Raw genomic sequence first — 144,179 nt, 5'->3', positions numbered from 1 at the left:
TGCATTAGGCGCCATTGCATGAAGCCGGGCAGCCAGAGCCGGTCGATGACTCGGGATGCCCCCAATCCGCCTGGGCCGACTCTGTCCCCGTCTCCCCGCCGCTTCCGCTGCGTCTGCTCTTGTCGCTGCTGCTGCTGCAGTAGCTCGTTGTTGCTGCTCGACTCGCCATTCGTGCTGTAGCACCCTGGTTATTTCCGAAGCTGCTGTTGCGACGCGATTCCACGACTCGCGACTATGAAGCATATACGCTTGCAGGTTGTCCGCTGAGACGGGGATCAGCCCGAACCCACACAGCAATCGGTTGCGAACCTCGTCGAACCTTGGGCATTCGAATAGCACGTGCTCTGCCGATTCGACGACCCCTGTACACCTGATGCAGTCCGGGGATAGAGCAAACCCCTTCACGAACAAAAATTCGTGAAAGAATCCGTGACCCGTGAGTACCTGAGACAGGTGAAAGTTAACCAGCCCATGACTCCGGGTTGCCCATGGCTCTATTTCGGGTAGAAGACGATGCGTCCACTTTACGAACCGGCTAGCTGACGTCTGCATGGCGATGTCATCCCACTCAAGTTGCCACCTCGAGTATGTGACAGTTCGTTGCTCCTTTCGTATATCTTTTGCCGCTCTTCCCCAACATTTGTTACTTATGATACTCTTACGGTACTCTTACATATTGTTGTATTTGTTATCAGAATTCTTGGAATAATGTCCTAGCCTGTTCTTGACCAATGTTCGGCTATGTTATCGTTACTCTAGCCTCAGCTCTTTCATTCCATGTTGTGGCGTTGAACAAGAGTGTTCGCTTTTGATAAACTGTTAGCGCTATAAACACGCCTTTATTGTGTAGGTAAGTGATTGCGGCATATTTAATACTTCCAATAGTGATACTACCAAAAAAGTAAGACATTATTAAAATATTTGTTTCAATAACAGATTGTCGATTGCTCAACACATTTCACTTGGGCTATCGATCGTTCGTTGTATTAATCTTTGGAGACTTACGCATTTTCCTATGGGGCTTAGGCTTGCTGCAGAAATAGATCTCAACTGGCCAAAATCGAGTACCCTTTTTCAAAAATTTTCAACCTGGGTGTTGTGTGATTTGGATGAAATTAGTAGTAGTGTATCCAGTGATCATGGAAAAAAAATATCGTCCTCCAATTGTTGCGTTTACAAAAAAAAAAAATACTGCATCTTTCGTGATCAACCCGAACGCGCATTTTTCGTTGAGTGAGATCGACAGTATATAAAACATTGTTACCAATCCGGTAAGATGTGAAGTGAAAGTGCTCTTTATAAAACAAATGTAACGTCCCCACGCACTGCGTTCATAAGCGTATGTTGTTCTCTATTCTTCATGCCCCTTTTGGTGTCCGTCATTCTAAGTTGGGTTACCCGTATAACTTGTTATCTTGTTACTAGCAAAGCGAGCGCGAAAGCGAGATGCACTATTCGAACACTTTCCGGGTTTTCCCACGCCTTCTGTGAACGGAAAGGGCAATTTTTCTTGCGCTCTGATTGGTTTAATTAGGACAAGGGCGAAATCAGGAATCGAAAACATATCCTACATTGACTTCAAGGCGGCCTATTACAGCATTCACCGGCAACAGCTGTGGATGCTGATGAAGGAGTTTCAGTTTCCAAACAAGCTGATCAGGCTGTGTAGGGCGACTATGGGTAATGTGATGTGTTCCGTAAACCGCTGTTTAAACGTAGCAGAATATCCAGCGGGAACGATCTTATTCGTCCGATCTGTCAAAGTGAAGCTTTGTTTACGTTTTAGTTTGTTTGTGTGATTTAAATTGGCGGCAGCTAAAAGTGGAATTGTGAATCATTATCAAATATAAAGTTTATGAATGGTGTTGTCGGGGGTCCGCGACAGCCGAGCGGTAGCGCCGGTTAGAAATTCGACCCATGAGCGCCGAGGCTCACCACCTCGACGGCGTGGGTTTGAATCCCAACTGAGACCGGACCGTCCCCTGGACGAGAGGACTGACTATCCACGTACAACAGGGAAACAAGTCTCGAAAGCCCTTAACAGGCAGGCATGACCAAGAGGGCGTTACGCCAAGAAGAAGAAGAAGAAGAAGAAGAATGGTGTTGTCGAGTTCCTCCTTCAAAATTTTGCGTAGAAGACTACTCGCATTTTGGTTTCTCTCCAACAACATCGGCCGCATCCTTATACGTTGCCTATACCGACGTTGTTGTAGCAAGCGAATGAAACTTTTCATGAAACGTTTCAATTAAGCACCTGCGTCCGTTCTCGCCAGGTCGTAGTTTCGCATTTTCTAAACATAGCGGGAACGAAATCCGTTTTTTTCATATGGAGTTTCCCGTCGTCCAGCGGGATTCCCGCTGGCTGGCGGGAATATTCGTGCGATTCCCGCTGTGTCTAGTCGTCGCTTTAGAAGGTGTGATAAGACGAGCAGGTGTGGACACGCGAGGTACCATCTTCTGGCGCTCCATTCAATTCCTGGGCTACGCGGACGATATTGACATTGTTGTGATCAACAAGAGAACGACTGCGGAAACGTATGCTGGATTCAGAAGCTCTGAATTCAGGAGCTCTGTCTCGGGTTGGACACCAGATCAACACGTCAAAGACACAGTACCTGCAAGGAATAGGGTCTAAGGCTAACACCTCAGATACCTTTCGCTGTATCACCATGGATGACGATACACTGGAGGAGATGGGTTCCTTCGTATATCCCCTAGTGGCAAAATCAGCATGCTTTCTCATTCTGTCCAATTGACAATTGATACCGACAGAACGAGAAAGCATGATCATTTTGTCACCGGGGTCTTGGATGCCAAGTCACATGTGACTCTGATACGTCCTTGGAAATTCGGAGGCGCATCCTCGCAGTAAATCGCACCTTCTGAAGTCTACGTAAGTGTCTACGATCTGGTCGAGTCTCCAAGCGAACAAAATTGACGCCCTACCGGACTCTAATAAGGCCTGCTGTGCTCTACGGACATGAGACATGGACCTTACTGGAAGGCGGTCTACGCGCACTTGGTGTTTTTGAACGCAAGGTGCTACTTTCGATTTTCCTCGTAATATGGGACGTGGATGGCGCTTGGAGAAGACGGTGGAATGATCAGCTATACGAACTTATGACCCCCCGATTGGTGTCCTTTCGGAAAATCCGAAGACTGAGATGGCTGGGGCATATAGCGAGGAGGCCTGTTAGCTATCCAGCCAGGGAGGTCATCGAAAGAGACCCAACAGGTGCGCGGAGGAGAGGAGCGGTGACTTAACCAGGTTGAGGCAGACTTGCCGAGAATCGGTGTGTAACGAACTAGTTATCCGATCAAGTCCGGAGGTAGCCTGATCGTGTGCGTCAGTCGTCCACAACGCGAGCACCTTTGACTCTATACTTGCATCCTTCGGTTTTGGTATCAACGCGTTCGAGCTCTGGCCGTGACTGTGCCGACACTGGAGAAAACAACGTGTGATGCTAAGACCTGGACTTGAAGATACCCGAGAATCCGGTCCGCGACGTGACTATACCGCCATCGAAGAGAGATTCCAACGAACAATCTTCAAGTCTTTCGGACAGGGTTAGGAAGCTTGTTTCGGTACAACCGGTCCGCGCCGTGACTATGCCGACTATAGATCGTAATCGCAACCGGAGTTGGGATAGAACTTGCGGATCTCCCGAGAGTTTGGTCCGTACCGACCAAACGGACTTTTAAGAATTACGATGATACCGGACCGCGCGTGGCTATGCCGCTAACGGAGAAATATCAAGCGTAAGGAAGGGAATTGAGATACAGCTAAGTTTTCGGACATGCTGAAAGAGTAGAATAAAAACACAGTACTTCCTTTCCTCACAAGTATCGAGGTTAAATCGTTCCTATCAATTAAAGAGCGTGGGCGAGATAGAAGATCGCTGGTTGCGCCTCTTAGAAAATCGGTTCATGAGCGTGTCGAGACTTACCATCACGACGACGTGGGTTCGAATCCGAACCGAGATTGGACCCTCCCCTGTACGAGAGCTGGCAGGTGACCTACACGGTCGTTACGCAAAGAAGAAGAAGGAGATGGGCGCCCAGGCATTGAACGGAAAACAGAGACTCGAGTCGACTCCTTGGATCCAACAACTCACCACAACGCATGATTCACGAGCGGAAGGAGAGTACGCCTATTCCCTACGCAGAGTCTATTCGAAGAGAAATAAAAATATGAGACACTCATAAAAAGCGAGCAAGTATGTTCCTTGGTGTGAAGGCGAGCAAACCTGCAATGTTACGTACGGAAGCCGAAGAGAATCAATTTTACGACTTCTTATAAGAACTTTTTCAAAGGGAAAAGCTTGAAAACCTACAACGCTTTCGCCGGTTTCTCGGCCGCCAAGCTTTTGTTGGAACCTGATCGAAAAGCTTGCCAAAAGAGCAAGTGTTAGCGAGGCTGGGTGACAGGCCAGTACTAAAGCAGCCCTAAAGCAGTACTGGGGGCAGCCCTTGTACTAAAACACCTGTTTATGTCACCCTCTTCGGTGAGTGGGTCGAGAGTCCGAAGTGTGTGCCTGAAAGATTAAGATAATGCCCACTACTCTACATCTACGCTCATCACATTCCAGTATCGTTGGGTGGTATTCATTTCGAGATTTAGTGTCAAATCGCGATTGGCAGAAAGAAGTCAGCTAAAAAATCCGACTGGAATTTTTCCACTGGAAAGTGACGGTTGTTACCATTCGTTCTGTTTTCATCTGTGAGTCTTGGTAGTATATTTGCAATGTGGATTGTGGAAAACAACCGGTTTAAATACGCAAATCATTGAATAGACCAATTGGTAGCAAAAATAATATCGCAGAACCTGCGTTAATATACAGGCCGATGATATTGTTGTACCAAATGCTCGAATCGTAGTCAAATTTTTTAGAATGTACAAAAATCCAATGACATCGAAACCCCTTGTCTTATAATCAAATTAAACATACTTTGGAAAATTCGTTAGTAGTTTGCCACGTGTGAGAAACAACGTCGTTTTATTCTTAAAATGTACACAGAAATTTTCGTAACTTCTCAGCAATTGTCTGTCTTGGAAGGTCACGTATCGCCAGTAGGTTTTCGGCTTTTTGGATCCATTCCATGTGTTGTTATCTAGTCCCAAGAAAGATAACAGTTATCGGGAAGAAAAGAAAATCGAAAGGAAACGTACGGATTGCCGTGCTACCACAGTTTTGCAGTTTTCAGTTCGATTACTAATTTTTCGGAGTGTTCTACAGTTAGGATTATTCACCAGTTCGGGGTCAACAATTTGAATTCTAAGGCCTTTTCATATGAGATTTGGGATGACTGAAGAGAAACGTCTAACACGGTTCGTATCTTGATGCTAAGAGAGCTTGTTCAATTTATATCGTTGACAAGGCAGCGGATTGTACTAAAATCCCTACGGTGCATAACTATGGGCTTACGTGAGCGGGTCGAGTGTCCGAAGCGCACCTTAAGGTTTAAGATAATGGTCACTGCGTTACAGATCGTTCGTTGTATTGTACTTTTTACAAAGTGCTGTTGGTCATCGTCAATTGAATGCCATCAGCTTTAACACTTTGCAGACATCTAAGCATTCCCGTCACCCATATTTACCCGAATTAACTACATCCGATATGAAATGATGGTTCTTGCCCCAACCTATGATCAATCGTCTAGTCTCACAGATTGAATTTCATTTCATTCCAGAACAGCCTACGCTGTTGTTGATAGAAAAAACCGTCGTACATAGGAAAAAGAAATTTACATTTTTTGTAATTTTTTTTCATTAGAGAGTGATCATTCAAGACCGAAAACGTTTTGCGGAGTAGCAGAAAAATGACGGACCAAATAAATGTAAGAATATTGTAGTTAAAAAAAGTATAAACTGTTGCATGATCCGTTATGATATGTTTTCAGATAAATGATCTTCAAGCGTTCGAGGCCAGTCTTAAACAGGGTTACGATGTAAATGGACCTTATAAAAACGGGTTGTCGCTATTTGAAGTTATATGCAAAACACCCGGTAAAAAGGATTTCATACGAACTTGTTTGAGTTATTCGGCAAAGTATAACATGGTATGTAAAACTCTTTTAACTTAAATATTTTTTTCTGGGATTATAAATATTGATTATGAAGATTAAATTATGAAAAAAAGTAAAATCCCAAATGAGGTCCCCCCGTCGTGGACTGAAGAAATGAGTTTGAAACGGACTTCGCTAGGTCTACGTCAACGTGTTATCACATTGACTACCAAGCGTTTTAGAACAATTGTTGGTAAAATCCCAAATGAAGCCCCCCCAGCCAAAATCGCTGTCGTGGCTACACCATTTGTGAGCGGATGTACCTTAAAGGTATGCAATTGGTGAAACAAATGCCGTTGTGAATCGTTTGAATTGAATTCTTGTTAAATTAAAGATGATGATTATACTGGAAAGGATGTACAACATAAACTCCCTCATGCATTACTTGCATGAGTGTATGAAAATTCGGTTACGCAATCAATTATTTCACAAATTTATAACAAACTCCCTTTTTCGGTAGTCCTAGCGCGGTCCGCTCGCTGCGCTCGCTGCGGGCGCGCCGCCGTTTCGTACTCATTTTTTCACTCCAAATCACTGGTTTATGATGTCCATCTTACTCAGTTTAACCGATTAGTTCAAATCATTACAGCTCCTAACGGAAAATCAACGGTTCAAATATTCAAACTGAATTGATGTGCCACCTATTGCATAACTTTCAGGCGCAAACGTGGAAAAAATGATGACGATGCGGCGCCGGGGGGGGCTTCATTTGGGATTTTACCCAATTGTTTAGTACTATTATTTTTCATGAAATTTGTGTTTATACCAAATACTTTATATACGGGCTAAGTTTTTGTTATATGCAATTTTTTTTTTTAATTGTACGAAAAAGTGTTCCAAAAACGCTTGGCAGTCAACGTGTTAACACAACAGATTCTTTTGTAACATTTATTAACACGTTCCGTACCGCGTCATCCAAATATGGGTGACAGCTGTTCTTGTTCTTAAAAGTTTTTAACCCATAAATAAATGAAAATGCAACATTAAAATTTATATTTATATTAAAAATAAGTTGTTTGGTAAGCTAAGTTTTTGCTTGGCCTTCAAAAATCGTTGGTTCAATAAATATTATAAACAAATTGTAATTAAAAAGATTGTACTAAAATTTGTGCTAAAACGCTTGGTACGCAACGTGTTAACACGTGGACTGCCAAGCGTTTTTAGCACACTTTTTTAGAACAATCTTTTTTAATAAAATTTGCTTAAAACAATTATAAAACCAACGGTTTTTAAAGGCTAAGCAAACATTTTGCTACTCAAAGAATTGACAAAAAATATTACTATAGTTTTTATGTTGCATTTTCATTTGTTTATGGATAAAACACTTTTTAGAACTTTTTAGAACTGTCACTCACTTTTGGGTGACATGGCAGTCAACGTGTTAACACGTTGACTGCCAAGCGTTTTTAGCAAACTTTTTTAGTACAATCTTTTTTAATAAAATTTGTTTATAACATTTTTTTGACCAACGATTTTTGAAGGTTTAGCAAAATCTTCGCTTCTCAAAGAATTGATATGAAATATTATTATAATTTTTATGTTACATTTTCATTTATTTATAGGTCAAAAACTTTTTAGAACTGATTTTTGCTGTCACCCACTTCTGGGTGACATGACAAGATTGTATTAAAAAAATGTGCCAAAAACGCTTGGCAGTCAACGTGTAAACACGTTGACTGCCATGTCACCCAAAAGTGGGTGACAGTTCTAAAAAGTTCTAAAACGTTTTTTATCCATAAACAAATGAAAATGCAACATAAAAACTATAGTAATATTTTTTGTCAGTTCTTTGAGTAGCAAAATTTTTGCTTTGCCTTCAAAAATCGTTGGTTTAATAATTGTTTTAAGCAAATTTTATTATAAAAGATTGTTCTAAAAAAGTGTGCTAAAAACGCTTGGCAGTCAACGCGTTAAAAATCAAAATTATATGAGTTTACAATCTCATTAGAATCTACTAGCAACAATATCTATTGGTATATAAAAAAGCAAGGCTCTGCGGCAAGAATCAAAATCGTTTTGATTTTTAGTACAGAAAACGGAAGGCTATGCTGTCATCGGTGTCAGCCCTTATCTCTCCCATAGGGAAAAACGCAAATGCATGTGTATTCGTAAAGTTCTGACCAGGCCCCCTGCAGGGGTTCAACGTGTTAAGGAAAAATAATAAATTTCCTTGATTGTGTCGTTATATGTACATCAAAGAAGACAAGCCATTTATACATTTTATGATGAACAACAAGCTACTGTTATTGAGGAGAAAACTTAACAATTCTCTCCGGTGTTTCTATCACTTACATACCATAGACCCTATTATCTAAGGTTAACGATGACACCCAAAACATTACTAAGAAAAATATCATTCGCTAAAAATGTTTCTTCTTTTCAGCAAAATCCTACGACTAAAAAGTACCCAATCCATCTAGCTGCGGAATCTCTTGATCCGGAAAATCTAGAAGAGCTGCTAAAAAAGGCGGATTTACGAATCGATGCGAAATATGAAGATAAAACGGCACTATTTTTATTGTTCGCGAAGCTTACACTCGAAAACAGAAAGCAAATTATAAGTTGTATAAAAATGTTGTTGGACAAGGGGGCTAACATTAATGCTACTAATGAGGAAAACGTACCACCTATTAAGTACTTGGTGGATCTTTGTGATAAGAACGGAATAACGGAAGAAGCAAAGCAACGTGTTAGAAACGATTTAGAATTTTTCAAGAAAAAATATGTTATCGAATGGAATTTTCGCGATGGCCTACTGAAGCGTAAGATCAAAAAGCACTTTCCTACTATGGACATTCCCACAAACGACGAGATTGTGACCATTGAGGTCCTGAGAAATCTTTTAAGTGCCAGTAAGGTTAATGAAAGTAGCTTTATTGCTCAATACGACGAATACTTACATTCTAATACATGCGATTTAATTCTTTTCCAACGAGGATCACAATCCAACGAGGATCACAAGAAATTGGTGGAAAAGGCTGTTGAAGAAGGCTGTTTGCAAATTACAAAGCACCTGATGGATAAGATGAGTAAAAACGAAGCTTGGGATAAAAACTCCAAGGAATTGAAAGACTTTTATGCAGAACTGTTGGAAAAGTGTTGTAACCGAGGGCACGCCGAATTGCTAAAATGGTTACTTTCGAATATTGATGTAATGTTTGGAAAAGTTGAAACTATTGAAGAGCCACTTCTCTCAGTGGTGGTGAAGCAAATGAGCAATTGTAGGAAAAACAACATCCATGAATATAAGACTATGAACGGGATAGGGATAAAGGATTGTCTTCTACAATGTCTTGATGTGCTTTTGGAAGATTCAAAAGTAGATGTTAACCAACCGGATAAGCCGAGATCGCGTACCGCTTTGTATTATGCTGCAAAGTTAGGGGAAGATGATGCTATACTGAAACTTCTTAGTAAGGGTGCATATCTCGGGAGGGCGAATACAAAAGATCAGGCGCTTCAATGGATCGACTCAAAAGTATTGAAGATCCACTTAGATCAATGTGTTTCTTGCAACAATAAGGACGAGGAATCCGACGAGTACATGTTAACAATCAACTTTAAAAACTTTATTCCTCCTCCTTCGGCTCGTAACACGAATGACACGCTTACGATGATACAGATGGCTGAATTGCCTAACATAAATCGACTTCTGGGGCATCCAGTTCTTGCCAGCATGATTATGCTTAAGTGGCAGAAAGTCGAGTCACTGTTGATTGCAAACCTTGTTGCAGGATGTATTTTGTTTTGTTTGCTTATGTGGCTTTTGCAGCAGCGACCCGATGAAAAATGGTGGATATTGTATTGGTTAACAGGTGCATTCATCTTGCTAAGAGAAATAGTGCAGTGTTTAGCATATGGTTGGAAAACTTATTGCTCTTCAATTGAAAACTACATAGAACTGCTCTTGATAGTGGCCTATGTTTTAGCGCCCTGGTATACATTTGCTACTATTGCGGCGATTTTACTATCAGCGGTACAGTTCATGCAGATGCTGAGTTCCCTCCGCTATTGGTCTTTTTCTATGCATTTCGTTATGCTGCGGAAAGTGTTTGTAAATTTTTTGAAGTGCTTGGTACTGTTTGCTAGCATGATCGTGTCGTTTGCCTTTTGTTTTCATGTGGTGTTCAGGGACCGTCGTCTATCAAACAATGGGTCCCAATTCGATAAGTTAGGTTTTACTTTTACGAAAATCATGGTAATGTTTACTGGTAAGTTGTCATACGTGCTCGGTAATTTCAGGAAGTATAACTAATGTTTTCTCATCTCGTTTTGTTTCTCAGGTGAATTCGATGCTGGTTCGATTAATTTTGACCAAGCAGACTACAGCATGGTAGTATTTATGTTGTTTCTCTTCTGTTGCCATTTAGTTTTACTTAATGTTATAAATGGCATAGCAGTCAGCGATTCATGGGTAAGTAGCAAAAGTAAAATTAAAGTAAAATGTACCTTGAAAAAAATGGTTTCGAATCAATCGACGACTGTAATTCCTCAATGTTGAATAGCTCATGGGTATAAAATAGTGTAAAATATCCTCAAAACACTTAGCTTTTTCGTGATGAACTCAGCTTTTCCATGTATTTTCTGACTTACATATACTTAAATATACTTTTAGGATGTTAAACTGGATTCGACACTAGTTTCGGTGAAGACAAATCTTTCGGTAATTGAAAAATATGAGAAAATTACTAAACTATGGTAAGTTTATTTGTTTCCTTCATTAGTAGCATAAGTTATTCAATCCAATCAATATCAATGTTTTTCATTATTGTATCCAGGTCTTGTCTAAAACGAACGTCCCAGCAGACAGCAATACAGGGTATATCGGTCCAGCCAAATAAAAGGAAGATGAAAATCGAGACTTGGGGGGTAAACGCATTTTATACAGCCGAAAATTCATCAAGCATCGAGGAAGGAGAAAATTCCTTAATACGCAGAGGTAACTTCAGCATGGAATTTTCCATAAAATGTTCAGACTCTGTAATAAATAGAATAGTTGAAAAAGCTATGAAAATTATAAGAAACAGAGCTAAAGGAAGCAATGCTAGAAGAAATATAGCATCCATTGAAGAAATAGTTAAAGAAGTTTTGCAAAAGCTAGATGAGCGCGAGGGAAACGTTCATTAATTCCAAAGTCGTTTTTAGCTAAATGATCACCATCAGTGCTCAAATTTTCACAAATTCGTTGATAATAAAGTAATTTTGAGGATTTGCTAGGTTAAAATGCTTTGCGAAATGGTTTAGAAATATTGAGATGAAATGGCTATATGACTAGGAAAGACTAGGGAAGCAGCATCGATCAATAGGTGATCGTATTTGATTCAGATTCCTTCATGCCTTAATTTAACATAAATTAACTTTAGATAATGTTTCTGCTTCGAATTTCGTTATGCGTACGTAGTATTCATTAGGCCCATCAGGTTGAATAATCATCAACAAGGTAAAATCTTTTCAATTGTAAAAAATAATGTCACAAACCTGTAGAACAAAAATGCCATATGTATAAGGAAAAATTATTCTAAAATACCCAACTTAGCAATTATTCTAAAATATCCGCAACATTAGCAATGGATGAGCCCTAGAGCCCCCCTTAACAAAGCCTAGTAGTTTTACCTTGCTCATGATGCTCACGCTGTAAAACTCCTTAAATACTGGAAAATATAGACTGATGAATGAAAATTTAAGGATTTTTATCCGATGCGCCATCGAATGTGAACCGAGATCAGACAAATGTTTTATCATCAACATTTAATGTTTGTGAATGCAGCATTGAATTATCTCAATATCACAGAAGCTGATGATTAGAAATGCTTTTGCATAATTAAAAGTAATACAAAATAATAATCAAGACCACGTTTGTTTTAAATACGTGTGGCTAAAACGAAATTAATTTTACGATAATCAATCTGTAGCACTAGTCTCACACTCTCTTATCCAATTATGTTAACTGTACCTGGAATTTATGGCCTATGGGCGTATGGTCTATAACCCAGAGCAAACTGGCAGGGACTGAAAGAATTCTGTTCCTCAAGATCCTGATTGCGCGCACCGATTCACTTCTCGGCACAGAAAAATATACTCGAACAGGACAGTCCGCCCAAATAACCTTTCCCATCGTATAACTTCTCGATGAGATATCTATTCTTCGAATTCCATGAGTTATCCAATCACTGTTTAATTTACTGGATAGAAGCGGCACCGTGCATTTTTGAGCGGTGAGCGCGCGAGACCAACAGTTAGCTTCTAGGAAGTTTTTCTTTCGCATCCACGCGAGTCTGTGAGATCCTGGCCCTTGCGCCTAATAAATAAGCTGAACGAAATATTTTTATGCGTTTTCTCCTTTTATTTCTCAATGTTTTGCAAATAAGTTTTTTTTAAAGAAGAGATTAAATTATGCATCTTAAAGAAGAAATAGAAAAAGAGAAGAATTGATTATGTGTGATTTGATTATTATTTGATACTAATATATCAGAATTTATATTGAATACTTTGTTCATCAACTAAACACAGTTGTTATAAAATATGTTCTTTATCAGCCCAGTATATTTGATGATTAATGAATGCAATTCGTTGATAAACCTTTATGATACGCTACATTTACGTTAAAATAAAACACTACACAGCAAAGATAGATTTACTTTTCATGATTAATTCTGCTGTGTCATGATTTGTTTTAAAGAATATCGATTGTCGTTAAAAATCATTTCCTTACTATCACGATCGTAAATTATATTAATGATAAAACAACAACTTACCAGCTGATCTCCTCGCCTGTTTGGTATTATAATGGCTCAAGTTGTTAACGCGTTGTTGAAGAACGCAGAATTTTTCATCGTCATGTTTCAATCGCGCATCGAGAGAAGCTGATCTGAATAGAATGAATCTAAAACTATAGCAAAAATGTATGATTAGCAAAATGGGTTGGGATTCGAAACCCACGTCGTCAAGGCATTAGCTGCTCACAGAAGACATATGGATCTGTATTTTCCTACCAAAATTGTAACTCACTAGTAGTGTACAGCTGAGAATGTCTACTGATAAGGGTGTGCATCTTTTTTACATTTAAAGTTGGTAAAGATAACGTAGCAGGTGTGAACACATTTCTGTTACTTACCCATTTTGATAGTCAGCTGTCATTAGTGCTCAATTTTTTATGGAAATCAATTCTTTGGAATACGTAGTCTTTGTTTGGTCGTCGAAGCTCAGTGGTTGATTTTTTAAACAGAGTCAAAACAGATTGTACTAAAAAAGTATGCTAAAAACGCTTGGCTGTCAACATACTAAACCAACGGGTTTCAAACATGAAGCAGAGTCTAACCATCCCAAAGAATTATGTTTTGGAACTATAAAAGCTTTTATTTACATTTTTATATATTTATGAGGCAAAACCATTTTAAAACATTTGACAACTGGCTATCAAAAATGATAGCCATGACAGTTAACGTCAACGTAAAACATAGATGGAAAACTTCGTTTTCCAGTAGAATAATACCGGAAATCATTAGTTTATTATAACTTTAGGTTGGTTTCGGTACCCTAATGTTATAGAAAACTTATGGCCTACGCATTATCATCGTGGTTATCTTCAAATGTTAAATAATTAAGCAACGATAACGTGGTACGTTAAGGACTTACGAGACTTGTTTCCCTGTTGTACGTGGATAGTCAGTCCTCTCGTACAGGGGAGGGTCCGATCTCAGTTAACACGTTGACTGCCATGCCGTTGACAGCAAAACTCAGTTCTAAAAAGTTTTTTAACCCATAAATAAATGAAAATGCAACAAAACAATTATAGTAATATTTGATATCAATTCTTTGGGAAGCTAAGTTTTTGTTTAGCCTTCAAAAATTATTGGTTTAATAAATGTCATAACAAATTATATTTAAAAAGATTGTACTAAAAAAGTGTGCTAAAAACGCTTGGCAATCAACGTGTTAAAATTCGAACCCATGCCGTCGAGGCGGTGAGCCCCGGCGCTCATGGGCCGATTTTCAATCCGATGCTACCGCTCGGCTGTCACGGACCCTACATCATCATTAAATTCATTATGACATCATTAACACGTTGCGTACCAAGCGTTTTAGCACAATTTTTAGTACAATTTTTTAAATTACATTTTGTTTATAATACTTGTTAAACCGATTGTTTTCGAAGGCCAAGCAAAAACTTAGCTTCCCAAAAAATTTATATAAAATATTACAATAATTTTTATGTTGCATTTTCATTTATTTATGGGTCAAAAACTTTTTAGAACTAGAACTGCTATCACCCATATTTGGGTGACGCGGTACGGAACGTGTTAAATTGCATTTAAATTGAGCTTCAGTTAGAAAATCTTCAATTACTAAACGAAAAACAAAGTGGTGCTATTTTTATTTCCACGCCTCCTGTTTATAAAACATTCGGCTGAAATGATAATAATTCACATTCCAAACTGGATAAAGCTAAATTTTCATAGAAATTTACAAAATGTTGGCAAAAAACAAAACAGTGTTTTCAGCGGTGTATTCTATACGTTATTCCAAATCCTGGTATGTGCAGATGATATTGGTATTATTGGGAGGATCCGCGACAGCTGAGCAGTTACAACGGGTATAAGATTAGCCCACGAACGCATAGGCGGTCCTGCAACGGCGGCCGTTACAATTCCAAACGAAACTGAACGAACCCCGGTACGAGAGGACTGGTTACCCAGGTATGCTCAGGGCACAAGTCTTTTAAGCCCTGAATGGGGTAGAAAAGTTCGAAGACGGTCGTAACGCTGTTATACACGCGCATATATGTTTGTAATGCTGGGTGTGTAATGCCAAAGATAAAATATTAGTCCTAAAAATGTTGTGGAGAAGCAACTTTTCCTACTTTTTCCAAGCTAACATCATTTTTCCTAAGCGCTGCAATTGGACACGAGCTATATCCCCTAACCTTTGGGCCGGAAAGTGATGTGCAGCCAGCTCCAACAAAAAGCAACCGAAGCTCAAAGCAGCTCCGGCGAGAAACAGATACCAGACGATGGAAAGATCGGCCACGGTAAAGGATTGATTGATGAAAAGCTCATGCTGGTAGCCAATTGATGTGAAACTCTTGTTTTTGTAGTACTGATCAAACAGACCCGCCTCGAAGAAGGCATTGATAAAGAAGGGAAGCACCTCGCGGAAGATCGACTTGTTTTTAAAGTAGTACAGAAGATTAAAATGGTAAAAAGTTGCGTCGGCAATACGTAGGTTGTGTTGAAAAGCGGCTTCAGCAGGTATTTTACCGAACATTTCGTATTTCTCATTCTGCCTGGCGTATTCTAGCAGAAGCTTAGTGGTATGTTTACTGTCGCGACCATTGAACAGATAGCAAAGATTTTTGTCTAGCTCTACCCCGTTTTCGAGGTCGATATTATAGTCGACCTCTAATCCTAAATAGTTCGCCATGTACGTATCATACGGGAAGCGACACCTGTCTAAGATATCCTTTATCGAGTTGATCTCCGGGAGTTTGCGGACGACAGATAGGTATGAGATGATGAGTGACTGATACGACGATACGAGTACGATAGACACTAGACAGAAGGTGGTGATAAGATGGTTTTCGAACCAGCCTCCGTACGTTCGCGACGGTCCACCCAGGATACACATGATTAGCTCGATACCGACCTCAACGGGATGAAGCAGGCGTAAGGAGAGTCCAAATTGGGACAGAACCAGCATCATCGCAACGATCATAACCAGTATACCGATCCAGGTGTAGTAGTCAAACGGATCGACCAACACAGAGATGACCGATTTGGGTTTGCTTCGTGGCACAAGCACGGCCATGAAGGTACTCCCGAGGGCCCTGATGCTGTCTGTAGTCTGTATAGGGTATCCTAAGTGCACTACTGCGTAGTCTATTTCAGCAAAAACTCTATCACCCCAGCTGCTATAAACCACTTCGAACGATGCATTGCGGACACGTGCAATCGTTTCTCCTAAGTATGTTTCAAAGCTGATCGCTTCTGGGGGTACGTCCCACAGCCACATACGTATTTTCTTTCCGTGCAGGTCACGCAAAACGTCTAAGGTGCGTACATTGAGCGGATCTATCAAAATGGTTTGATTGGAGTAGAAGTTCTTGAAGTATATTGCGAGATCCGACGCTGCTTTACCGTAGACGATGTGGTACGCTTTATCCAGTATCAATGAGTCAGCTTTAAATAAACTCTCCATTAACGAGTTGTTTTCCAATTTCGGGTGAAAGATAAAATATCGACTTCCATAATAATCCGGTTCAGTTTTCTGCAAAATGCAAATAACGTTCGAACTGAAGCAGAGTTGTCACTAGTGCTGTACATTGCCATACCATTAGTGTTTCGTAACCCCTCACCATCATTATAGTACACCGGCGGCTCTCGTATGTGTAGTAGAGCAAATCCGAAGCTTGGTTGAATAACATCTTTGGTGGTTCGTTCAGCTTCAGCAACGCCGTGAGAATGTCCTCCGACTGCTGATCGGCATTGTACTTGAGAACAAATAATTTTTTGAACCGATGCGGTGGGCACCACTGATTTTGAAGTTCGACAAAGGTTTTCAATAGAGGACGCACATCGTAGTTTGGTGGCGTTAGTAGTGGAAAGGATACGTTCGGCTGTGGTTTACTGTCACTGACCGAAACGCAGAGGATCACGCACGATACAACAAGCAGCCATTGAGTTTTCATGATCTGGATGTATTGTCCGAGAAAGTACGAATTTTGAACTGGTACATACAGAACATCAGGCATGCTATAAATATGATTCCGAACATAAGAATCTCCTTTAATAAACGGATGCATAATTGATGTAATTGATAGTGCATTTCTTTTAAGTTGATTGCATTCATGTACTATCATAGCGTGTACATCGAGGAATTATAGAGATAGCTCAAGAATGGTAAAGAAAGGAAAAAGGATGCATATTTCATATTTTCACTTACAGTGTCCGGTGTACACTTCTGGAAGCCATAAGCGGGAAAATGAATATGCATTTCGCTGTGCAATACCGTTAGTAATGTTTGTTTTAATGTTTTCAACAAACTTTATGTTGCTTAATACTATAGTATCGACAAATCACATGATTTTTCAGCTAAGAGTTTTCATATTGGAATAGTAGCACATCTTTTCATTATTTTTATTAAGTTTTTTATCAGTACTTATGGTTTTTTAATATACATTTATTTTTTTAACGCACTCTCATGGTCTTGTGCTTGACATACTATACAAGTTGAAATATTTGACTTATTACGGGACAAGTCTAATTTTCGTCGGTGGTTTGATGACTTTTTTTATGTGGCACGACATCCCCTAGTGGGACAAGGCCTCTCTCCGAGCCTTACCTCTAATGAAATATTGTCGCACCAGTTTGGCCTCTTATTTTGGGCTCAGCACCCACAATCATCTCAATCATGCGCCTCATCCGGTTCGATATGACGAAAAAACTATCGTTTCTCGATCAATTTTCAACATCGTCCTATAATCAAATGTATAGTTAGCAAAATGGGTAGGTATTCGAAACCCACGTCGTCAAGGCACTAGGTGGTCACAGAAGACATATAGGATCTGTAATTCCCACCAAAATCGTCACTCACTAATAGTGTACAGCTAAAGGTGTTATTATGCGAATATTTTCTTCAAAACTGTCCTGTACCACGATTCAAGTGGCGATATTTCATCTTCATTTGTGCTATGGTTTCTCGGTAACACTAAAGCTTTGCTGTTGGCAAACTTCGGTTCGAATCCCGTTTCCACTTTGAGTGCATTTGAAAAATAACACGCTTGACGTGCACTTTAAAATAGTCGGATTTATTGCCGCATCTCGACACTTAACTTTGAAACTGTGAATTATAAAAGCAAAGACTATGTGAGCATAACTAAATCTACAATTCATACAGATGATATGCAATTGATATCTCAAAATTTTAAAATTTACCTTAGCACCAATGAGGTCGATAGATCCTTGATCTTTTTTTAAAAAAGGCGTGGCAAAGCGTTGCAACGAAGCAAAATTTCATTCTTTGCCACTGTACGAAGGTTTTTTCAAATGTTCAACCACTAACTCGTCCACAATTTTACAACACCATCGTCGACATACATTTTATTGAATCAAAATTACAAGCATGTATTACTACACACGACGCTTATGCATGTGGCATGATGGAGGCGCCTAGTAGGTCGTAAACTATAAGCTTCATATATGAAGTACGGAAAAGGATAAATGGGGTACTTTAACAATGCCAATATTGCCATTTGTTGCAAAAGATGATGCTTCTTACAGTGAGTATGCACCGTATTACAATATGTTACAATCCATTGAAATATTCTCATTGTACGTATTACGCATATTTAAGTCTGATTCCCACGGCGGTTAGTGTAGGCTGCAAGAAGCCGTTTGCACATGCAAGTAAACACTATGTTATGAATTTTATGCACCGTTGCATTGATTTTCAATCAGCAAAATCAGACACGTGTATTACTTGCTTCTTGCTATTTACGTTCCAATTCGCATGGTGTAGCTACGTTGCAACTTGTCACTTGCGCATGTCACTTGCTGTCGTAGTAGCCTTTAGTGGTGTATCAAACACTGTCTGTTGGCGAGGAAAATCAGAAGAACTTTCAGGTTTTGCGTTGTAAAGTAAACAAAAAGTTTACTCTTTAATTAACGCTGCTTGTTACAGAGTGTACTCGAAGAGTTTGTAACATCGTAAAAAAGACGTTCTCCCGCTTTGCACTTATATTTATGTATTTCGTACCTCTAATCTCGTTCCCTTCTCCGTCAGAGGTACCGTCAGAGAGAGTCCAGACTCACGGATCCGGGTAATGAGGCACAAACAAGCCTTCATAACTGTTGGAGACATGTAAGCAACTAAAGTAAAGCGAATTCATTTCATTTCGTCCAATTATTGCTTTTGACGTTTATTTAAAAGAAATCCAATTCTATTCGTTCATGTTGTATCGGTCTGAGAATGTCTACTGATAAGGATGTGCATCTTTTTTGCAATAGAAGTTGGCAAAGATATCGTAGCAGGTGTTAACAATTTTCTGTTGCTAACCCAGTTTTTATAGTCAGCTGTCATTAGCCCATAAATTAATTATGGGAACACATTCTTTGGGAAGTTTAGTCTTTGCCAGTGATGTAATAGTTTTATAAAATTATTTTTTTCAAAACAAATTGTACTAAAAAAGTGTGGTTTTAGCACACTTGGCAGTCAACGTATTTGACCAACGGATTTCAAAAATGAAGCAGTCTAACCATCTAAAAAAAATAGTTTTAGGAATCCTAATAGCTTTTATGAGACAAAAACAAATGATAGCCATAGCAGTCAACTAATTGAATAAAAAAATGAGTCTTAGATGAGGTTGATGGGATAGGATTTGATGTGACTTCGTTTTCAGTACAATGATACTAGAATTCATAAGTTTATTCAAATGTCAAATAATTAAGCAACGATAACGTGGCACGTTGGGTCCGCGACAACCGAAGACGGGGACCATAATAGACAGAATTCCCTGGAAAATTAATTTTGTATCTACAAATCACCGTATTTTGAAGGAATTGGATACATCATTGTATTTTAATTGAGCTTTAGTTAAAAATCTTCTCTTGCTGACAAAGTGGTGTTTTTTTTATTTTCGCGCCCCTTGTTTAAAAAATTATTCGACTTAAATGTTAATAACTCGCATAAACACGACCTAATAATAACTAACTGAATAGATGGAAAACTGACAGCAATAAGATTCCAACTTTAAAAAAGGCTAAATTTTTATGGAAATTTAAAAAATAGCTGTATAAATCAAAGGAGTGTTTCTCACGGTATTTTCTATTCGTTAGTCCAGATCCTGGCATATGCAGATGATATTTTCATTATTTGGGACCAACCTTTGGGTTATGTCGTGAAAATTGACGCTTCACCTACTCTGAACTTTGGAATTGAAAATTATTCGTTTAAATACCGTTTGGTATTTGCCGACAAGTGCTTTAGCTTTAATTTACTTACGACGTTCCATATTTGTACAACCAGGAAATATGTATGTGTCCTATGGTGTTTGTTTGTAGTGTATGGAAATGTGATGCCAAAGATCAAATGCTAGTCCTGAAAATATTGTTTAGAAGCAACTTTTCCTACTTTTTCCAAGCTAACATCATTTTTCCTAAACGACACAATTGGGCCCGAACTATATGCCATAGCTTTTGAGCCGGAAAGTGATGTGCACTCAGCTCAAGCAAAAAGCAGCTGAAGCTCAAAGCAGCTCCGGCGAGAAACAGATACCAGACGATGGAAAGATCGGCCACTGTGAAGGATTGATTGATGAAAAGCTCATGCTGGTAGCCAATTGATGTGAAACTCTTGTTTTTGTAGTACTGATCGAACAGACCCGCCTCGAAGAAGGCATTGATAAAGAAGGGAAGCACCTCGCGGAAGATCGACTTGTTTACAAAATAGTATAGTAGATTAAAATGGTAAAAAGTTGCGTCGGCAATGCGTAGGTTGTGTTGAAAAGCGGCTTCAGCAGGTATTTTACCGAACATTTCGTATTTCTCATTCTGTCTGGCGTATTCTAGCAGAAGCTTAGTGGTATGTTTACTGTCGCGGCCATTGAACAGATAGCAAAGATTTTTGTCTAGCTTTAACCCGTTTTCGAGGTCGAATTTATAGTCGACCTCTAATCCCAAATCGTGCGCCATGTACGTACCGTACGGGAAGCGGCACCTGTCTAAGATTTCCTGTATCGAGTTGATCTCTGGGAGTTTGCGGACGACAGATAGGTATGAGATGATGAGTGACTGATACGACGATACGAGTACGATAGACACTAGACAGAAGGTGGTGATAAGATGGTTTTCGAACCAGCCTCCGTACGTTCGCGACGGTCCACCCAGGATACACATGATTAGCTCGATACCGACCTCAACGGGATGAAGCAGGCGTAAGGAGAGTCCAAATTGGGACAGAACCAGCACCATCGCAACGATCATAACCAGTATACCGATCCAGGTGTAGTAGTCAAACGGATCGACCAACACAGAGATGACCGATTTGGGTTTGCTTCGTGGCACAAGCACGGCCATGAAGGTACTCCCGAGGGCTCTGATGCTGTCTGTAGTCTGTGTAGGGGATCCGGAGTGTACTACTGCGTAGTCTATTGCAGCATAAATTCTATCAACCCAGCTGCTATACACCACTTCGAACGATGCATTGCGAAGACTAGCAATCGTTTCTCCTAAGTATGTTTCAAAGCTGATCGCTTCTGGGGGTACGTCCCACAGCCACATACGTATTTTCTTTCCGTGCAGGTCACGCAAAACGTCAAAGATGCGTACATCGAGCGGATCAATCGAAATGGTTTGATTGGAGTAGAAGTTCCTAAAGTATATTGCGAGATCCGATGCTGCTTTGCCGTAGACGATGTGGTACGCCTTATCCAGTATCAATGAGTCAACTCTGAACAAACCCTCCATGAATGAGTTGTTTGCCAATTTCGGGTGAAAGATAAAATATCGACTTCCATAATAATCCGGTGTATGTTTCTGCAAAATGCAAATAACGTTCGAATTGAAGCGAAGTTGTCACTAGTGCTGTACATTGCCATACCATTAATGTTTCGTAACCCTTCACCATCATTATGGCACACCGGCGACTCTCGTATGTGTAGTAGGGAAAATCTGAAGCTTTGTTGAACAACATCTTTGGTGTTTCGTTCAGCTTCAGTAACTCTGTGAGAATGTCCTCCGACTGCTGATCGACGTTGTACTTGAGAACAAATAATTTTTTGAACCGATGCGGTGGGCACCACTGATTTTGAAGCTCGACAAAGGTTTTCAATAGAGGACGCACATCGTAGTTTGGTGGCGTTAGTAGTGGAAAGGATACGTTCGGCTGTGGTTTACTGTCACTGGCTGAAACGCAGAGGACCACGCACGATACAACAAGCAGCCATGGGGTTTTCATGATCCGGATGTATTGTCCGAGAAAGTACGAATTTTGAACTGGTACATACAGAACATCAGGCATGCTATAAATATGATTCTGAACATAAGAATCTCCTTTAATAAACGGATGCATAATTGATGTCATTGATAGTGCATTTCTTTTAAGTTGATTGCATTCATGTACTATCATAGCGTGTACATCGAGGAATTATAGAGATAGCTCAAGAATGGTAAAGAAAGGAAAAAGGATGCATATTTCATATATTCACTTACAGTGTCCGGTGTACACTTCTGGAAGCCTTAAGCGGGAAAATGAATATGCATTTCGCTGTTCAATGCCGCTAGTAATGTTTGTTTTAATGTTTTCAACAACTTTTATGTTGCTTAATAGTATAGTATCGAAAAATAACATGTCGATCACTCACAAATACAATGTCGATCAGGTTTATTGTTTAATAAACGTTTATAGAAAGCTATCGCATGAAATGGCCTAGTATTACCTATTAAAAACTTACCCACTGCATTTGCAGATTATCCAATGAAACTAAGTACATTATGCATTCCAGATCGATATAGTCCAATATTATGCATTATACTATTACTCTTCTTTATTATTTGAAGTTTATCCAAATGAGGAACAAAGTAGGGTTAAATGTAGTGTAGCACTACTTGCGCCTCGAAATATGCAAAACACATGACATGGTTTTTGTGACGGGTAAACCAGTCAGTGAGTTTCATGGAAATTATGCAAACTATGCGATGCGAGCAACGATGAACTATATAAATTGTATGCTTGTGTCTATTATAATACACAATAAAAATAAACATAAGCCTTCACGTGGCTTTTCCGTCACCTTCTCTATCAACCAAGTGGTTGAGATAAATGGGTATATAAATATAAAGCTAATTTTAGGAAGAAACCCACAGGTACTTTTAAAAAATGTGTGATGTAGAAATCCGGCAATTTATAAAATATTTATGGTCAACTTGAAACTTTCAAATGGTTTTTTCAGCATTAAAGACAAAGAAGACAAAGATAAGATTGAAGAGACTTACGCTAAAAATAGGTTTACGTACATTAAAGAATCGGGATGATAGTAGAACAGGTACTTGTTAAAACGTTTCATTTCCACAAAGTTCCAGAAATAGTGTAGAGTGTTGAAAAACGCCAAAATAAAACGTTTGGATTCAGTTGTGCATCTACCAAATTCTACTGTACCAAATTGTACTGTAGTTAAATGTGTCGTTTATTTAGTGGAACGTTGGGGGCAGGCGGTTGTGGCACATGTTCGCTCTATATTCCAAAACATAATATAAATATAAAAATATCATTTACAAATAAGGTTTGTTTTAAGGACAACATCATTTGTATATTAGTGTTTGTTCATTTAAGAATGTAAATGAAGCTACAAATCCATTTTAACGGTTGAATCTATGTTATCATTTCTTACCAAGCGAGGAACATAAGCTCTGGTTTGAAGAATATTACAAATACGCTCGACCGAGGCAGATGTTAAACGGAGGGCTTTGCAACCATAATAAAATATGTATAAACAGTTGAAAGCCGCTGGTAAAGCTGGGAAATAAATACATGCTCGAGAAATCTAGCTCATCTTAAAAATGGATACAGCATATCCGATTTTCAAAAATCGTGCAATGGAGCATGTCGTGGGTACATGCAAGGGTTGTTAAATCATTGGAATCTGTATCGGAGTGAATCCTAATGCCGCCGTCATATGAGTCAAGAATGTACGAAACTATTTAGATTGAGTAATGCTGTCGTGTGCCTACACTTGATCGGACGATTTCCACGAGATCCGCTGGTCTCACGATCTTCAGATCAGTCGGAATTCCGACTTACGTCTTAAGACATTAAAAGAGAATTCGGTGAAAAAATGGGAGAGCTTAAAAAATGGGAGGAAAAGCAAACTCGCGAGCAAGCACTCAAAGACGGTGAGCAACTTGTGGGTCGCGATCGTGGCAGCACGATCATCACGATCGGACCAGTTGCTCCGTGGCATTCGCGTCGCACGTGTTCGTCGGACGTGCGAGAGCTCGGATGGGACGAGCCGATTTGCGGTTTCGCGGACGTTGTGCTGGTATTGCTGGTTCAAACGGAACAGATCTATTCTGTTGATAGATTTCCAATTTTTCGATAAACACTTTCGCAAGTTGTGAAAATGTTATAAACTTTGTTTTACGTAAATTTTGCAAGGAAGGCATTAGATAAAAGTTCAATCAAGTTTGTGTGTCGATGTGCAAAGTGTTTACCATGCTCAACAGTGAAACGATCGATCCTCGATCATCTGATACCCATCTAGTGAATCGTCTTTCTAGTGGTAAATGAAACGTGCCCGAATGAAAAATTGCACTTCCGCCAGTAATGTTTTTGTATAAAGTAAACAAAATATAATTTAGCTAGTGAATAGTGCACACCATTAAACGTTGTGATTGTTACGCAAATAAGTTCAGTGAGTGATCGCTTTTCTATACTCAAGTTGTTCAAAAGTAGAATTGTTTCAAAAAGTGCTCTTGTGTGCAAAGATTTACAGTTTATCCATCCTGTGACAAGTGCGGTGCATAGTGGTTAGTTGAGAGCATCTTGTGTGCATTACTGGCAACCGTGTGTTGCGGTGTGAACGGGAACAGCCGTAGTTGTGAAAATTATAACTTTGTTTGTACAGCTTTATCGGAGCATATAGCAACTGAGCAAACCCCTCGAATTGAAAGGTATGCACACGATCGATGTGTTGGGGAGGTGGTTTTCCATTTGATGCCAGTGTGTTATAATATCGGCTTTTCAATTAATTTTTGATTTCGGCCATTTTAGAAATTGGTAGTTTGTATAAATAGTGTCACATTCTTGAAGCTACGCAAATTTTCTTATCTAACCAAAAACCCTAGTGTGCCACGCGGTCTTGTACAAAACATAAGCAAACTAAACAGCATTTGTGAAAACATAAACCTGAGATGATAACGATAAAAACTACAAAACTCGCCGCACGGAACGAGCAAACAAAAACGAAACAACATACACTGCTTATCACCGATGCTGCCTCGAGTGCATTGTTTTCGCCGATGTTGTACCAACCTTCGGTGACCTTTGCCTCGAATCGTTGCAAATCCGGTGGAAGACATCGACACAGCAGTTTCCCTCCAGGGTTCGATTTCGCGTCACTGCCGTTTGCGCACGGTCCACACCTCGTCCGGATGTGGCTGGAGGTGGTTTGTGGTTTTGGGTTGTGTGCATGAATGCGTATGCGTTCGCTCGCCTCCACCCGGCACGGCGAATGCGTTAATCATATTCGAGACAGGGTCCGTAAAAGGACATACGCACGAGTGCGATACACGCGAGCGCTTCGAACGAGATACCTGCTGATCAATGTCACCGGTTTTGGAACCAAAGTTCTCTGCGCCTCAACCTCCCCTCCCTTCCCACCACACCGGTAGGGTCGTTTCCGTTGGCAACCCCTCCCCCCTGGTACTCGCAGCCGAGGGCGATCGAAGCGCTTGTATGCGCGTGTATGTGCGCTGGCGATTGGCAAAAGGAGCAAGGAAAAGACGAAGAAAAAGACCAAAAATGCCTCACGACACTTCTCACCGGGCTTCCACCATTGCAGACTTTAATTACTTACCCGACTTCGCCGACTCGCCGCACCTGGCCGTGCCATTTTCGCCGTCTCCCTCCTTCGAACGCCGACGGCGAGCCAGACGGCAGTCGCGGGGTCGATCGACGATCGATTGGGCCGGATTTATGTGGGAACTGGTCGGAGTGTTGGGTGTTCGGTTGCAAACCGGAACCGGGGTATGGAGGGTTTGGAGGCGGTCTCGCGGACCGCCGAAGAATCCTTGAACACACCATCACAACGATCCACATTCGTGCCGCCGACGGCGAAAGGTTTGCACACCGCGTCGATGATGGCGTCTTGCCGAGTGTAAGGGTGCGAGCCTACAGAAGCAGTGAGAAGTAGCATTGGACCACTGGTAGGCGGACACTCTAGCGATCGTCCATGTTGCAACAGTCGGTTAGTTCGAACAGAACCCCGGATGAATAGCGCAAATAAGGAAATCAATCAATCGATTCTACTTAGAATAATTTCACTTGTGTAGACCTATTTTTAGGAAACTGATTTCTTGTGTTCGGCAGCACAAAATTGTGCCACTGCCTTCGAAATCGCTGCAAAGAGTGCTAATGACTTTTGCATAATTGGCTTCAAGGATAGTTGGTTGCTTTTGGTGTGATCTATTCATTTGATCTTTAGCTTCTTGCTGAATGGTTGTTAATTGTAACAGGCAATGATGAAGAACTGTTTCCGGCAATTTGATTCGTTGGAATAGTGGACCTCAGATTTAATATCATCGAAAAGTATGACTTAAAAGTGAATGAATTTTGGGTGTTCCTTTCTGTAAACAATTACCTCGATGTTAAAATACAAACTCGGATGTTAAAATACGGAAGTTATCCTCTAATTTATCTTGTTGTTTAGTTAAGTTGGGTAATGAGCTTCACTAACGTATTTGAATTTATCTTTTCTATGTTCAGGTAGGTTCATGAAGGACCCCTAAGGATAAGTAAAACGACAACGAAAAATAGCTTGTTAACAGCGTACAACGGAATTTCACCCAAAAATTGCCTCGAGATCAAAAAGGTTTTTTTTTATTTAGAAAAAAAAACATATCAACCGTTCCAAGTTAAGCATTGTTTGACTATTTTTCCTCACCCAAGCACGATTGTTAAGTAAGAGCTCGTTTCAATCAATTTACTTGCTTTCTAGTTTGTGCCCGGGCCTGAGCTTTCTTGTCGGGGCCACTCAGAAAAAATAAAGATCACGATCCATACACGAACCATCTTTTCGTGCCTTATCGCGCTTCGCTTGCAGAAAAAATACATACAATCCATTTGACCTGTTTAACCCAGCAGTGCGCCAGCAATGACAGGATGCGATTGAGTTGTACGAGTATCAATTTATTTATGGAAGAGCCATAAGGGCAGCGGGAAAATATGATGCCATCTGGGGCACATTCGCTCGTCTCGCGAGACATCACACGAACGGGCGTCATCGTCGGGGATAAATTATTGAATGTGGTGTGTTAATCTGCTTCTGCTGCCCTCTGCTGCCACCAACCAGCCTCGTGAAACACGACCGATCAATTGTACGGCTGCTTCCGTGGCCGGGCGTGTCATGGATCCACCCTCTCCCTCCCCCTCCCGTTCTCCGGTGGCCGCCTCCGGAGACCGGCCGATTCGCGAGACTGATTTTGACACGTTCGCGGACGTGAAGAAGCCGGGGCGTTCTCCGTTTGGCGCGGACATTGTGCGAGGCTCATTACTGCCATCCGAGTGCCAAGTTCACACGTGACACCACGCTGACGTCCGCCAACGTTCCAGCCGCGGACCCCATTAGCGGTCTCGGCATCGCCTGCGCTCCCGTTCGCGTCACATCACACATCTTCTCGCATTGGGGGTTGGGGTTTGTACGTGGCCGCGGTACACGCTTGCCTCCCTGCCGAGCAGGTGTCGCATAATAAATCGCCAATTGATATGTTAATGGGGTGCGCGATCGGCGTACGTGGTTGCCGGGGCCATGCATTGTGGTGGTGAGCCGCGGGTTCCACAATGCCACACGCCGAGCCGTGTGACGTACTGCGGTCGATGTTGTGGCAGTAAGGTGTTTGCATATGGAAGAGCTAATTGAATGTCACCGGCATGGTCCAAGGAGCTGTCACTGCACCTGACACGGCAGCGCAGGCGTTTGGCAGGACGCGCACGGTTTTGTGGCGTCTTGGGGTGGCCAACCACAATTTGAGGCATAGCTTGTTTTGCAGCCTCAAAACGGCCAAACGCCGATGGTTTACAATTCTGATTCTGTCCAATTATTCGTCCCCTTATGACTACCTACCAAGAGATGATTGTCACAGTTGCGTGAACTGAATACTTTTAGTTTGTCAAGAATAATGCATTGTTTAAGGAAATTGTATCAAACGTTGTGAGAATAGGAGATCGTTATCTATGTCACCCAAAAATGCAATTCAAAGTTAGTTTTTCAAATCGAAAAGATAAACGAAACAGTGGCTCTTATGCATTTTGTTGTACCATGGAAAAAGCAATAGTTTCTTGGTTCAATTCTCTCGTTTTTTAACCTCACAAGATTCCTTTCTAGTTGCGATACACTTGATCGTGCGTTTCAGTGCGTTTTCTGTTTATATTAAAATATTTTTATATCTACGAGAAATCAGTAAGGGTCTGTAATGCATTTTTTTTTTTAAAACCAAAAGATGTTTGTGCTATTAGATAAAGAAAATCTTACATTCGTTTATTTATAATGAATAAATTTAATTTAGTTTAATACTTTGATTTCTTACAAAATCTTATTTTCAATGAACAATGATTTCCAGTTTGAGTAACACTATTTGCTGGGTAATTTCAAGCAAAACTTGTTATGTATTGCTACAGGATGTCCCACAAGTCGCAGGTTCTCATGCGTTGGACACACGTTGGATAGAGGGTGCATTTCCACGAGCCCCAGTTTTCGTTGAGGAGTGATGTGCCATTGAATGCGACCTGCACAGTTTTGGCTTCTTGCGACTTTTTTCATGAGGTTATCTAACATTTATCTGCAAAAAAACAAACTTTGGACTCAGAAACAACTGTAAATAAACAGACACTAAAAAAAACAGTAACATTCATTTAGATATGTTAGGAAGAGTAGAGCAACAGTTCAGTTTGAAGAATGCTTTTTATTACTTTTTAAAATGACATAAAATAAAATTTAGTTTAGTGAACTAGACGTGAAAAATAAGAACAAACATTATATGTTTGTAGTTTTACTTATAATGACTTTTCGAATCTTCTTAGTTTCCTTGCTTCAGATGGTACATTAAACATAACCGTGGTTCAATCTTTAAGCATAAATTTAATTCACATAAACAGCCTGCAATTTTTTCGTGAAAATTCTCTTTATGCGCATCATGGATATAATAACATTTTTTAACGAAAAATAGCATGTTGTCATTCGGTGTATCATGACCTTCAACAATGATCAAGTCTGTGAAGGACTATCACATGTAGCATAAATAAAGCAAAAAGTGTGAAGAATAGAGCCGTACGAAGAATATGCCATTAAGCAAATCTTGAGTGGCTCCTAAGGAGTAGATTATCTATTGTGGCACAAACACAGCCACGCACCCATCGTTCTGTGGCGAAGTAAGTGAACCAATTCAACTAAGCCAGCAAGCCACAGTACCACTTTGATCTTAGCCTTCGAGGAGAGCGGCGAATCCGCGACACGGCAACACGCTTCAATCGAGGCCGGTGATGACGATCGCGTCTGCCGGTCTGGCTTTTGCCGCTATCGCCGACAAGCTGAACGAATAAATTACAATTAGGCGTAAAGATCGCGCACAATAGATAAATTACACAGGGGCTCTCGTCCGCCTTCTTCGCCACAGGTCGCTTCGCTGTGGTGCTGAAGATGATAATGTACACATGGGAGTTCATGATGCTCATGCCGGTTGATGATGATCATGCTGTTGATGCTGGCATAGCTCCCACTTGAAAGCGTTGGGCAACCGTCGTCGCATAGGTTCATTGATCGAGACAGCAACTTGTCCCGGGCTTGCACTGAAGGTAGCTCTGTTGAAGAGTGCATTAACTTCCTGCTTCTGTTGCTCCGACCGGCAGCCACATGCTATCGTGAACCTGATGATACCAAAAATGGCACCGTAAAGTGCTTCCGCCGTTCCACTGGAAGGCTTTTGCTCGGGGTCTTGTTTTGGCAAATGAAAATCCACCGCTAAGAAGGAGACAACCCATTTCAATTACCCGCATGGAAAGAGAGAAAAACAACCCACTGAACATGAATATCGGTATCATGCATCTTGCTGCTGAGAGCTGCCCATGCGTGACTGCCAATGGTGATGTCGCGGTCCCGAATCGATTACCATACCGGCAAGAACAGCACGCGAACAACATGTCCGCGATGTTCGATCGGATCGGTGCACAAATGTTCCGTGTTCATGAGTACATGCTGCCTACATGGTGTGCACCGAGCGACATTGACCTATTTAAGCGGTACGGGAAACGTATTGTTTTCGAATTTGCTCACCGCAGAATCGCGACATCGTCGGTGTCTTCTGATCGGAGGCTATATTATCTTGCTTGTGAGCTTTCGTTCGATCGTATGATTGCACTGAAGGAAATTTAATGTAGTCATCATTCGATTCGTGCACAATCTCATACCCAGCCTCTAGATAAGATATTGTTGATTTCATCCAGTTTATTGTATCTTTTTTTGGTGTGATTCTTTAATACCTAAATGTTTATGTTCGATGCCTTCTAATGTAGTAAGTCTCATCTTTTTCTCTTCTTAGTATAAATTTTACATTACGCCTGCTTCCTACAATTTTTAACGCTTACATTTTGTTTTATCTTACTTTTACTATCTTACCCAATCTTACATTGCAGTTTTCATATTTGTATTACTTTCGGTTGACGAATGTTTCTGTTTGAAGAAGCGTGGCTTCCATGAATATATAAAAACCCTTGCTTACATTTTCCATGTTGGCATAAGCTTTCACACTGTTTCTCCTTGTGTAAATGTTAGGTACTACAAAAGAAAACTTCAGAAAGAAATGATGAGATGCCATACGCATTACAATCGTCAAAATTCGTCAAAAAACCATAATGATAAAGATAATAATAAAAAAATCCTTCAATTTCTACGATTGCTCATGTGAGCGATGATAAATTTAGATTTTTTGGAAAACTCATATTAAACTTTTACAAAGAATATTTCGTGCAGAAAGGTAGAGCAGTGTTTCATAACACATAAGATCTATTTTAAACGTTATGAAATATTCAAACAGACTTCGATGTCCGTTGAATTAATTGAAATATGTAAATATCCATTTATTTTTACAACATTGAGAAACTTTATCAATTTTCACCTCATCTTTTGTCTTCATTATGTGTTTCTTTGAGTAACGGATGGTTTATTTTTCCTTTGTAAAGTTACACATTCGATGAGTTGAAACACATGTAAAAATCAACATGTTTTAACTTAATAGAACGGAACGAAAGTATTGTAAAACACTGTTTAACCAATGAATCTAATTTTTTTATTTGGTAAAAATACGATTTGGTCGATCTGTTCTCCTGCAAAATATTGCACGAAGATCGAACAACTGTAGCGCGCTCCATGTTGGGTGTGCGACCTGTTTTCTTGCTCGTTGCTCAACACAATACCTCAATAGGTAGTAAATCAAGTGGAACAAAACGATGCTCGTATAACAACAACGTGTGCGTCTTCCGCCAAAGGCTTTGTGCATGGCGTAACGTTGCACAGACGCTCGCTCGGCGGGTAACCGATAGCAATTCCCACCAAAAATGGTTCCGCCGCGAAAAGTGCGAAAACACAGCGCGAACTCCAATGCGGGTGGGGGGAGGTGCACTGATGGGACCGACGGAAGTGCACGCAAGCCAAGAAGAGGGAGCGGGAACGGCAAACACAATAAGGTACAACCATTTGGCAGCCGGAGGGTTTGCTGTGGTTGGCCAATAAAATTGAATTTAAATGCCAATGCGCGTTCCATTCTGCGTGCGGCAGGTGAATGTTTATGTACGCTCGTGGTGTGCGATCGATCGTTACGTGTTCGCGAAATCGATGGCCGGCGGTTCGTGGTGTATTTACGGCCAGCTTTTTGGCGGACGGCGGCGCATTACGCCGTTGGGTGGTGGCCCGCTGAAATTGCTCGTTTGTTCGCTCGATCGATCGTAAATATTGTGACGGGCGAGCGCGAAGAGTGCGGGCAGGAGGGGCGTGGCACACGGAGGAGGCGTGCCGGGGTTGGCGGTCAGCACGCGGCCAACAACATCTGGCCCGATGCTCAGGGATAAGTGCCCCGTCAATCATATAAACAATGGAGATTTATGAGCAGAAGAGAGATGTTGGAATCGACTTATTTCTGGCAAGAGGCTTTTTAATGCGTTCTTTTGGGCAGAGGACATTCGCTCCATTATTGAGGCGGAGAAAAGATTCGATCGAATTGGAGGTACGTAATGGTTGCAGGTCGTAAATCCGTTCGGTGGTATTTTCCCAGTTTTTTAAACGTTTTAGATTCGATGGATGACCTTATACCTATTCTGTCAAAGCACTTTTTTTATTAAAACGCTTAATTGTATTTGGGAGAAATATTTAACACCTCTGCGCTGCTGCCACCCATCCGGCTCGTGGAGGCTTACCATTTTTGTTATTGTTGAAACCACGTACAAAAGCCATCGGTGCAAAACATTGACCTAGATCGGTGTACACATGATCGTGGATTTTGCCACCGGTTCGCTTGGAGCTGCGATGGAGCATGGTGGTGCTGCTGTGCGCGTGGTTTCGTTTTGTTAGTTTTCCTTTTTTTTCGTGTGTTAAATCTCAATGCGCCCCGCAATGCCACGCGGCCTAAGCGCATACGAACGCTCCCCTCTGGCTATACGCACTTAGCCACCCGTTTCTCCTCGAGCATAGTGTGTTGGTAGCGAAAATCATGCCGGCCCCATGGATGTTGCTCAGCTTCGCCAGACTTACCGCCGCGAGTTTGATTTTTGCCCGTTTCGCGGATTGCGCGAAGGCCGGTACTCATTCTCTGAGTGCCGCCGCTCTGCAGCAAGATTGGGGAGGGAGATCTCGAGAAATTGACGTACTCTCGACCGCGGACGACGCTGTTGACGAGAAAATACATCGCGGCCTGGAAATATTTAATCAGACAAGAGTGATCGGGGGAAAATCGTGGCTTCTTCTTCTCGCTATATCACATTGACTAAAGCAGGAAAATTGAAAGAGGAGAGGAAAAACTGAAATCTGTCTTGATCGCCGGCTGGGAACCTGGAACACACAGCTGTGACTTACACGTTGTACACGGCTTCGTCAGCTGTGTAGCACATCTTGGTGGGAGAGAGTGCTCGTCTCGGATTAAACTGTGCTCCGTAGACCCGTTAGTCGTAGATGTTGTGCCGTTAGATCCAAGACGCAGTAGTATGGGGTGTACAAAAACGGCAACGGAAATGAATTGGGAGAAGTGTAAAAAACATAGTTCGGAAGCAAGTTAAACGAGTTTTCTTTTTCAACGCTAGGAAGCAACGGTGCACGGGGTTTAGCACACAGTTTTTAATCTGCAAACAAATAAGAAGTATAGTGAATTCACTCAATTTCTCCATAAAATGGTCATAAAGCGAGCAAAGAAAAATTGCTTTAAATCAAAGTTTAAACATGTTTTCTTAAAATTGATGCAACAATTTTAGTTCTAAATAACCTAAGTTTAATGTTTCATTTGAAACACACTGTATCATTCAATATTTTTACTTTCTGCAGAAATCTGAATGATGACTTTTTTTAATTTTTTCTAATCCCAAGCTTCACGTTATGTATTTAAGCACTCTTATAACTGTGATTTTATGTTGCGTGAATAGCATCACATATGTTAAATTCACTTTCATTCATTCATTCATTGTTGCAGGGTACAGTTTTAGTTATGTAATAAAAATATTTTTTTCATAAAGACGTTGTCGTTGAATGCAGACCAATACACAGACGAACATTTGCCTTTTTAAAGTGTGGGATAACAATATACCGTATTTTTCCGTGTATAACGAGCCACAAAAAACAAATTATTCAATATTTATGACAAAAATCGATTTTTTTCTTCTAATTTTCATCAGTTGTAACAATGTGATGCGTGTTTTAACCTCCACTCAATGATCGAATTGAAAAGTTACTACTCGTGTATAACGACCCCCTTAATTGAACTTTGATTAGTTTTGAACTAAAAAGGGTTCGTTATACATGGAAAAATACGGTTTCATGTCAATTTCGATTAGTGACGAGTAACAACTCGTTGCATTACAAGGTACGTGACGAATTTTTGTAGTAAAATTGAACAATTGATTTCTTTTCTTTGCGTGTCAATATTTGAATGAATTATGAACCAGGATAAACATTAGGCACTCGGTACTCGAACAAATGAAGAAAACATGCTGAAGAAGCATCAATACGACCTGCCTGTTCCAATTAAATTTAATAATTCTGATAAATTTGACAATTTATCCCAATTTGCTGAAAAAATACGTCACCCACCTATCATAATTATGATACAGTTGAAAAGAAACATTTAGATAATGTTAAAATACTTACAATGATACAACAATCCTATAATTTATGCTTACAATTGCTATGAACAAGTTTGAAAAACTGTGGTGAGGGATGTCCTGTCCGTGAGCACCGTGTGTAGCAACTCATAAAGATAATTTCTAATATCTTGGTAAGAGTTGGCATACTTGGCATATTGCATATTTTCAGGCTATTTTACTACGAAATGTTATGGGTTTCTTGGTTGGAGCTATCATGTGAATTTCTTGAAAAGATATCGAAGAATTTGTATGTAGAAAAGTAAAGAAAATGATTTAAAACATAAAATAACTTGAGCAATATAATGCTACACCTGGGTTGTGATTGTTTGCCTTCCAGTTGCATAGTGGCACGCCCCCTTCTGATGCGATTTCCGTATGTCTTTTTTTCCGCAGATTCCGGTTCCCGTTGTTGACTAATCGAAAGGCAATGAGCTCGTGCAAGGTAGCTCGTACCCTTCAGCGGAGGCGTCAGTGAGAAAAAAGGAAGTGACTAAAGTTCACCGGAACGGTGACAAGGATGAGTCGCGCGTTCGTCATAGCAACTGATAGGCGCACCCGAGCAGCACACCCTTAAGTCCCCTAATGCTGGCAATGGCCAACAGGTGCCCGCGATCAACACTTTGGCCGCCCAACGCAACATCATCCCCCGTCGTACCACCAGCGGCCGCGGCAAGTGCAACGTCAGGCGAAACCTCAAGGCCTCCGCAGGCGCAGGCGGCGGTGGGATCGACCCGAACCGGCGGTACCGTTGTGTACGGCCTCATTGGAAAGTTTGAATGCACCAGCACCGACGGCTCCGCTGACGTCAAAGTGACTGCAAACAGTTGTCGAGATAGCGATAGTGGTCTTATCAGCGGTTGTCGCATCGCTCGTGGGGCGGACCACGGCGGGGGAGCCCTAGTTGACGGGTTCCGGCAACGGCCGAGTGGCAACCGTAACGAATGTTGCGATAAGACGCACCCGACCGGTATGGGCGGTGGTGGGACGGGTGGCCGAGCGCTGGACGAACGTTCCGGAGAAATGCCAGAAATGGATGCAAGTGTACACAGGGCCCGAAAGAGGCAACGCAAGACGGTCGTCTACAGCCGCCTTTGTCTTGGCGATGCGTTAATGTTGGACGGGGCCAGTGAGTGGCTGCGGCCGGACCTTCGGAAGTCTAGCCGGATGGCCGAGGGCCCGGAGGAAAATTCCACTCGAAGCGTAACTTTGGGTGGCCCGTCGGAAGTGATCCGCTTTCCGTGCGTCGAGCGACTGATCGAACTGTACGCAAATATCATCCGCCAGAAGGAGGCTGAAGTGCAAAGATTTATGAGCAGTATTGTGAGGGATGGCGATAAAAGTCGATTAGATAAGGTCGGGTCGCGGGTGGACGGGCGGGTGTGGGGTTGGAGCGAACTCCAGCAAGGTGACATACGCGAGGAGCGCGCACTACCTGCGTCAGTATCACTGGAGTCGTTGCCATCGACGACGACAACGACAGCGAAGGCGAAGGCGAAGACGGTTCCGCTGGGTACAGAGTTGGAGCGTGTCAGTAAGCACGCCAGTCCGGAATTACCCATCGACGAGGTGGAACGTACGGAAAACCCTAGCCCGGACGCGCAATCGGATGAAGGTTGGCGAAGCAGCACTCAGCAAAGTCCTTACGGTTCAAGCGACGAAGAGGATCGTTTACAGGCGCTCGCAGGACAGGATCGGCGTGTGGTGAGCAACGAACAGAACGGCCCTGGAGACCGAGATTCCACCGAAACCATGAAGAACCGCGACAAGGTAACCCGCTCGGCAAGCTCGGACTCCGCGCTGGGCCTGGACGATGATCTCAGTCAGCAGGAGCAACAACAGATGATCGCCAACGTGGGCAAGGTACGCCGGTTGACCCTCGGGGTGTCCGACATCCCGCTTCGATCGGCCCTGCTGCCCGTTCCAGAGCCGACGACCCTACCCAGTCTGACGACACCCTCCGGGGAACACTGCCCGACGGTGGTGCGCAGCAAGATGATCCTGGAGGCTCAGGTGATAGAGCTTCCTCTGGCGGGCGACTCAGAACAGCATCAGCAGCTCGGCTGCCCATCGAGTACCTCGGTTTCGCGCCGCGAGTCCGCCCAAAGTTACGTCAGCGAAACGGGGGATGGCGTACGCTACGTCCGCACGCCGTCGGTCGTCGTGTCGGACTACTCGGACGACACGATGTGCGGCATCACGCTGGAGGAGATCGAGTACTTCCGGCGCCACCGGCTACGCCGCGGCTCGGCTGACTGCGAGTCCGACATCAGTGCGGCCTCGTCCTGCAGCAACCTGAACTACTGCGGTTCGTCCATCAGCGCACTCGAGGGCTGCGACTACCAATGTGGTCTTCGGACGCCGGAACGCAAGGTGTCCGACTGTTCCACCTGCTCCACCGTCAGCTGTGATGATGACGAGGGTTACTCCGTCGTCCGATCCAAGCTGGCCAACCTCGCGCTACCGGCGGCAGCGGGAACGCCGATGCCAGGCTCGGTTCCACTCACCGCAGCTGACTGCAACGTCCCGGAGCGGAAGTCGTCCGCCCCGGAGGAGGTGGACGTGCGAATCTGCAGCAAAAAGAAGGTTAGTCACACGAAGACAAACGCATGCCAGCACCGGCTGGCGTAGGTGGTTAGTTTGTAAGTTGCGCTTCCCCTAGATCTCTGGACTTCCGCCGGTGGAGACACGTGTAGATTTGTACGAACTATTTTTAACTGAATAATAAACTCAAACAACAACCTCGTAACCTGCACCCAGTCAGCTGACCGTGCCGCGATAAGCGGCCTCCCTTTTACGAACCGAACGAAACCCCCGGTGGATTGGCGGAGCAAAGGGAAGGGCGTCCCGGGTCGAGGGGAAATCAGGGCTCGATCGAGGCGTAGCGGCCACTCCACTGATTATGCGGTCGATCGTTTTACTCTCTTTTTTACACTCGCGCGCTGACTACGACGTATCGGTCCGTTTTTATTTCACCTCGGTACGCTTTTGCTTCCCCTATCGTTCAGTTTCCCGTGTTCCCGTGATGGGCTACCTAATCAGTAAATCGACGGGCCGTGTCGCCGTCCGCCGATTGACGTCATGGGCCGCGAGGTAAACAGAAATACGGCGAACCGTGGGTTGGCGCACGATTGATGCCGGGAGGTGGAATATTTATGTCAATTAAACGGGTCGTTCCGGAGGAAGCGGCTTTGTTTGGGAATGGGCCTCGTTCGTGACATCACACCGTCGGCAGAGCTCTGGCGGCTACTTCTCCTTCAGTTTCCCAAACTTTTACGCCACTCTAAGCTGTAGCTGATCGCTTCTGCCTAATGGTGTAAGTAACTGGCGACTCTGGTTGAGGTTTGTGCGATGCGTTTCAATCGAAGATCAATTAAATCATCCTTTCATATTCTTGGAAATAAAAACATACGATCGAGTCTTCGTTCTTTGGTTTCATCCTATTTTTGTTTTTTAATATTTTCCGATGAACTTTAAGTCATTTGTTCGGTGCATAATTTTCATCTTGAAAATGCCAGAGATTTTGATTGTTATCATCAAGCCAGAGTTTCTCAATGCTTTTTTCAGAGCGATAAATTTATTTTATTTAGTTTTTTCTCATTCATTATTATGCCATCTAGTATTTATGCCAAGAAAATAAAAATTCATTTCTCTGTTATTTGTTTAAAACCCCGGGTAGTTTTTGGAGTGTTCATTTAAATTAACTGATTATTGGGTAGTCGTATCAGAAGAATTTTGCAGAAGAAAAAAAAACAGTAAGTTTGTAGGTTAGTGAAGGTGTGAAAGATTTGATATGATGGCTAGAATATGTTGGAAAACACTCTCAAAAAATGGTATTCGGTCTGAAGTACAGAAAAACGGAATCTCCCATGCAAAATGTATGGACTACAAATGTAGATCGGTTGAAGGGTTGCATAGGTAACTTTGGTTACTCAGGTAAACGTTAAAATATGCTCAACGATACTTGAAGCATACGATATGTACGGCAGCCATTTCTAGCATTTAATTATTATTGTGAATATTCTTGTCCTTGAAGCTCATTCCATTTGATGACGTGTTCCTTATGGTTAAGAAAATTTATTTCATTTGCCAATTAAATTTATTTGTTTTTAGTACCTTTGTTTAAAATCTTATCTTGTTTAGTTGTTTTTCCTTACTTTGATTTTGTGTCACAATGTAAATTTCTTAGCGGATGAGAATCTCTGCTTTATGACATGATTGTTTCATAATCAAACTCATTGCAAACAGTGACGTTAAGCCTCAACGCAGAACTATATTCTTGTATTTCTTCATCGTCATCTTATCAGGGTGTAATAAAATGAAATTGCCAGTATGCTTCGGTTTTTTCCACTTACATCAACGCAAGATTCCCACGCCAAACGTTTTCTTCCACCTTCTGCTCGTGTCGGAAGTTTCATTCCTGTTCGCCGGTGCGTTTGTACTACCCCGGTTTACATTGTGTTGTATACGGTGTGCCTGTGTTCCATTTGAAGTGCACTCTTCTCCGAGATGGTCTCGTAAGTTCCGTCCGGCACTTGCTCCACAGCGGCGCTCGGTAGAAGTTTGTCTATGCTAATGTGCCGCCGTAAAGACCGACTGAGATCAACACACATGCACATACAAACATGCCGAGTCATAATGTTTAGACAAGAGACAAACGTGCACAAAACAGGAAGCAAATGGACTTCCACGCCGTGACCCCGGGCTCCCGCGTAGTGCACGTTGAAACCCCACCGATCGAAGGCAGTTTCGGGGCGGTATGTTTTCTTGCCAGCATTAAGTTCGTTCCCATGCGGCAAAGGCGGGGAATTGTTTTTCAGTGAAGTATGAAAAAACGAACCCCAAAGCCAGACAATATCGTGCACGAGAGTCTGACCGTGCTGCTAATTGTTTGTATCGAAAGTGAGAAGCCAAGCATCGTGCGGCGGGCTTTAGGCATCGGCGATATAAAACCCACCGCCGAGCAGTGGGGCCACTTCTTTCGATCGTCGACCACTCTCCGGGGGAATGCCCGTCAGTTCCACCGCCACCAGCATCCACACGTACGTCGGGTGGCAAACCGCCGCCGTCTTCACAGCCGACGGATGCTTGAGCTGGTGGTCGGACCGGGGAATGACGTCAATGGGCGCACTGGTTTACGATGGGCTGCACACAACGGGCTTCGAATTCGGCCCATCAAGTGGTGTTTGATTGAGGCCCCTGGCCGGGGCCGCGGGGTGGCCAGACGTGAAGACGGGGGGCTTAAGGGGGCTTTATCGTAGCGCAACAACTTAATGACCGACTCGCACAGTGAAGAGACTGTAACGGTAGGTAGGGGCTTTGGTACTCGGAATATGTGGGCTCGGCGCAATCGACCCGCACCAGCAGTAACTTGTAAGTGGCTGGGTATGTCCTCAATGGGCGATGAAGTTCTCTTATTCAATTGACACGCCCAATGACAGCAAAGGAAGAACCATTCTGTCGCTCTAGAATCCCCAATTTTGGACAGTGGGAACACGGCCAATCCTTGGTGAAGAACTCGAGCAAACATGTTTGCGTACAGATGCTTGTTGTTATCACGCTTTAAATAGACCCGGTAGGAAGGTTGTTTTGGTTCGAAAGTTTCCGCGCATTAGCTACTCGGTTGGGCAGCCCATTTGTTACGGTGTGCGATAAAACGGACAGGTTCCAGCTCACTGGGACCGGCATGTTGACTCGCGTTACATTGTACACCCCCGAGGCAGCTCCTGGATGCCGCTTGGTGCTTGGTTTACAATCTCGCGCACGGTACCTTTCCTCCGGCAAGTCTCTCCTGGCTGCCCATTTTCGGCGACGTTATCAGCTAATTTTTCTAGCGGGTTTTATCACTGCCCAGCGCGTTATCTGTACCAGTTTGGCTAGGAATCATTGCGAAAGAAACGATCGGGTGCGTACCGAACATACATGTCACCGTCTAATTACGATGCGATTTTTGACAGACACTTTCTTGCCCAAGACTGGCTCAAATGATAGCAAAATTCGAAGTCATTAAACTCAACCATTGGGTTGTAACAATAACAAAGATTGGAATCAGTTCAATACACGGGTATAGCAATGTGCACTGATGGTCAACCAATTGTTGGACTTTCTAGTCAATCGTGTCGTGTATAATCGATGATTTCAGCCTTTCCTTCGGGATGTTTTCTTTCCCATAGAAAGGGTGCGAAAGAAAAAGGAGAAAGCAAAACGGTGATGACGCAAGCAAACGAGCAAGCCACTGAAGAACCCCGTAGAGATTATAAAATTAGATTGGGTCGATCTGACTGGCGATTTGTTTCAGGGATTCACTCCTGTTGGATATTGACGTCAGCATTGCAGTGATTGACTTCATTTGTTGGATTACCAAGAAAATGGTTCACAGTTTTACTACTGTAAAGGTTAACGAAGCTTAGTGAACCGCACGAATATAAAGCTGAAATATGATTTGAGGCACGAACAGATAACGGCTTGCGTCATGTTGGCCGGGTTTGATAGTTGAACAGACATTAAAAGTAAGTAAAATATGTTTGTTTTGTTTCATACGCTCATGAAGTCATGTGATATTGAATAATATTCGCTAGACATAATCTGAAATATTCATCCAAAATTGCCTATTTTCGTATTTCATCATTCACTAGATGGTATGAAGGAAACAAAACTGTTTAAAAACCAAAAAATTCTAGGAGCCAATCTTCAGCGAAATTTGTTTTTGATTTTGTTTTATGACACTGCCTAATGTTTGTAGATTTCTTAAATTATTTAAATGGAATCAAAAGCGTAGAAGGCTGATGTTATTTGTTTGATTTGATGCTACTGTTTCTACCATTTATGTTAGTGAATACCGTGAAAATATCAACAAAGTGCCAGAACAATATGAATCATATTTATAAAATTGTTACAATAATTCATAAGCTATACTGTTCAAATAAACTGTATATTACAAGTGTTTCAAAAACATATTATTTTCCAGAGTTTCAGCACAGATTTTGTAATATTTTTGTTTTGTCTTTTTATGAAAATTGACTTAAACAATTAAAACGGTGGTTTGCCAGGTTAATTTAATTTAAATGCTAAATGAAATTGACTATGAAGTCCTTGAAAAGTCTGTAGCATAAGGAGGGAAATCAATGTTAAACGTTTGAAAATTTGAATTATAATGATATATAGCAAATTGGTATATAACTTACAAGATAATCTTAGAAATAAAAATAAAAGTAAATAAATACATTTCCTGTTCGGGCACAGAAGGTTTAACGGTTTGTCAAACGTACTGTTTTCAAATTAGACTCCTTCACGAAAGACAAGGAAATTGCATACTTTCAGGAGTTGAGTGAAGCTTTCGATTGAAAAATTTCACTCATATCACATGAACACCTATAATCTATAGGTTGACAAATTTTATGAACACCGAGAAACATTTATTTATAATTTGTAGGATCGAAGCAAACGAAGAGTTTAAATATTTTTATTAGGACGCCAAAATGGGTCGAAACTTTATTCGTCCAACCGTCACTACGCACTTTCTTCTGCACAGCGTGTATTGATTGTTGAATAAAAAAATCATTGAAGCATTTATTATATTTTTTTAACTATTTTTCTTTCAGGTAATTACAACGGGCAGTATCATGCATGGCCACAATAAAAAGGTTCGTGGCTTGCGTTACGGTTGTCGGTCATTGAAGTCTTTTGTATGTGAGAAGACAAAAAGCTGACTCATCAAGGGCCGGAGAAAAGTTATACGTATGCAGTGTGTGTACCGTAAGTAGGGTTTCGGTTGAATGTTATTGAAGGGTCGTAATGCACAATTTATACAAATTTATTGCATGAATATGATTGCTAAGATAATCGTACCAATGTATGGTACCGTTGCAAAAATGGGTCACCGTGAGTAAATCAAAAGAATAAAAACTACTAAAAGCAGACCGAATTTTCACATAGTGCTTTAAAAATAAATTCCAGCGAATTGGTTGAGAGCATATTCCTAGGCGTTCGACTGTGGTGAAAAATGATAAATGGATCGTGGCTGTACTAAACAGGTTCACAAAACATGATTTGACTGAGTGCGAACCCCCAAGAGGGATATATTTTCAATCTGTCACGAATTACCGTAAGAAATTGGGGATATAAGAAATCTTAACCACATAGTTGACGAAGCCAGTGCGCCTCCATTGTTTCTTTAATCAATGGTGGGTCCCATTGGTTGGTATTTTTCTTCCCGGTCAAACAGATTTGAAACCTCTCCTTCACTCACTGGAGCCGATTGTGAACACGGCACGGTTTAATGCTCGGGCTGAGACAATTAATCTTCCGGCTAATGAAACTCCCGAAAGTGACTGCCAACATTAATGGGCTTGATTAATCAAATTAACTTGATCATACTAAACGGCTCAGTTTTTTCGTTATTGTTTATTTCGGTTCACCCTTTAGCGCATGGCCGTGCTAGTTTTGCACTTTCGATGTCGATCGCAGATCGTGCGATATTTATTATCCTTGGCCACTGTCTGGCACTATTAGCAAACCGATCGCGTATGGTTTATTTTATTTATTTAGTTTTAATTTTTTTCGGTTCATGTTTGACACCGGCAAAGCCAATTCCATACACACAAGAACTGAGTGTTTCGTTAGGATCATAGGTTAAGAAGGGTTTTCGGTTTGTTTTACTTTTCCTCATATGAAGAATAAACAATTTGAGTATGTCGGTATATTTTTGAAGATTGATCTCTGTCTTTCTGTGAAGGTCCTTCGTAGTTACAAACGCAATGACAACAAAACAAACGAACACACGAACCGCGAGAGCGTTCAAAAATGATCGCAACACAAGGAGGGGAGCTTTCGGAGAGAACTTCGTAGGGCACTTCGTATGAGGATAAATATCGTGGTGCTCCCCAGTGTGACCTGAAAAGGGAGACAACACCTTTTGGAGGCCGAGAAAATGAGCGAGAAAACCGAAAGCTTGCGATCTGTTGCCGCGAGGATCGACGTTGCTGGATGCTGCTAAGGTCCGACAGTTGCCATCGAACTGTCGCCCAGTATTGAGGTGATTTCGCGTTCGTTGATCGGATTTCGGCAGCACTTTGCGGTCCAGTGTATCGTGTGATTGTGCACAGCAAACCGTGTTCGCGGTGTGTGACGTTCGAGAATCGTTTGTTTTGGGTACGCTGACCCTTATGCGCCCTGTTGTGTGGTGCGTCGTGTTTCCATTATGGTCGTTTCTCTCATTTCGATCGATCCATCCTGCCGCAATGGCTATGAGGATGCGGCATTTTTCGTTGGTGCTTGTTGACTCTTCGTTTGTTTCTTTCCCGCTGGTTGTTCTCTGGCTTCAGCCTCAGGTTCCCCAACGGTGCCCGATCGACGTCCGATTAAATTGTAACAGTTTGACCGGGATCGCTGCGCCGCCATGACTGTGCCTCGGTCGGTTTCAGTGCTGTGTGCGGCAGCTGGCAACTGCACCTCCGCCGTGACGTAACGGCGGACAAATTGAAACAGATTTAGTGATTAGCCGTCGGTTTGTACGTGTGCGTGCGTGCTAGTGTGCTCAGTCCGGACAGGGTCGGGTCCTACGAGGTGCTTTCTCCCGCGCGAAGGGTCCAAACGCCGATAACCCAACCCGTGGCTGAGCGGGCGTCCTGCTTCATCATTCTCACCGTGTCCACTCCATCCATCCATCGTCTCCAGTCCCCACCGTTCCTCACCCGACTGCCACAAGCAAGCAATGCAATCGCGCATTCGATATAGCGTCTTTATTTGAACCTGTCGATCGTGTGTGATCGTAATAATCAATTTACATTTATGAAACATATCAACCAGTTTTTTCTCCCTCTGATTGATTTTGATCCTCACCGGCGGTAATGTAGTGGTGTTCCGTGGCGTGCCGTGCCGTGTTGTGTGTGTGGCTGGCGGAGAATGCGGTCCCGGTGCGGATCCGACTGCACGCTACACACGATCGAGAGATTCCTAAAACAGGCCGATGATGAATGCTACAAATTGTTGACATGCCTGCCGGGCGCGCTGCATATGCGTGTGGTGCTAGAAAAAGGTGGTGCAGCACCTAGGTTTTTCTTTCTCATACTTATTCTTCGCCTTACGTGCCTCATTCCTCCATTGCCTTCCATTTTGCCAACTTATGCGTCTTGCGCGGTCGCCGTAAGATGGTTGGATGGTGCGGCGCTCATTAGGGACGCTTTGTATGCGTTCATGTGGTGCTGTCCTATTGAATCACAGGCAGTCTTTCGTACCTTTCGTGCTCAGATGTATGTACGGACGTCATCTAATGCTATCCGGTCGTAGAACGATCTCACAGTTTTGAGTGCTATCATGTTTCAGGTTCATATTAGCAAATGCTTGACAAAATGTGTGTTGGAGCGTCACCTTCACGCATGAGATACCAATTAAAACATTTATGTTGTTTGAGTTTTCCAACTGATGCTGTGGCGATACTCAAATCGAGGGAAATCAGTATCAAAAGATGAACAAATCGATATTTTATAACTTATTTTTCTACGTATTTTTATACATAGCGAATAAAAGGCAAATATGATCAAGGCTTTACACACTCTTGAATTTGCCAATATTCACATTTGGAATGCAGTAACACCATATTTTATAAGCAGGAAAATAAATGCCTAGGCTAGCTATTCCAAAGTTTATTTGTAAATGCAGGTTTTTCACTGAGTCACCGAGAATTTTAATGTTTCAAAGAGGCTTGTGATTGCGTTCGTTCTAAACTTTATGCTACATGACAATTTCGCAATTATATGTTGTTTAAAATGTCAGTTAATCTACGGGAACCGCGTAATACTGATTTACCACTTTTGGTATTTTCGGTAGATATTTTTTTTTTAGTTCAAGGTAAGAAGCGTTTCTAAAAAATTATGTAAAGTTTTACTGGATCATTTTTTGATATGGTAATTGTTTTGGAAATAAATAACGCCAATGTTTGCTAGTCTTCAAAAACCTCATTCCTTGGCGTCGAGACACAATCGCATTGGTTTTATTAACATCTCTTCTAGATGCCAGTTACTGTAGATTTCGCATCTCACGCAGCACCTTAAAACCCGACGCGCACAAAAGGTCCCATTCAAATGCTGAAACCCTTTTTTCAGGGCGGACCAACTAGAGACACAACTAACTAGTCTCCCGACTGTGACTACGACGCAGCTCATTGTTTGCAAAGACTGGAAAAGACTGCCTTGTATCTGGTGAGACTTTGTGTTCCGCAACATCCCGACCTCTTGTGGAGCCCGAAGATCTAAACCCTCCGACCCTCAGTTCACTCCTCGCTGTCGCTCTCGAGGCACCCTTTTCCCCCCGGTGTTAGCATAACAAAAGCGTAACAAACAATCGGGTGAGTGCGTCACTGCGCAATGAGTAACCCGAAAATGGGACCAAGTGGTTTCCGTGTGCTGCCAAAATGTGTAAGATTGACTCCTATGCGCGGTTCAAGAACATAATGGCGGATGGAAAACAAACACAAGGACAAAGTCGTGCCTAAGTCGGCCGGGCGATGGTAGTTCGTGGAGGTTTTGTTATGGAGATGATACAGCAGGGGCTCACATTAATGAGTATATGTTAAACATTTGCTAAATGCATTTTTGGACTTTGTGTAGACGAACAATTTGATGCTGTTGTGGTGAACTATGTGTTCTAGAATTTTCTGTAACAAAGAGGTGTATTAATCGAAACACATTTGGACTAAAAGTATTTATTTCTTCTTTCTGAATTGGTTCAATTGGTAGCCATAAATACAAAAACAAGTGTTGTTTTGGTCTATTTCTCGATAGTTCGCTATAGTTACCGTTGGATATCAAAGATTGGCGTGCACCATAATCCGGCAAACTCGAACCGAACCATTTGGCCCAAACCTGGTCATTCATAACATACGCGCCCGAGCGACGCATCGAGCGAAAGCGTGAGATACGCCGAACCACCACCGGGACCAAGGGACACTCCTGAAACCCAAAACACTGTCCCCAAAAGCGGGTACGGCAGGGTAGACGGGTGGGTTCGAGGTGAGACGGAGCGTAATAGCGCGTGATCAGCGTTGATCATAAATCCTGAGCATAACGAAGCGTGGCGAAGCCCGAGTTCTTCGCCGATGTTGCCGATGCGTGGCCGTTGTGGTTGTCGTGAGACTCCGATACCTCCAAGGGCGTCCCAACAGATTGCGGGCGGTCGCCGGGTGATACGTCAGGGGTTTGGGACGTATTCAACCGCTCAAACTAGGCTGCAGAAGACCAGATTTAAAAGAAGCTAAAAAAAAGGAGCAACACCACCGATGCCAACCGACCGTTCGACAAATGCTTGAGATTGATTTTGTAACGTTTTTTTAGTCCCTTCTTAATAATCACCCCATTCTCCCCTCGTCCCCTTGAATGAACTGGTTGCAGCAGCGCCAGCAGCCCCTTCCCCATCAACCTGCCCTTAATATGCTTCCTTTCGGTCGCGGTCGAATCCGAAAGGCCCCGATTTCGCCCCGTCCGGAGAAGGGAGCGTGATTGATCGTAGCGCAATTCGATGGCTGACGAATTCGGTGGATGCAAATACGTACGCGGCGTGCCGGTGGAATAGGTGGTTTCATCACACCTCATCTCATGGGTCACGGGATAAATTATGCACAATTGTAATATCTGGTGAGGATTGGATCCCTATAGTTCGGTGGTGAGGAGTGTGACCCCGAATAGCCATACGATGCGGTTACGCTAAAATGGTGACTGACAGTCATATAATGACGAGTGAGGACGTAACGTTTGCTGCCCACCCGAATCATAGCGCACCGTACCGATGCAAAGGATCTTCTAAGACCCTACGGCACTTGTCAACTGCTCGTTCGGTAAGCCGCCCGTCCCGTGTGCAGACAAGTACCATGACGGCTATGCAAAATGACAGCCGAGAGGGAGCCCGCTGCAGCGGCGATATAACTGACACGCTAATTCCCTGCCGTTGCATGGGACACGCACTGCCAAGAGATCCGGCTAATGGATGGACTTTGATTTAGGCTTAATTTCAGGAATGCCCATATTCGGCCACGCTTCGGTACTTCGTCGGCTGGCTCGAGTGGGCTGGCTTTGGGGTGCCCGCAACGATGGAGTCGTAGGTATACTGCCCATCATAGATACCGGCTATTCCGAAGGCTAGCCTTGCTGCTGCTAGTGGCTGATGATGATGACGACCGCGAACGCCTTCAGGCGCACTCTGGTGCTGTAATTTGCCGAATAATTGCTCACACCTGATAAGCCCTTGCTGCCGGAGTGGGACTATTAATGTGGTGCCGAAATGGGCTTTTGGCACTCTTAATTCGGCGGCATCAATTAAAAACCTGACATCCCATACCGGTCCGGCGCATGGGAACGTTTACGATCGTGGCGCCTGTCGTGCCTGGTGGAGCGCGATTCGTCGCGTGCGTCAAGCGTTGAATTGGCGATAGGAGGAAGCAACGCCAATTCGGGGCGAAAAGGAAACAACGAAAAAAAAAAAACGTCAGCGAGAACACAGTAAACCGGCAGAGAATTAAAACTAAACGACTTTCCCAAAGCCGCTAATTACCATTTTGGTGACCGAGCGGGCAGACGAATGTCTACGACCGTCGAGGTAGTTTTATACGTTTGTGCTTTTCGTTTTTTTTTATCTCGCTACGTTCAGCTCGTCCATCCTGCCGGCGCGAACCACGAATCCCGCCATCGCCACGGAATGATCCTTTTCGCACCCATTTTGGGTCACACCGAACCGCGGCTAAAGGTTCACCCCTTTTTAGCGGCCATTTGTGCACTTATTTAATCCTAATTTGGTCATCCAGTGATGCGGTCGAACGCTGGGGTTGACGTCGCTTTTCGGCAAAAGCGTTTGGACAACGGAATTCACTGCATCCCCAGGTCGTAACTGCGTCGTTTTGGAGCGAGCTTTTTATATCAAGAGATCTGGAAGTGACGATTTTACCAAACGGTTGAAAGAATTTTTTTTGATTGATGCAAGCGAGGAACTTGCCTTTATTTATTGGTTTGCTAAACGGTCTCTTTAATAGATCAATTACAAAGTTCACGAAATCGATCGATCAGACTCGTAAATAGTCGACACTATCAACTCTTTCTATTTTTCTCCCCAGAAAACGACACGCTGAGGCCAAGACACACGGTTGATTGATCGATATATGTTTTTCCTAACGTAGTATGAGAGTTCGGAACCAAAAACCAGGACACAAGAAAACTCAAGGACCGTCAACGATGCAATATACAGCTGAAAACAGTCGCAACTGCACTACACCAAATTGTTGTGCAACGATTAACGTTTTATACCGTCCATTATTTTGCGCTCGTGCCGTTGCCATTTTCTTCTCGACGAATTTTTCCATCGGATCGAAGGGCCGAGATGGCAAAAATGATTAAATAAAGTTTGAACGCCGATTTGACGAATGAATACATTCGTAAAACGTCACTTTCTGTATCTTGTCGAATGTTTCCTTTTCGATACGGATGAAGCTGGCTCCCTCTCCTACCCTCCCCTCCCCTCCCCTTTCCTCTCCTCTTCGTCACAATACTATCAGCCTACGACATTCGTCGCATCAATCAATACAAATGGAATGACAACTTACTTTTTTCGCATCGATTGACCACTTACGGCAGCAGTTAGCGAAGCAGTTTACAGAACGATAAACACCCCAAATTAATTCTTTTACGATCCTTCATTTACCGGAATGTTTATTGATTTATTCACGTTCGGTATTAACAGTGCCTCCAAGGGGGGTAATTTCGTATTTAAACGGTGAACATATACGAGAGGGTTTGGAGAAAATTGAATGATTTTTGTGTGTAGATGATATGGGCTTCTGATTGAGATATTGAGTTATATCAAACAGATGAAGGAGAAAAATTGCATGTAGGAGTTATTACATACTTTTTTCTTTCGTTGTGTGTTCAAATAAGTAGCGAATAACCATGAAATTTGGATTGTGAAAATAAGTTAGATAATGTGGATCATTAGCGCATTTAACAAAAATGAATAAATGCCTTTATTTTACAAAAAATTGCAGTATAAATTAAATATTTATCTAAAATTTTGGTAAAAAACTTTTCTGGTCTTTTTCCTCTTTCTTTTTTTCTGTAGTAAAATAATTTTGAAACCACTCAAATTTTGATTGTTGAATAAAAGTATGAAATTTGCAAGTAATAACCTACATTTGTAAATTTATAGCTTGTTTGTGTGAATTTAAGCAAATAATGAAAGTTATGCGATTTGTTTGTATTACCAATATGTAAGTAAATAGCAATAAAGCAATATAGAAAAAAGCTTCACTTGTTTACATAATCCACGTAGGTACGAGGAAACTTTATCATATCTCGAAAGTAAACAAAAAGATTAATTATTGTTATCTCAGTTTAAAATGTATTTAAAAGGATAAAAATGCTTCAAAGCATTTGATTCATGAAGACCGACGTAAAACGATATGATGGAAAGGATATCAAGAAACGTTGGGTGTGACTCGTTTTGTTATTCTCTTAAAAATTGTGCTGTTGAAGAATGATAGTAATAAAAAGGATCAGTTAACCATACAAGCATTGTTTAAACTCCTTGTTTCGGCAGTGAAAGATATGAGTGATTCCAACCAACTTAAGCCATACTTTGTAACTGGAGCTCTGGTCCTTCAAAACAGATTACTCGACTTTGTTTGTTGTGTTCCGGCAAGGATTTTTTTCTCTTGGGTACATTACGTGCCCGACATTGTACTTTTCCCTCTACATTCGTTGCGACGATAATCCACTTTATTTCGACACTGCGGACCCTTTTCTCTTCGATGCCGTGCTCTGATACCGGAGCACGAGCGTATATCGATCGTTGCCGTACGATCGGACCACGAACCGTATCGTGTACCCGTCGCCACCGGCACCACCTCCGCCACCTTCGCCGGTCGGTGTTCGGCGTTGATTAATGGCTTTTTGATGAATTTGACATTTTGCAGCTGTCAACAGTGATTTTCACCGCGTTCGACTGGCCGATCGCTTGACGGCTCCATTCACTTTACGCCGAAGACGGTCGAGTACCATCGAGGCTGAGGCTTTTGGTGCAGTTAGCAGTTCCGGCCGGGATAGTGGGTCAGTCGGGATTTCGACGCACACTGAAGAAAAACAAGAAAACAGTCTGTTGCTGCATTCCTGTTTCCCAGCGTCGTACGTACTTTTCATTAGGCTACACTCCTGCTGTATATTAATGGGTTCCACCGAATCCGTCCGTCCGGTGTGTGACGCTTCAAGTTGTGCGGAAACTTCAGCCGGCGCTGGCATTCGGAGACAGCGATCCAGTGCATCCACGTGCATGATTGATGCACCGATGATGATTCGGCTGCAGTTTTTAACCTTCGATCTCACGCGCGATCGAAACGCTGCTTCAACTTGGTTCGAAGAATTTATAATTTATCGATGTTTTTCACGTACTTACGAAACAAAGACGACAAAAAAAACTACAACATTTAAAACGTTCCTCCGAACTGCGTCAGCGCACGGAACAAACAGCGAGTGGCGGGCGATAATTTTGTGGCTCCCTTGGCGCTGGGAAACGGGGGAAATTCTTAACCATCGGGAATGGCCTGCTTCGTCTTCTTTGATTTTTATGGGGGGGGGGGGGCCTTTTTCGTGGGCGCGCAAAAGTTGACCAGGGATCATAAACCCAAATTCGGCCCTTTGCGAAAAGGCGATTCAAAACGCACCGATCAAATTTCGCCGGAATGCGTAATGATGGTCGTAAATTATGATGGAACTGCACAAAATGTTCATAATTTCGTTATATATACGTATATATTAATAATTTTATTCTTCCTCGGCCTCGGCCGGTCCAACAATGCCGTTCGTTTTGTTTCGTTGGTCCTTGCATCGCCTGCTTGGTGTCAGAATGCGTTCTGCTCACCGGCCCACCGACTCGCCGGGGCCGAAATTCCTCTGGGGGGGCTTGTGCCACACGGTCGTGTCCGGGACCATGTTCGCGGCAACGACAACAACCGGCCGTAATGTCTTTAAAAGGGCATTCCGACCCGCTGCAGGTCCGATACGTGACCGTTTGGTCGGTTCGTTTTCCGCTTAATATGATAATCAAGACATTCTACCGCCCAAACCGCATTGGGATCGCTCCGGGCTCCGGGCGTCTGAGCCGGATTTTTGAGACAGGTTGATTTATTTTCGGTTCCGTACGGCGCACTCACCGTGTAACGATTCATCATATTCGCGGGGTTTGCTGGCGGCCGACGAAATTATGGCCGATGTGGCTGCCCGGTTGACGAAACCGGCAAACCAGACCCGTTGATGTATTCTACCAAAGGTGGAGAACAGGACGTGACACGGCGGGGACAACGTGCACGCAGGGAACGCAGAGGTTTACGATGCGCCATTTCATTACGGGCTCGGGGGCCAATTTTATTTGAAACCATAAACGACATTTTCACAGCTCACTAGGTGTACCGATGAAATTTATCGACATCGATAAACAATTGCAGCTCAGCGTGTTCATATTAATTTTTATCACTGTAACAGGTGGCGGAACAATCGCCCGTTGAAGCAAAACCGGAATAAATGCTTCAATGTTTGAGGCGCAAAAGAGGAGAAACAGGAATTTAAAAAATGGGAACAGTACACAAGAGCGTGTTAAATTTCCAAACTTCTACTAGCGGGAGCAGAAAAAAAGAAGGAAAACCCAAAACCTTGTCCGAAAAGGACATCGGGTCTCGCAATGGATCGCATCTGATAGCGATTTTGTCATAAGTGAGCGTAATGTTTCGTGCCGTAGATTTCGCGATTGTCCTAGTCCCAAACCGCGAACCTTCCAAGCGACCCTTCCTTGGGATCGTTTTTTTTTGTTTTACGCGGCAGAACGGGGGAAGGAATACTGGGTCCCTTCACCCCATCCGGGCGAACCCATCCCACCCGGGAACACGCACCGAACCGATGTGTTTGCAGTTTCGAGAGCAACTTTCGCGCGCCCGACGATCACTCCCGAGGCCCGATCGTCACGTGAGCGCGAGGGCCGTAAATTACATCAGTCAATTAAGTTTAAATAAACGAGTTAATTTAAAATACGACCGCGCAAGCGTGAGTGGGAGAAAGGTTGAGCAGGGGAGGGTAACGGGGGCAGAGTAGTTCATCGTGGTGTTGGAGGCCACGGTAATGGGTCGAAAGCCGGCGCGCGTCCCGCGGGGTGCATCCGTGCTTGTGAGTTGCGAACAAATTATGGGCAAATCGTTGTTTGCAATGGAATATTTATTGCATTTCACTGCACGGCACCGCGCGCGACGAGACACGGCTGGCGATGCGGGCGCGTATGGGGATGTTGTTTGTGCAGATGTTATAATTTTCTCGTGCATGTACGTGTGGACAAACCATTTGCGATCGGCCGGATAATGCTGGCAATTTGTTATGGATGCAGTAGTACGGCTCAGTGGGTCGATTGATTGCAGACCGCAAACAAAACATGAGAGGACATTTTGTTTACTCAAGCAAACTGTAATCCGAAGCGTGGGAATGCATTGGTTTCGTTCAAATAAAACTCAGATTTCATTTAATTACACTTATGTTATTGGAGTTTTTTTCGAAGTACGAGTTTCTTCGTTTACTTTTTACAAAAAAGCGTTTGCTTGTTTATCTCACGTTTTTTGAAAGTCTAAATTTTAATATTTTAATTTCATTTTTGAGTTTGCAAACGGTGTTTCTGTTTTTAAAATCTTAAATACCTTTGGGTTATTTGTCATTTTTAGCTAATCATACCCATCCCAACTGCTTATTTTGAAGTGAGGAGTCTTCAACATGTGTATTATTATATTAAAGTAATGTTGTACCTCCATCGAGATAGAGGGTTCCAGCCGCAAAACTGCGCACTAGTGCGGATCGTTAGCAGTGTACGAGGTTCCAGAAATAGGTTAGCGACAAGTAAGGTTATTCCGACCGCATGGTGGCAGTCAAAATGTAACAGGACATATGGCCTTAATAGCCGGTCCTTAACTCAATAGAGGTCCATGTCTCCAGGTTACGAAGGTCCAGGAAGCTGGATTCAAAAGCCGTGCTGGGGTAAATCCTCGCAGAAGAAGAAGAAGACGAAGAAGAAGTATAGTATATGGTTCTTAATTTACAGTACATTTAATCTCATTCTCTAGCTTCGGGATCTCTTTCAAAAGATTCTAAACCAGATTTTTCGTAGTTTAAAACGATGTGGATGTCTTACAATTTCTACTTAACATTTCACTATCTCATGTTGACAATTATAGAAGACGCGAAACATTTCTACATTGTATTTGATTGTCATGTTCCGAAGCGTCATAAGGTTCAAATGAAGATTCCTTCAGGCCCTGCTCAATCTGGCAGCCACACTGATAAGAAGTTCTCCGTTACGCGAACCATTTACATCAAGCGTGGCGCAACTGCAACGCCAGCTTATGTTTGCCGATGAATTATTCAGTGTGCGCAAGATGCGATTTAATGAAGAAAGACTTGCAAACACCGGCCTGCAGCGCGTCATATGTAGCCTTTATATGTATACTATCCGATGTGTGGCAAAGACCTGTGACGCACAAGAGGGTGCCATCTGTTATTCTCCGCGAGTTATCTTCGGCAATCGGATATAGCTGGCAACGTTTGAGTGCTCCATGCGCTTTCTTTCCACCATGTCCGTTCTTGGACCGATAGATTAAGATAAGACAACCACACTCCATTTGTGCTCGATCATCCGCTCAAAACGGCGTGCTGCTCTCGAGATGAATCGCAATTGGATGGAGGCTGGATTAATGCAGAACTTCACGATAAAAAAAAAACGATATCGGTATGCGAAATGTGCATCTCCGTGGGCAACGAACTTGGTGCCAAACGATTACGCTGTCACGCGCCGTTGTATCGATGAAGTTGACGCCACACCTTGGAGGATTCCTGTGCATCGCAAAACCTTGCCCCCATCCTCTCTACCGCAGGCGGGGCGTCCATGAGTTGCCTGCGTACGGTGTGTTCCGTTTGGATGTTCTGAATCGTCGCGTTTCATTATGAATTTTCCTCTCGTCGCGAACGGTATTCCGCGTCCCGGTACCGAGTACGTCTTTCAGCTTCGCAGAGAGTTAGTGGAAGTTAATCGTTACCCCACACTCGAGCGGGCCATCACGACTGAAAGCGGCCTGACTTCGCAATGACCATCAGTATCATCAAGCCATCATACCTCAGCCATCCACAGCCTCTTCGGAGCTGCAAGTTCGACGCGTCGATCCGATCAGCCTCATGGAATTCTCCAAATGCCTTCCGAATAGGCTCGTTTCAAATGGTAATGTTGGGAATGGAGACGATGCAATGCCGGTTTGCTGCGAGGTTGAGTAAATGGAATCTTCTCACGATCCATCCAAAGAAATGCTGTAGACTAGGAGCGGATCGTTTGTAGGACAACTCGCCTTGGGCCTTGGTAGCAACGATTGATGATCGATGATGAAATGATTTCTGAAAAAGTATCGATTTGCCATTTCCCTAGTGACGTGTTGCAACAGCCTTTCAACAAGCTCATCGTTAAACTCACGAGAGTCAAGTTGTTGGCGTACCTTAATGTATGTTTTATGAGCTGCGCATTTTTATGGACTTCAACGGGCTGCAAGTGGAGTTGAGTTAGCCACCTCCAAGCTGTTTGTAAACGCAGATTTATGTTTTTCTGCGATATCACACCTGCATCACGGCTGGCTTTAAATTACCTACCGAGAATCAGATCGGTGTGATAAGCCATAACGAGCCAGAGAAAAACTCCTCCCTGCAGTTGTGACAAGGTGCTAGAGGGCTTAATCATAGTCTGGGTGTGCTACCCCTACTGCTCTATAATACAGACAACACTAGAAATTAATTCATCCACAAGGGATGCACTAAGAAACGGACGACATAACATCAAGCCAGCGGCCGCAACCCTTTGGTCATATCTTGTCATTGATACAACTTTATTGTGTCCGTGATATTAGCGGCGCAAGGGGATGGGCAACAAACTACTTGTCTTCCCTCAAGTACCCAACTACTTGCTACCAAGGGGCCCGGTAAAAGGGGTAATTATAAATAATTATTATCATTCGCCTGATAATAAAACACCGATCGGCGAAGATAGCGCGGTCTATCATCTTTCTAGGATGCAAGAAATTGATATGATTAATAGATTGCTCTTGTTATTTCTTTTTTTTTCACATACTGCCTGTCCACTCGACATCTTCTTTTGCTTCGTCATTTCTTGTGGGCAGGTCCTGTTGGCATCGGGTGTAGATTCCCGATAAGATAAGTGCAACATGACAAGCATCATAACATCGATAAAAATGCATCCTTCATTGGTTTCCCTAAGGGTTCCGGACGGTGGACAATTTTTTCTCGGTACTCCATACTTATATCCTTTTACTATAGATATGTTTATTTTATATATGAATATATTTGGAAGAGTAATATGAAATGTACCCATACATATTTGAAGTTAAAAGTAAATTTTAATCCTCCATCAAACAAAATCTCAGCTATTATGAGTATGACATAAAGCTATGAGTATGATTTAATCTCTCTTGTACACATTCTCATGTTTGCTTCCATGCAGGCGGCAAACGGTATACCGTTCAGTCTCGCTTCAATCATTCCTATCGAACATGATGTAAACTGATGTTCTTGCTGGATGTTAGGAGTGTTCTACAACGGCTACTCGTGATAGACGCGCGATGGTCCCATGTCGAGGCGCCCGCCATCCAATCGCAAAAACACCACAAACTACATGAGAAACGCATTTGTGCGGGGTGTAGAAAAAAAACGACATCTCCGGGAACATAAGCACGTTCCCGGGGAAGAAGTAAATTAAAACCATACAACAAGTAATGTAGCTGGGGTGTCTCACCAACGGGACGTTCGTAAACACCACAAGGCCTCCAGCGAATAGCGGCCGAGACACATGTCGAACTTGGTGTTTACTCTTTTTTGGAGCACCATTGCTCCATCGGTGGATGGCGAAAGGTGCAGGAGCTTAAGAGAGCTACCATAACAACTCCGGGCAAGACAGGTGATTATTGAACCAGTTGAATACATCAGGATCACAGTTTATCCGTCGCTTTACACCTTCCTTAAGCCGATTGCACATAAATCATTCCCTTATCGTCACCAGACTGGGGATCCTTGCCAGTACACGGGATTTCTCGCCTCGCCAAATCGTTGGTTTTGGAGCCAGCGTACTACTATGTGGTTTCGTTGTGTCGACAAGGAACTTGGCAAGTTTTGCTATCCTGAGCATTCTTTATCACAACCAAGGAACACTATGTTAATCACGGCAATGCAGGATTTAGGCCGCATACATTTTTGGGGAAAGCAACGGGTTGTCATGCAGCAAAGTCCTGTGACATTTCTTTGTGATGTTGATTAATGATAGCTTTGCTTAATGTTAAGTAGAAGTACTTGTTTTTATATTTTGTAATATAAAATAATGGCCATCAGTATACTGGCCATTGAACGAAGAAAATGACGTGAGAAAAGCACTTATGCACTTGTGACATTTCCAATCAATATTTTGAATTAGAAATAGCATAACAATATAAATCGTTACCACATACTACCACATACTCGCAACATTTTGCTCTTTATTGATAACTAGATTACGATTCAACTTTGTTGGCTAACCAGTAATAAACGTTAGTTGTTGATTTCAAAATCATATATTAAATTGGGCTAATTTGTTGTAAGTAGTACTATGTTTTGCGATATAACTTTAAACTTACTCCATACTACGACGAAAGTGCTGTAGCAGAGCTGGACTGATTCGTATATTCAAAACGTGTTCTAATGCTACCAAACTTTTAGTAGAAATCATTGATCGTCAAATCAGCATTTATTGACATTTTTCAAGTTTGGCATTACGACCGAATGTTTTCATTGGGTTGACACTGTTACAGCGAGAATGTTTAGCACATTCATGCATGATACGTATCATTTTTAAAGTTTCATCATTTGTCTCAACGTTTCATGTCATGTGTATGTTTTCCTGCGGTTTTATGTGGATTTGACAATGAAATATGTTTAAAAAGTTCAAAAATTAAATTGCATATTTTCAAACCAATTGAAGCTAAGCAATATTAAAATGCTATAAGTTGATATAGACTGTTTGGATTGATTGACCAACTCTCCATAGTTAGTAAACACAAATTTCCCAAAAACAGCCAAACAACAAAGCTTGTGGTGTGAAGCAATGACGCTCACAAGCATTCAAAGGGTTGAAAGAAGCCATAAACTGTGAGAAAATATCACCAACGCAGGAGTTTATTTTCCTTACCATTCAAAGAACGGAGCTTTTTCTCAAAGCCTCAAGCTGTCTGCTATTGACTTGATTTGGTTTAACCGTTCAAGTAGCGATAGCCGCACTCATTCGACGCTATCAGTGCATTATGAGGTAGAAAGGATTGTCCATCGTCAACATGTCTACTTTTCCGTTACCGAACGAGCTCCAAGCGCACAAACCGTTCGTTCGCCAAACATCATCCGCAGCTTAACGCCATCACTTAGCGATGTCTGCCCGAGCCGGAGTCTGTTTGTCGGAGATTCAATATTTACTTATCACGCTATCAATTGTCGGCCGGGGACCAATAAACAGGATTTGGGGCCCGTGAAGACCCCGCTTCAGCTACCGTTACGCGCATGGGGCCGTGGTTAATCATTAATTAAATATGTATCGGCCGTGCGACGATTGGATACAAGCTTTCGTTGGCGATTTCGTATGCGATCTCTTCTTCGGACCAGTTTGAGATTTGCTTTGGGATTAGGGTCCGGATTGGTCCTCCGAATAGGAGGCCGTCAATCGATGACGACCGGCGCACATGCGAACCCGTGCGGAATCGATCAATTTATGCAAATATGACAAGCGGCCTCCGTGCGTGAGCAGCGAAAGGCTCTTAAGTGTCGCAACCGGGACCCGGACCGGACCCGAACCCCGAACCGGCGGACGGAAGCGTCCATTTTGTTTGCGATAACGTTTCACACCATCTGTCACACACATGGGGCGGCAGTTGTTTGCTCGGACCGGTGCGCAAACGGCATCTCGCACCTTAATCCATACCGCGGTTTCATCCTCTCCACACGTCCCCGGCTCGGAAGGGAAACGAGTTTGTCCTCCCCGGGGATTGCCGTTACGTTTGTCCGCAGCTTCCGTGCGTCACCCGATGGCGGGGAAGATAGATGGAAGTTCTCACACTTAGATGTGGTCCACTCCCATGTGGCCAACGGACAGGCGATACGGGTTGAGTTCGTTTCTGCGTTTCCCATCCCCGGCGCAGGCCCTCACTTTGGGCATCGTGGTTTCTTAAAATGCTTTTGCTAATTTACTGTCAAGTTGTCAAACGTTTTGAAAGGATCTGGCTACTGTCGTTGTTTGTTGGCGCGGTGTTAGTGTTGTGACCGGCGGGCGTTTACCGCCGGGCTTTCGGAATCGATTGAATCTGATAGTTCGCCACGGTGGAAATCATTTTTATGTTTATTTATTTTCCGTCAAAACCACGGCACTCGTTTGATGTGCGAAGAAAGGCTTGCGGAAAGTGTTAACAAGGTTTTAAGCTGTCACTGTCGATTTGAGTTGACACGTTTATGATACTGCCTATGTAGATTTTCAAGAAGGATCAGCTATGCTAAATTTTGATTGGATAGCGTAGAATTGAGTTGAATAAAACAAGAAAGAAACCAAACTACACAAAAGGTTAATTACAGATAAAAGATAAGCTCACAGCATCGATGGTTAAAAAAAATATCTATAATCTACCAATCATTCATCCTAGTCATGCTTTCACATTCACGGTGGTACAACATAATCGATCTGTAAAAATAGTTTATAGAGACCGGTTAGTTTTTGTTGGAATCAAATCTGAGACTCACGTTAATGCATCATTACGTAAAAAAGCATGCTAAACCAAAGGGCATTCAATGTGGTTGCCGATGCTTCTGTTTGTCGGCGCCGAAGGCGAAATGGTGCGGTTTCGTTGGATGATTACTTTTTTATTTGAATACTTTCACCTTCCGGCCTCGGTGCCAAAGCGGCAAAGAATTCCCGCTCGAAGGCAGAGCATATTCGATGGGTTTGGGTGTTTAGCATTTGTTTCGCTTTTGTTTTTGGAATGATTAAGGTCCGGTTATGCTTTAATAAGCCGCTTAGCGCTGAAATTGGGTGAATTTTAAACTGCGCTTGCCCTAGGGGGACTTTATTATAGGCAATACAAGCAGGCTAGTTGATTGGACCAGGATTATGCGATTTCAAAGGTTAACTATGAATAAACGATTAAGAGACTAGCTAAGATTTAACAAGTAAACATTTAAAAAAATTAAATTATTTCAAAAATTTCTTCTCAGAGTTTATCTTTATTTCCCCCCATTGAATGCCACAAAAATGTTCGTACATCAAACTGTTGCTCTTTCACCTCTCGTAAACGTTTCCTTCCATCAATTGGTGAAGTGGTTTATGATGTGATCGGTTTTATGATGAGCAATTTAGTGGAGATCATAACAGTGAATGACTTGTAGAGCCTTAGGAGTCCCATCGAGGAAATCTTGATTTCTTGGACTCAAGGAACAAAAAACGATCAATAAATATTGCCTTCGTGCGAGTTTGGGGTTATACCTATATAAGTCTCAAACCATTTTTTTATGAGTCAACAGACGGTTCAGACAGTAACGACGCCGACGCCAATGCAGCTTGTTAAGTTTCGTTTGACTTTCGACCGTAAATGCGGCGTGGAAATTTGCAGCCAATTTGCACATTTCGCCTGAAACGGTCACCTGGTGTGGTGTTGACGTGTGATTGCGTTTTGTTTATTTCCGCTCCGGCGCCGTAAAAAAGGCGTGTTCAATGACAATAAGCGCTCGCTGTACAGTGTGTAGGAAAGAAATGTGCTGGCCAGACTTGTGGCAAGTAAGCGCCAAAAGCAACGGCTCGATACTTACTCGAAACCAGTCTAGCAGTTGATGCAATAAAACGGTGTGTTTACATCGGTTCAAAAATTAAAGGGGAAAAACACACACTGGTACCAATTACTGTTGCCAACATTGTTTTCGCGGTTTTTGATCGAATGTGATCAGTAGGATCTTTGCAGTTGTTTAATCTTTTTTTATAACGAACATGCTAACTAACGAAACGTTCATGTCATGTATAACGTAAAATATTGTTTATTTGTCTTTTATATTTTTTTATTTGTCTTTTAACAAAACTTCTAACAACCGTCTTGCTACCATTTTATTTCTCGGTCAAAATTCTAGCCTTCATTTAAAATCATATAATTGTGTAGATGATAATTCAATCATTTCAATTTATGAATTGGAAAATAGTAATGCTTACTTTACAACAATTGTATCTTGGTTATCCCATTGCTTTCGTTGATAATGGTTATTTTACAACATAATCCTTCAAACGAACGATGTTTGTAAATAATTCCGAAATCAAAGATACTATTTAAATATTCTTAGACTGCGCAGAACAGCTGCTTTAGTATAGTTTTTTCCGAGTTTTGTTTAAAAGCGACGCCATTTCAAAGCTGCGAGGAGTATTCATCATTTTGATTTAAGATTTGAAGGCTTTGAACGATTGTTGACCACGAATCTCGATGTTTAATTGAAAGTACTTATCGCTCCCGAACGATCGGCCGGGCCACACCCGAATTCGGCTGGCTACCAAAGGTTTCATATTACGGAGAAGCGACCCCAAACAGTGGGCGAAGAGATACATGCAAACAGATGATACAGATAACAACCGGCGGCAACGGTGACATTTAAAGTGACAACCGCACCGCCGCGGCTTCCCGATGACGTGATAATCCCTACGGCAAAGCAATTATTTTTCGCTCAATCTGTGGCTGCATCTGCATTTGAAACGCGCTGTTTCCGAAATTTCTACTGCAGTAGCTTTTTGGGTAGTAAATGTGTTGGGTATTTCTTGTTGGATTTCTCGTCGAGCGTTCCACTTCCGACCGAAGGCCTTTGTCCAGCCGCCCATAAAGAAGTCCTCTGGAATCGTGCGTCGCTACCCTTTCGGATCAATCCCTTCCCGGGCTTACTCCTTCATCTTCCGCCTTTCTTCCGCCCTCTAGGATACGCACCGCAATTACGCACTGCCGCCGATTGACGACCGTTGGCGGAACCCGATGACTGAAGCGTTAATTACGCAGCCATGCCAAACGATTACAATTTAATTAATTGCTTGTGATGTGCGCTCCATGGGCAGTATTTTTATGGGCTCGTGCTGGTTATCCGCTTCCGCTCGACCGAACGCCGTAGCGCTTGTCGACGGGAGAAATCGAACTGATTAACGGCGGCGGTGGCACGCAGCAGGGAGCCAGGATCTGCGAGCTTTCCAGTGAACAGCAGTGAGCTTTCGTTCCTATGTGTATGTGTACGTGTGCGTTTGGTGTGAAAAAGTGTCGTGAAAAGAAAAAGCAAACACTCCCCAATCAGTGCTGCTGTGGCTCTAGTGTTAGGAAATAGGCTAAACGGCGTTTCGGACCATCGATATTCAGTATGTCGCTGTTCACATCGAATAACACGCGGCCGCGGTCGCTCATGGAGGCGCTGCTGGCAAAGAAGATCGAAGCGGCGTCGCAGCAGACCGGTCCAGGCGGATCGCGGCTCATCCGGACGGATTCGATGGACTCGAGCAGCAGCATCGGTTCGCTAGGGTCGCTCATTTTGGGCGAAGATGTGTGCCACTGTGACGACTGTCTGCTCGGCATTGTCGACCTGTACACTATTGGTCCGAAGGAAACCGCGAGTGGCATCAAAAAGGTAGGCATTGGAAGAACACAGCATCAATTTAGTGCCGCAACTAAAGGATGGGATGACAAAGTATTCAATATACTTCATTTTTATTTACATATACTTACATCATATTAGTTCCGCAAATAAAGTTCTTTCGTTTTGCCACGGTATAACAATCTTATCAATCAAATATCAAACAAATTTATAAAATGTTTAACAGATCAAATAGGCGATTTTAGTCCTTCCTTCGCGGCAAGCTACTGCTTCGTAACGAGAATTATTGGAAAAGATTTTACATTTAAGTATTATCAAAATATGTTTAATTAATACTAATGGAGATCATCATACGATTCATCTCCTCTAGCGATAGTTGTATATATTATACTTTAGCCAAATTTGTCCATAACACTGTAATCTACTTCTTATGTCAAAAGAACAGCGACTTTGGCATTCCCTGATCGTTGATAAGGCATATTGATATGGCCACAATAGTTCATAATACAAGACATTAAAGTTATTTAGAGCTCTGAGTTTAAGTGTGTCTTAACTATTTCACTAGCCTTTAAAGGTATTTGACCTACCTTCTATTTCATGGACGGAATAATTCAGCCACTTTTTCCGTTTTACCGCAGCACGGTCCGTGGCCGGAACCAGGTTCAAGCTGGAGACCGCTGAACCGATTGAAGATTTTCTATACATGTGTCAGAATATTGAAAAATCCACATCTGCTAAGTTCTGTGTCTCACAACATCCTTTGTGTACACTCCGCGGTAAAGTAGACAGTATGAACAAGCTTGGTTTGCTGTTTTATCCATAACGGATCCAATTTAAACAATAACAAATTTATATGAACGCATACAATGCTACTCTTGCTGTTATTTTCGAAAGAAAGGGGTTAGAGTTCTTCGTTTTTGCAATATAAATCGTTGAAATAAGCCCGTTTTTAAATCCGTATGTTGCAGCACACAAAACGAATGCCTAACATTTCCAAGCGCCTAAAGGTATGCTACGAATTGTTTCCTGAACCGGTCCTGCAACCGCTAAAAGAAACCGGTTCATTTACCATTCAAATTAACGGTTAAAACAAATATAAGCAAATTGACTGTTTCAGTGTTGAATGCCAATCGAGGATTCATCACCTCTCTTCCCAACAGTTTATTTAAAAAGGAAGTTAAGAAGAAAACCTTTATCATCACCTGATTACCCCCTTCCTTGAATTTATTTTGTTGTGGCAATAAATACATTTTTTCTGCTTTAGTGTTGTTAACAGAAAGAACAAGAAAGTTAGCAGACCATTCGATGAAGCAAGCATGTACATTTTAAATTTTAGCCTTTGAATGCTTTGAAACGAAAAAGAAGAAATGAAGAAAATGTACAATTTTCGCACCAAATACAGCCGTCATTGACGCACTTCCTCCTGGCGTAGCATCGATCGGACCTGATTATTAAGTGGCCTTCTTTACCTACTCCGCGAGCATTATTTGATCGGCGATTCGCTCTATTTCATAGTCGTTGCTGTTTTGTTTTACATTCGTTTGGCAGCATTGACGCAAATGATTCGGAAAATGTTTCCATCCATTTTCTTTCTTTACTATGAAGATCAATTGTTTCTAAACTAATGAAACGGAATCATCTCTAAAACACCCTAAGCTTTTAATAATGTGTTCCTGGGGTCTATCAGTGTTATTTGCCAAATTGATATTTTTATTAATTTAAACCTGGGCCGATTTATTGTGGGTAGAAATAATAAACACTTCTCAATACAATAAGCAATCCTCTCTTTAAACATTTGAAACGCTCAATTTTGTTGTAATTTTGCTGCCGTAGGGTAAGGTTAGATTTCGCTCCAAAAATATTTTCCAGATCATGTTCATACAGTGAGGAGATTAAAGTTATTTCCAACACTTGACTTATCTTATTGAGTTTAGAATTCATACCTGAGTTGCTGCAGTAACTTCCTCCTTTGGTTCCGAAATAGTGCACTCGTCTCCGGATGTAATAAAGAGGGACGTAGAGAGTTGAAAAGAAAGAAACAAAGAGACATAGAGAGAAAGAGAGAGAGAAAGTGAACAAGATAGAGAATTGCATTTGGAGGCTGGATCGGTCGACAACGCAATCACCGTGCCAGCACGAAGCTATGAATGAATAAATTAAAATATTTAACGAAGATAATTTATTTTATTGCTGCATTGTACGAGCTGCGCGTATGCGCACTTATCTCAGCGAACGATGGTAGCGAATTGCATGTCGTTGCCATTCGCAACGGTCATATGCGTCGCTTTCGGTTGCATTGCTTTTCTCGCGCGAACCAAGCGCAGGCATGTTGTTGTGCGACCCAAAATTGGCACCGGGCTGAAAATAACGTAAGCTTTTTTCGAATTTCAACCATTCCATTCAACCCTACACAGCACGTCACGGTACTTTACACGTCTGGGCTCATTAACGTGTTTGGCGTTAAATGTGTTGATTTTATTACGCCTCTCAACATGGTTTTAGCCATGTGAATCATCCAATCATTCTGGTTGAGAATCGACGGTAAAGCAACAACAAATGAACATTTTCGTTGTTTGTGCGTAGAACTTATCGTGTTTATAATTATAATGTCCAAAACGGCGATGTAGTAGTGCATTAGTCTATTCAATATCTTCTCCTGTTTAATTTGATCGAATTTTTTTGTGTGTTTTTGATATTAAAACTGTTTTAAACAAGGCTTGGTAGTAGTGGCACACGTTGAAAGATAAAAATGAAAAATATGATCTGAAACTGGGGTCGACATACACTTCGTAAAAAGGGCCAGATGATTAAAAGGAAACCAAAATCGCGAGCCGTAAACCTTTTTAATTTTAATTTGTGGGTAAATCCTATAAAAATTGAGATGGATTTTTTGTATGACATTTTCTTATGGGCGATTACTTTTTCTTGTTCTACAACAAAAATAGGAATATCTAAATAATTGAAAGTTTCCAAAGCTCCAATATTCTTTATTATTAAATGTTTTATAATTAGGCTTTTTTTCATAAACGAAACATACGTGTTAGATTTAGTGTGACGTAAAAATATGTTATTTAAACATGTTCTAGAAATGCAGCACAGAAACAATGGAAAATAATGTTTTTAGATGGTCTCTTTTTACTCTTTGGTATTCATTGAAAAACATCCCTTTTCGGAATCCGGTTGTATGAAAGTTATTTATAATAAATTTGGAGAAACAAATTGTACCTCCCTACCTCTAGATTTTTAGCCACCCAAAAATAAACAATTAAGATCGACTTCACGAAGTCTAAAATAATATTTCAGTCGGTCAAAAGTGACCCGAAAATGGCCATCGATTTGTGACTTGGTACGAAATGGAAATTTCCCTCGTGACATATCGCGCGTGTGATTGATCGTTTGTTCGAAGAAAGATCTGTCCGCACAGAAGCGTCCCGGCGAACCGCGAAGGGTTTGAAGCTTTCGCGGTCGCATTCCGGCGTGTTTTGCGCGATACTCACACAAGCGTGACCCGCGCGCCAACGTGCAAACGTAGTTGTGGGGGCACACGCACCGTGGAAACGAACACTCGCGATCCCCCCCTGTCACAACAAGGCCTACTATCGACGTCAGATCGCGACAGTTTCCCACACACAGCCTCACAAGCGCGCCGTCTTCTCGTATCACTGATAATCGTTGGCTTGCGTGCGAGGCAAAACCGCCGATCAGCGTCACCGTCGATCGTCCCTCCGCTCGCTGCGATCTCCACGATCTCCCCACTGGATGTCCCCGCTTCCCCCGGCGTTCAACTCCACTCGCAATGCCTCGTCGTACAGCCGTTCGGAAACGAGTGCTTCGAGCCTCGCGCTCATGTTGTTGATAGTTCAGTCTAATTCCGACCACCGGCCGCACCGAATGTGCGTCGCGCGTTATCGCGAGGGTAGACTTTGTGCTTCGTGCAGCCTCCGCGCTGGTTCCCACCAAACGCAAGCCCCTTCCCCCTTTGCCATCGCCTGGCCCCGGTCGCGATCAAATCGAACTGTATTCTTTCATCCGTGTGCGCGCGTGGAGCTTTCGGGATCGCCTAATCAGGCGCCATAGCCGGAGGCGAGAGCTGGATGCTTTTCGTTAGTTGTTTTTCGCCTTTCTCGCGCATCATTACCGTGTCACGACCTGTTTTAGCGGTTGTCAATTTTTAACGCACACACGTGTGTCAAGTGGTCGTCCAGTTTTCACCACCCCCGAAATACATTTTATTCCCGGCCGGACTTTGTGTGGACAGTGGAGGTCGCGTAGTGAAAAAAAAAAAAACAAACCGGCGAACACAAAGCAACGAAAACTTTCACTTTTGCGACCCGGGAAAAAGGTTAAAATTTCGGTCGGCCTACCGGTTTTTTGGGGTGACGGTGAAACGGTGCCGTGTTTCGATTGCGACCCCCCAAAACAGCGCGCTGGTGATAGGATAAACATTTCCCTTTGCCATACACAGGGTACGTGTGTCCGTCAATGGAGTGTGTTGTTGTTATTCTTCGGCAGGGAGGGTGGTACAAAATCTACCCCGCAATCAGGCAAAACTGTGCGTGGCAAACATGGCTAGAATAAACGACCCCCGGGAAGGGGGGGTACACGTTCCGTGCTGCTGGAACGGAACCGGGCGGACACGAGCAGCATTCTTCTCTCGCTCGCTCGCTCACTCCGACCCATCCGGCCCCTGGCTAAATATTTGAATTCTAGATTAAACCCGACACAATACACAATCGGCGGCTAGGAATGCTGTTGCGCCGCGGGATCACGAAACCGCATGCCCTGGGAAACACTAGGGCTCTCGCTGATAGTCGCTTTCGCTTGCCATGGGGAAGCCAACTGCTCGGTCGACCGGCTTTTGGCTATCTATCCCCGCTATGGACAAGCGTTATCTCGCGTTCGACGGGCTGAAAGGTACACGCGCTTCAGGTTGTCGAGGGTGCACGGAGAGATGGGGTTCCTGCTGGGGCGGAAAACCCACCGCCAATGTTGCTGTAGCACGCGGCTTATACATTGTTTACCGTACAGGCCATTATCGGGCCAGCGGTGCCGAGCGATGGAGGTTGTTTAAATGTTTGGTATTTTTCCCCCAATAAAGCGAATTGGCGAATTGGAGATAAGAAGGTAGTCAGCAAGGTGTTGAGCAGGGTTTTGTATGTTTTGTATGCGCAACGCCAAACAGTTGTCGAACATGTTGCTATACATATCGGGGTTAACGACAAACAGTGAGAAATAAAATAAAATCTCACACATTGACATGAAATGATTGCTTTTGTATAAATTACTTCTATTTAGTTTTAAAACATAACAAACATCTCAAAACCTTGGAATTGACAGGTGTGTTCAATTTTTCAGGAAGTAATTCTGAAGGGATTCCTCAAACATGATGGGTCAACCCTTTGGTCGTATCGCCTTTTGCGGAGAATGTGCCCACCGGATTGGGGATGGACAGTCTGTGGGTTTCACACTTCCAACAATAAAAAAAAAAAACAACAACAAACCGTAACTGCTCTTGAACCCAACCTGTCACCCGGAATCCACGCACGATTGGTTTCGCTTTTTTCTCACATTTTGCCTAAGATTCCTGAGGCCGCATGAAGGTACTTCTTAGTTTGCGTTGGCACAACTCAATGGTGGACCATGTCGTAAATCCACGGCACGTCAATAGACACAACCGTTCCGTTGGTTGTGCACTTCCACACCCACGGGGTGCCCTTTTGTCAGAAAAAGAAGCGCTGAGCGAGGAGCAATCGATGGATGAATCATCCACGAGGTTGCACACTCTGGACGTGGGTTTTTCGGGAAGATCACTTCATTATCTCAGCTCGTCTGAGGGTGGGGAGGAGTTACGGAAATAGCTGCTGAGAACGAGATATGATTTTGTGAGTATGGGGAATATTCAATCCGTGATGGTGGAAATTCCCTAATTTGAAATACGATAATTGTAATATTCTATTCATCTGCCGTTTTCATCTTCGAAGATTAAACCAACCCATCTCCGTGTGATATGTCGAAGATATTCCTTTCACAAAAGATGTGACATCTCGGTGTCCTTCACATTGACTGTATGCTAAAGAGCAGAGGCTACAACCAGTAGCCTCGTTCCGCCCATCGATCGTCGGTATCGGAGCAGGAAATTTGGCATGTGCTTTGGAAGCGTTAATCGAACACCGGACGTCACTTCAGGCGCGGATCGATGATGTTTTCAGCCCCGGTCAGCTCACAAAACTTGCGTCAAGCAGGTTGCTTTAAATTTCAAAACACTTTTATCGTCATCGACGTCATAACGCGCACCCGATCACATTGGTTTTCGGTGGTGTGAATCGGGTTGGCCTGGGTCGGGGGATTGAATCAAAATAATGAATTCACGTTTTAGTATTCAAACACGTCATAGAATGGCTTAGCGCAAAGCTATAAAGTATAAAAGACTCAAAGTCCGCATCAATACATGATAATCCATATTAAAAAAAAAAAACAAAACAAAAAGTGTCTTATCACTTGTGAAAGTCATTTGCTTTTTATGTTCTTCAACTGAATTCGTAAACATTTTGGGAGAGTTCAGCAGTTTACCGCTGGGCTATTTAGTCAAAACTGTCTCTTATCACTAGTGTGATTTATTTGGATTTCTGTATTGTACATGAACCATAAACAAGATTGGAGGGATCAGCAGTTTATGAACATTTTTTGCCCTACATTTGTTATACCATTTCCATCTAGGTTGGAGAGTTGTTATTTCAACTTCGTTGAAATATTACCTCCGAATATCGCAACAAATTTTAATTAACAAAATTGAACATACCAATCATGAAAACCAATTGTGCAATTTTTTACTACCAAAACACCACACTCGAATAATCTTTTCTAATTAAGTAAATTGCAATAGAAAGTACCATTTGTTGATTTTGTTGCGATTTCAATTGAAATTTTATGAGTGCTGAAAATGTCAATTCTGCACAGAATAAAAGGTTTCTCTAGACTATGTCCAAATGCAAATTAGATGTTTTTCAACACGTTGTAAAGTTTTTACGGACTTGCGACAAAAATGCGTTGATAACAAGTTCAGGAATCTACTTGTTATTAAACAATAGAACAGTAAATAGAACAAAACTGTGGAGTTCGTTTTGGATTAAAAAAAGATGTCTAAAAGTGAAATATTAACACTAAATCAAATAGTAATTTTTGGAGACTTTCAAACAAATTTCTAAGTTCAACTCCAAACCAATGAAATGGGGATCCTCTTGGAACTCTATCATCCCAGGGAACATTTTCAACGGTTCTATTTACACAATCATCTCGAACCAGCATCCATGAACCGGTCTTCCAAACGCTCGTCCACTAGACACCCTAATGGGGTTTGTGGCATTTCCTTATCACCAAGTCGACGCTCACCGCCCGTGCACGGACTCGTCTTGGCGTCTGGCGAGCGCCTTTGCGAGGTAGAGAAATAATATTTTATTGCCGTAACGATCGGAGCGCCGTCACACGCTAGTTACACAATAGTACGATCCAGTGCCAAAGTGGGAGACCGGTGACAGTGGCAGAATCACATCGCCAAACTGCACTTGCACTCGCGAACTGCAATGCGCTGGCAAGTTGTGGCCGCCTTTTGCGTGCCGGCGTGATTTTACGACGATGCTCGGACGGAAAGAATGTCAACTTGGTTGTGAAAGCGTGACGCAAATCGTGATGAGATTTCGATCCCCCCTGGAGAATTGTTCACCCTCCCAGCGAATGGTGTTATTCACTGGAAATCGCTCGGAATGGCGTAATTAGGGTTCATTCTCGTGCCTTTCGCTGCGCTTCGGCCTCAGATGGGTTTCTTTTCCGATGCCATTCGCCACAAATTCGGGTGGCCTGAAGAAACGTACCGCTTTAAATCATCAACCCATCAGCATCGGACGTCTTCGCCAAAAGTGGCAACCTTTCACTTCACCTGATTGACGAAAAGAAAACGGATTCCCTGATGGGTGCAGGGTAATGGACAAAACAGGGGGAAAAAAACTCCGTCCAAAAGCCCTCATAAAGTTCGCCATGTTTTCCTCATGCGCAAAGTGTTGCACGCCCCGAGCACAAAAGCAATCCCATATCTTTACCCTTCGATCGATTATACCATTTGTGGTGTAATTTCGTTGAATTATAATAATGTACAACTGATTACTGCGCTTCAACATTGATCACCACCGGTCGATAGAGGACCCGAATGGCGAAACTTGAACCGCACCGGGACGGTCGAAGAACCCCTGGGCCGAGGGGAAGCCATGTGTCGGGAGGGTACGGCCATCATCATCCGGTAGCCATCGCCGTTTTATTTGCCAGCGGAACCGGTTCGGGTTCGGGCCGGCGACTTCCAAATACGTCCCCATAAGTACCGCAATAAATTCCCCCCACCTCTATCCTCCCGCTCCGTGCAGGGGTGAAAGACTTGGACGCGTCCCGACCGGTGGCCAACATGACGCTGCATAAGGCCTTTTCAGCCGGGTTGGCCCGATGGCTCTGGCCCGGTGACACTTATGGAAACTTGAACAAGTGGCTCCGGCCCGGCTGAAGACAAATTAACTTCATGCGGCGAATGTGCGGCCGGTGCCGCGTCGAGACTTGATTTACTTTTGCCTTTCCGGTCGGGGACTATGCGGGGGATACGAGGACCGTTCGGTTCCATCGAAGCAGGGCCATGTTTGCACACCGTTTGCGCCAAAATTGCCGCACCGCAACTGAATGTGTAGTTTGTGTCGATTTGCAGTGATCTTCGTTGGAGGAAAAGAGAGAGAAAGAGAGAAAAGAGAAAGAAAAGAAAGCACATCACGTCCCGGTGGAGTGAATGCCCTTCCCGACGACGGACCACCAGCCAGCCTGCTAAAGGATGCCTATCTGCACGCTGCCGACGGTGACAATCTACGAGGACTTTGATAAGCTCAGCGCGAAGGAGGTCTACTTCACCGAGTCCGGCGACAAGGTGACGGTCAAGCTGCTGCACTTCCCCAACCTGAGCCCGGAGGAGCAGGAGCACCTGAAGAACATGTCGGACAGTGGGGACGAGCACGGCAGCGAGGACTTCGGCGCGTCCGGGGCCGATGCGCTCCCGCGCAGCCGGAAGAAGTCCTTCACGCGCAAGCTGTCCGCGGACGCACGCAAGTTTTCCGCCTTCGGAAATCGCAAGAACTCCAAGGATTCTGACTTGATGCCAGGGCAACAGGGCGCCGGTGCACAATCCACCCAACCCAACCAACAGCACCAGCAACAACAGCAGCAACAGCAGCAACAGCAGGGACCATCGTATCATCACCATCATCACCACTTCCACCATCACCACCATCATCTGTATCAGCAGGCGCAGCTTCCAGGCGCCACTCTCCATCATCACTCCTACACGCAAAGCCACCAGCTGCGGACGCGCAATCAGAGCACGCAGCCAGCCTCTCAGCACTACTATCAGAATCAGCTTCCGATCGTGCAACACCCGGCAGGTGGCGAGGGTAGGGCTACGGGACGGGGCGCGTTCGGGGGCGGTGCATCGCTGCGTCACCGTATGAACTCGAACCGTTCGCCGTCGCCACGGCAAGCCCCCGCCAGCCTCTGTCCCGGCTACGAGCAGTACCAGATGTCGCTGCTGGAGGTACCCATGCCACGTGACTATGGCGATGCATCGAGCGACGATCTGAGCTCCGAGTGGGACTCGGACGTGCCGGATGTACGCCATGAACCTGGAGCGAAGGTAAGCCCGAGCTGGTCCGTTCCCTGAGGCAGCGTATGCCTTTTAGGAGTACGTAAACTCCCGTTGCAATGAAATTGATCCACCTGTACGGCTTGGAAAACCGTTTAGCGGGAGTACTAGCAGATAAGTTTCAGGTGTTTGGATGCGGAAACACTTGGTGGTATATGTGAGCGTTGAGTTCTGGAATCTTGTACGAAAAAGTCGGCTGAACAAGAACGTGACCACTCTAGCATGTGTCTGCAGGCCTATCTATACATTTTTTAAGGTCTCTTTATATATGACTGTTTATTCGTACTTTTCTTGACAGTTATTAATCGAATCGGATATAGACATCAACAATCAATTACCATCATTTCGTGGATTAATTTCTTCAGCTCACCTCCTTTAATTCTTCTAGTTGGCCAAAACTAGTGCTTAATAAAACATTGCTCTAAATGGAAGAATATACCGAGGTATAGTTAAGACATTGATAGCTGTATTTGACATTGTTTACTCTTCCTCGTGATCGAAGTTAGCTACTAGAAGTTGCTAAGTGTCCTAGTACGTAAAATTTTAGGTTTTTGGAAATTTAGAATTTATTTGTGCTCTAGAGTATGATTTTGTCATTTTGTCGAGAGTGGTATTAGTTTTCGTTTTTCAAATTTATTACTATCAAGTTCTCGATAAATTTTACTGCCTTGCAAAAATTGCACGTCAGGTGAAATATTTTTTCAATATCTGTTTAACACTATAATACATTGCTTTGGAATCATGCTCGAATGCTTTTTAGCGGTCATGTTGACCGCTCTTCTTAACACGGTATAAACGTAAACAACATTTTGGCAAAAGCGCAAAAATGCTCGGTCGTGTCGATATCTTCTCGACGATCCAAATCGACGCCACTTACGCGTCGAGATTCTGCGCGGAAACGAAACGACGCGGCTAGCCATTTTTTGGATTTTTTCTAAAGTGTGTGCATGGGACAGCGTCGAGAAAACTGACAGGCACCGTCGAGAAATCGTGATACCCGCAACTCTTAAGTATATTTGTTTACTATCTTCTGTGGTTTTTAATTTTTTGATGTACCACTTTGTAATTCCTCTAACTCGGCTGTTTGGATTCTAGTGTTAAACTTTTCCATACAATTTTTCTTCTTTTCGGTTTGTTTTGTCCGTCAGAGAGTACTTGTACGAAAGGCGAAAGAAAGGAATTAAACACATGAAATGCTGATTTGTTTTTTCTCGAAATTGACTTAGAGAAGACAAAAGTCAAAAGTGTTCTTTTTTACCTTGAAAACAAATGAAAAAAAAAAACGCCGGTCATGGAAATATCGTAGCTGTAAAAGATGAGGCGGGAAAAGAAACTGACTTTAAATGGAAAGCGCTCTCTTAGCATAAATCAGGAAAGCATTATTGGTTCTATAAAACTAAGAACGAATATTCAAATACAGGATAAGAAATATCATCTCGGTTATTGGACATTAGCATCTGGAATATGTTATGTGGGAAGTATATTCCCTATGACTGTTAGAGTTAAATCATCGAGCTGTGATTCACAAGGCATTGCATTTGCCGTTCCGTTCGCTTCGTTTCACAGAGAATCACGTCCGGTTTTCTTCAAATGCATCGGACCGAGGAATGCTTCACAAATCGCCCTGACGTCACCAACATCGTACCGGGCTCATTAAATGTCATTTCGTCAGCGCTCGCCGGAAGGACACTGCGTACGTCACGCCAGTTCCCGAGCCGCCCTTGCCGTGTCACTTTCCCTTTCGAGCGCATGTGCATCGATCGTAAAGTGGAATCGGATGATTGAGAAGAATTGGTTCTCAAACAGAACTGTTCCACTGTTTAACTTTGCTCTTATTTATTTTGACGGCTCCGTACCATCGCAGGAAGGGGAAGACCTGATAACCGACCGGCGCGAGATGGTGTGAACGATTCTGTTTCTTTTTCTAGCCTAGCTGCAACTGCGCAGTGTGGCTTAAAATAGTACGGGCGACCGTGGGCGGACCATGTGCACATGTGACCCCTCCGGCGAGGTACAATGATCCATTGGTACCAGGGATAGATGACATCGGCGAAATGACAGTCTTCATCAAAGCATTAGTCTTAAATGCTCTCCATCCCGTGCCTCGCTGCAAAGATAATCAACGTGGAAAATGGCGATGGTATCTGGGCGCTCGGAATGGCCCTGATTCAAGGCGTTCCGTGCCGCACAATTGACTTCAATTTCGCCGGGAATACATTCTCCATTACAAGACGCTCGTATTTAAAACACGCGCACCATATGCCGCGATGCAATGTGATATTAAATGACCCACCGTCCGCCACGATAGCACTGTGTCACGCACGGGTACCCTTCCGGCACCGGGTATTTACTTTCGAATAAATCAAACTAAACCCAGTCCTCCGGTACTCACTTTCTCGCGCTTCCTTGCCATTCCCTTTTCATCCATCCCGCGGGGTGGACATGGTACAATTCGTGAATTTTAATTTCACGCCACACCACCCGATCAATCGAACCGATCGGCCTAAGGCTAACGAGCCAATTTGTCGGTGGTGAAGGGAGGGGGTGAAAATCTCATCAGCCGAAAATGGCACAACAAACGCCCCAATGCCGCGCGCGCAAATAGCTGCGACCGGGCGGGACAATCGTCAATATGGGACACCATTTACGCACGAACGTTCGCATGATTTCGCGGGGCGTTAAATGGAGCCCGCCGAAGCAGGACGCAACCCGTTGGGGGACCGACGCCGGCGTCATACCGTTGGCGAAGAAATGTGATAGCTACAGGTGGCATTTACGTAACGTCGATTGACGCTTACGTACACACTGCTGGTGGAAGAAATCTGTGACAACAACAAGTGCGCCCTGGCGTTAATAAAAACCCTACACTTTGGCGTTCAGCATAGGCGATTATTGGGCGGGGGTTGGGGAACAAGTGTGAATATAAAATTTTGGAATTATGTTTTGAAAATGATCCCTTCCTTAATTCTCTCACGATCATACGTTATAGCGACAGTAGATGGTATATTTCTATATGACGTGAATGAAATACTTTAAAGGTTAATGGAATAATGGGTTTTAAACAAAATGTAGGCACATTTTAAAACTTATGTTTGGAAAATAAAAGCAATTTTCCTTGTCATATATCCCACATTCACCACAAACAAACGACAAGCTTTACCCATTTGTACTAAAATCTAAGGTTTTCAATCGAGAACCAACCTCCTGTTTGAATGTTTCAATACCTGATTTTTTAATTCTGCAAAGGCTCTTCATTTGGCAGGCACATGCATTTGTATAGCAACATTAGAATGGCTTCGTTTTAATGAAGATTTAAGTTTATTTTGCCATTATGTAAATACGTATATATTCTTCATTCTTAAGTTATCGGAACCGGAACGAAACGATACGAGTTCTGTGGTTTGAACAGAACTGGAGTCTACAAACTGTAATGTGAGCCACTCGCAGATGCTCCCAATGCTCGGTAATCGAATCGATGCACAAGCAAGTATTGATCACTGACGGAAAGCTGTCAACGCGACAGCGTGATCGACATATTTGACCAGCACGCTCGGTGATCTGCAACGGATACGGATAACTCATGCGTTCTTTTTGTGGATGGTGTATGGTTTTGTTCGCAGTGCGGTTTTCTGTTTCGATTCGAACGACGCAATAAAATATCGAATTGCTATCTTGAGAAGATTCTGGTTGTCGGTGAAGACGTTTCGATCGAGGTGTTACCGCAGAAGGGATATTAACTTACGGTTCGTTCATGTTTCTAGAATAAAGGTGTTTTAACGGGATCTAAAACCATCGGATCATTGATTTGTTATAGAAGGAATCAAATAGAATCTAATAGAGATTAGCTACCCATTCTAAAGTTGTCGGTTTCACGCTATGTCCCTTATCAATTGTACTAATAATTATTATTATTATTGTTTGTTCCATCAACAGCCTTCCGGGTGGCGCAAGTTGCGCAACATCGTCCAGTGGACTCCGTTCTTTCAGACGTACAAGAAGCAGCGGTACCCGTGGGTTCAGCTAGCCGGGCATCAGGGGAACTTCAAGGCGGGCCCCGACCAAGGGACGGTTTTGAAAAAGCTGTGCCCCAAAGAGGAAAAGTGCTTTAAGGTAGACGGCATTTTTAAAACGACTTTTTTTCGAATTCATGACCTAACTGATTTCTACTTCGACAGGTTCTGATGAAGGATGTCTTGAGACCCTACGTCCCGGAGTACAAGGGTCAGGTGAACAGCGAAGATGGAGAATGTATCCTTTTTCTAAAATCAATGCCCAGGCAAAACTATCAACAATCCCACTCAATTTGTTAAATATCAATCGGTTTTCATACGCTTTAAATTATTAGTCTAAACCGACCGTCAAAAGAACCATTATACGTTCGGGTAGAATGCTTTTCAAAATCAAAAGCAAAGCTTCGTTCATCTTATCCGATCTTGACTAGACGGGCAAAGTGTGGTGATAATTGATTACTAATTAGATCGTCACGTTAGTATGCCGTTGGTTGGCTTTTCCCCGACAATACGTTATACGAAACGTGCTCTCACTCACTCAGTGCACTGATTCTTTACATTAGGTTGAGTTATTATGGCTCTGCTTAGCACGCCGTCTAGGTTAAGCATTTTGCGATAGTATAGATGCAATTCGTACCACTATCTCACATAGTCTCGGAAATTGTTATGAAACTAACCCAATTTAATTGGAAGTCGTTCTGGGGTGAAATTAAAAACACAGAAACACAGTGATTCCACAACATTGCTTCATTTTCCTTAACCAATAAATACATCATCGTACAGCTACCTATATACAGCTCCAGGATCTACTCAGTGACTTTTATCAACCGTGCGTGATGGATTGCAAGATAGGCGTTAGGACCTATCTGGAAGAAGAACTGTCGAAAGCCAAAGAGAAGCCGAAATTGCGGAAGGTAAAAGCACATCGACTGTATGGTGCTTTGAGATGCCATCTGATCATACGTTTTATGTTCTGTTTTGTAGGATATGTACGAGAAAATGATACAAATCGATCAGAACGCCCCCACCGAGGAGGAGCACCGTGCGAAGGGTGTCACGAAGCCACGCTACATGGTATGGCGGGAGACGATTTCCAGCACCTCGACGCTCGGATTTCGAATAGAGGTAGGTTGGCTGTGCCGATCAATCAAGCCAGTGTTCAGCCGGCCGGTTGATAGATTGAGAGCGTACCAGGATGTGTACATTGCCGTTTGGTTCACTGTTTATGACAATGTTTAGATAGGTGATGTTATCGTTCGCTCCCAACTGAACCGCCGTTAAAACGTTTTCGATTCACATGATTATTTTGGTATTTGAAAAAGACTAATGAACGAGAATTTATATCGCTGAAAAAAGAGTTTTAATTTTATCAAATTCAAATTCATCTAAAAACATGAAAAAATGTATATACCTAACGGCATATACATGAATGGAATTAATGTAACATACAGATGATAAACTGTGCATATCTATACATATTTTTGCTGATTTTTTGTAAGGAGTCACTGTTGATCTTTTCTCACATTAAGCTTAAGCACTGCAGATATTATTAAAGATTTGTTTGATTCCTGTTTTTTAAATTAAACCATCTAAATTTTACATCTGAAAATAAATTTTACTAACACATACCAAACAAAAATAAGATAAAAAGGAATCGATCAAATATCAATAATTTTAAATATACCACAATTGTAACTATTAAATTAGACCTCTCAAAACAACTAAATATCATAAAATAGAATGTTATGTCCAGATCTCGATATCGAGCATTTCTTTCCTGGAAGTGATTCTAATAAAGTTTTGACAGAAAAGGTCAAAGTGTAACAACAACAGCAATTAGAACAAGCATAACAAATAACTCTCAACCAAAGAATTAAAAACATATCCCTTATATACCGATCATCGCCGGGGCGTCAAGCTAATTATACATTATTTTCGAGTCTAGTAGACCTTAGAAATGACTACCATGATGAGATTCTTTATTGTATATTTATGTTGAAAACAATATTGAAATGAAGTTTTTACTACAAAGTGTGTTTGTCTTGAATTCTACTCCGTTTCATATTTTATGAAAAGCTTAGTTCTTTATGGCATGTAGATTTTAGAACACTTTAATACACTTTATATCACTAGAATTAAGGCTTATATTGAGCTCAGAATCGTATAAGATTTATAGTTTAGTAAAAAACACACAATTCCCCTTTAACACCAATGATAAGTTATTATATCTTTTGGGTATTTATGTAACCTTAGGAGCATCATATGAATATCATGGATGAGTATTTTAGACTAAGAAAGAGAGAAAATTTCGCCAGGACATATAAGAGCTTTGACCCAATAGAAAAAAAACAAGCGGCCTAGTAGTGTTTAACAAATTCTCTAGTGTCTACAAGTTTACCGCACAATGAGTTAGTTGCTTACTACACCAATTCCATTGAACAATGCCTAATTGAGATGAGTTAATAATATATAAACAAGTTAAAAAAATGTTATTGTTGCTTCCATTCTTTCATAGGGCATTAAAAAGAGTGATGGAACAAGCTCAAAGGATTTTAAAACAACTAAATCTCGCGACCAGATCTGCGATGCTTTTCGTGAATTCACCGAAGGATTTCCACATGCAATGGTAAACTTTATTAACTTTACAGCCTGTTAAACTTTACACAAAATTGCGAATTTATACACTGATTTAAATGTATGTACTTCTATCATCCCTTGCAGCCCAAGTATATCCAACGGTTGAAGGCAATCCGAGCGACGCTGGAGTACTCGGAATTTTTCAAAGGACACGAAGTAATAGGCAGCTCGCTGTTGTTTGTACACGACCGGCACAAGGCGAGCGTATGGTTGATCGATTTCGCGAAGACTGTTAACCTGCCGGAGAACGTCACCATCACGCATGACAGCAAGTGGAAGGTGGGCAATCACGAGGATGGCTACCTGATCGGCATCAACAATCTGATCGAGATCTTCAGTGAAGTGCACGATCGTCAGACGATGCAAACATTAACCGATCGAATACCGCGGCTATCGCTTCCGGACGATTCCAATGGCATGTGTGCGACGGGTGTGGATGACCCGGAACGAGATAAACCACGAGAGAACGATGCGTCGCCAACTACCTTACCCAACTCCTCCGGCCAAGGCGACGGTGAGATCAACTGCGTCAACAACAATAACATCTATGGCTGCAAAACGGATGAACAGCAGCTAGCCGGAGGCAGTACGCCCTCCGAGGCGGGGCTTCGAGACTGCGCCGGTACGAAGACGAGCTAGTGCGGCAGCTAAACATGGACTGAAACTCACGGGAGCACAGAATCTGAACGATTGCGGCTGAGCCGGCAGTAGAATAAGGGAAATTATGCACGTGGCCGGATATTGACAAGCCCAGTTGAACAGTCGCAAATGACTTACAGCTTCGCTGCAAGGCTGGCAACTTGGCAACCGTTTTCCATTGATTGCAATGGCGGGTGAGAAACGGATGTTTAATTTATGAAACACAACGATCGAACAATTTAAGTAATAAAGTTAACTAATAAGTAGTGTCTAGTAGTTCATTAAGTTGGCATATTTCAATACATCTCTACCGTATCTTGAAATTATATGATTCATGCGTATTTTCCGAAATAAAGAATCAGGGTAAGGAAATAAGACAAATGAAAGCTAAACACATTTGAACTTAAACAGACGAGTAATATACTAATAATTTTACCATCGTACTCTTTTTATGTATTTTTGACCGTAAATGCTCATGGCACACGCATTTTTGATAAATGTACTTTACAGCGATCTTTGTAGACCCATTTGTTTGAAACTATCATCAACACCGCTTGCTTGATTCCTTGAGAAGCTTTTGACTTTGAACATGTATGGATAAAAAACACCCGTCACTACAATTAAAAAAACAAATAATGAAACATCTGCCTGATACGTGAGAAAATCAAATCATTATCAATCCATTAATGATTTGAAAACATTCAATGCGAATTCAAGCAATAATTATATAGTTACTTCTTCGATTGTTGTTTGGTTCCAGTATCTGATGAAACTATGAGAATCATAAAGAAAGTAGTTTCTAATGAATGTTGATTATAGAAAGAGAGATTAACTCTATTCAATTGATATGAATCTTCGATGACCATTCATACACATACCATCAATATTCGTAATTTATTACGTATTTACCCACATTAGTTGGAGTAAAATGGAATTTAAATGTTGCTTTAAGTTCGATGATATTTTCTTTCGATAAGGCATTTATTTCAATATTATTTTACCGATGCAAAAAAGTTTGTATTTCAGCAAATATTGCTATTTCAATATTTTACTTTGCTAAATCAAAGTTTCAATTGGTACCCTTGAAGGTAAATTCAACGTAGTAGTTGGTCTATATAACCGTGGCTTCTATAAGTCTGTTCAAAAAGTTATGCTTGTAACAGTCATATCGCGCGAAGTTTGTTACAAATATTGTAGCATTTAGAGTACGTTTAACTCATCGTTCTTCAATCGACACCATGCATCCATTCGTGATCCTCAGTATAATGGCAAACTTCATATTCAAATCCTCCATTTTTAATGAGGTTGCAAAGCGATAATTCCGTACCAAATGTGCAATTAGAATTTTCATCGACAGCCACGCGTACCGGATGCCGATGCAGTTTCGGGGACCTCCACTGAATGGCAGGTAGGCGTAAGGATGACGTTTGGCAACTTTTTCCGGTAAGAAGTGATCTGGATTGAACTTCTCTGCCTCCGGCCCCCAGATCGATGGCTCCCGGTGAATGGTGTAGATTCCGATGCAGACACAGCTGCCCGCAGGTATGGTGTGTTTTTCTATTCAAGGAAACTTAATTTATTTTTAAGGTTTCTACTTACAGGTTTGAATATTTCTTACCATCCAGCTGCACATCGGCAACACATTTTCGACCAAGAAGAGGCCCCACTGGGAACAGACGCATCGTTTCCTTGCAAACCATCTCAGTGTAGACAAGCCCATTGGCCTCCTCGGTCGTGACTGGTTTAGATTTATCCGGACACACACTCATCACCTCTTGGTACACGGCTTCCTGTACCTCTGGGTGAATAGCGAGCATGAGCAGAAGATTCGATACTGTAGTCGCCGTTGTATCGTGACCCGCCGCAATGATCGTGTCTATATGATCCATTATGTGCTCATCTGTCAGAGAAGGATTATTCTCGGCCACATCGAAAAGATTGTCGGCAAAGTTGAGGGCAGGCTTCCTTCCATAACTATCGTCATTAGGTCGAACTTCTGTTTGTCGTGGTTGTTGCTTCCACTCCTGCAGCAGTCGCTTGGACATTCCTCTTATGGTATCCCAGCACTTTGTCTCCGTTTTGTAATCTTCCGTAAGTCTGTACAGCCACTTGGGATATCGATGCACGGAGAGAATGCGTTTGAAAATGAGCGAGAAAAATGTGTCCAAGCTGTTGAGGTATGCATCGGCTTCATCGTGACTCTGCATGTTAAGATCCGTGCCGAAAGAAGTACCTGAAACGTGAGCTGATATGTCAGCAAACACTCTTGACACCGTGCAATTTATCTTCGATACTCACTGAAAAACGCATCAATGTTACACTTGGCTATATGCAAATGAAGATCAATTTCGCCCTTTCCGACGTATTTCTTGAGTGTTTCCACCATGATAAAGTCCTTGTCGTTGAACGTATCGACAAAACTTGCCAGCATCGCGGGGCTGAAGGATCGGTTCAGAATCTTACGATCGTTTTTCCAGATGTAATCTAATTGAGGGAACGCAACGCTCGTATGAATAGTGGGATAATGAGGCACTGTGCACTTCCTATTACCTACCCGGAGAAGCAAATAATCCCCGACCAACTCGGAAGAAGTTGTAGTGAAACGTTTTGTTCAGCAAATGTGGTGAATTCAGCACTGTTTGTATGTGGTCCGGATTGTCGTTGATGCCTACAACAAAAAACGGTCCGATCCAAACACCTACCGGTGAGTTATACAAGGGGGAATACCGGTTTAGAACTTTAAATAAATCATCTGTTTTCAAACGAGAAGAAAAACAAAACCTCAGTTTAGAACTTTTTATAACTAGCACATTCGTTTCTTTGAATTTGCGAATAACTCGATCACATTGGAGAAAACACCGTTCACAACAAGCATTTTATCGCTTTAAAAACTATCATCACAGTTTTAAATAAAGTTCGAAATATCAAATTAGGCACCTCCAGGTTTCTTCCCAAATATAAGGTACAGTTGACCGATGAGAGGCAAAGCAAATGGCCCGTCCATGGTTCCGGCCGCGGTGTACAGCTTCTGCCGCTTCCATCGTATGACCAGCAAAGCCACCACCGTAAGTAAAACGAATGCGTAGAGTAAAAGTTGCTCCAAATGCATCATTTTGCATTGACTGTGGATGATTTGATAGAGAACTGATTGAATTCAACAAATTCTTAATCAATGGGGGTACTTGTATCACCTGAAAGTATTCGACACGAACTAAGCTCGATGGCTTGCACAGGTACTTGTTTTATATGCCGCAATATGGCATGCGCGTGGTGGGATTACAAATTAGCGTTAATGATGCTCAACTGGCGCGATCAGATACTCGTCGAGAGCTTCGCTGGGAACCGGCTTGTACGTCTCGTCTGGTAGAGTTAACGGAGCTGTCGGCCAAGTAAATCTATAGGACGTGGTCGTTTGGCTAATATGTGCTGATCAAAGATTAGAATGAAAGTTACATATGAACTAAACAATCGTTGCATAATTGACTGAGCAAAGGTGGTAGATGCTAGTGTAACGTGCAACTATTAAAATACAAACGTAACAATGTACATGTGCTCGCAATCTAAGTTTAGGTTATTTTATGCTCATTCATTTTATGAATTTATGAATCTCATCGATCCATGAACCTTGAATTTGTCTACATCTTACCCATCTCCACCTCAATCCCCGTAGATAAAATGAGGCAGTATAGAACCCGATATAACGACCAGCTCAATGAGATGTATGGCGAACTTACTGTTGTGGGAATAAGATTTGCCAGACTCCATAAAGATGATCAGGACAGAGGAACTGACGTTGCAATAAGGGATTGGCATAGAAAAATTAGGCTTTCAGATTTGTGTCCCACACAGCCTTCTAGAAGATATTTATTGCAAGAGTCGGCAAATTTTGTCGGTAAGCTGGAATCTAATGCAACAGTTAGGAAATTATACGTATATGGTTTTTCTCGTTTATAATATTCCCCACAGCCATGCTCCTAGAGCAAAACTGAGTAATACAAGTAAACCTTGTAACGACCACGAAGAATCAAAAGTCAACCGTAGAGAATTATTCTAACTTGATATTTAGATAGATTACCATTATTTCATAGATTTTGTTTTTTTTTTCTAAATTAAATCGCTTGTTGTAGTTATGTAATTTCTAAACGTCCCGATTTTTTCGAAACACTAGAGCTATAGATTACCAGATTCCCTGGTTCATTTATTCTGTGTATCTAGCCCATAGTTTCATTGATTTAGTTTTAATTCATCAGTTGATGTGCATTTTCAGCCCAAATTATAAAACGATTACGATACTTTTCCATCGCATTAGCTTTTGTTGCACTTTTTAGTTCTGTTGGACACGGGTACGTGGAAGGAACCAGACTGTCTGCAAAATTCACATCAACTGATTTTAGCAAACACAACATCCAAACAATTCCAACGAACCATAAAGCTTAGTTGCCTTACTGTTTGGCCCACACCGGGTACATATAAAGTTCTAAAACAATCAGATATGTTCTAAATGCATAAAAAATGGCTACTCTTGATGATGTTTTGATAGAATGTTGATATTCTTCTTAGTTTCTGTGTAATATATTTATACCATAATAGAATCTTTGTAAATAGATGATAAACATAAACAAATGGCGCCACTGTTTGACCACAATTCACCAAATCCAACAAAAACACCATACATTCTAATATGTCGCTAGGTGAGGCAAGGCCTATGATCAGAAATCAGCTTGCAATTGTTTAATGTGAATAGTTAGGAATAAGCGTTATGTGGGCCAGCGGGACAGATAACCTTGTAATCAAATAAATAAATAAATAAATAAATAAATAAATAAATAAATAAATAAATAAATAAATAAATAAATAAATAAATAAATAAAAATAAATAAATAAATAAATAAAAAAATAAATAAATAAATAAATAAATAAAAAGATAAATAAATAAAAAAATAAATTAATAAGTAAATAAAGAAAAAAAATAAACGATTGTTTTAAATCGGTTCTTTTTTTTGGTAATTTTCATTGCAATTATTCAAGGGCCTGGCCCTTGAAAGGCCTCTTCCCCGCCTCCTCGTCGGTGGAACAACGCATCCTAGCTGTTTTACGCCCCGTAGGATGCCAGGACAGAGTGTGCAGCCGCCCCTAATATAGGGAACAGACGCTGGTTCGAGCCGCTCGGATCCAACCCTTTACAGAACATAAGGTATTCTTTAGCAAAGTTATTCAAAAAAAGTCCCAAAAATGAAATGATTATGAACATGAAATTTTATGATGAAGATGATATTTCATAACAACCACCTAGCAAAAACCGTCAGCCATACGGATTCAATTCTGTTATATACGATAATAATAATAATACGATCAAAATGCAAACAACCATATCCAACCAAAGAAATTAACAAAAAGGTCGATAGCCGCGCACTGCATATTCCAGATGGCCCAGGGTACGTCGTTCATTTCAAGGCCTTCATCTCATCCGACTCTGTTTTATTATTTTTTTCAGCCGTTTTTGTTAAAATGCGAGGCATTTTCGTCGAAAAGCGCAAAAGCACGTGCTTTACTACAGTACTGTGCACAAATGGTATTTATTTATTTATTTATTTATTTATTTATTTATTTATCTCGGAGCGCCGGTACTTTAGTGATTGGACTATCCGAGAAGAACGCAGTGCGCGCCCGTATGCTGCAGCGCGGAACTTGTCAGAACATGGAATACTACAAACGACTGAGGACACCGCAAACCCAACTCTTCGAGAGTAAGAAGCGTCGCTTCGAGGAGTCGGATGAACAACTGATGGAGCAGCTACAGGATGTTGAAGAAGACACAAGGCGGCTTTACGCCAAACGTCGCAATGTGGAAATAAGCTGTGATGAAAGGTGGAAGTGCTACTTTAACGGACACCTAGACGGGGCAGAATTAGGAGAGTCCAGCAGCGGCACAGGCAGAATCGAGCAGCACATAAGCCAGATGACGATGTGCTCCCACCATTCTTGGACGAAGTCAAGAAGGAAGGGTGACAGAATGGACTGTGCCAACTTTCGAGCCATCAATCGCCTACAAAATCCTATCCCAGATACTCTTCTGCAGACTCGCACCCCTTGCTATATCCACCCCCGACCAGATCTTCACTCTACGGCAGATCCTCCAGAAGTGCCACAAGCACCAGTTCCCGTTACTTTTGGAGTCCGCCCACGTATTTGCATGGTGCAATGCTATATAAGCAAACGGCTGACCACCGATCTATAATATACCGTCTTTCGGTCAGAGAAACTTTCTTCGGAGAGAGCTCTCGTCCGACTAGGAAATGTCGTGACACATTGAAAAAAAAATTAAAAAAAAAAGAATGTTATGTAGGGAGGAACAAAACACACTCATGTGTATGTTGGTGAAAGATGCATCCAACCAAATAAAATGCGATGTTCCGTCGTTCTCTACCATGTGTTAAAACGATTTCGCTAGCCCATAAACTAATAAATAGTTTTACATAAAGAGATACCTATAAAATGCTTTTCGAACGGCGAATATCATTCACTCGTTTGATTTCACTGCAAGCTCCACAGAATATGACGATAGGAGAGTAGGCGATGAACCCGGCGTATAACTGTACCCATATAAAAATGCACACTTTTTGTGAAAAACTGGTTTTTGTTATCATAGCATACGACTCATCGCCCACTTCAATGTTATCTGATCAGTGAATATCAGAGCTTCCGAACACAAGGTTCGCCCCGGACGGACGCTAGTTCCTGAGTGTGTGAAGAATTTTGTAGCATTTTGAGATGGAAAAGAACGTGTTTCTAGTATTTTTAATCCTCCTATCAGTGGTTCGACCGCAACAAGTTGTAGCTAGCAATGTACAACCTGATCGCAATTTTGTGGGTCGCAAATGGGGTCTCATTCGTCTTCCACCAATTTTTATGTACGATGATTTGGCGCAATGCGAGGCACACAACTCCGTGTACTGCTACGCCCGTACCATCCTGCGAGTGGATCGCTTTCCGAATGGATACGTCCTACCGGATACCGAAGTAAGTTGTGACAATCATGACGTTCATGAAAAGTGCGAAACAAAATGTGTGAAAGTGCTCAATGTGCCCAAATTCGATGCTTACTATTCCGTTAGAGCACGTCCCGTATCGTGTACAACCACCGGGTGCAGTTTCTGGCGATAGGAGTCTGTCTGCACAATTGCGAGGAAGAGCTACGACACTTAAGTACAACCGAGAAGGCAGCTTTGTATCAATCAAAAATCCCGGTCAATTTTACCGTAAGTATAAGAGAAAATGCGAAAAAAGCAAATACTCAAATACCAAAAAAGCACATCAGCAGTGCGAGATAAGAATATCTTCCGATCGAACTAAGTTGATTTTACTGTACTTTTTATCGCCTAACTACACTATAGCCTATCTACACAATCACTATTTTATAGCCTAACTATACTAACCCTACCAATCGCTTTTTATACCTGTTTTATCTCTCTTTTATTAGTGTTACATAGCTTCGACATGGACCAATAGCTGATGTGATGCAGAAACATTTCATTTGTTTCTTGTATAGTCTTTGATTTTTTTCTGAAAATTTAACAACTTTTTCAAAGTTTCAAACTTGTGCTATTGACCAATTCATTAGCTCAAAAGAGCTGTGAAAGTTCATATTCCGTTTCATTGATATGGAGAGCTGCAGGCTTAATTTAGAGATCAATTTAAACAGGTTTAATTTTTGTCAAAAAAATGATGAGGTGGATCCAAGACGTGACGCAAAATTAAATAATTTTACATTAAAATACTCCAATCTTAATGCAATAACACATCTCCAACCAATTAATACTAGTAGAAGTGTGTCCGCTCTCAAAACATCAAAAGGAACATCAAATTGACCCATGATAGTGCAATCAGTGTTAACCGATAATTTTTATCATTTGTCATCAAATGTAATTAGGACTGCTGCAAAAGCTGGGATGAGGAAGTACACCCATTTTCACCTCGCATGCATACACGCACACCCCTCGCCACATGGAAATCTAATCTTATTATCTCATTTAAAAATTAGTCTCTTATTCCAAACGAGCTGTTTCCAACGATGGATAACGATAAGAGCAAATACGAGACGCTGGTGAACACTTGTGTGAACCGACGGTTAAGTGTGGAGTACAATATGTCCGGTTACACTGCGCTAGAGTATTGCCGCCCTCGTATGATTAAAGTGGCTCGATCGTTCGGTAAGCAAAACGGGAAAGCAAACCGGGTTGACCAAAGGAGTAGAGCTGTTTGTTCGTGTTACATGGGCATTGCATATTTTTATCATAAAATAGATTTGTTGGAAATACTGTTCATCGCCGTATCCGTGGGCTTCATAGGAGCGTTACTCATCTCTACAGTGTTAGATGCTTGTGGTGTTCGACCAGGTAATGTGCACTCAAGTCTTCTTGAGCCAACTAATGCATTTGTTCCTTCTTAGAGAGTTCTGTAGTCTCGGCATTTTCCATCCGGAAAAATTGGAACCGGCTGATGGGCGAACAGACGTCATCCTTACACCTTGATTTGCTCTACATCGACGGGCTTCGTGTGATCGTTAATCACCTAGTGATCGTGCTGCACAGCTTTCTAGTCGCCGGTGTGATTCCCACGAAGAACTACCAAGACTTGGAAGATCTACTAGCCTACCATGGCTTGCAGGCTTACTTATCCTGCAGCGCGTTTCTGGTGCAAATCTTCTTCACTATCAGTGGTTACCTGCTGACCGTGAACTTCTTACGTGATGCCAGTCGAGTACCAATCAATGCCAAGTATATCGCCAACAAACTTTTGAGTCGCCTGGTGCGGCTGATGCCGGTCTACGGCTACTTCCTACTCTTCTCCGTCAGCCTGAACCGTCGGTTCGACGTCAACGAGATCGGCTTCCGATTATTCACGGCGGAAAACGCCATCTGCCGTCAGAACTGGTGGGCCAATCTCCTATTCGTGAATAACTTCTCTTGGCCTCGGGAGCTGTGCCTTATCCACACGTGGTACCTTGCGGCCGACCTGCAGCTATTTCTGATGGCCCTAGCGGTGCTACTTGTGATCCATCGTTGGCCACGAGTCGCTGGATTTTTGTTCGTTTCCGGCGTGATCCTCTCGCTCTGGGTACCGGCCTATATCACACACCAGCACAAGCTGCATCCGGTGCTGCCATCAAAATTCAGGTGTGGTTAACCATAAATTTTCCGTAACCAATTTCACCTTTGTTCCAAATCTTTCTCAGTGAGGCAAAGTTTTTGGCCATGTACGAACCATGGGTGAGGCATCTTTATCTTCCGAGCTATGCAAACACCGGATGCTATCTGTTTGGGATCATCGCTGGATACCTTTACCACCAGACGACCACCAACAATCTGCAGCTCGGAAAATCACCGGTAGAAACACTCTTGAACTTGCTTGCCTAACCCACAACCATTCCAATCGTCTTATGCTGGTTTATTCAATTTTAGGTTTACCGTTTGGCCGACAAAATGGTGACTCCGGTTCTACTGATGGTGATAGTTTCTAGCTGTTTATGGTACAATTTCGACGTTCCTAAACCTTCCGTCTGGGTTTCGATGTACTGTGCGCTGTTCAGAAATATAATCGGCATTTTTGTGGCACTCTGTTTTCTGCGCAACATCAACACTCCTAAAGGTAAGAATGTTTGAGTCAGCAAGCAGAAGTATCGAACTCTTTCAACAAGTCCACAAATGTTTAAGTTTAAAATTCAAACGAGGTTGAGAACATTGATGATGGAAATATATTTTCAAAGATTAAATTCCTACCTTCACATCCTTCCAGGACTCCTAAGATCAATCTGGAGCTCAAAACCGTTCGTCACGCTTGGAAAACTCACCTACAGCGTTTATATCTTGCATGACGTTGTGATGCGGTTCGAGCTGCTGCAGGTGCGGATAGGCGCCGTGTTCAGCGCGTCAAAGTTCATAGGCTACATATATTTCGTGAATGCGGCATCTTTCATCGGTGGACTGATAGTTTTTATGGCCATAGAACAGCCTTTGATACAGCTGCTGAAGCCTCTCGTCAACAGGGCGTATCCAGTCCAGGTTCACAAGTCAAAGAATAACTAAGTCAAATTAAAATTCGTTCCACCAGTCGAGTGAAGGATGGTTGCTTGTGTTGTGATGAGGCTATTTTAGAAACTGCTGTATTTTTAATGAGGTATTTTATTTTAATTTATTTTTCTGGTAATGGGAAACGTATATATAAAGATAAATATACTTAGATATAAAAACTTGGGAAAATTAAAATAGACTATTTATATCAGGTGTCGGCAAAGTCCGGCCTGCGGGCCGCCACCTCAAATCCTTCCCACCAACTGATTTTATCGGACCCGTAAGAAAACTTGAGTGCTTTATACAAAAACACATTTCCATTTTTACCGGATTTGGTCATGATGTCAAGTTTTTTCCTCCCAAAATTAAAGATTAAAATTGTTGAACGAGGTGTTCCTGGTATAAGTTTTTTTTTAAAACCCATTTATAGTCCTACCTGTTCGGCAAAAACGGCTCAAAAATGGTTACTTTGTTCTTTTACATTTTGGTATAGCGTTTTTGCTATACACCGAGCTAGCGGAATTATGAAGAAAATCATCGAAAAACTAAAAACGTCAAAAGATAGTCAACAAATATACAAAAAAGTCACAGTTTACGGATTTGCAAAAACTGCAAACAAAACTTTTCAAAAATAGTGAAGTTACACCGTTTTACAAGCAGGGGTCAAAATGACCCTTAAAAAGCATTCTAGGTATAGTCAAATTGGTTCTCGGAAACTGGTTGAACTGAATCTGAAATTTTTGTTTTAGATACAGCTTTGGATTTTAAGAAAAACCTTTTTTTTTTGTAAAAATATTCAGCCGTTTTCGAGATATGAAACTAGCAACAACTAGCTTGTTCACGAATCCTCAGCCACCGCGGTTCGCAATTATATGCTTGTGGATATCTCTCTACCGGTTCAGGCAATCTCCGCAGAACGTTCATGAATCCCTGTACCGGTTGGGTCTAGCCATTGTATGTCTGCAGACTCTGTAAAGGGAAAAGTCTAGTAAGCCCTTAACGGGCAGACATGACCAAGACGATCGATGCGGCAAAAAAAGAAAAAGTGTCTGAAAGTTTAATAGTCTGCGGTGATATGTAGTTGATTTGATAGCGAGCTCAGCAAATTCTAAATCGCTTGCAGCTTGATGTGATTACAAAGTAACTCTTGAATAATATTCGAAGGTCGCGATCCTACACGCGTTACGTGATTCACCGGGAACCGGCTGACATGGCTTATGTGGAACGTCGGGTTGGAGGATTTTGACCAGCAAACATACCTATTGGATATTGTCGTTTAACTAATTTATACGCTCTGCTCAGTATTGTTGGGAATGATCGTGACCAGTGATCATACGTAATAACTAGGGCCTATTCCGAACGAAGTCGTGAAAGGCAAACGATCGTTAAACCATTAAAGGCAACGATCGATCAAACCAACATAAACGATCGTTTTGAGTGAAACCGGTTGCAAACCTATCACATCCGTCCAAATATTTAGACAATCGTCAAAATAATCGTCAATAAAATCGTAAATCTGTGAGTAAATTTTTCGAGCAGTTGAGTTAACGATCGTTATATGTATCACATAAGCTTAATCATCAGCAATGACGACCGTTTAGTTATCGATGACTAAAGAGCAGTCGATAACGCCAACCTGTCCATGAGAGAGCTTCCGATCTGATCATTGATCTACCTACGACGAACAAGTTGAATAGCGCGACGATAAACCTAAAGAACACACACTAGTGCTAACCGATATATTTTCCCACTGTTGGATGTTCCTCGGTCCGGCAAGAAGCGGGGAGATGAAATATTCGCTAATCTAGTTGCAAAATAGTCGCCAAAAAGCTATGTGTGAGCGAGTTGTGGAGAATTAAAACTGCTCGAGCTTATTGTGTTATCGATCATATATCATATTAACGATCGTTCATGAAATTCATGATTATTCATGTTCATTGGACGATCGTCTATTTGCTATACGATCGATTAGCTTTGACGACTTCGTTCGGAATAAGCCCTACTGTTGCATAATTGGTTGATCTCATCCGGTAGAGGATAGAATAACTCTTAAAATACAAATATAAAAAATGTGTGTGTTCATAAGTTGAAGTTATTTTATCTATTCTGACTCATTGACGTTACCTTGCGTAACGTTCTCACATGCATCATTCCGTGTTTGTTCATAACATCCAACACCTTGCGGCAGGTCATGCTTTACTAGGGTCGAGTATCCGAGCGTAGACGTGTCATTCCTAGAGTTGAATAATTCAGAAACTTTTCCGTTTCCTTGATCTTAGCGCGGTTTGCACGGCCGCGAAGCCTCTGGCTCAATCCCAAAGGTGTCCCGTTCTTCCGAAAGCTCTGTCTTTGTCTTTTCAAAACATTTAAACGTTTTTAACCTAAACTCTACCGGAAAATTAAACGGGTGTTCAAATACGCTCATTTCAATGACAAGAAAAATTCTATTTTATGAACACAATCATTCATGTTATATCGGCGAAGCCGCTTTATTAGGTCGTTAAAAAGTTACACTCTTGTATGTTGTGTTAGTTGGCGCTACAACCGCTGAGCGCTCTTGGCCTAACGAAGCTCCATCCAAAACCACTCCGAAACGGTTGCTCGCTAAGCTGGCCCAGTTTAATATCCCGATTTTTTTTTCTGGTGGCTTCTACGCTATCCTTCCACCTCAATTTAGGTCTACCACGCCTCCTCTGTCCTTGGCGACAGTCTAAAAGGGTTTTATGGGCTGGGTCGTCCGGTGCCATTCTCATGACATGAGCAGCCCACCGGAGCCAGGCGTATAAAGAATTTTTATCAAAAATGGTATACAGAACAAACGCATTGCTTACATTGAAATTGTTTAAGTTTTTCATTCGCATTATTTTATTCTTATGCTTGATATATTCAAAAATGTTGTTGTTTTGATGCAAATACATGCTTGTTTACAATTAATAATCTATAAAAATTGTATCTTCTGTTACTCTTCAACTCTGATTATATACCGGACCAAACTTTCTTTATTTTATTATGGTTCTTAGCATTAACTTTCATAGGATACAGTAAAATGCACTATTGACCAGTTACCATTTATTACTTGTCTATCATAAGAGCAAATTAATGAATTCTATCGAGTATGTGTTTAAGTATAAATTTTACAAACTTGACCGCCGAAGGTTCGGGGCCCCTTGCAAGCTCGGGGCCCCCCGCGGCCGCTCAGTCCGCGCACCGTTAAATCCGCCACTGCCTACAACCCGATTTCCGTTACTTTTGGGTCCCTCCTCGTATGTGTTATGACACCAACATAGAAAAGTATTCTGACAATAACTTCACTATCATCAGGGTATGTCAGATTCTTTACAGCACCCGTCGCTATATTACGAATGGCTAGTCTCTATAGTCTACCGTTCATCAATAGGTAACAGTAACTCCGCAGAAAGAAGCCAAGTACACCTAAGGATATAATTTGATTTAGTGATTTCTCACATTTCCCGTACCTTCGAGGCTCGGAGGCTCTCTCTAGCACAGAGTTTATGAGTATGCAAGCAAGTCCTTGAAGCACAACCATTCTGGTGGCAAACGTAGATTATTCGTATTAACAATGGGTGCAGCGTAAAAAATAACAACATCAACCAAGCACACGAAGAATAATTTGACAATATTAATAATGATTAATTTGTTGTTTGCATCATGATTTTATTTATTTTGTGAATCAATTCATTTTCCCACATAGATCAAAGGCACTTAATGGGTACGATGAAAACCATTTTCGTTTTTTCATCTATTTTTCATCTGTGGTATTAAAATTATTAGTATTAAAATATTATTTCTAAATTTGCGCTTACGAAATCAGACTATAGACTATTCTCTAACGAATAACCAAAAGTGAGAAAAAATAATCGAAAGTTATGTTCTTTTGATCACCGTATCAAAGAGTTTATCGATTGTATGAGTACCCTAAAGGAAACGATCTTAATGTTGTTAATCTTACGGTTAGTAGTTGAATTTCCCAAACCCCGTTTTTACTCCTACATTTAGCGACTTTCTATCGAAACTATGCATCCATTCGTGATCCTCAAAATGACGGCAAATTTCACCTTTAAATCTTCCATTTTCAACGATGTGCTAAAACGATAGTTCCGCACCAGATGGGCAATGAGAATTTTCATCGACAACCACGCGTACCGGATGCCGATGCAGTTTCGAGGACCTCCACTGAATGGCAGGTAGGCATACGGATGACGCTGGGCAACGTTTTCTGGCAGGAAATGATCCGGATTGAACTTTTCCGCTTCCGGACCCCAAATAGATGGATCTCGATGAAGTTGGTATATGCCCAGCGCCACACAGCAGCCCTTCGGTATGGTGTGTTTCTCTGCAATAAAAAAAACCAAGTAAATTGCTGCCATCTTGTACAAATAGTCAAAGTCAGGGTTTCCTTACCATCCAGCTTCACATCGGCCGTACAAGTTCTTCCTATTAAGGGACCAACTGGGAATAGGCGCATCGTTTCCTTGCAGACCATCTCAGTGTAGACAAGTCCGTTGGTCTCTTCAGTCGTAACGGGTTTTGATTTGTCCGGACAGATGCTCATCACCTCCTGATACACCGCTTCCTGCACTTCTGGGTGAATAGCGAGCATAAGCAGCAGGTTCGACATTGTTGTCGCTGTAGTGTCGTGTCCACCAACAATCATAGTGTCAATGTGATCCCTTATGTTGTCCTCGTTCCAGCGTGGATTATGCTCTGCGATATCGAATAGACTTTCCGCGAAATTTAAGTTCGGTTTCCTTTCGCACGAATCCTCCTTATTTGGTTGGGGTTTTGATTCTTGCGAGTTCTTTTTGAGCTGCTGCATGAGATCATGCGACATGTCTCGAATGACGTTTAAGCAGGTAGTTTCTGTTTCAAAATCCTTCGTAAGGCGGTACAAGCGCTCTGGGTATCGTTCTACGTTAAGCATACGCTTAAAGACGAGGGAGAAAAATGTGTCTAAACTGTGCAGGTACTCGTCAGCTTCATCATGTCCTTGCGTGTTGAGGTCTTTCCCGAATGCGGTACCTACAATTGAGTCAACAAACGTTAGTAATGCTTTAGCCAGTAAATATCGCAGTTACACGTACCAAATATTGAGTCAATGGTGCACTTAGCGATCGGTAGATGAAGGTCGACTTCGCCCTTTCCAACAAGCTTACGTAGATTGTCGACCATGATGAAATCCTTGTCGTTGAACGTATCAACAAAGCTGGCCAGCATCATCGGACTGAACGAGCGATTCAACAGTTTCCGTTCGTTTTTCCACATGTGATCTGATTGGTATTGGATGAAGATATTGCATGTTATTCATTAAATTCGTTCGTTAATTGTGAATCTAAACGAAAATTCTAACCTGGAGCCGCAAACAGTCCGTTAACAATGCGGAAAAAGTTGTATTGCTCCATTTTGTTCAGTAAATGGGGCGAGTTTAGGACGGTTTGAAAGTACTCCGGATTGTCTTTGATGCCGATGATCAGCTTTGGGCCCATCCATAATCCGATCGGGGATTTGTATCTAGGAGCGAATCGATCCAATACTTGCAAAATATCCTCTGCAACACAAAGTTATGCGATGTGAAAATACAATTTTATGAGGAAAGTAAACATCATTTAGTGATTAAAACATATTGAACTTTTGAGGCGTTGCAAAATCGGATTAGGTTCCCGGTATTCTCTAACCTCATAAATACTGTTTTACTAATTTGGTATGAGATTGGATATTTTGGGCCGAACAGGCTAGACCAGCAAAAATACAGAACTTCATTTTTGTCATTGAGTAAGAGTTTAATCTTGAGTTTATTCAGACAAAGCAATTTAATTTGATGTAATTTTAGATCGTTTTTTTCTCGATTTTTATTTAGGCGTCAAGGATGTAACTCGCACCGATTTTTCCACACTCTTCTTTAAGTTTTCTGAAATTGAAAGCATTACACTTAGTTTGGAAGCAACCCTGATCCCTGAAACAAAACACAACAATAAATTGTTGGCACACTTTTAAAAGTTTACACCTTCAACGGTGTCGTATTTTATTTCTATTCAGATTTATATGTTTATTAAGCTATTTCTTGAGAATATATCTCAGGATTATTCTGCACATGTTCAATATGGTAAATAACTTTCAATCTTATGAAAACCTTATTTGGCCCGATAAATAGGATTTAAATAGTAGCACTTGGCACTAGAAACTAATGAAAATAAGTCCTTCAAAAAAGAAAACAAAATTTGAGACGAACCACATTTCACATAATTTATAACAAAATAAAGCATCGAGTACACACGCACCTCCACATCTTTTTCCAAGGATCAAATAAACATGTCCTAGGAGTGGCAAGCATGGCGGTCCGTCCATGCTAGCTGCCGCAGCATACAGCTTTCGTCTTTTCCACCGAACGCACACGACCATGGCCAGTGCCAATATCCCACAAATGTACAACAACATGAGCTGCAGCATGATTATGCTGTTAAATGCACGCACACTGGTTACAAACACACGCACACGAGTTATTTATCTTCACGAATGTTCCACTAAATCTACTCGCCAGATTTGTCTCACAGTTTAAACCACTCACGCGTGCCAAGACTCAAAGAGAACTGAACTTCTCGGTCAGCGACGAACCTCAATTTATAGCGCCCTCAAGAAAGATTTCGCGGCTCACTAGCGAAACGTGTTCGGTGGGCCGCTAATGCCGCATCAGCTGATCAGTCGCACCCCGGTGAGTACATAAGAGGGTGCACGGGGCGTGCAATTGCAAATTGTGCACTTTTACTGCCCACCGTTGTTATCTAGCGACAGTTAGTTTTTCCTTCCCAGGAGATCGTCTTTCGTGCAAACAGACAAAATATCTATGGCATTTTAATAAGCACGGCTGGCTGATAGAATCGGCAAAACCCTACCCACGGGATAATTATCTCGTAGAATCTTGCTTTTTAAGGGAGGAAGCACTCACTTTAATAATGGGAGAAATTATTGAACGGTCGATGAAGTGCGAACACTGCATCAAGAAAATGTTTCAAATCATAAAACTATAATACAATCAAAGGTTAATTAGCTGTTTAATTAGCATAATATAATTGTTTTTTTTATTTGATTTTTTTTATTTGAATTGAATTTTTTTTAATCAAAATTCCATGATTATTCGCTTTTTGATCAACTATTCACAATCAAAATGAATCGAAAATGTTTACTAAAATTCATGCCGTTATTAGTTTTTGCGTAAGCATATATTATGAATGAATTCATGACCGTGGCACTATGGGAATCGAATATAGCTCTCTCGTAGTAATAATTCATTCAAGATTTTATCTTACTGTTATAACAGTTCTTACTGCAACCATTCACGAGCAAAGCGCATCATTGAATGTTGCTTAACGTATGGTAATACAAAGATTCGTAGTCACACACCGCACCGAGGGCATTACAAATATTGCATGAGGATCACTTTACAACGAGTTTCTCCGATCGGTCATGAACTTTGAACGGATATTATTAGAGACGGAGTCACTGTTTAGATGTCGCATGCAGGTTTTATAGCAAAATATTATGGTGTCTATTGTAATACGGAAAAACATTACCATATAAACACAAAGCGAATCGTGTTCATAGCTACGAACCCATTTTTCCTCATCATAAATTAAGATATGTGTGTGGTTTTACACCAAGGGGATGATTCTTTTCATACTGGTAACAAAAACCGAATGATTTATCGCAAACTTGCCACAAACAGCTTTCGAAAGCAGGTTGTTACGAAATGTTCCAACTCATTATACAGTGAGATAATCAATTACAGTGTTTTCTGTTTTTTCCATTTTTACAAAAAAAAAATACATCTTTTAGATTTGAAGTTAAAATTGTGTATAACAAGTTCTCTTCAATGATATTGATATTATCAACCCACGTGTGTACAATAATTGTGATGCAGTCATCTTTCTTTGTCCTTGCCAGTAGGCAATTTTTACATTTGAGGTAAGCTTGTTTCAAAAAGCCATCTGAATGATTTATGCTCAGAGACAATCAATTTTCTTCAAATTATGGCTGAGCAACACTTGTTTTGATTCTCGTGTAATGTGACACGCGGTAAAGAATTACAATGCACTTTCCTACATGACATTTTTCTTGCGCGTGGCTTAGTTTGCTCGTGGATGAAGTAAAACCGTCGACTCATATTGAAAAGTAGAATATCAATGCATTCATGTATTTATTCGTCAAACTGTTCTGAAGAAAGCAAATCAAAAAAGCATGTTGATTGATTATTTGAAACATTTTATTCCTTTCCAGTACTGTCACAGAACTTCGAGCACATTGTTAATACGGTTAAGATTGTTATTGCATCATGGAAAATACTTGCCGTTTATCTATACTTTACTTTTAGTTACATACCTAATTTTAAAACTTTGCCATCGATAATTAAAACATTGAGAAAGGTGTTATAAGTCTTGAGAAATTACATTCTCGCATCACATAAAAATAACATAAATAATGTTAAAAACATACAAGACACGCTCTACATACATCTTCTCGATTGTGTAAACATGTTATTTATTGCCTGAGAAAATTCGCTCCTGGCTACGTTTATGACAGTTCACAGACACGTATAGTGTCAATTGTGAAATATCCCCGATCCGATAATTCTCGACCTACCGCAAAGTTAATAATAAAACATGAGTTTACAGAATTGAACCCATAAGAAGGTAATCTATACGAAAATTGCACCATCATCAAACGGTACGACTGTAGAATGCGACGACTTGTGATAGCGATGAAAGTGACTTCCTGGAACACTGCGGTCAAAGAATGTTGGACCTATAAAAGCCTCTGCAATGGATATTCTACTGTTTAGTGTTATATCAAAAGTGCCATCAGTAAGATCCGGAAGCAAGCTTCTCGCAATGATTTTTACGGTGGCTTTTATCGCGACGTTGGGATTGCTAGTGATTTGGTGGATTGTTTGGCGATTGCTGCACTGGAAGCACTTCAAAGTGTCTTCCGATCTGAACGGACCCCAGGATTACCCGCTTGTTGGCAGTGCTCATCTGTTCCTCGGCAAAAGCACCGAGCAGCAGTTCCGGTGCATCCTCGACATCAGCAAAACGTACAGTTCACCGTGCCGCATCTGGCTCGGCCCGCAACTGTTCGTCTACATCGACAATGCCACCGATCTGCAGATCGTGCTAAACTCTCCGAACTGCCTCGAGAAGGCGGACGCGTATCGGTTCTTTCAGTGCGAGCTGGGACTGTTCTCGGCTCCGGCTAGTGTGTGGAAAGTACACCGAAAGCACCTCAACCCATGCTTCAATGCGAAAATCTTGACCAGTTTCGTGTCAATCTTTAACGACAAAAGTGCCGTGCTGGTGGACCAACTCCGGGCGCACATCGATCAACGGGGTTTATTCAATGTCAACGAATATATTTCCAAGTGCACTTTGGATATGGTTTGTGGTAAGTGTGCCTTCGGTAAAATTTGTCTGAACTGGTCGTAGCTTAAATGGTGCATGGGTGAACTCTCCCTTTCTGTAGCTACAACGCTAGGGACAAATATGAACCTTCAGAACGAAGAAGGGGACGAGTATGTGGCTGCCATCGAAAGGTAGATTCATTGGGACGTACTTCATGAGTTCTATGAAACTGATGTTTATTTCTTTCGTTTATCTCATCAAAGAGCTTCCGAGCTGTTGAACCATCGGTTATACAAAGTATGGCTCCATCCGGAATGGATCTATCGACTGACGGATAGCTATAAGATCCAAAAGCAATGCTATGCTACCGCGTACAAAATGTCTCGGAAGGTTCTCGCTCTCAAAAGTCGTGAACTGGAGGAAATCAAGAGCATGAAGAACAGGGCAACTCCGGTAGCAGTTCCGGTAACTGATTTATCAATGGAGGACTATCGGAAGCCTCAAATTTACATCGATCAACTGTTTCGGCTCGCACGCGAAACGGATGTGTTCGATGAGAAGGCCATCCGAGACGAGATCGATACGATCATCCTGGGTGGGAATGAAACATCCGCTCTGACCCTTTCGCATGTGGTGCTTATGTTGGCGATTCATCAGGACGTTCAGCAGAGAGTGTACGAAGAAATTGTAGCCGTGCTGGGACCTCTTACCAATCACGTGGAAAATGACCATCTACCCAAACTGGTCTACATGGAGATGGTTATGAAGGAGACAATGCGCCTGTTCCCCGTTGGTCCTCTGATCGGACGTCAATGCACGGCGGATACAAAAATATGTACGTTAATGCTCGTTTACGCAGAATAAATATTTTAAAACAATCCTTCTATACATTCCTAGCAAACACAACCATCCCACAGGGTGTGACTGTTGTCCTTGGGATATTCAACATACAGCGCAGCAGAGAACACTGGGGAGCGTCTGCTGAGGAGTTCGACCCGGAACGGTTCACCCCGGAACGCATCGCCAGCAGGCATCCGTATAGTTTTCTTCCGTTTAGTGCTGGACCGCGCAACTGCATCGGGTACAAGTACGGCCTGATGTCCATGAAGGTGATGTTGTGCCACCTGCTGATGGCATACCGCATCACGACGGATCTGACGATGGAGCAGCTGACGCTGAAGCTTAACATCACGCTGAAGATTGCGAACAAACACATGGTACGCCTTGTTAAACGATAGGATTTACCATACATAACATGGGGCGTTCAATATCCGATATGTTAAGAGTTTCAGGCCTTATAAAAAAGGGATTTTAATACGATTTTTATTTCTCAAACACCGCTTAGCAGCATAGAGGCATAACTTTGCAAAACTATTACGACCGTCTAAGATGTTGGTTGAAATAAACCGAACGTACCATGACTACAAATTAATTCCTTCCAGAATAAACATGTTGACAGCTGAAATGTAAAATATGGCGTCATAAACTGCTCCACCCACTAACAGTCTCGATGCCGTGCGATCTCTATACATGATCGTTCCATCCTCTTACTTCACCAATGTCTGCCACACGCCAAAGCGCCGCTAATAACTGGTTAAACGGAGTCGACTTACTTCACCGCTTGAGTGTGAACGTTTCCATGGCGACGGATAGACGCATTCACACGAAGCATTTTTGTTTCTTTCTACACACACACTCACTCACGCACAGACTGCAATTGGATCATGTCAGTCCAACGACGTGCGAAAAGGTTGGGATTGACGGAACTGTCGGAAGATCAACCACGATCCGGTAGTGATTGGTGAAGTGGCGCCCATTCAACCCAACCGAGTGCCGATAAAACGCAGCGCAATAGCATTGATCTAAATACAGCATCTTCAATGTTAGCCACTTGTGGCGCTGCTGAAAATAATAAATGTTATCGAGTGCAAGGGCAACAACGCTCGTTCCGATCCGGCTCGCCACTGGGCGGTACTAGCTGGAGGGGGAATTGTACCAGGCTACAGAGCGACCACTCCGTGGACCGCGAGGTGGAAAACCCAACGTTACGAATCGGGGAATTACTTCACTGTTAGCTACGTGCTAGCTCCATTTATTGGTGGACATAAGATTGTGTCGGTGATGGCGTGATGTTTGGCTGTTTGGACGTGCTTCACGCAGCCAGTGGGTCACGATGGTGGGGTGGGTGGTGAAGGATTAGACCTTAGGACGAAGCTTTCTGTACGACGTGAATGTAGAACGCCGGATTGGGCACCGCCTGCAGTGCTTTGAAGTCGCCGTAGATCTCATGCGACTTGGCGCCGCTAAAGATGCGCTGGAGGATCTCCTCGAAGACGCGCAGCTTGTGCGGGTAGTACGATAACCGGAACTCGCTGACATCGTTGCCCGTGCTGATCTGGTAGTCCAGCGTCACCAGTGCCGGTTTCGAGGCGACATACAGCACCGAAGTTTTGATGTCCGTCGTGTGGCTACTCTGTAGTTGGCAAAAAGGAAGGCGAACCGAAAAAAGAGATTAAAGGGAAACGTCAGTAATGACACTAAGACCGGGAGAGAATTTCATCCTACATTGTAATAGATGCACTTGGAGGGTGTTGCACCCGTGTCCATGATGTTGTCGTAGTTACGGTGATCGATCAGCAGCAGACCGCCCGGTTTGACACACTTCTCAAAATTGCGAATAGCCTGAATTTGTTCGCGCTGGTCACCAAAGTTGTCGAGCAGATGGGCGAAGGAGTTTCCAAGGCACATGACGGCGTCAAAACCTCCGTTCAGTAGGTGCTTTACATCATCGTACAGGGTCAGCCAGTTCGCCTCCTCGATCACTGCAAATGGGTCAGTACAATCTATTAGAATCGTACGTGGTTTATTGCAAATGCTCTTAACATTTCCGTTCACATCATTGCTGCGTACTTATGAGTTCCGTTTTATTACTTAATCCATAAGAAGCTCGCGATGGTTTATGATTGGGCTTCGGATCAATTAATCCAACACTCAACATGGCCTTGAACAAGATACTTTGTGGGGATTCTAAGTCTTTAGCTTTTGTTTTAGTTGTATAAACCGAATTTACATTTTAAAGTATGTTTCTAGAAGCTATTGAATTTGCATAATAATTTGCAAAATATGAGTGTAGAAGGAACTTTATGAATCTGAAAAACCAAAATAATATGCACTGCAATGGCATATTCAAATAGTTTTTAGTATGATTTATCAGTAAATTACATTGATTTTCTTGCCAACATTTATGTTTTATACCCACAACAATAAATCGAATATAAAAAACTGATATTTAAAAACCCTCAGTAACTCAAATTGTTATGAAGTTCAGACTAATCCATGTTTAAGATTCCTATTGAAGTTCTGAAACGTGCAAAGAACTTCACCTCGTTCGTATCTCACGCCCTCCACGTGCCATACTTACCCCAATTGTCGAAGCTTTTCTCCTTGCGGCGGTTCCAGCGCTCCTTCAGTGCGTACTTCAGCATCTTGTCGGACGCGTCGATAGAAACCACCTCGAAGCCCTCCTCGAGCAGCATGATCGAGTCGACTCCGGTGCCGCACGCTACGTCCAGTATGCGCCGGACGCCGTTCTCGCGCAGCTTCTCCACCAGAAAGTTGCGATAGTTTTCCGTGCGGGACTTTTTGTCGCCGATGAAAATTTCCCACACCTTCGCGGCCTTACCGTCGGCGTACTGATCGCGCACGCCCTCGGCGGAGATGCCATCCGAGCGGGACTGGAACACGGTGTCTGCCTGCGGCATGCTGAACTTTGCTTATGACGTGCGAGTTGTGTCTGAAAAGGCGAACGAACCGACGTTGATACTTATGCCACGACGTAGATGGTTTTTTTTGGCAATCCTATTCCAACAGAGCCCAACGTGAAACGGTCAGATTTACCGTAGACTAAATAAAAGATTCTCCGTTAGAAACACAAAAAACGGCATTCATGTTTTCGCTCCTCCTAGCGATAAGACGCGAAACGAAAGCAAAAGTGTGTGAAAAACAAAACATGCTTCTTTGATAAGCTTCTGTCAATTCTATTGTGCGCTGTACGGACGAGAATTTACGTAATGTTCCATTCGAACCGACAAAAAACAATCCCAAGTGTGGTGCGTAGTAACAAACCACGCGTGCCCGACATACTGCTTGGAGAACGAAATGTAACAGTTTAAACACTTTTCCCACACGAACGGTTTTAGTTTTCTTTCCTCAGGCGAAAATCACTGTACTAATTGTAGCGATAAATCATCCACCGTATATACTACGGGTCTCTCGATGGATCTCAGCTCTGTTCCGATGCTAGCTTTAATTGCATGCTCATTACACAGTAGACGTTTAATTGTTTGTGGAAATCCGATTGAAAGTATTATTCGCGCATTTTAATTGGCAACTGGGGCGTGCTGCGGCACAAAGTAAAAGTGGCTTCAAATGCGGAAGTCTAGAACTGCTGTTAATCAGACAGAATCCAACCGTTTCGAGGGTTATGGCGTACGTGCACGTTATTTTTATCTAGCAAACATCAAAACAAACTCCTCTCGGTAGTGCTTGCGATTAACGTCTGGAACCTTTAAGTAACGGTAAACGTAATGGGGAAAAGTTCAGGTTGGAAAATAAAAATGTGTCCGTCTTTAGTTGACGGGTTGCAGGTAGCCATCGGTGTTTAATCATAGGTATGTTGGTGAGCAAGTCTACGCTTGCAGTGATTTTCATCCGGTCTAATCGGAAAAATGAGGAAGCAGAATGACTTTTAACTCAAACCGAAGAAAACGTGACAAAACGCCACGGCGCATCACGGAAACGTGCGGTTGCGAGTTAGATCATAGGTTTGATGTAACCACACATTACACGGTCGTTGGCAGTTGGCAATGAACATGGCGTGAAGCGCGCCGGGAATAGTTCTGATGATAGAGATGGAAAGGATAGAGGTGAACCGGAATAGATCGTAGGTTAGGGATAAGCACTACAAATTCCTGTTGAAGTAAGTTATGACTCTAAATTTTAAGTTCTCACGTCTATTGACCGAATTTTTCGCTTACAATCGAAATGAGACTTCACCTTCCCGTCCTGCCCGACAATGATACGTTGCACGTATGTACGCGTCGCAGGTATAAAACGAGACGGTGATCATTTCGACACGATACATGATAACGATGCATAAGTGTAAACAAATACACGTCCGTGGACTCGTGGTTTAGTACGTGTAAACACGCAACACGCCGGCAAAATGATTGCATAAAACTTGGGATCCGGTTCCTGGCTCCAAAAGGAGTCGATTAACTCTGTCTTCCGCATAGTTTGTCATATTTTGAATCACTTCCACTACTTGGCGTGAATTATGCATACCAAGGCCAAGAAATAAAGCAATGCCAAGGCCAAGGATACCTAACGAGGCTCTATTAATTTTATCTACGCCTCGATCCCCACCGTCCAACGACCGGGATGAACAAGCGTGAAAACCACTTACCTACTTTAAAGCGGTCGCTTAGTCCGGGGCCTTTCTTTGGCAACTCTCTTGTCCACTCGCTTGCAACGACACAAATTGACTGCCGTGCGAGCCCCCACCACCCGGGGTGGAAGTATCTGTAGCTGTACGCTGGGCGCTGATGGCGCTCTTGACCCTGCCCGATTACAACAAACCGTCGGACGTTCGCGTACCGCGGAGCGACAAATAGCGTGATAAGGCATAGTTTGGCTCAGTTACTCGGTACATAAACAGACGATCGCGCGAATCGAATCTAGACTGGATGGAAAATAACATCAACAGCATCCCTTGGTAGGCCCTGTCGACAATGATCAGTGAGCTTTGTGCGATAATACCAGCTGTTCCGCCATCGCGAGATACCCTTTGATCTTTCAGCTGTTTGGGCAACGGATCGACCATCGCCTATATTCCCTTGTTACTTGAACCATCCATCACTTGCTGGTTCAAAATGAAATCTAGTATTTATTTGGTTTGTCCTGCCGGAATTCCAGCACAAAGCATGAGAAATTAACGTACCCCAACCTACAAATTGTCCGCACTAACATTATGGATTTGTGAAAAATACGTGTCAGTAGGCATTTATGGATCGTTCGATCGAGTTCTTGTCTAATCCTAAGCTCGTTCTGCTAAATGATTAGAGTGTTTGACTATAAAAAAAACAACAGCGGAGAAGAAATGCGTTTGCAGGAATATGCCCATTTTTAAACAGTTTTCTTGCATTCACCTTCCCGGATGTCGCAAAAATTGAATCGGACAGAGATAAAAGACAGGAGATCAGTAATGAAAGAGTGTGCTAGCAACACCAGCATATTTCGCTCCCAGATTATGACTGTGCGTTGGCGATCCCGTTCTGGCCGACTTGAACAGATAGCGTGCTGGTCTCCTTCAGCAGCTCTCTCGGGAGAGCGCTGTGTGACATTGAGAGATCGCATGTTGTGTTCACTCGCAGCAGTGCTGAAGAACGAGAGCACTTCCTCAGTGCTCATAGCAAACGTTAAAACAGAATGCAGTCCTACTCTTACTCCTTGATAATTGGTACTCGGACATCGCGATCCTGTTCACAGCAAAGCAAAACGAGTTGCGCCAGATCCTGCAGTAACAGGAAGTGGATTTCTACTCCTTCCGTACACTCCGACTCAACTAACTTAATGACAATTTTCATATAAAAGAATAAATCCTGTTATCTCTGTTCATGTAATACGTAAAAGTATAAAATAAATTAAATGAAAAAATAAATTTTCAAAACAACAGTTTTTCCTGAAACGTACTAAAAAATAAAAAATAATGTAAGTTACATGACATATGTATTTATGTATCAGTTTTTTGTTTTTGTCATTATTCGCATAGCATCGTAGATGGCGATCGAACTGAGAGCAATCTCGATGCAATGCGAATAATGATCAAAAACAAAAAACTGATACATAAATACATATGTCATGTAACTTACATTATTTTTTATTTTTTAGTACGTTTCAGGAAAAACTGTTGTTTTGAAAATTTATTTTTTCATTTAATTTTTTTGCAAATCTGTTTTTCACTCGCCGACCAAAAACAAAATTGCCTAGATTTTGACAGTTGATTGGCTAACTGACAGTAAACCAAGCATAAAGGGGGAAAAATAGTGTAAAACAATGACGCGTTAACACATTGGTTTTGCATTTTTCTTTCAAACCTACATGTTGCGACGAGCAACGGGTCCCTGGTTGAATTAAATTATCATGTCAAACACTGTAACAGGCCGAGTGTGGACAGGCTTCAGTTTAAGGCACGAAGACCTAGACAAATAGTGATAAAAAAAGGGATAACTGGTGGGCGAGTATGGCCAGATAATAGCTTACGAAACAGTTACGAGCGATCATTAGAGGATAAAGGACTGGTTTTTTAGCTCGTTGCCAGATAGAACTGTTAAAATTCGTTTCTTTGATTTCATTCGGAGCTCGCGGTTGAGCTGTAACTTTTAAAAAAACCTGTAACTGTGTTACCGCAGGTCTACACAGCGCTTTCTTGCGACCGGGGTTTCTGCGACCACGGAAGTGTCGAAGTAATCAAAAAATATGGGCCATCTCGTATGTGAAAAGTGTCGCAGAAACCCCGGTCGCCGGATTGTCGCTACGCCGTGTAGACCTGCGGTTAAATAATACCGGTGACATTATTAAAAAATCAGTTTGCATTTTCATTACAACTAGTGACATTATAAAAACACCAGTTTGTGTTTTCAATAAAACCAGTGGTATTTAAAAAAACACATTTTAAGGAAACTAGTGAGAACTGAATAAGAAGGCGCGTCTAAGAAAAGATGGCTTTTGGGCGACACTGCGCCGACCGTGAACTCCACAGCATTCGATGTCTCCGAGTCAGAATTTAGCAAGCTGCTTCGCCGTTTAGAACCCGCATGTGGTGAGGTCGATATTGTACCGCAAAGAATGGATGGAATCCATTGGATGGAGACCGTATGGCAAACTCATTCGATACGAATAAAGTTGTGACGCTTAGGCTTCAAGAAGTATATATACAGCGTCGCAAAGTCAGATTCATGAGGAGCCGCTTCGTATGGAACAGGTGGTCGATCGATTTTGCCGAGACGCAACGAGGCGGATCGTGATGAAACGGCTCGAAGATTGGCCAGTGTTTTTTGCCAGTCTTGGGTCGTCGCCCGGTTTGTGCGGACGATGAAAGAGGACATAACAGCAGCAGGATTGGAGCACTATATGTTCGGTATCCTACCGCTCCACGAGCAGCCGGAAAAGCTGCCGATGTCGATTATGTTAGCTTGGGCTTACAGTGGGATGCACCTTAACAACCGAATACATTGCTTTGGAATCTTACGATAATCTCGACGCTACAACTTTTCTATTTTCAAAGTTTTTACACATCAATTTTTAGACAAACTTAAACACAAAAAACCCCACATGATAGTCAAAAAACATACTAAAAAGCAGCCGTTTGCAAATTTGAAAAATGTTTAAAATATCAAAGTTGTAGAAAAATGTTTAAAATATCAAAATCTTAAAAAGAGCGATCAAAATGACCTCTTGAAAGCAATATAGTGGTAGTACTCGGAACTGGTCGTACAGAAAAATCTGTTATTGTTATTTTAAATGTAGCTTAGGTTTGTAAGACAGGCCGATTTTTAAAATATTCAGCCGCTTTTTTTTAATTAAAGCAGAAAATTGCATACCGCTCATAATGACCGCATTTTGGCATTGAGTGTTAACTCCTTCCCGGATAGAATTGTTAAAATTCAATTTTTATTTCAGTCATAGCTTTCTGTTGAGTAGCTTGAATACTACCATTAGAATATTTTTTCTCCAACATCCCATGAAACTAATCAAATAGGATGTTAGTGACTGAAACAAAATAATTCCTAAGTCTTTCATCGAAAGAAAATACTATTCAATTGTTCTGCATCGCACACAACATTTGCACAACGGTCAAGTTTTTCAGTAATCATATGGTTAATCCTTTCTAACCATTTTCGTAAGTCAAGTAAGTATAGCGTACATTTCAGCAACGAAATTTTTGTGATATGATGACTCCAATGCCAGCAGAACAGTTTATTTATTCATTCCATATGTTTATTATTGCACTATGTGTGTTCCATTTTACTTAGCTTTTCTTTTTCACCCTCCCCAAATACTAACTGTACGAACCGATTCGATGGTTGCAGAGAAGCGCATCGAGCATTGCACAAACATTACCTTCTCGTGTATTGCACCTGGATTTCATTTAAGGCCGCCTGTCAATGTGAATGTGTATCATCCATATGGTTGGGCACGATTGCACAAAAGTGTAAGTATATATGTTTTTAAAAAAATATTCCTACAATAAATAGAGCGCATCAGCATTTTCTTCACCTAGAGACGGGATCCAAATCTGGAAAATCTTAGAAAAGTCTTATCTAGTGAAACCTGAACTTTGTTCTTTAATCGTGTGTCGTGATCATGAATGAATTAAGATCAAGTGGAACAAAAACCAACAACGAGCATTTGCAGTAAAAAAGAATGTCCATCGTGTACGGTCTCCTACGGCGGTCCTACATATCACGCCGCAACTCTTATCCCCACCAATCGTAATTCTTATTCGTTCAATTGCGCGAACCTTACCGGCTCTATAGTAAAGTATCTCACTGCGCCACTTTGAAAAGATTTACAAGTCCTATCAGCATTAAAATAAACCAATATTGTAGTTATCCCAACCGTTACCATTTTACAGCGTACCGTTTTATACTTCGTATAAAATTTTCCCACCGCGTGGAAGTGCAGTAAAACCCTTGTTTCGCTAATTACCAGCCTTATCCCTACTGTAGCTTAAAACTATGTCGCTCGCCTTGCTTCCGTACACGTACTTTCACGCACAATGCGTAGAAGATATACAGTGGATCATTCTGGAGAAATAACAACGAAAGCAACGACCCCTCCTACGATCCCTAGCGATGCTCATAGTACTCTTGTAAATGCGTTGTGAATCGTGTGTGTCTTATAAATAAAGAAGCAAACATGCGGAGCTCTTCTTCGCTGAGAGTAAACAGCCTCCAAGCTAGAGCCAAACACGGAATCGCGCGCCAGTTCGTCATCGCTGATCCTGATCCGGAGGTTGTACGCGTTTACTTTCAGGAAAAAATATGTCGCTCGCATGGTAAACCAAAGCAAAAGCAAAGCCCGATCGTCGGACGATCGACACGAGTCTTAAGGCAGATAACCCAGCGAGTCTTCCAGGCCAAGCGAGGAGCTAACCGGGCGGCCGGCTTGGTAGTAGCTCTCCGATTTGGTCAGCCTCTTGGCCGCACCCTTCAGCTCCTGGTGCTTGCTGCTGCGCACTATCAGGTCGGACTGCGTCGAGTGGATGTACTGGTATTCGCTGCCCGGCAGTTGCATGGCCGGTAGCGACTTCTTCTTGGTGCTAGTACTGTAGTGGTGTCGATGGTAGTGCAGACTGCCGCTGCTGCCACCACCACCACTGGCTCCACCGATACCACTGCTGGTGCTACCGCCGTGACCACCGCCACCACCTCCGCCACTAACGGTGTTCAGGCGCTTTTGATCGTTCTCCTGGTCGCGATGGTGCGTGTGATGGTGGTTATGGCCGTGATGGCGTCCGGATGCGTTGCCACGGTGGTGATGATCCGTACTGGACTTTTTTGTCGTTGATGCCAGCGAAGATCCACCCGACGTGGCACTGGACGACTGCGGGTCACTCTTCAGGTTCGTGATGTCCGTCGTCTGGCTAAGCTTTACGTCCGCAAACTCGGCCGCCACCTCGACCGTCTTCTTGACGCTGAGCGCCTCCGAAGCCTTCACTGGTCGTCCAGCGCCACCAACCGTGAACAGCTCGTAGTCAAGGGCCAACTTATCCACCTTCGAGCCCTTATTGCCTGCCTGCTTCGACTGGCCCTGTCCGTGACCCGCTCCGCCGGTGCCACACTTTGCCAGCTGGCCGTGGCGCGTCGAGCAGTAGCACTTCTCGTTGCTGATGCAGCTGTCCGTATCGCACCAGGTCGTCGAACCGTCCTCGTTCGGCGTCTCGCCCATCGAGCAGTAGCACTTGTCCTCGCTCCGGCAGCTCGGTGCCGAGCTGCGGTTGCTGGCTTGGTGCAGCTTCGCATTGATATCGTCGCCACCCAGACTGCAGTAGCATCGGTCGGCCGAGGTACAGGTACAGGCGTCCGAGTCGTAGCTACACTCCGAGCACGATACATAGCTGCAATGGCCAAAATAGGGATATTTAAAAATTAGCGGTAAAACGAGAACTAATAAACAAGAGTTGAAATCTAGAGTACCAATCTACATTTAGTTCATGAATTGAACACCTCTTGGATATAATTTGTATCCTCAAATTCTACGCTCTAGAAGTTGTATGGAATAGTACTCGAATAAATCTTCTTCTTCTGGCGTAATGGCCGTCTTGGTAATGCCTGCTCGTAAAGCGCTTACTAGATATTATCCCTTGCGTAGATGGATACTATCCACTGACTCCTTTCGTATAGAGGAGGGCCCGGTCTCGGATTGGATTCAAACCCACGCCGTTAAGGTGATAAGCACCGACGCTCATAGGTTTATTTTCTAGCCGGCACTAGAAACCCCTAATGACTCAAATTTTCTATGTACTCCAAGAACAGGACAAAACTGTTTTTTTTTTGTTTGCAGGACTTGTACATTTTGGTTAACAAGGTGTGAGCTTGTGGCACATCCCTTAGTGGGATTAAGCCTCTCTCTGAAAGTTATTGTGACCGAAAAAATATTATATCATAGGTTGCTGGTCAGCCGAGCCAAATATCGGGGAGTGCCAGACTCTAAATTCGAACACACAACCTGTCCGTGTGGAGTGTCCTCGGCCTTTGTAACGTTTTGTTCCCTCAAAATGACACTCATCCAACATGTTTGGTGCACCTCTTGTGCATCACACTGTGCCGTTACATATCCTACCCTGGTTTAACTTACCCGCTCGAGCTGTTCCTGTTGTGGGCTGTCAGCGTATGCTCATGTCGAGCCTCTGAAACTTCCGAACCACTAGTTCCAATTCGGGATCGGTCCTTCTTGCCGGTTGCCTTAAGATCCAGTGATAGCTGGTCCGCGAGCTGATGTGCCCGGCCACCACCACCGCCTCCACCGGCGACCGTCGCCGTTCCGTGTCCTCCGTCAGTGCCTCCCCGTGCCGCTCCGTTGCCATGGTGGCCTCCCGCCCGCCCGTTTCCTCCGGCACCGGCTGCACCGTTTCCACCGTGAGCCGCTCCTGAGCTACCGGTCGAGCTGCGTTCGCCCTTTTTGCTTCGAAACTTACCGAACCGAAACACCTTCCGGAGCCCCTTGGCCCCGATCAGCAGCTTTCGGCGCTGGTTCTGAAAGTGAACGTTCGGTGAGAAGGCAAGAAAACCGTCAAGCATCCGGCCGCCTTGAACTTGCTGTGAGCGTACCCGAAACCGAAGAGGTTAGGAAACAGTGAGTTGCTTGGGTTTTAGTTTGCAGATAGTCACTTTATTAGTATTACTTTTGTCCTCACATGTACAAAGCGGGGTCCAGTCCACGTCTAATCTGTTGCATCAGCTGCGCTGTTGCACACCTGCCTGTTCAGTCGATGCTAGTATCCTATCGTGTCCTTACCTAGTCCTGTGCCTTATTCTACCAACAGAAAAGTGTTTAGTTTAAAGAAGTCCCCAGTGTTTGTGGTAATAGAAGGTTAACCTACGGAGAGTGTTCCTTAGTGTACGTTAGTGGAAAATGTATCTACTACTACTTATCGATCATCGAAGGTCGTTTTAATGTTGTTGCCGTTTTGCTGTCCACCATGGGTGCATTCTACCGTGCAAGTCTACATAGTAATGTGTTGTACTCTCAAAATCCCCCTTACAGTTCTTCCACCGGTCTCTGGACGCACTCCGGACCTTTCCCGGAAGTTAATGTCAGTGCCAGGAAGGAAAGCGGTCATGTTCGTATGCGCACCCGGTACCGTGTCTCGTACACCTGTTCCCAGCTTACCTGCACATTACTGTTTCTTCGCTTCAGCTTTTTCTTCTTCTGCCGGCGCATGATGCTCTTCGAGCGCTGGTACAGCTCGTCCTTCGTCAGCGTGACGGCCAGCTTGAGCAGGAACTCCTTGTAGATCGGTTTCAGATCGTTGAACGACATCCCGTCCGAGTTGATTATGGCATTCAGTATCTCGTCGAGCGAGTGCAGGTTCTCCTGCAGCCGGAACTCGTTGAACAGCTCGCTGAACCCGAGCGGCGACCCGCCGCCCCCGCCCACCTTGCCCGTGTGGCGCCGGGTGGCGCGCGATTTGTACCGTGTCAGGCCGGCCGTGTTGAGGAAGCTGCCGGACCGCGGGATGGCTACCCGCGTCAGGATGTCGCCGGTCGAGTTGTCCGTGAGCGCCGGGTAGGGGCCCTCCTTGGCCGCGATCCCATGCTCATCGCCCGTCGAGTGGCTCCGGTCGGTGTAGATTTCGTCCAGCATCGGTCGGTTGGAAACTGAGGTGTGGTGGGAATCAAGAACCGTTTCCGTTAGTCAACTCCTGGAGATAGGACTAGAGCTTCCGCACAAAAACCCGGTACTCACTTGCCCGTGGTGGATTCGGGGGAATCGGTGGGGGTCGTTTGTTCTTGAGGTTCTTCTTGCGGCGTTCCTCGGTCGAGGACTCGTCCTCGTGCAGTCCGGGTACGGTGTCACTCTCGCCGCTGAGGGAACTGGTGGCGCTACGCTTCATGCGCGGTGGTCTCGGCGGTGGCGGAAGCATACTGCGTTGGCTGGCACTCGACCGACGCGAGGACAGCTTCGTGGAGCCACTCTGCTGATGGGTGTTCGTCGTCACGGTGCTACTGGCGATGCTCATGCAGCTAACGCCGTTCCGGTTCTTCGGGCGTTTGGGTCGTTGGTTCTGGGATTGAAAAAGACAAACATAGTCAAGAAGCCTACACAACAAACCGAATCCCTCTTCACGCGATCACTTACGTCCCCTCCACTCATGTGCGCCATCAAACTCTGATAGAGCGTCGCCGCGATCACGATCGCATCCTCCGGCGTCTGGCAGACGAACCCGTGGCATTCGAGCTGGCGTGGCACGAGCGTCGAACGCATCACGATCGCAAACAGCGGCGAATGGATGCCGGACGAGAGTCGCCGTTTGTCCGCAGCGCTGCACCAAGGAAGAAGGTAGCAAAACAGGTTAGGTTACCTACTGCTTCCCCGACATCCCGACCAGACTTTACCGGAGCACTTACCTTAGCGGACGGAACAGGGAGCTCTTATCGATGTTTTCCGGATCGGTAATGAGCGGCAGGAAGGCAGCACCGCCCTCCGCACCCGATACCACAAACTTGACCGCCGACCAGACGGCGATGTTTTGGAACGGCGTTACCGACGGCTCTTTGCCGCTGCCCGCCCGAATCCGCAACCCGATCGGGCTGATGTCCAGCGAACCTCCCGTCTGCGTCTGTCGGATAGGGAGCGAATGGGGGGGAAATACAAATGGTTAGACTTCAAAAAACCCTTTCATGACCTGATCTTCATCAGCGTGATCGCATCTTCACCCTTTCACCGACCCGATGTTAAGGGGTGATTTATTTTTGTATGCTAACGTGTTTTTTTCTTCTTCTTTCTGGATCAACCCCTCGTTTGCTTGACCCCGTCCGAACTGGCCCATTTTTCGGTGGGTATTTATCGCAATCGGCCCCCCGGCCGAATCGAATCGCCGATAAAAGGCAGCGGATTTGGGGTAGCATGAAGAGAAAATGGTATACTTCACCGCAACGTGAAAGAGCCCGACCGACGTGCGATGCACGGGGGTGAAGGGAAAGCACCGAAACTAGACACGTTTTTGACCGCGCTCGGCAAAGCAAGAAAAGGGGCCTCCGGAGGGGAAGGGTGGTGGAAAAATCGGTTGGAATTTCTCTTCCGAGATGATTTGCCGTGCGGACCGAAGCACGGTCCACGGTTCGGTATCGATCGGCGTAAGTTAAGTGGCACAGTTTGATAATTAACGGGTTTAACACAAATAGTGCTGCTGTTGCTGTTAGCCGTGTGTTCAATTAACGACGCTGGCCGAGGGAAAAACAAGGTAAGCTCGAATGCAAAGCTGCCGACCAACGCGCCGGCATTTGTCCAGCCGATGACACAAATAAAGAGTAAATTATAAAACTTACGAATATAAGTCCCACGGGAAGGGAAAATGCACAACCTTGGCCATGGGAAGAAAAGTGTTCGAGCTTTCGGTTCACGGTTTCCAATCGCCCCCGGAGCCAATGGTTCTCTGCAGATAACCACGAATTACTTCATTAGATAATGGTTCGCGCGTTTCGCTCCGAGGGCTGAAGAGTGTTGCTTCTCGACGAATACATTTTTCACACCACACCAAAGATGGGCTTAAAAGGGCTATAATTTTATGGAAATTCAAATAGGTGTAAATTTGGCAAACGGTTAAAGTTGCCTCAACGAACTGGCGAGCCGTCTAGTGGAGGGGAACGAACACAAAATACAAGCTGAACCTTGGGAGCGCAAACCGCAGTCATGATGATTAGGCTGATTAGGCTTCCTGTGAAATGGATAATTTGATAATCGTTCAATTAATTAACAGGTTGGGAAAAACCAGTAAGAACCCCATGGCCTGAGCTGAAAAGAAAGATCTTTTTTCTTATGAAAAGCAAAAGAAAAGCTCACCAGTAGTTCAGGTGCAAGAGGTGAAATTTGAATACCTCTATGAGTAATAATTCATGTTGTTCGTTGCACTGGTCTCCTCATGGTTTGCTAGCTTATCTTGATAACTGTACTTCTTGCTCATCTTCCATTAACAACTTCGAGGTGAAAAAAATATACACACACACACTATAATGCTACTCCACCCCGGCCAGCTGTGGCCTCGCCGAACAACATGATACTGACGGACCAAAGTCTGGCAATTATGTTATTCTTTCCCTGGCAGCTTGCCCCATCCATTATCAACGCCTAACTACTGCTCGTTGTTCGGTCGGGCTACGATGTAACGGGCCGAGGGGCGTTTATCTTCTCTACAATTGGCCACGGAAAGCGATTACGAGAAGAAAGTAACGATTTGTTCCACACAGAGTCACACATTCCTCTGATCGAATCAGTAAAATATTTTGTGGGTTACCGGACAAGATTGGTGAGAAAAATGTACAGAAAGGAAAGAGAAACGATGCTTTTTTCAGTGGTCTGCTAATGTTGAAGGGCTTGACCTTACTTCAAAAACACCAGTGCTTGAAGTAACCCCATCACAAAGCGTTAGATACTTGACCCAGTTTTTATCAGAGCCAGCGAACCCTTGCTCTAACAAAAACATTTGTTTCTGTGAAAGTTTTTGTTTTTCCGCAACTCAAATAAACAGACATTAAATGATTCTTTTTAGGCATATTTCTGCAGCAGTAAAAACTCGTTTAACTTTTTGTACCAACATGAACGACTTATACAAACATTTCAATCTCCCTTTTCCAATCCGTTGATGGTTTTCAGATTTTAATCGAATTTCAGAAAAAAATATTTGATCTAGTGTATTCACTAGGCCTAGCAAATTTAAATGTTAATTCACTTCAGGGTAGATTATTCATGCATTCCGATTTGCTTTCGTTTGTTTTTATTAGTTCTGTGTTTTAGAGTATCATACCAGAAGTGATCATGAGTTTATAACCATCACTAACATCCTTTTTTATCATTTTTCGCACCTTTGAACGGCTACCTTTTTATATATCTTTTCGCAGTACAATTTTCAATAATGTTTCTGATGAGATCGAGGAAAGATTGAATTCTAAAGTTGAAACGGCTTGTCATGTTCAATGCTGTCAACTCAAATAGTTAGAAATGAGTTTGAACTAATCTAGTGAAAATTATGTAAATTCTACCTTACATAATTTTCACTAGATTAGTTCAAACTTTTTACAAATTTATCATAAATATCAATATTTTTTTTACAAAAATTTGGATTTGATTGATTTTTAATTAAATTTTCAGAAAAAAAACCCTTAATTAATTGTTTCCGTAATTGATGGAAACGTACGAAGTGGAGCAGTTTTTTTCTAAAATGAAATTTCATGTTCACACAACACCATACAACGAAATGAATCCGCAATTGATGTCATGCATTTGATTTTGTTAGATAAAGAAATACACATTTGAATAGTATGTAGTTCTTTTCAATTTTTTTAGTTTAATTTTATCCCTCATTAAAACATAATCCAAAAAATTTAAACATTTTTAAGATCATTCATACTTTACGCGAACCCCAAAAAATGTCTTTGAAAGTATGCCTAACTCAAACGAAATTAGTTTAGTAGATTGTGATGAATATTGAAAATTAGTATTTTTTAACGTTGATTAACTAATTGCATCCAATAAACAATGTAAAGAACATACACTAGGTACTAGCTATTGTTTCTTTTCGACTCGTAAACTAGTTACCAACCATAAACAACGACCGTGCTCGGCTACAAAACGGTGCGTGCGACAATTCCCGAGCCGCGTCATCAACCAATTCTATCAATTAGGGGATAACGCCGGCCGAACGAATTATGTTGCGCAGTCAGTCAGAGCATCAGGTGCAGCGTCGGCAGCTAATTACATACCACTTTCACCCTCTCTTCCGAACCGAGTAGGACGAATTGAACAGTGCCGAACAAAGCGTTACAAGAGCGGCTGGTGGGTAGAAGATCCCCTTTCAAAGTAGTGATGCGAGGGGAAAAACTTAGAAGAGGAAATTGATGATGGCGGAGAAAAGCCCCCATGGTCGTCGGGTGGTGGCGGGATTTCACTTTTCCACCCGTTTGACGTTTGTGCAAAATCGGCAATTAAACCGAAACCAACGAGAGCAGAGTCGCACAGCGTCGCTGCGCTCCAAAGGTGGGGACGCCATGTCTCGAATGGATCCACACCGAAACGCTGACCGCAACCCCGGTCCAACACTGGCGCACGGATGGTGGAAAACAAAAACTGGCTAAGGTTAGTCGCTTTCATTAGAAGAGGTTATGCACAAATTAAAATCATCGTCGAACCGTACGAACTCATTAAAACCGTTCGCTGGCGGCGGGCGAAAGTTTCGCTACCGAGTTGTGCTTAGGGTTGAAGCTTGGGGTGGAAGGATCACCACCAAAACGTCCTCGTATGCAAATGGGGCAAAACGTTGATTCGAACCTTCGGTGAAAAGCGCGAGGAAAGCCCGAGCATACGCAGGGCGTCATTAAAACTGAAACTCTTTCATGCGCCGGGTTCAATGTTATCGAACAAGCAAATCGTTTCGTTTTATTTTTGCCACACAAAGCATCTCTCAACTTGCACTAGCACCGAGTTGCACAAAGGTGCTTGAAAATGGGGGCAACAGAGGTAGAAACACTTCCTGTTTATTGACACAAAACACTGCGCGCCATCAATGGGGCCATCGAGAAAAACTGGGAAAAATTTCGGCCCGCCAACTAAAATCGGAAACCGACCTCAAGCGCCATCGTACGTCGATAGGTTTGCGTCCGTTCGGTGGCGTGTGCAGTGTTTCGGAAAGGTACGTGAATGTTATCATCCGAATGCCGATTTTTGGTAGCGTACGGTGAGAGGTATGTTTTCCTCGTTTGAGAATTTCCTCTGTCGGTTGAAAAGAAACAACTCCAGCATCTCCAAACGCCACACACTTCACGATCGCGAGTATCCGAGCGGATTGCGTGCCGTGGATAGGAAAGGGTGGAACGAACACGCCTGAAGTGTGTAACGTCTTTCTCCGACCCCCCTGGCCTCCCCCCGGTGGAGGTGGAAAAACCAACCCCAAAATGCTTCGTTCACGCCATCGCGAGGCTGAGTGGCGCTTCGATGCGTATTTGGGTGAAATTTTGGATTTCAAATCAAAACCACCCTACGGGTTTGGGCCATTTAATCAGCGACCAAAAAATCAACAACCGAACGAAACACGTCCACGTCTACGGAGAAACGAGCCGCCCCCCGGGAAAAGTGGGGACACCAGCGGTGTGTCTTTCACTTCGGACCTCGGCTCGCACTGACAGCAGTTGATCGATATCGCACAGTTTTTAGGTTTTCGCAACAGCCCAGCTTATCAACCGTAAGATAGTCGGGTGCGATAAACGTTTCTACTAATCGCGACAAACACATGGCATAACCAGATGGTCGGTAGAAAAAAAACAGGCAAAACGCATGTAACTGTTTAGCGAAAAGTACACCAAATCGGACGAATTCACTTCAACACGCCGATATGTTTGCTTTGCTTTCGGTCTACGAGCGTCCAGCTCCCGTCCGCTCGAACCGGTACATGCAATTATTTAATTCGCAGTTTGGATTAGTTTTACAAATTTGCAAAACAACAGTACATATAAACAACCCCCCCCCCCCGAGGTTCAATCAAGTCGTAAACAGCCGATCGGCGAAGCTATTATTGTGATTACTACTCCAAATACCAATAATTGGAGCAAGTGCAGGGGGAAATAAAAATCTTACCCTCCCTCTGCCACTGCTTGGCGGAGGGTGAGGATGCAACGAGAGAGAGGGAGGGGGTGGATAGTTCTCCTTGTTTGGGAAATCGGGAACTGGACTGGCCCGATCCGTTAGGGGAACGGGGGCCTTTTGCTATCCAAGCGCTAATGGACCATCGAACGGAACTGGTTTTGCATCGATTCGATCTTGATTTTTCCTCGCCCGAAGCATGGCCTGCAGTTTTTGTGTGCAGATCGAGGCCCTGTTCCAGCATCGCTTGTGGTTTTTGTGTTTTATTTGTCGGCCGTTTTTCCCACCCGCCCGGTGAGTTTCCACGGCGCAGTCTTCGAACCGGCAGGCAAACATTTGGGTCGAACCGGGGTTCGCTTACTTTCTTGCACGGACGCAACCTCAACCCGGACGACTCGTCTATCCCGGAGACTAGTCCGGTCCGAGTGGGTTTTTTTGTTTGAGTCTCACTGTTTATATTTCCTTCCGTTTCCTTCCTCTTGTTTCTATTCGAACCGTTTTCCACGAATCCATTGCAATGCAGTTGCAATCGTTACACATATTGGCGACCACGAGTGAGTGCGAGCGAAGGAAAAGTAATTGCAAAAATTGTTCAATTTAAGTGTGTCAAACTGAACCAGTTTTATCTAAGACGCTATTGGCCGGATCGAGCGGGGCACTGTCTTTGGGCTACTATCGCAAACTGGTCCGACAAATGCGGAATGGAACGTCGCCCGGACGGAAACTGCATCCCGTCCGTGCGATCTTGATGCATGTTTGCACTCGGCTGGGATCCGTTGGGGGAGCTCATCTCTCAGACGGCCCACTTTTCGCACAACAAATGTACAAACACGGGGTGAAAGGCTGGTGAGGAAATGGACGCGTGACCCAGATCCTTCGATGTCATCTGGGAGAATTTGCTGGACGGACTGGATGGAGCTTTTGAAGTACTTGATCTAATTTATTTTCTGTTTGCCTGGGCTGATCCTCGATGAAGCAGGGTTTTAACGGTGCAACTATGCAGGGTTATCACTTTTCGATAATCATCAGCGATAGAAAAAAAAACAACTGAACAAGAATGAAATAAATTTGAATGTTTCGCAACATCAGTTTATCACTTAAAAAAATCCAAGCATTACGATGACTGCCTGCAATTTTAGCCATATCCGACAAATATAATGATTATTGGCTTGTTTTTCAGGTCTGTTCGTTTGAGCCTCTAAATTGTTGGAATACATTCTACATTTAAAACCTTCGATTTTTTTCCAATTAGTAGCAATTTAGAGACATTGGGAGGGTGAGCACTGTTCGGTGTGTTGATGATATTTAATCGTTTCAACTTCTCCAAAGTTCTTTGGGCATGGTTTATTTGGGTCATTTTGATGATTCAGTCATTTTTCCTTCTACCTGTCGTTACGACCTTTGTTGCCTCAGATCCCGCAGCAAGGTCCGGAGCCGGAACCAGACTCCTAATGATATTTTATTCTTTCTCCATAATTGACAGATTAGTAAAAACTCCACATTAGTTGAGTTTAGTTGACACGAAGTGTGTTACAACACCAAGCAAGCTCACTCAGCGATATGGTTGGAAGTACGAACCAACCTTTAAACCTAGTTGGTTCGCTATTTCGGCCAAGACGGGTTCAATTTGAACGATGAGGCTGTCAAACTAAAATTAAATTAAATTAAACATATAAAATGATGATGCTATCAAAAGAAATTGCTAACGTTTTTCGTTCCTGCATGAAAAATCTTTGAAATTTTGTCAATTTTTTTAATTTTTTTTTTAATATCAGTAGAATATATTTTCTTCACCTCTGTATGACTTTGGAATTTCATTTTTAACCCAGAGATTGCTATCAGTTATAAACAAGAAACGTCTAGGCACATTACATCTAGCCGAAAAAAATAGCGCAAAGTTTAGTATGAGAGCTTGTTTTGTAAGATTGTCAGATGGAACGAGAATCTAAGCGATTAAAATCCTAATACTTTATGAAGCTGATAATTATTATAATGCGTAATAGATTTGACCCTACAAAAGAAAGTCAGCAACTATCAGGCCATGTACATAAAACGAATCGAGATCTTTACATAAAATCTTTTGTTGCTAAATAATTCTAGATTCGGCATTTGATACAACTCCTTGCAGTTTTGTTTGCTTAAATTTCCAATAAAGAAAATTCCATTCCGTATATCAGGATTTTGCCCACATTTGGTTTAGTTCCGTTTCGTCCAACGCAAGTTCGTTAAACGTTGTTTTTTTCTCTCTTTTTTGACGTTGTACTTTCCCTTGTTTTTGTTAAATCACGCCTTTGAACTAGCAATTTTAGGCACACATTTTTTTTTTCGTTGCAATAAGTTTACCAGCGAAGCAAAAGCCACGCTGCCCTACATTACGAAAACACATTTTTTGCACCGAAGTTGGTCAGGCAAATAAGGAAAGCGACAATATGGGCGAGGAACAGTTTGAAACATTTCCGCACGATTCTTCAAGGACGCGCTCAAGCCCACTATAGGACCCTGTTGTTTGCTGAGACGGTGCAAAATTTCACATAATAATTCCAGCAGGGGGAGGGGCGTGTGGTATCGCGACTTGTGCCACATTCCACGGCGACGCCAACACCTTCCTCATATTGACCGAGCCGAACCTCCCGAGGTGCGCTCCGTTTGCGTCAACCTGTAACGCGCGTTACGCTGGCGGGGATGCCGAGCGTGATGATTTATGCACGTTTCACAGTTCGTTAAGCATTGCCGGTAACTAAATTTTCCATTTTTTTTTGTCTTTTTGTTGTTGCCCGTCCCAAGGGTGTCTTCCCTCCCTGGGTACGGTACGAGCCCCGACCGGGCGGCAGTAACCCATCCGTGGATCATAATTAGCCGGGTTATGAGATTTCTATTCGCTGCCGCAAATTTCACGTGCCCAGCTTAATGCCCGGCCCTACTCCCAACGATACCCGGACCGATACCGTGATTATCCTTCCTACCGCGCCCGAAATGGCGGCGACAAGGGTGGCACCCAGCACCGAAATGGGGTGGGTGTGATGGAACGCATTTCACTTTCCACCAATTTCCACATGCGGACGCCCGATATGTGAATCGTGAATCGTGGAGGTGTGACGCGGTTGATGCGTGAGTACCGCATTTCATGGGGTCGTTTTTTATATTTGGTTTTTTATTTGTGCTCCGTGTGCTCGTGTGCAAGGCGAGTCGCTTCTAAGTGCTCGTATGAATATGCGAAAAGTAAAATTATCGACCACCGCATATTTAAATCCTTAAAACATATTCACGCGGCCGTTTTCATCGTTGCTCCGTGATTGTTTACGACTTGTTGAGGTATATTTTTTTCTCACGACCACAGCCATGACTCAGACTCACTTGAGCCAGTTGGATTGGGAAGTTTTAATGAGCTCGGGAAAGTTTATCATCAACCGCTCGTCAAAGACTGCGGAATTGCATTGTGCAAAGGTTGGTCGGTACATTTAAAATCTCGCTGAGGAATAACTTAAAGCGATTCTCAGATCGGAAGAAATAGCTAATAAAGATCAGCTTGGTTCTTATTTGGTTCGTAATTATCTAATAAGGTTCATGATAATAATCAAACGGTATCTAAAATTAAAAGAAATAATGCTTAAAGTTATCAAAATGTATGTCAACACTGGTAAAAAGGTCAGCACACAAAAAAATACCTACTTTGAGAGATCCTTGCTCAACCGTATTGAGGTATCAACCACAATAAAACATTTCTTTGCTGAAGAAATGGGTGAGGATGAGGCATAAATATTGCAATGGTCCATAAACTTTGCCACCTCATTAGGTAGCAAGAAGTCAATTTACAGTTCAACGTTTCAATAATCATCAATCTTCGTCACATGCATCGCTTGTGCTAAGAAAAGCTTCTTGGCTGCTAATGTTCAGATTGTCAAAGGCAAGGAATGGCGGCTTAAATGGTAAACCTTTTGAAAACATCCCATTTACGTCCATTGCAACTCGTAAAACATTCGGGAAGCATCCAACTCATCGCCTCAGTAGGTCGCAAGCAGTAATTCCTTTTTTTCTCCCTCGCCAACAAACGATTGCACCCTAAGCCAATGGGCGTTTTCCCGCCAGAGCCCAATGGCCTGCTAATTGCCCGGCAAAAGTTCGGCCCAACCAGCCCGGGACCACTGGATCCCTCTGCCCGTTGCACCCAAGCGATGCAGGACGTTTCCACCTCACGGGTGAAAGAAATCGCCGTTACGGGAGATGGATTTCAACCACGCGCACCTCGCCACCCTGCCTCCAGAGAAGAAGCGGCCGGGGTTTGGCACTGTTTTTCGACCAGCTTTGGGGTCAAGCCTCGGAATGAGCGGCATAAATATAAAACCAGCGAACGGAACTATCAATCTGCACCGACTCCGCCATCGTTAGGGAGCGTCTTGCGTATGCCAACACCGTCAGATGGTGGTGGATTGTTATGGCAAGATATATGGTTCATACGATGTTTCAATCACCAAACCAGCGTCAGCATGATCAGCATGACGCATACAAGATACATCGGGAGTGTATCTGCCCTAATATCTGGCGCAGAGAATGGGAGCCATGAAAAGATATCTCAATCAGAGCACGAACATTGTCGTTGTAAATCAAACCCGAAATCAAACATTCAGATCAATGTTTGAGCTATTAAATTTATAAACGATGATACAATTTGAATCGTTAGAAGGACCATAAGAAGCACTTACATTTAAACTTCTATTTCTTTCTCGTTCCTATTGCACATTTCCTTGCGTTATTTTAAATTCAAATTGCAATTTAGACCTGAGAGATGATCTAACAGGTAGTTAAATTATTATTCAAAGGACGTTTAAAACTTCCATCATCGTCGTTTCTTATTATAGAAAAAAGAATAGTTTTAAAACCAAAATAAAATCACTTATAAAAGAGATTAGGAAGTTGCATGAAGCTTAATGTAAACAAGCACGGGATGATCTTGCTTTTACGATCAACCATCTTCATTACGTCGAAAGTAGTAATCCTGTCTGACGAGCGTAAACAGATCCACGCAAAGAGGCTCGCCGGTTTAGTGGAGGTTTAAAATAATTATGCTCATTGTGCTCAGCTTTCGACTTGATCGCAAGTGACTTTTATTTCATCTCCGACGTCGTCACTGATCGCGTTTGAAAGATGGGAGAAATGCTGTGTGTTTGAGCGCCATTTCCCCGATGCGCAGTGGGTAAACATTGTTCGACGGTGTACGATTGATTGGCCGAATTGTTGCGAAGGAAAACAAAAATGAAATTGCTTGATCAATCAATGCGTTGTGCACGTTGCCTGATGCGTTATTGTTGTGCTGTCCGATGAGAGCGAGATTATTTAAAGCGCCACTCGGTGTTTTCGAATGCAAATGGAAATGCGCTCGTTTGGAGTAGTTGCTTTGCTTCGACCCGGCTGCCGGCTGGGGCGTTGGGTGATAAAATCGAACAAAGGGAAATTTTCAAGCGGGTTTCGGCTTTCTTCCGGAAGTTTGGCTTTGCCGGATTACGACGGATGGGCCCAGGCGTAGGGTGTTGAAGTTTGTTAAACGGTCCGTTTGACCAGTTAGGTAATCGATGTTATTGCAAAACTGTATATATAATGCTCGTCGTTTGATGTTGCCAAAACCAAGCGCAGAAAAACATATTTTCATGTCGGGAATCAACACTGCAGATCAACAATACGGAAAAGGATCCATCGAAGATCGCTCTGCATCTGGATGTAAACAGTTTAGCTGTTGTATTATGAGTTTGTTTGTTGCTTAATAAACGAGTCTTTCATTTGGTTAACACGTTGACTACCAAGCGTTTTTATCACACCTTTTTAGTACAATAGTTTTTAATTAAATTTGTTTATACAATTTATTAAACCGACGGTTTTTGAATGCTATAAGCAAAGTCTTAGCTTCCTAAAGAATGGGTATTGAATTTTACCAAAATTTTTATGTTGCATTTTGATTTATGTATGCGACAAAAACTTTTCAGAACTAGTGACAGCTGGCTATCAAAAATGATAGCCATGACAGCCAACGTGTTAAACAAAGATTTCAGATTTTTAAAGTTAAAGTACTTAATGAGAGTATTTAATTGAAGCAGATTCACTGACGGGGGTATTAAATGAAAAAACGTCTAATTTGTTTATCATTTTAAATTGTATACCATCGTGTCAAGCATTTTCAATTCACTTATTCTCCTAGCACTAAAATTTTAATTAAATTGAGTTCTATTACGATGTGTCTAAACATGAGTTTGGGGTTTTAAATGTTTCTTTTCAATCCACTATTTTTTTTTATTTTTTAAAAATACTAAGAACCTTGAAACGGCATTTTGAAAATAAACCGGCCATCGCGAAACGGCCATCGCGATACAGAAGAGTATAAAAGTAAGCGCGCCAACGAAAGCGGTCTTTTCTACTAAGTGATCATACACCAATAAAGTACCGCGTTTTTTAAAACGTTTCAAACAAGTAAAAGAGCGTTCTTAATACTCGGTAGGGCGTATCGTTCACAGTTACTTTAGTCATTTTATTATGATTACTTACACTATGGACAATATAAATAAGCAAAACATAGGCAAAATAAAAATATTATTTTAAAATCATATCTTGTCCCGTTTTTCTTCATCGTGTTCTAAAGAAACAAAGATTTTTAGAACTGATGTTTTATTTTTTTTTTTTTTATGTGGCACGACATCCCCTAGTGGGACAAGGCCTCTCTCCGAAGAGAGTTTGTGTGACCGAAAGACGGTATATTATAGATCGGTGGTCAGCCGTTCGTAATACCGGAGGGTGCCAGACTCGAGATTCGATCCCACACCTGTGGTGTGGTGTTTCCTCGCGCTACCGCTGCGCCATGGGCACCCCACTTTATAGCTCAGAATAAAACGCAATGTTGCTAAAACTGCTTTGGGTAAGTTGAACTCACAAAACCTCTTATTAAAATTACGATATTTTTGGTTGCTTGTAGAACAAGCAAAGAGCTTTTATTTCCCACAACTTCAAACACGAGCAATTTATATGAGCTCTTCGCGATTGGCAAATGAAGATGCAACCTTAAGTAGTTCGGTAAAGAGTTTCGACAACTGATGTTGGAAAACTTACCCCGTGTCCTGCGCCGCTCAAGTACAGCTGCCTCAGCGGCTCCTGCAGCCCGACCAGGCTCGTGACCTTCTCCTTCAGCGGCAGCGAGCCCAGGCAGCGCACGCTAAAGCTTTGTACATTGGCCGAGGTGCCATGCTCCTTCGCGACGTCCGTAAACATGCGCTCGATCTGCGCCTGCACGCTGTTGCTGATCTCGTGCCGGCCATCGGCGGTGCCCTGCCGTCCAGCACCCGTCCCTACGGTCGGCCCCGCCGCCGGTCCCGCGACCACCGGACCACCTTTCCCCGCCGCGACGCCACCTGCCCCACCAAAGTCGCGCAAACTGCTCGCCACCGCGCTGATGTCCAGGTTGTCGCGGTCGTTTATGATGGCACCGGCGAGGCTGCCCCGGCTCAGCCCGCCAATCGACGACGACCGGCGGCGTCCGTTGTGCGAGCTGCGATCATCTAACCGCTGGCTGACGATCGACCTGGAACGAGCGAGAAATTCCGGACCGGACGAGGAAGAAAAAAAAACACAGGATCAGAATCGGAGCACCTGACGTTCCCCGCTGAAAGCCCTGCCCTCATCCTTCCTACACCACCGCCCATCCCACTAAGCACTTGGCTACTCAACTACTCGACCGCTACGGGGTCCCGAAAGGGTAAGGTTGGGATCATCGGGAGGTTAGTTACTCTTAGTGTTCAGGGAGAGAGAGGAGAGGAAAGGGAGGGATACAGAACACTACCGCTACCACCGTACCCAGTATGAACATGCTCGGCCGCACCGCCGCAGCTGCAGTGGTAGTGGTCGGCGCTACCGGTGCAGCTAGGATCGCACCCGTTGGCGTTACTGTTATGGTTATGATCGTAAAAGCATAGCTGTTGGATTAGGTACACGAAAAAATCACTAACTGTTTGCCACATTGAACCGAAATGTTCGGATGACGCTCATCGATCACGCACTGGTGGTTGCACATTAAAGCTAGCTTTAGCGACGGCAACGGACTGGGAGCTGCTGAAGGCTGGATCGGACTGTGTGCCGAGGGTGCCAATCGGGTTCGATAGCGTCCGTCTTCTGGTTGTTATCTCCTAGCGAAACCGATCCTCACAACGTGCGTGAACACAGGAAGGCTGCACTTAACACTTCTCCTCAACGGTTCGTTCAAACACTATGGCACTGTGGTACGTCGTGGATGTGGTTGTTCTGGAACTCGATGGTCAGGTTCATGCTTGCCTATCCAAGCCAACGACGTGTGGTGTAAGGTTTTTTGTTTGTCTGAGATTGCTTCGATCGTCACTCTGCAGATTACCGAAACTTCACCGCGCGCTCACACACTGTACTACGATCTTCGACACGCACTTACAGCGCCCCCCAAGGACTGTCACGCTGGGCGCGTGCTGGATGGCTCGAGTGGCCGGAAAAATAAAATAAATGATTGCAACCGAACGGGCGCTGCGGGTCCAAGGTCCGGAAAATTTTAAACATTTATGAGCAATCGCCGTCTAAACTGTTGTGTGAGTGTGTGTTTTCGTTTTGTTGCTTGTTGCTTTTTCGGTGGCGGGGAAATTCGGTCAATCAAATGCGCACCAACCAGACGTACAGCTCGCTGGCTGACCAACTCGACTGTGGGTGGGTACACTAGGGTAGGGGGATGACGATCCGGGCTACGTTCACGAGATTCGGTTGATATTTAAATTTTAACGGAATCCTTCATCCACTCGAAAGCTTGGTGAACTACGAGACACAAAGTCACCAGATACACCCCAATGTTACGAATTTTCCAGCAAGACACCTAGACGACTGGCCGTTGGATCATCGGCACACCATCACACAAACACCAAACACCACGATTTTCCGTCCGACTTTGGACGATCTGCACCAGCGCAAAGACGAAACACACCCGTACGGTACCGCGTTCGAGCAACTATTGAGCGACGGGCAATCGGCTGCGCGCAACCTAGGTGAGTCTAGGTGCGAAGAAATTTCCGCGCCCGCCATGAAGTCCACTTCACCGCGCCTCCTTCCCCTTTCTTCGATCCATCGGCATAGTGGGCTTTGCTTTTCCCACCTCCCGCCAAAGCGACGAGTGAAGAAACGACTTTCGGAGAAACTGTGCGGGAAAGAGGTAGAGCAACCTTGGTCGAAAAACATGGGGCTTAGGAAGTGAGCTTTTAAACCGGTTATTGCATACTTTCAGACTCACTTCGCGTTCACTTGATCATTTGTAGCTCAAAAGCTCACCCGTTGAAAGCTCCGTCGATCAGTTTTCCGGTTTAAAGGGAGGGATCAGAGGAAACATCGAAATTCCTCCACCAAAATTGCTACTCCCAGTGGAAATGAAATTGTGCGAAAATCAGCCATTCACTCTAAGCCCGGAAAATCATTTCATTGCTGCTATCAAATAACACTAATCACAACCGGGTACTGTTGCGTGTACACTTAACTAACGCGCCTATCCGCGTTTTCCGTACGAACGGGAAAAAGAAAGGAATCTAACCACTGGATGCAGCCGAATGCAACTTGTTTTCCTCCAGCTCGCCTGCAGCGGAAAAATGTCGTTCTCCTAGATTCGAGCACGCTGTGCGGAGTGGGTTATCGGGAGTGACCCATATCCGAGCCGGAGACGTACTCGGCCGGACCAGACGCGGTCCTGAAGCCGTAAGTCGTCGTTGTCGTTGAGAAACATGAGCGTAATGGAAATAGGTGACCCAAATGCGAATCACCACGACAGGACCCCACGATAAACGGGGATGTCACTGGCAGGTTGTGTTTATTGCTTCACTTTTTGTCTGGACCCTGCCTGCCAGGCGCGAAGGACCCGTTAGAGGATGATCCCATTACATGGCATGTTAGGCTGGAACCACGGTTGGTGCGGAAAACTTGTTTCCGATTAGGTGTTTGGATTAATCTAAATAGTTAGCGCGTGGGTTCGGTGCTGGTTGGATGAATAATTGATGCAATGAATGCAAGTGAAGAAAGTACTGCATTGCAAAATTAGGTCAGTGCCACTTTTGCATTTGCAAGCCGATTTGAAAAACCTTTTGCCTAAATCATGCTTTGATAAAGTAAACCAATCTCATACATTTCGAAGGCAAATAAAGATTGTTATGCATCTTGTATTCACATAGTATTTGATGAAAATATCAAAGCAGAAAACTATATGCAAATGCACTTCGAATCCGTAAAATTAACTATTGGAAGTCAGGTAAGAAAGAATTTTGCATAAAAGACGTATCGTGACAAAACGATTCGTTCCTTCTCTACACTAACAACAACCTTCAATCACGCCTGCTGGTGCCAAATTGTTGGATAACATTTTGGAATCAGATCAGAAAAATTATTTTTTCTATAACAAAGCGTTAGACAAAATGTAGGTTTTTGTATCGATTCTTCTAACTTTCTCGGATAACATGTTTCAGATCTTTGTAGTAGACTTTGTTTTTAAATTCTTTTATGAAATTAATTGTATAGATGTTCAGCATTATTTTTGAGTTTAAAACGCCTAACGAATTTAATTAAATCAAATAACTTCCAAGCTTAAAGTTAGTAAAGCATTAAAATAAATTGTTTACTCATGAGCTTTACAAATCAAATTAAGTTGAACAAATAATGGGTGTGAAATTGTTGCAACAAACGCGGAATTGTAAAAAGAGGAATATGTAAAACAATGAGATACAGAAAAAGATTTAAGACAGTTCGCTTGAAATGTTTACAAACATTAGTGACTAACGTCGGTTTGTAAAACAACTGACAACGTCTCTGTATTGATGAGTTTTCGAGTTCCTCACACAAACCGTGATTCGAGAGAATATTATTTGTAGCATCTCATTGCTGCAAAGCTGTTCATTATCAACAGAACATTGCAAACATTGCCATCTAGCAGACGCCTCAGCAACATGTTGTTTTTACGAGTTCTTAGGTATTTACTTCCAACTGACTTACAGTCCAAATAACTTAACTGATGTTATTGTTATTCTCATAACGTACTAACAAGTGTATTCAGTTTGTTACTTTTCAAAGAATTAATGGCCGCATCCACCGATCTCGAGTTTCACTGTAGCATCGTGCACCACCTTCCGATCGCCTCCGATCGGAAGATGTTCTCTGCGGCGTACAACAGCCACCAGCAGGATGACGAATATGAGGAAGTGTGCATTATTGCCAGCGTCACCATCAACAACACCGGCGCGAGTGTGGCTTTCCCCGCCCATCGGAGTCTGGAGTTGTTCTACCCGACGATCCCATTCATCGGCCCTAATCTGTTCCGACAGTTCAACGTCGCCACGGTTAACCTTGAGCTTCGCAAGGGCATCCTGAGGGAGCTATACTATGGCCTGAGCCGGCTGGAGAGTTTGAAGATCAGTGCCACGGGGCTTAAGACTTTCGACGTATTGCCGGTGCAAAACGACAAGCTGCATACGCTGGTGATACACGAGCGCAATATGACAACGCTGCCCGGCAACATTCGATATCTGGTCGGGCTGAAGTTGCTCGACGTTTCGAACTGCGCCCTGAAGACCGTCGATCTGAACAGCCTCGAAAATCTCGCTGCACTAAATGTGTTGAGTGTGGCCTACAACGATCTGACCAGCGTCACGGTGGGTAGTGAACTCATCCTGCCGAATCTGGCAATGTTCGATGTGCGGCAGAATCGGCTTCAGCAAATCGATCGCTTTCCGGACATGTTTCCTGGCCTGAAGTCCACCCGTCTTATGAAGAATCGTTGGGATTGCGACTGGGTGAGTGCGGTGCGGGCAGCGGTGTGGCAGCGGAAAATCACCGTTCTCGGAAACGATTTCTTGTGCGACGGACGTGTGAGGAATGGGGGTCTGTGCTGTTCGTACAGCAGTCCGGAACGAGCCCGTGTGGCGATCTCGGAGCTGATGCTGACCGCGCTTGACGAGCTGCCAGGGCGTGAGGCTGTGGTGAGGAAGGGGTTCAAGCTGCAAGTGTTCGAAAACGAAACCTTCGATGGTGTGATCGGGGTGGAGATGGAGAAGGTTGGTGTTTACTTGCAGGACCCCATAAACAAAGTGTAAATGTGTGTGTTTGAGTGATTCAATGTTATGACATTGAATGTAGTGATCCAACCGATGGTTGTAGGTTGGATGAGCTAGTCCAGCTTTCCTAGTTTACCACGAGTTTAGTAGTGATAAGGATTTTAGATTGCACAGTTCGCTCCAATCTATAGCGATCCAATCGGAGGGGAAACAATGCGTTCGATTGCATTCTTGTGAGTAGCGCAACCTATCAGTGTCATGATATATGTACTAATCAACCTGTTCCATGCAGAACTCTTGCAGCCTTCATTGGCATTTCGACGTGCTCTTCAAGTACTGTCGTATGCACGAAGATCAATCGTAACGCAACGTGCTTTATCGAAGGGCTTTCGCTTCATTCGTCTTCCGAATATTCGGAGATCATCTTCCCCAACACGTCACAGGTGATCATGCAATCCTGCGAAATCCTTTCCTTCACCAGCCAACTTTTCGATGCCCTACCCAATGCGGCCTTTCTCACCCTAAAAGGAGGTCTAATCCCCTCCGTTACGTTTCGTTCGGAGTCGTTACACTCCCTGAGGATCGATAACACGGAACTACGAGAGTTCGCAGTAGTTCCGGTGGAAAACCGTAACCTAAACACGCTCATCATTAATGGCAATCCGCTGAATACTCTGCCACCTGCCATTAGTCTCCTTACGGCGCTGTCGATCCTGGACCTCTCGAACAATAAGCTGGAATCGGTCAACCTCAACTGGTTCCGATCGATGGAGAATTTGCTTGCGCTTGACCTCTCTTCGAATCACCTCGTGCGGATTGACACTTCGTCTACGCTGCGGCTGGCGCGTGTCAAAAACTTCTGGATCAACCACAACCGCCTGCGGGAAGTCGCCTTCTTTCCGAGCTTCATGCCCGCCCTGCAGCGGGTACGTTTGGTGGAGAACTTTTGGAGTTGCCCCTGGGTGAGGGAAGCGAGGCAAGCGATCTGGATCGGGTCCATCGAGGTGTACGGAGCGGAATACTCATGTCCCACCAGTACATTTGAAGGAGGCCTCTGCTGCTACGAAGCTGACCACCCAGATGTACGTGGAACGAGATACGAAATCGTATCCGTTACCGTGGATCGGCAGGATTCAAGTCACGGGGAAGTATCGGCAGAGCTTTTACCAAGTCCGGACAAGTTGCGTGCTCGGGACGGCAATGCAGACCGGACCGAAATGGCTCAGCTAAGACGTTCCTACGAGGCACTAGGGGAGAAGTACCGCCGGGTGGTCGAGGAGAAAGAGTTGCTGGAGAAACGATTCGTAAATACCGTTCGTGAACTCGAAGCTGCTGTGCGACGATTGACGGCGGAATTGGGAGAAGCCCAAAATGCCATCAGCTTGAACAGGGTATAAGGCTTTTATTGATTCCATATCCTAAACGTAAATGAATGTCGTTTATGTTAAGGTTGTCTTTGACGTATCTAACCATTTCAACCGTCAACAATTAGCAAACCGTAGTTAGTGATGGGCGCATTTGATAAGTCTACGAATCCAATATGCATCATACGTATTAGTTTTAAAATATTAATGAAATATCTTGAAGAAAAACTTTTTGAAACTGCACAATAAATCATTATCTACCTTGAAATGAACCATCGAGAACATCTTGATGCCAGATTTCTTGCTTTTAGATTGTAATATTTTAAATATTGCACTGTTGTCTTTATTTCAAAGTTTACATAAAATATTACAAATAACTTATCATTATTATTAAAAAAGTGACCATCTACAACATTCAAGTAGTGTTTGCTATCTAGTCATGCAATGAAAAGGAAAACTACAGGTAGACTTTACTAAAGTACAAATCCTAAGTCTTTCCGAATTATTTTAAAATGGTTTCAAATGTCATTACTTCTCTTGAAAATATAAAAACACTGCACGGTTTATTTAAACAAAATGTGGTTTCCTCCGCACATCCCGTTTCATATGGAAAGTCATAGTATCACTTTGTTTAAAGGGAAAATTTCATATTACATTGTAATTAGTGGATATACTACCATGTTAAGGGCATACTAAAAGAAATGTAATCGCTAGTGTAATCGCGAATTACGCTGATCTCTCGCGTATCGTCAATATTTGGGCCGAAATTTTGCAATTCGGTAAAAGTAGCAGCATTTTTTGAAGCTACGGCTATTATTTAGTATTTATGGTTGAGCTATTGATTCATTTGTTAAGGTTTTAACAAGATGCCAGGGTATGAAAGCCAACATTATGTTTGATAAATTTAGATTACGCTAGCGATTACACTTCGTTTCCCGTACCTTTTTCATACATTTGTATATATTTTTAACTAATTTGAATTTATCAATTTACACATCAAACACGACCACATTACTGATTGATCAATTTACAATTACTCACCTTGTGTCGTCGAACATGGAATCGATCCTCAGCTTATAGATACTGTTTCGGCTTATGCTGGACCTCGCGTCCAGCTGATCCGCGTCCACGAGTCGGAAGCCCGATGAAACACTAGAACCGCGCCGAGGGCGGCTCATTCTCTGCGAACCGTCCATATTGTACGTGACCATTGCTTGTCATGCGCCGTGGGGTTGCTCTTCCCATACAACACGTTTAAACGACACAAACATACGCTGCACATCGACGCAGCTTCTCAATTCGCGAAGACATGGCTCGGAAGATCTCTCCGGGTGATCGATAGCCGCTGCACACTTGATCTCGCTGGCACACTTATCGCGTCATAAACGTCAAAAAACACATAACACGAAAACAATTGCACTTTCGCAGAACGAACTAACCTCTCAGGCCGGCACAGTCGTGCCACTTTCACAATTCTATTGTACTTTTTGATTGCTGGCACCCTTTTATCGGACGAAAACCCATCAGGGAGACCGTGAACGGGGTCGTCCAAGGAACACAGTGGGTACACTTGACCTATTTGGTGGCCCGAATCGATCCCGGAGCTGAGATTCGCTCGCTACGATCGCTAATCGATGGTTGATCGCTATGAAGCCGCGCACTATCGGTCGAACATGCCTAACTATGCTCGACGTCCCAGAGGATGTGGCCGCGACCGGAGAGTGCTACACTGTGGTCCACTTGTCTTTCCCAAACGGCCACCATTGGCTGGCGTCGATGCTTAAGTGTAACGGAACGAACGGATGTCGTCGTACGCGCACCGCACAGAACCGTGATTGCGTACTCCGACGGCCTAATGAGGGAGGCCTTGGGTTGTTTCCCGCCACCGGCTTCTTCCCACTTTCTCGCCGGAGACGCTGCTGGTGCACGCTCAACTGTCCGTCGGCGAGCGGGCTGGCGCACCACCGAAGCGTACACACATAATTTCCGATCGATCGTTGTTCGACTTTTTCAAGTTCAATGACGCAAACTCTGTTGCTTCTGTCGGTGGCGTGATGCTGGCGGTGATGATAATGCTGACGACGCTGGCCTTTACTGCAATTGATGGAAATGGGGGAAAAGCAGAAACAGCCAGATTAGTACACACACGGCACGGAACGCGGACCTGCTGCTTGGAGTAATTGTACCGCACGTGTCTGCGCCTGCCCCTCATTTTGTTTTGGTCCGCGGGCATCCTCCAAGTGGGGTTTTCGAGAAAATGGAAAATTGTATGCCTTCGACCTGAAGAAATGGCGCCATGCTGACCATGAAAATGTGTCGGAAGTAAAAAGGAGACCCACTGAAGTGTTTCGCTCATTGCAAGAGTAAGAGCAGGAAGTCAAGAACGTAATTTTAACGAATGTCATGAAAGTGTTTTAATTTACATGTACTACACTCGGTTTTTTGGACACTATACGCTCGATTTTTCAAACTAAGGAAAAAACTTGCCAAATATTAAATTTTTTATATTACTTAACGTGTGTCCGAGGAAATGGCATTTCCAAAACAAATCACAAACATGATTTCCAAAGCCAATTTTGGTTCTCGCTTGTTTAAAACTAACATACTTTCAAACTAATACTCGAGAAATTTCTTTGATCTCTCATTTTATTACCCTTCCTGTTGCATTGAAAACAAATTGAACATATAAAATTATGTTTACGTCTCATAATTCAAGACCTTTTTCATTAACTTGTTGTTTACTTTGTAGCGTATAGTCTAGGCAATCAAAATTTAAATGAAACAAACAATTCATTAGAATTCGGTTAAAGATTTTTTTTTATTACAGAATTTAAACACTATATTTCTCCATATTTTCCAGTCTAGCAACAAATTTAAATTAGGTTTAGATTGTAACTATTTACACATGCCATTTCTCTCTGCTATTATTTTTAAAATGGAATAGGAATCGTTGTGATTTCGTACATGCTTTATCAAAATTCTTTTGAACACATTTTGTTAACATACATATTGTTATTTTAAAACACGTGAGGCGATTTAAACTATTTTAGATTAGCTTGTGAAAAACGTATTGAAACGTGTTTAAACTTTTGCTTCGAAACCGCAGAACTTTTAACTGAAAAACTTTTCTTTCAAAAATACTTTATTCATAATCAAAATCATTTCACTTCAACCTCACCTGACTGTTTCGATAACTACACTTGGCCGTTGCCATTTTTACTCGATGTTTTCAGCCCTGGAGTGATGCAATTCTACTTTAGCAGTATATTATTTTAACAAATTAAATTAAAACTCCGTGCAGAATAAAAAAAAACAGCCCTCGAACAACGTGAAATTTTGTTCAATCGCTTTACAAAAATCTCTACATTCTTCGTTCATTCAGAAGAAACGATCACGTAAGATGTGACCCCAAAAAAGACGCTTCTGACCATCGAGGCCTTTCGTGTTGATGCTTCCCCACCCCTAACCCCTGGCCGATGAACTTGGCTAAGCAACAACACCACGTCATACTGGAACGAGTTCCAAGCTGACCGACCGACCGACCGGTCCCTACCAAGTACCGTTTTAGCCTGGTTTTCTTGGTTTTTATGGCTCACTTACGCGAAGGTACGTCGCGCGTGCAGAACCAGTTTGGACGGCGCGCAAGAATCTCCATGGCTGATGGCGGCGTAGAACGCGAGGCGCAAGTAGGCCACCGCTAGCTCGGCTCAGGTCGCGGAAGCTGACCCAAGGGCGGTGAAAAGGAAACCGAAAGTTAATGACTAGACGCGTGCGGATGGGGGTCTGCAATAGTGTTGGGGAGGGGAAAGTATCTAAAGTTTCTCTAGGCAACCTTCGATCGCTGTTCGATCGCGAGATGGCATTCTCATGCCAATATGCTTGGTGGTGTCTGACATTGCCTGCGCAGACTTTGTCTATTCTTATTTGAATCGATGTACTACGATGTTTTCTCGCCCTTTGGCGTCTTTGTTGAGGCAGCTTTCATGTAAGGAGGTGTCTATTCGCCATTGTGATCACCGCTGCGAAGCATGGGCGTGCGTTTTTCACCTCCCCCACTCAAGCGGTTGACAATCGACAATGCAATGTTTTGCTCGAACGCTCGATCGCGCATGTCATTTTCGCTCGCGAACCCTCAGAGAAAGCGAAGTCGCGTACTCGCTGAATAGAAGTAACTTGAAGCAACGCTACAACCAAGGAAATTATGCACAATGGCCCTGTCTACAACGCAGTTTATTAGTGAAGAGACGAAGGTTGAAGACAATACCGAAGGTACTTGTGCTTTGGTTTGAATGATCCGCGCATGTTCGTGATTGCTTTCACCCATTCTGAGCCACTTCTCTACATGCGTTTCTTATCAAATGCCAGTATACATCCAACGAACCTAATGAGCAACCCCGGTTAGACAGAGTCACCCATCGTTGATCAACGACAGCGACGTTCCTGCCACGTTCCCCCCTGCGAGAAAGTATAACCTGCACGATGAACCATCAAACCTTCCTACCGCCGGAAGACGCTGGACTTTCTTCTCCACCGAAGATCATTGAATTTGATTGTTACCGAATTTATATCAACCCACCGAGCCGGGCAAAATCTGACTTTCCTACACGCCTATCAGCACGCCCGAACCTTCAATTTGTGTAACCGACCAGCTTCGGTCGGTCGAGTGGTAACAGTTTTATTCGCTCTCGTGGGCATAATCAAGCTAACCGCGACAACGTTTGCCAGAGGAAAATAAACAAAAACGAGCGGGGAGGAAAAAAGAAAGTTCTTGCGTAATGCGGCCAGTTTCCAAAATTTGGCTACGCCACCGTGGGCTGCCTTATACTTGGGAGGTCGAATTATTAGCGGTCGCTGTCCTTAGATGAAGTGTCTAATTAGTTCTCCTCAAAGTAACTGACTTTGGACTGGCTCAGTTTGGAGGAAAACTAGATGGCTCATCGCTCCCTGATCCCTCAAGGTTGTAGGAGAAATTGAAGAATATTAAACTTTTGGAACCAGATGGGCTAATTACGGCACATACGGTGCCGACTACTGGATGGATCTTACAGGCAACGGTTTCTAAGCGGTCAAGGAATTCAGTTGATCGCACCTCAACCGGAACCAGATGCCGCTGGTATCAGCGCTGGTCCGCGAACCATATCGGTACGCTGCTAACCTGCTGCCATAGCGGGACCAAGACTCAGCCTGCTGACCACCAGGCTCCCGCGCACCATCGGTACTAATTGATGATTTATTCAACGAGCTGAAAACAACTTTTACGGCGTAGCCCACCAGCTCACCAGAACGGCGGTATGAGGATCCCACTCCTTCCAGACGATGTTGTCCGTTCTCGGTGTGCCCCCACTGGAGTCTCCGAACACACGAAAGGGCCGTCGACTCGAGAGTGGGTCAGTAGTTGGTATGCAATCGAACCGGCCTTCTTCTCTTCGTGAGTGACCGACTGGTCCGTAGGGCTCATGTTTAATTCACCAACGCCGTCATGGGCCACAAACGCGTTGCATCAGCAGACACATTCTGGGTCCAAGAAGGGTCCCCAGAAGCGGTCCCCGGAACGTGGCGCGCTCATACCGCGTGGCGCATGTGGCAATGCCAAGTCCGCTACGTCAAATCACCAGAGTACCGTGAAGCTCAGCACCTCGAAACCGACTCCGTGCGCAATCGGTGCAGCCCGGTCGCGTCACATCGCCCTGCCCGCGTTCCTCACCGTCCGCTGAAGAGAGAGTCCAACAGACGGGGTTATGTAAGTTTTCTCATACACAAACACACCCAATAGCGCACACAGGCATCACAATTGGACGCGATTGCAGAAGCGTCCAAAGGCTTAAACCTGCTCCGATGCGGCAGTGCTTTTGCTTTTGATCCAGTTGCGCCTATGAAAGGTGACGTAGGGATGGCACTGATAATGGATGTCTGCCGAGGACATTATCATCAGATGGACTTAAGTTGAGCTACTACAACAGCCATCGTAAAAGCTTGTTTCATTCGCCGTATTTCATTATGAAATTGAAAAAGATTGATATCGTCTTAATTTCGGCGCTCATAACCAAGTCCTAGACGTAAACAACTCGCATTCGAAAGGTATTTTGTTGCCCAAGAACCAGTATGACAATAGATGCCGCTAACAAACCTACCAATCTTGTTGTGGGCTAACGAATCGGAATGGATCAATTATTATCCAAAGTCAAGTTGTCATAAAATTGTATAGAGAGTGTCATCGGTAAATTTTCTCATTGGTAGAACTTACATCAGCAAACCAGTCTTGCTTAATGTAAAGTACCGTTAGAATTTCTGGACTTCCCAAGTGACTTTCCGGGATCCAAGGATTCGATCAGTACACTTTTATACCTCATGTATTCGCGTTCGCCCGTTTGCACTTATAAGAACTGCGTAATCACATCGTTGACCGATTGATCCATATTTTGTTCGAGCACAGATTTTCTTTTCAAGACCCTCAATCCCTTTCACCGACCGCCATAAAGCAGGCCAATTAAAAGCGTGCAACATCGTGGATCCGGTCCGAAACAGGATCTCAAAGAAGAGCCTCTAGATGGGATAATGTAAACGGGTTCTGAATACCCGAATCACGCGGAGCGATTACGGAACAGAACGTTCAGAGAGACGTAGAAATGGCTTTGCATTCACTTGTATTTCTTCCGCTGCTATCAAACGCTTAACGAGTGGTCGTTGTTGGGGAAGAGCCGGTTCGATATCTAACGGAACGAATGCTTGCGTGAGAAATGGGTCCGTTAGGATGGTCTCGAAAAAATTCAATATGATTAAGTGATCCGTGGAATGGTGTTTTATTCATCAGCACTGCCCAAAGCAGATGTTTTGTTTTGGTTTTTCTTGTAAAACAATTGATGTCCCACCGTTTGTTGGTGGGGAAAAAATAAGCTTTATTTCATCCACCATAAGCATAGCTCCATTGACATCGTTTTCATTCCACAACGAGGAAAAACATCGCTACAAAGATAATAAAACAGCCATCGGAGGGGGTAATCACAATGATCGCCAAGAGGAAATCTAATGTTCACTGCGCAAGGAAATCGTAAGTGAAAAACGAACCAGTGAAAGGCAATGCATCAATGCCCATCCGTAGCGTAGTTGTGGTTGGCGCCATCGGTGTAGATGCTAATGCACTTGCTGCATTATTCCAGGGAAATTGCATTGGCGTGGTTCTATTGTTAGTGCAATTGAAGCCGGGCTAAAATGCATTCCGTTGGCTTTGAAGCTTGCGAGTGCATCAGTCCGCAATGCAGACATAAAAGTTGATCCCCGGATGGAAGGAAGGGACAGTGGGAAGCGACGATGATTAATTGTCGCCTTTAGATAGTAGAGTTGGTGGGGAATTTGTAAGAGGAGTGTTACACGGTGTATAAAAGCTACTTGGTTTCAAATTTAGTACGATACGATATTTTAAGCCACGTCAGATAGACATAAAGTTCAGGTTTATCAACCAAAACATTGAGTAATACCAAAAACTATATCAATCGTTGAAACTATCGATTTATCAACACAAGCCTCACCTCAACATCACTTCTGCGGAAGCTCGAATATGCAATTAACGCGCGTCTTGCATATGCAACGTTTTCCGAAACACAGTGGAGCATTAAAATGCAAATCAAACTAACCAAACACCAGCCTCGGGCACTGGGAGCAGTCTCAGGGAAGACAACCCTTCAATTAATCATCCTATCAGCCCGCTGGCTGCATAATCTGGCCGATACGGTAGTTTTCGGAGGACGGAAGAGCCAACAAAAGAAAACACACTAAATTATCCACACATCAACACCATGCCGCCTTTCGCCGGAGGGGTGCGTATTTGCGAGCACTAGACGAAAGCAAACCGCGCAAACCTGTCGGGATTCATTTTCCCCGACAAATTAGTGGAAAATTTAGCAAACATCATGCCGGCATGAAATCGTCGAGCAAATTTTTCTCATGTTGATGAGCGAGGGGGAACGCGTAAGCGAAGCATAATCCTCTAGATAAGGTAATTGCTGAAGGGCATGATAACACTCAACCTAGCACAGGTATTGGGTGATTTTTTTTTCTGAGACATTGAAGCAAGATAGCGGCAAATTTACGCCCGACATATAAGCTCTAACGAACGGCTTAATGGTCTGTCAGATGTTTTATCTTGTCTAATATATTAGAAAACTACTTTTCTTAACTATGGCAAAACATGCGCCAAAGATAACCATTTTGTTTGTAGAGCAATACAATCAACGAAAGCACTGAAAGTACACAAAAACGTACAAAATATGGATGTGAATGTCAACTGCCATTAGCCACTCAATATTACAGTCGAGCTTAAACTTCCACATTTTGCGAAAATGCTCATGGCTTTCGTTAATTTAGTACCCTTTATAACGCCCCATGCGTTTTTCAGGGTTTTTTATTCTAAAGTTGGTATAAGAATGTTTTTACTTATTTTTGATTAAAGGTTAAATCTGCTATGTAGAAGCTGTTGTATAATTTACTCGCTTACACAGTTAGTTTTGATACTATGTTGCAATTTTCAATGAAGAATTCAGTTCGCTGTTAACTAACTACCGATTTTTTTAATTTTGTTATACTACACTAGGTAAAACGGTCCGGTTACACGACCCAGTTATAGGACCCAGTTATAGGACCCGGTTACACCGTTTGTTTATACGGCCCGTTTACAGGACCCAGTTACAGGGCCAGGCAACTCGGTCAATTTGCAGGGCCCGGTTACAGTGCCCGTTTACAGTGCCCGGTAACAGGACCCGTTTACAGGGCCAGTTTACAGGTCCCAGTTTCAGGACCCTTTTACAGGATTGGTTACAGTGCCCGTTTACAGGGCCCGGTTACACTGGCCTTTTACAGGACCCGGTAACAGGGCCCGGTTACAGTGCCCGGTTACAGTGCCCGTTTACAGGGCCCGTTTACATGGCCCGGTTACAGGACTCGTGTACATGGCCCGGTAACACGGCCCGTTTCCCAAGAGTAAATGCAATGTTCGAAAAAATTGTCCCCAAAGTCACGAAAATGTTTCATTTGCTTCCTATTACAAACTTTGAATGAAACTGTGTAGCAGATTTCCACTTTGCTTTGTTTTATTTTCCAGCAAAGTAACCATCGATAATCAATGTAATCATCGATTACCAAAAACTCGTTCAACGTTCGTCAAGGCGCAAGGAAATTTCCCCTTCCATCCTGCATCCATAGTATCCTTAGCAACAGTATAGTGCATGGGGAAATTTCGGACGCGTCCGAACAGTGTATCTCGCTTTCGCACTCGCTTCGCTCGCTTACTTGCATATTGCTATCTAATGCCAACGTTACGTCTAAGCGCAATTTTAGAAGCGACTAGGTAAAACGGCCCGGAACACGGCCCACTTGCAGAACCCGTTTACAGGGCCCGTTTACAGGGCCCGGTACCAGGGCTCGTTTACAGGGCCTGTTTACATGGCCTGGTTACATGGCCCGGTAACACGGCCCGTTTGCAGGGCCCGGTAAACGGCGGTAACACGGCCCGTTTACAGGACCCGTTTACAGGGCCCGTTTACAGGGCCCGGTACCAGGGCTCGTTTACAGGGCCTGTTTACATGGCCTGGTTACATGGCCCGGTAACACGGCCCGTTTGCAGGGCCCGGTAAACGGCGGTAACACGGCCCGTTTACAGGGCCCGTTTACACGTCCCGTTCACATGGCCCGGTTACAGGGCCCGGTAAAACGGCCCGGTTACAGGGCCCGGTAACACGGCCCGGTTACAGGGCCCGGTAACACGGCCCGTTTGCAGGGCCCGGTAACACGGCCCGTTTACATGGCCCGGTTACATTGCCCATTTACATGACCCGTTTACATGACACGGTAACACGGCCCGTTGGACCCAGGACAACAGGACACTGTTGCAGAATCCATTTACATGGCCCGGTGACACGGCCCATTAACAGGACCCGTTTACAGAGCCAGGTAACCCGGCCAATTTACAGGACACCGTTACATGACCTGATAACACGGCCCGGTAACGCGGCCCGTTTTCAGGGCCCGGTAATACGGCCCGTTTTCAGGGCCCGGTAATACGGCCCGTTTACAGGGCCCAACCTTATGGAAGTAGTTTTATTATTAATTTTATTCTGCGTTGGTTATTTTCATCTCGTTGCCACCTTTCCCAAGAGTAAATGCAATGTTCGATTCGAAATTGTCCCCAAAATCACGAAAACGTTACATTTCCTTTTGTATGCCCAGAGAAAACGGAAACTATTTTTGTACGATGGTGCAAACATTATTACGCATACGGTAAATGGGGTACACGGTGGTGCAAACATTATCACGCATACGGTATTTGGTTTCCCTTAGCAACCGCCTAGCGGTTAAGGGGAAATTTCTACGCTGTAAAGGGGAACCTGACGCGTCAGCACAGTCCATCTCACTTTCGCCCTCCCATCGCTCGCTCACTTCTCGCTATTGCTATCTAATGCCATCGTTACGTCTAACTGTAATTTTAGAGTGGACTAGGTAAAACGGCCCGGTTACACGGCCCAGTTACAGGGCCCGTTTACAGGGCCCGGTACCAGGGCTCGTTTACAGGGCCCGTTTACATGGCCCGGTTACATGGCCCGGTAACACGGCCCGTTTACAGGGCCCGGTAACACGTCCCGTTTACATGGCCCGGTTACAGGGCCCGGTAAAACGGCCCGGTTACAGGGCCCGGTAACACGGCCCGTTTGCAGGGCCCGGTAACACGGCCCGTTTACATGGCCCGGTTACCTTGCCCATTTACAGGACCCGTTTACAGGACCCGTTTACAAAACCCGTTTACATGACACGGTGACACGGCCCGTTAACAGGACCCGTTTACAGAGCCAGGTAACCCGGCCAATTTACAGGACACCGTTACATGGCCTGGTAACACGTCCCGGTAAAACGGCCCGTTTACAGGGCCCGGTTAAAGTCCCGTTTACTGGGCCCAACCTTATGGAAGTAGTTTTATTATTAATTTTATTCTGCGTTGGTTATTTTCATCTCGTTGCCACCTTTCCCAAGAGTAAATGCAATGTTCGATTCGAAATTGTACCCAAAATCACGAAAAAGTTTCATTTCCTTCCTATTACAAACTTTGAATTAAACTGTGTAGCAGATTTCCGCTTTGCTTGGTTTTATTTTCCAGCAAAGTAACCATCGATAATCAATGTAACCATCGATTACCAAAAAAAAAATGTTTCCCTTCCATCCTGCATCCATAGTATCCTTAGCGACAGCACAGCGCGTAAGGGGAAATTCCTACGCTGTAGGGGAACCTAACGCGTAGAAATTGTTTGCATCTCACTTTCGCCCTCCCATCGCTCGCCTACCACGCTATTGCTATCTAATGCCAACGTTACGTCTAACTGTAATTTAAGAGGGCGACTAGGTAAAACGGCCCGGTTACACGGCCCACTTGCAGAACCCGTTTACAGGGCCCGTTTACAGGGCCCGGTACCAGGGCTCGTTTACAGGGCCCGTTTACATGGCCCGGTTACATGGCCCAGTAACACGGCCCGGTTACAGGGCCCGGTAACACAGCCCGTTTACAGGGCCCGGTAACACGTCCCGTTTACATGGCCCGGTTACAGGGCCCGGTAACATGGCCCGTTTGCAGGGCCCGGTAACACGGCCCGTTTACATGGCCCGGTTACATTGCCCATTTACAGGACCCGTTTACAGGACCCGTTTACAGAGCCAGGTAACCCGGCCAATTTACAGGACACCGTTCCATGGCCTGGTAACACGGCCCGGTAACACGGCCCGTTTTCAGGGTCCGGTAACACGGCCCGTTTTCAGGGCCCGGTAATACGGCCCGTTTACAGGGCCCGGTTAAAGTCCCGCTTACTGGGGCCCAACCTTATGGAAGTAGTTTTATTATTAATTTTATTCTGCGTTGGTTATTTTCATCTCGTTGCCACCTTTCCCAAGAGTATATGCAATGTTCGATTCGAAATTGTTCCCAAAATCACGAAAACGTTTCATTTCCTTTTGTATGCCCAGAGAAAACGGAAACTATTTTAATACGATGGTGCAAACATTATTACGCATACGGTAAATGGGGTACACGGTGGTGCTAACATTATCACGCATACGGTATTTGGTTTCCCTTAGCAACCGCCTAGCGGTTAAGGGGAAATTTCTACGCTGTAAAGGGGAACCTGACGCGTCAGCACAGTCCATCTCACTTTCGCCCTCCCATCGCTCGCTCACTTCTCGCTATTGCTATCTAATGCCATCGTGACATCTAACTGTAATTTTAGAGTGGATTTTCAAAACCAGGATGGTAGATTTGAATCTAGAATCACCAACAGCTGATGACCTTCTAGACGAAAACGCAATCGTCCTGGAAAAATGCTGATATTCAAACAACAAATTAAACATTTAATCACACTTATTAAACTAATCATCAAAGTAAATTGCATTTGCTTAATTACTTCAAAGATTGCTTAAATCATCAAAAACATAAAAGAAACCTTTTTTTAGTGTCAAACCTGTTGCACAAGTCGACCCAAAATAGAATACAGATAGGGCCATATAGCGCAAAAGGTGTGTTCGGAAATTGATAATTTTTTAATTAAAACATCTAATAAACAAAAAAAAAATTGAATATTAATTGCGTGCTTAGATAGCTACTCTATATTATCGTACCAAGTTCATCGCTATGTATTCGATAAAATGAGTCCAAAGGTCTTTTTGTGTTGTGCCATTAATGTGGCCAAAACTGGCATTTTCGCCCAAGACTAAATCAAAACCGATCTGTTTTTAACGCTATGATGACCGCACAATCCGCATTGTTTACTTCACCTTGTGCCAGCAGCTCACTTCATTGGTAAGCTGCCTATTTTGATATGCAAAGTAAACTTTTCACTTTCGTATTCTTGTACATTTCTATCGTAATTGTAATAATCAAAGGATCTCTGTAAAAACAATGAAATTCAATGTGTGTATGTATAGTCTACGCAGTGCG

The 144,179-nt window shown here is 43.3% G+C and overlaps 7 protein-coding genes and 1 pseudogene across 8 annotated transcripts; 4 read left to right on the top strand and 4 right to left on the bottom strand.

Moving 5' to 3' along the window:
* Positions 1 to 34,758: 34,758 nt before the first annotated feature.
* Positions 34,759 to 36,795, top strand: LOC131284654 (uncharacterized). The gene has a single exon (XM_058313516.1). It carries the CDS (start codon positions 34,759 to 34,761, stop codon positions 36,793 to 36,795), a length of 2,037 nt encoding a protein of 678 aa, XP_058169499.1.
* A 6,386-nt stretch (positions 36,796 to 43,181) lies between these two features.
* Positions 43,182 to 79,163, top strand: LOC131289475 (inositol-trisphosphate 3-kinase A-like). 2 transcript variants are annotated; one of them, XM_058318742.1, is made up of 8 exons: positions 43,182 to 43,314; positions 61,223 to 61,913; positions 75,535 to 75,711; positions 75,777 to 75,849; positions 76,395 to 76,525; positions 76,596 to 76,736; positions 78,127 to 78,237; positions 78,333 to 79,163. In XM_058318742.1, the coding sequence occupies exons 2-8, from the start codon at positions 61,650 to 61,652 to the stop codon at positions 78,885 to 78,887; spliced, it is 1,452 nt and encodes a 483-aa protein (XP_058174725.1). In that variant the 5' UTR covers positions 43,182 to 43,314; positions 61,223 to 61,649; the 3' UTR covers positions 78,888 to 79,163. The 2 variants fall into 2 exon arrangements, with proteins under 2 accessions (XP_058174725.1, XP_058174724.1); XM_058318741.1 differs by lacking the exons at positions 43,182 to 43,314; positions 61,223 to 61,913 and adding an exon at positions 70,646 to 71,592.
* A 940-nt stretch (positions 79,164 to 80,103) lies between these two features.
* On the bottom strand, positions 80,104 to 81,996 carry LOC131286017 (cytochrome P450 4C1-like). Its single transcript, XM_058314875.1, has 5 exons — positions 81,825 to 81,996; positions 81,442 to 81,639; positions 81,186 to 81,371; positions 80,506 to 81,120; positions 80,104 to 80,444 (listed from the first exon to the last, which is right to left on the bottom strand). The coding sequence occupies exons 1-5, from the start codon at positions 81,994 to 81,996 to the stop codon at positions 80,104 to 80,106; spliced, it is 1,512 nt and encodes a 503-aa protein (XP_058170858.1).
* A 2,589-nt stretch (positions 81,997 to 84,585) lies between these two features.
* LOC131284652 (nose resistant to fluoxetine protein 6-like) lies at positions 84,586 to 88,972 on the top strand (annotated as a pseudogene).
* Positions 88,973 to 92,970: 3,998 nt separating this feature from the next.
* LOC131288974 (cytochrome P450 4C1) lies at positions 92,971 to 95,422 on the bottom strand. Its single transcript, XM_058318159.1, has 5 exons — positions 95,254 to 95,422; positions 94,326 to 94,523; positions 94,060 to 94,245; positions 93,380 to 93,997; positions 92,971 to 93,311 (listed from the first exon to the last, which is right to left on the bottom strand). Exons 1-5 carry the CDS (start codon positions 95,420 to 95,422, stop codon positions 92,971 to 92,973), a joined length of 1,512 nt encoding a protein of 503 aa, XP_058174142.1.
* Positions 95,423 to 97,857: 2,435 nt separating this feature from the next.
* On the top strand, positions 97,858 to 99,602 carry LOC131290024 (cytochrome P450 4g15-like). The gene is made up of 4 exons (XM_058319402.1): positions 97,858 to 98,407; positions 98,486 to 98,555; positions 98,628 to 99,199; positions 99,262 to 99,602. The coding sequence occupies exons 1-4, from the start codon at positions 97,858 to 97,860 to the stop codon at positions 99,600 to 99,602; spliced, it is 1,533 nt and encodes a 510-aa protein (XP_058175385.1).
* A 965-nt stretch (positions 99,603 to 100,567) lies between these two features.
* On the bottom strand, positions 100,568 to 102,125 carry LOC131290026 (glycine N-methyltransferase). Its single transcript, XM_058319404.1, has 3 exons — positions 101,786 to 102,125; positions 100,930 to 101,186; positions 100,568 to 100,837 (listed from the first exon to the last, which is right to left on the bottom strand). The coding sequence occupies exons 1-3, from the start codon at positions 102,123 to 102,125 to the stop codon at positions 100,568 to 100,570; spliced, it is 867 nt and encodes a 288-aa protein (XP_058175387.1).
* Positions 102,126 to 108,531: 6,406 nt separating this feature from the next.
* LOC131290022 (uncharacterized) lies at positions 108,532 to 132,426 on the bottom strand. Its single transcript, XM_058319400.1, has 9 exons — positions 132,257 to 132,426; positions 124,870 to 125,338; positions 112,557 to 112,768; positions 112,288 to 112,471; positions 111,895 to 112,213; positions 111,319 to 111,806; positions 110,284 to 110,681; positions 108,846 to 109,543; positions 108,532 to 108,806 (listed from the first exon to the last, which is right to left on the bottom strand). The coding sequence occupies exons 1-9, from the start codon at positions 132,424 to 132,426 to the stop codon at positions 108,532 to 108,534; spliced, it is 3,213 nt and encodes a 1,070-aa protein (XP_058175383.1).
* Between the last annotated feature and the right edge of the window lie 11,753 nt (positions 132,427 to 144,179).

Source organism: Anopheles ziemanni, chromosome 3, assembly GCF_943734765.1.
Source record: "Anopheles ziemanni chromosome 3, idAnoZiCoDA_A2_x.2, whole genome shotgun sequence".
In the NCBI taxonomy this organism is placed as follows: domain Eukaryota; kingdom Metazoa; phylum Arthropoda; class Insecta; order Diptera; family Culicidae; genus Anopheles; species Anopheles ziemanni.
Note: the sequence above shows the minus strand (reverse complement) of the source record. Positions and strands in the feature narration are given on the sequence as shown.

Bases quoted from the DNA above. Each gene is read 5' to 3' on its own strand.
- LOC131284654 (XM_058313516.1), top strand. From the start codon at position 34,759: ATGGCCAACAGGTGCCCGCGATCAACACTTTGGCCGCCCAACGCAACA.
- LOC131289475 (XM_058318741.1), top strand. From the start codon at position 70,741: ATGCCTATCTGCACGCTGCCGACGGTGACAATCTACGAGGACTTTGAT. The intron at 76,737-78,126 runs GTAGGTTGGCTG...ATTCTTTCATAG, and splicing joins CGCTCGGATTTCGAATAGAG to GGCATTAAAAAGAGTGATGG. The intron at 78,238-78,332 runs GTAAACTTTATT...CATCCCTTGCAG, and splicing joins AAGGATTTCCACATGCAATG to CCCAAGTATATCCAACGGTT.
- LOC131286017 (XM_058314875.1), bottom strand. From the start codon at position 81,996: ATGCATTTGGAGCAACTTTTACTCTACGCATTCGTTTTACTTACGGTG. The intron at 81,372-81,441 runs GTAGGTAATAGG...TCCCTCAATTAG, and splicing joins GGGATTATTTGCTTCTCCGG to ATTACATCTGGAAAAACGAT. The intron at 80,445-80,505 runs GTAAGAAATATT...TTCCTTGAATAG, and splicing joins TGCCGATGTGCAGCTGGATG to AAAAACACACCATACCTGCG.
- LOC131288974 (XM_058318159.1), bottom strand. From the start codon at position 95,422: ATGCTGCAGCTCATGTTGTTGTACATTTGTGGGATATTGGCACTGGCC. The intron at 94,524-95,253 runs GTGCGTGTGTAC...TTTGTGTTGCAG, and splicing joins CCTTGGAAAAAGATGTGGAG to AGGATATTTTGCAAGTATTG. The intron at 93,312-93,379 runs GTAAGGAAACCC...TTTTTATTGCAG, and splicing joins GGCCGATGTGAAGCTGGATG to AGAAACACACCATACCGAAG.
- LOC131290024 (XM_058319402.1), top strand. From the start codon at position 97,858: ATGATTTTTACGGTGGCTTTTATCGCGACGTTGGGATTGCTAGTGATT. The intron at 98,556-98,627 runs GTAGATTCATTG...ATCTCATCAAAG, and splicing joins TATGTGGCTGCCATCGAAAG to AGCTTCCGAGCTGTTGAACC. The intron at 99,200-99,261 runs GTACGTTAATGC...ATACATTCCTAG, and splicing joins CACGGCGGATACAAAAATAT to CAAACACAACCATCCCACAG.
- LOC131290026 (XM_058319404.1), bottom strand. From the start codon at position 102,125: ATGCCGCAGGCAGACACCGTGTTCCAGTCCCGCTCGGATGGCATCTCC. The intron at 101,187-101,785 runs GTAAGTATGGCA...ACCCATTTGCAG, and splicing joins GAAAAGCTTCGACAATTGGG to TGATCGAGGAGGCGAACTGG. The intron at 100,838-100,929 runs GTAGGATGAAAT...TGCCAACTACAG, and splicing joins CCAAGTGCATCTATTACAAT to AGTAGCCACACGACGGACAT.
- LOC131290022 (XM_058319400.1), bottom strand. From the start codon at position 132,426: ATGGTCACGTACAATATGGACGGTTCGCAGAGAATGAGCCGCCCTCGG. The intron at 112,472-112,556 runs GTAAGTGCTCCG...TCCTTGGTGCAG, and splicing joins TCCCTGTTCCGTCCGCTAAG to CGCTGCGGACAAACGGCGAC. The intron at 112,214-112,287 runs GTAAGTGATCGC...TTTCAATCCCAG, and splicing joins CGCACATGAGTGGAGGGGAC to AACCAACGACCCAAACGCCC.